Consider the following 129,213-nt stretch of genomic DNA (forward strand, 5'->3'; position numbering starts at 1 on the left):
ATACAGAATAGTGGTTTAAGGGGTCAAGTTCACTGCAGCATATGAAACATCGCTGCAATCTAAACTACCGGGGGAAAGAAAGAGAAAGAACAATGTACATGACATAATGAATGAATGACAGGAAGCAAACATGATATCATCCAAGACAGTAAGCGTGCTATTGTCGCTAACGTTCTTCAAAGAGCAAAACATCATTAGACGGTGACATACTGCAGCACAAGTCCTATTGTACTGGAGCGACTCCAGAGGACACAGAACACGTCCGATAGGGTTACAGCCTCATTATAGCACTGACGAAGGGGACAAGATGTGAGGGCGATGTTGACAGAACACAGAGGCAAAAAGTGCAGCCTTACAGGACCAGAAAACACATATTAATCCAGGGATATCCTACTACTGCAACAGAGAGAGCTTGGGGTTTCAAGTTAGTAGGACATGTCACTCACAAATTCTGCTTCAATAAACTTACACTGTGTTAACAAAAATAGACCTATCTGAGAACTAAACACTGTCCAATATCACAAATGTCACACATAAACACTCTTTTAGGTAGATATACAATACAAACTATACTATGTTTTACAGGTTTTGGATGTTATTGAATGTTCCTGTCCCGTACCAAATGCGATGGCACTATTGGAAGAGCATGTGATCTCAGTCCCTGCACAAACTGGTTCACCAAAGGAACAACCTATACATTAGTGCACCTGCCACATAAAAGACCAGTAGCTGTAGATGTAGCTATCAACAGTGCCAGAGTTGAAGTGCTGGCCTATGATCAGTTTGAGGACTTTCTGGTCTTAACATGCAGAGATTTTCTAAAGGGCCAAGAGGGCGATCTCTAACTCTGCTTAAGTGTTTATGTTTCCTCCTTTCAACCGCCTCTCTCATGGGAAACACCACCTCCAATGCCTTATATATTTATCAAAGTAAAACAACTCTGCTCGCATATACAATTAAGCTGTGATAGCAATCGACAGATGGCATTTTAATGGAGAGCAATCATTCGCTACAAGCCTGAGAAATGGGCTGCAGTTCTGCCTGCGTACTGAAAATCCAGTCTGAATGTAAGGTGCTCTGGAGTGTGTGTGAGTGAAGGAGATAAGTCCTACTGCTTCTCAAAGAACCTAACCACCTTTACCATTTTGAGTCATTTTAACAGTAAACTCTCTATTAATACCAGGCACATGAATACAAATCCCTGTGTGCTAATAGCACCTGTTTTACCCAGCAAGAGTTATAAGTGGGATTTGTCACATAGATCAATACAGTGAGAGCCAGAAACTTTTTTTTTTAAATCAAAGGAAAGTATTGCAGACTTAATTAAGCACATTTTTCTGGTAGTAATACCTTGCTATGCCCCTGGCGGACCACCTGCTGCAGAAAATAGTAACTATTCTGGCCAAAAAGCCTTGAGTGATGTGTTACGCCGGTGATACAGAGAAGACGTCTGCATATTTTGGCCCCAGTTATATTCCAGATATGTCCACGTGTTTTCACTTTCCTTTAACAGAGCTTATTTCAGTGGCCACAAAGAACAGGAGCCGGGCAAAGCGTTGCTATAGCACAGATGCAACAAACTGTCACCGAAACAATTTCCCACAGGGCTTCTTCCTCTGTGGTTAGACATGTTTGTTGTACAGATACTTTATGTTGTAGGATTTAAGAACTAATGAGGACATGAACTATCTCATATCTCATGTTGTCTGTCTCCACCTGTCTCCCACACACACACATTTGCACACACACTTGTAAGCGCAGTCCCCAACCCCAAGGAGTTTAGTTTCATTATAATAATCAATAATTAAAAGCCACCTTCTTTTCATCAGCGCCAGCATCACAGATGTGACCCGAGTCTATTGGCTGTCCGCACCCCCATCCTCTCCCTCACACACACACTCCACCCCCCTTCCCTACCACAGTCAATTTCAGTAGAGGCATTCATTTTTAAAGCGCCCCTGTCACTGGGATTATAAAACGCCAGATCTCAATGCTGGTGGTAACGCCACTGCTGCAGGGGGGTAACAATAAGAGAGACACACACAGAAAGAGATCTGCAGCAGCCCAACAAGCACCACTTTGTGTGAGAAGAGGGTTGCTTTCTCAACTTAATGTGTTTCAAAACCCCATCAGAGATAAACTCAACCTTTCCACTGCCTTGCAGAGCAGCAGCTTTGATATTTACAGGACAAACAGCAAACACAAGGCGAAACATGAGGACATGTGGGGAAAATTCCCTGAAGCTGGCGAGCAGAAGGGGGGGGCTTCATAAAATTGCTTCCTTTGGTGTCTCAAAAGCACACAAGTGATTACAAGGGAGCAAGGGCATGCCGTGTACCCCTACCCAGTGCAATACAGATAGAGGCCAACAATGTGGCAGAGCTGGAAACCCTGCTTTGTTTATCCAAAATATCAACAATGAAACAATCCAGATTATGAAACTGGCAGACTGGGCTGGCTGTCTGCCCAAAGATCAACTTCCAGACACACTCTGTGCCCACTGTTTGAAGTCTTTCCATCCAAAGACAAAAACACTAACATTCCTTTAATATTCTCAGAGGAGCAAGGGGAATGTTTAATCAGCTCATCCTGTGACTGTAATTGATTTGTTTATTTTTGTCTTATGCTACTTTAAACTTCACTTTGATATGTGTATGCATCCTTCTGATGAATATTAACATAACATAGGCTGCACAGTGCTTCTCCCCATTTCCCCCTTTACCTTTATATCTCTCCAGCACATCCTCGTACGCCTGAGCGAATTCCTTCTCCTGCGAATGGTTTGTCGGCAGCAGACCCGGAATGAACCCGGCCATGGTGGCTCTGCAAGCCGGCTTGCGAGTAGAGAGGGGTCGGCCTGCAGACTACTGCAGTGACCCGGTCCGCTGCTGCGCTTCCAGACCCCAGCTGTGGCTCCTTCCTCTCCTCAGCGTCCAATTCAACAGCACCTTGTATGAAACAAGTGAATCTGATGCACTGACGCACTCTAAAAGCCCAGTAGCTCACTTCCAAGCAGGGTTAGATAATCCTTAGGGATACTTAAAGGAATAAAAAAAGGACAACAAAAGCCTGAAGTGAGCGCGTTGTGATGAAAATGTAGGACATTAAAGACGCGAGTATCTACTTGTATGAAGGTTACATAAACGCTATCTATCCATTACCGCCGTGTGAGTGTGTGTGTGTGCGGGAACACACAGTCGCATCGCTCGGTGTGTCTCCGACCAGTCCCTCCTTGAATATCGGCTTCCACCCGGCGACTGCTGCTTTTTGTGCCTGCTGTGTGTGTAAGTGAGGGAGGGAGTGTATCCTACACACCCCAGATGAGTGTCCGAAGAGGCGGGCAGTGTGTCCGTTTCCGTCCCCAAATCGGCGGAGCTCCAGGCGAAACCGTATCCGGACTCCTCGGGCTTCCTATCCCAGGCTGTGTCGGCGTCCTGTGGATCCGAGGCGAGCCGCCCGAGCTCCCAGCATGCTTCCCAGCCGTAATGGCCGCTTCTGTCCGAGGCTTTGCGGTCTCTGCCTCCGTGTGAATGTGTATGTATACGTTTCTCTCTCTCTCTCTCCCTCTCCCTCCTCTGCTCAGGTTTCTCGGCTTTTCCTGCAGTGGCTGTCTTCCATCCCTCTCTACCGGCCACGCCAGGAACCTCCGCCACAGGAATTTCAAGAGCCGGTGGGGAAGAGGAGCTAGCTAGCTTACATGGCTGCCGGTGGAAAATGGAGCTGGAGCGCCACCAGCTGGACGAAATTGCTCGGTGACAGGTAACCACCAAACCCCAAAACCCCTGGGCAGGCCATGGCATACAGTTCTACTGTAACAAATATTAAACTAAACTAGTTTGTATTATATATGTATAATAATTAATTACATTATCACTGACGAGATATTTCCGTTAGCTTACCATTTCTACGCCTAAATTGACGGTTGGAATCAGCTCTAACCGCCATAAGTGGAAATGTATCACTCCTCTGGTCAACTGCTGAGGGAAAAAGCCTGCTTTAGATTTATTTTGCTTTTTAAATTATTCTACGAGGACAAATTTAAATGAAGGCATGAGCTGTTTGTCAAAGAAGCTCGCGCAGAGAACCTTGATAATGATGGGCAATACAATATGGCGGATCTCAGGGCTACGTTTGGATTTTTTTTTAAAGGTAGAGACATGGGCGGATTGCAAGACAGAGGGTCCCAGGGCAGAGATGTGAAAAAGGCCCCCCACCTCTCCAAAATAGGAGCAAGACTCCAAGAGAAAAGGTCTGTGTCCACAGAACATTTTTCTTTAGCAGGAAAGTGCTGGCAGTGCTTTTTTTCCACGACAACAATACTGTAACACTTACATTAGCCAGGTAGCTAGCATAACTCTACATTAAGAGAGGGTTGACTACACATTACACAGTCATCTTCAAGCTGACAAAGCAAACAGTGATAAAAGCTCAACATACACCAGCAACATCCTGTTCCTGCCAGCAGATCTGCTCCAAAAAAACTGATTTATTCTGTTGTAATTGTGACAGTAGAGAGTAGCCTAGCTGAAGAAGCGGCAGTGATGTCACAGGTGCCTTTCTTTGTGGTAATTTTGGGTCTTTTGTTGTTGTTTTTTTGTGTCTCTTTTACACCTTTTACACCAAAATTTGTGCTTGTACGTGGGTTTAATTAAACACTGGAAATCCCACTAAAATTAGGCTGTAGACGTCTTTCCTACTGCCAGTAGACCAGAGCTGTGCTGCAGCTGAGCATGCCTTTTCATGACTGGAAAGCAGGTTAGTAAACAGCAGCAAGCAGCATAGAGGCCAGTGAAAATGTTATGTTGGTTACTTCTTTTTATAAATCGCTTAATTGCTTAAGTAATCACTTACTTGGTAAATGTTTAAGGGCTGCTTGAGCGGAGACGGACTGTATTTTGTGATGGCGCATCATTGCATCTAGCCAGTAAAGGAGCTAAAATTAGTGCATTGACCCGAATGTTGTGTTTCCATCAATGTCTTTTTTTAGTAATTTTGTGTGTCTTTGTGGATGTTTGAACCTTCTTTGTAGTTATTTTGTGTCTCTTCGCAGTTCCTTTGCATGTCTTTGGAGTCTTTTTGTGTCTCCTTGTAGTTATTTTTAATCTCTTCCTGGTCAGTACATGTTCATTTGAATGACATTTGCAGGTGAAGGTCAGGGGGCCCTGACGCTTTGGGCCCATGGGCCTGTGCCCAATAGGCCAATTCGGTAATCTATCTATGGGTAGGGGTTATTGCAAAGATTTAAATTGGTGACTGTGACAATATCACGGAAGTAATAGTTCATTACATTACTACATACAGGCAATAAATTAGTAGAAAGCCTGAATAAAGTAGGAGAGAATCACAGCCAATGCACAGTGCTTCCATAAAAGTGGGTGGCATTTACTTGGCATGGCTTAGATCCACTGGGGTCCTTGAGGGAGTCCCAGGGGATCCCTTTAATAAAGAAGTGAGCCCAACGTGAGCAAGAGTCATAGGAGTGACTATTCTGAGCACAAGTTTCACTTCCTTCACTATCTACTTAACTGTAGCTGACAACTATACAATTCTGGTCATAATCATATCTAACAACCAATATCTTTTCAGATATTTTTGAGAACCACTCTTTTTGCCTATAATAGAAATACTGAAATGTATTTGTTGATTTATTTTGTATCAATAACCTAGATCTGCAAAGTGACTAATAGCCAAAGCTGTGAAATAAATGTAGTGGAGTAAAAAGTACCATATTTGCCTCCAAAATGTAGCAGAGTAAACGTATAAAGTTGCACAAAATGGAAATACTCAAGTAAGTACCTTACATTTTACAGCTACCCTAACTAAAGTTGCAAAAGGCCTGAACACTGTCTGTACGTAAGGAAGTTCTGATTGTGGATGAGCTGAATTAATGGAGCACACTGCCATCTAAAGGCTAACTGAGGCCATATTACAGAGAGGTGTGCAATATAATTGAAATCAAAGTGAAAGCATTGTTTACAGGTCAATAAATCCACAGACCTTTCAAACAGATTTCACATTCTTGCATCCAATTTGAGAGCAACCAGAAAAAATGCAATCACAGACCCATTTTTGGCCAAAACCATATCAGGGGAACATAAAAGGATAAACTTCCTGCATCATGTGTTTTTGACTCCAGTGATGCTGTGTGATGTCAGGTGAATCTGCCTACAAGCGTGTCCTGTCCTGAGATCATCCTGAGGTCAAAGCCCACGAAGCAGCCTCATTGAAATGGTCTAGAGATGATGTAAATTAATCCCATATAGACACAAAGATGACCTCAGCCCATGCAGCTTGTAACAGAAATATACAAGGATATCATTCTCACTGCATGAAAAATAAAGACTGTACAGCAGGAGAGGCACAAAACAAGAATTGAAGCAGATGTGGCTTGCTCTCAGGTTCAAGTCAACATGGATCTAAATATGAATAAAAGATGCATGAATGGCTCCACAGCTCTCAAACCACTGCACTGACTTTGGGATCCTGCTCTGTGTGGACTCGCTCCCTGGTCTGTTTTTCCACAAAGTACACTAAAAATTTGTTAACTTAGTCAAAGATGTCTAAAGCCAGTGGCCACTTTATTAAGTACATCTGTTCAATCTAATGCAATCCAATACAATTATTCTGCCATAAAAGGTAATTGTATGATGGCTGTGTATTCATTAATAATTATATGTTTGAACATAGATGTCATAGTAAGTGGTGTTTTACTGTACTACATTATATTTAGGGGTGTTTTTAATATTCTGCCCTCCTCGTGTACATTAATAGGGAGGAACAAAGACACCTCTCAATATCTAATCGTCTATTACTACACCACTTTTAATATAATAAACAGTTGAATTTCCACATTTTCTGGTATTGTCAACAAAAACAAGGGATGGAAAGAGGTGGAGAGAAGTGGCTCCAGTTGAGAACATGTTACCAACTGCATTGCAGCCGAATGCCTCTGAGCTTATCATTTCCTTTTATCAGTGCTGGCATGTTTTTCGGACTGTTGCACACTGCAAAACAGTGATGGCAAGCTTTTATGTCTATGCTGCTGGGAACTTGCAACAAGAAGTTCCAAAGCATGGCTTTATTTCACGAAGAAAGATGACAACAGTACTGTTTGTAATATCTGTAAAATGATCATTTCAAGGGTGGAAACACCGGCAATGTGCTGAGACGTCTTTCTATGCAATATGAGCTTAAATTCCGGGAATGTGAATAAAGAGTTGGACCAGTAATCAGAGTCAATAATGGCACCGGTGTCAATAAAAAATTCCCATCCTTAACAAAAACATAACATTGTAAGCCTTGTGAAGGTAGAATTTATGGCAGAACTGCTGTATTGAATTACAACATATTGTGCAATTTACCCAATAAAGCATCCACTGTGTGTATATGAAAAAATAATCAAGGATTTAAAGGGGAAAAACTAGTGGCATCAACTGTGGGATTATTCAGCATGGTTCCCATTAGTTGCCATTAAGATTCTGGCTTTAAGGAAACCTAACATTTCCCACTGTATGTACAAATAATGTTGCTTCACCTATAAACATTTATTGTTCTAAACCTGATGGAGAAAATCAGGTGTACATCGCCACAGTATCCTAAAGAAGTAAGGAGATCATGACAGTGGAGGTATTTCTAAGAGCAGAAAGACCAGAGGCAGCAGTATAAAACATAATTCTATGTTCTATAGCTTCACTCTCTTTTTTCTTCTGCCTTTAACCCTCTTATTATTGTGTCTAATTGAGCATGTCAACACAGCCTAATTCTGTGAATTCATGTGTGCTCATGTGTGTATATAATACTAATGGTCTTCCAAGTGTGTGGGTCATTACTGCTGCTGTAACAGATCTGGCATTAGGTGTATCATGTATCATTATTTCCAGCACCCATGCACGCACGATAAGATTAAATAGAAGAGGATGTCCAGAAAGATGAGAGAAAGTGTCGGTGATTAAACCAGTGCAGATGGAACATTACTGTAGTTAGCATGTCAGGGGTGTAGCAGCCTCTAATATCTTCTACACTGCAGAAAGCTGTGACAACACTTTCCAGCACATAACAGAACATTTCTCAAGGTAACAGATGGAGGAACAAGCTACAAATTGGAGGGAAATGAGAAATAAGAGATAACCTTTAACTAGAGAATCAGAGCTTGTTTGCTACTGCAGGAAACAATGAGATTATTAAAGATATGTCTGTGTATGCATGTTTCCAGTCATTCGGTGCACGGTCTCATCATGTGTTTACAGTAATTATTACCAGTATAAATGATTAGGAAAAACTCTGTGCAGATATTCATTTCCTCTCCCTCCCTATCTCTTCATGTATCTTTCATTATTTTTAATGTCCTCTTTGTGTCTCCTCACCCTGACTCACTCCTCATTACAGGACTCACACATCAAATTAGCCACACTTCAGTGGAAATACAAACAGACACCTCAGGCAATCCAAACCCAACACACACACACACATTCATCACACTCATGTAGTTGTGCACAGCTTCCAATCACAATACAAGTGGGGGGTCCAAAATATCCGTCTGCAATCTCCTGACACACACACTCACACGTAATACAAACAAGAGGCAGATTGTCGTGACCCTGGTCTTAAGGTCCCGCAGTAACATTTTACTCCCACTGTGCTGTAGAACATCAAACAGTTGGAGAAAAACATCTTTTACTCCAGATAAACATGCATCATGATATTACAGTCAAAGCAGTTTTTAAAACATCTTTTATCAGTTAATTTGTATAATGAAAAACCAAGCAGATGACAGAGCATGAGAGTCCCTCTAGATCACAGGTTTCCAGCCTGGGGGTCTTGACTATGGGTCGCCAAAGCTTGGCGGGAGTTGCAAGGCCTTCTTGATTTTAAGGGGTTTAAGAAAGCTTTTTTGAAACTATACAGTAGGCTTATATCTCAGCATGTCATTCATTTCTGTAAGTAAAACATCACTCTCTGCTAACTAGCCTCATCCTGCATTAGAAAAGTAATCTATTAAAACAACCAAAGAGCTAGGAGAACAATTGCCAAGTGTCAGAAAGAAGAAAAGACTCGAATTGGTCAAAGAAGAAGCCTATTACACACATATGACTGTTACCAATAAAAAACAAATTCATACAAATCACTGATTTCACACAAACTTGCAGTTATTACCTTCATTATTGGGGTAAAGTGTACAGTTTATCAGTTGTTCTGTACTCTTATTGTTATGCATTGAATATAATATGAAATATCCATACAATATGTCACTTTGTCAGAGGTTGTCATTTTACTCAATGATAGACAAAGGGGTCCCACAGTGGAAAATGACAAGGTAGGACACACCTGTTAATGTGTGAAACCTTTATGTCCCCACCTAGTGGTGGACAATGGGAATAACAGTAAACTCTGACTGTAAAAACTTTCTATTCTTTAAGTTTTTCCATTTGTATGTTGTCTTTTCATTCTTATCATCTAATGATGTGTATTAATAGTAATTTTAACAACAATAAAAGTAGTAAAATGTGTGTGTATGTGTATTAAAGTGTGTCTGTTAAAAAAGAAAGAATGCTGACTGACAGAATACTGAGTCATCTCTGTCTCTGTCTGTCACTCACACGGTTTTCTTTCTGCAGTGTGTGTCCTCCTCTTTGTGTATACACATGCATGTAGAGATGTGTGTGTGTGTGTGTGTGTGTGTGTGTGTGTGTGTGTGTGTGTGTGTGTGTGTGCGCGCGCTGCTGTCATGCAGAGTCCAGCTGCACAATGAATGTGCTCTCTGAGCCAAAAGGACACACAGTTCTCAACACATCAGCATGATGACCAACGCCTCAGCAGCAGAACCCCACACTACGCCTTCTGACCTCAGCTTTAGAATAAGAAACTCCCCAAACATCAAGCACTAATGCTTTACATCCCATCTCTGACGCTCAATCTCTCCATCCTCCACGTTACTGAGAGCACAGCTAATCTGCAAAACAGCCGCAACATCAGACAATGTGATCTGATTATCAACGGCTGCATTTTTGTTTCATAAAGCAGCTCAGTGCCCTGAATAAGCAGGAATGAACAGGGGATTGAGTGACATTACTGTAAAATGTGTGTGACTTGGATTAGTGTGTTATGTGGCGGCACAAATTTTAAATAAGATTCTTAGTGAAACCTGACCTTTGGCCTACAACTGCAAACTCAATTACAGTTTAAGATGAGGATGTAAACATTAAAAAGCGTCTCAGAATAATTTGTGTGTGGAATACATGGTTGATCCAGGAATGTGGATTATTAGTGTGACTTCTGCAAATCCAATAAACTCATGTAAACAAAGTCACTGGTGTTTGCAACGGGCTCATTAAAGCTGAAAGGAATACAGTATGTTCAGTCTGTGAACTATATCATGACTGTACATATACAACCCGAGGCACGAGTGTCTCATTTAGATAAACAGGATTTCATCCATTGACTTTAACTGTTTTGGTTCATCGTTTCATTCATAATAACTAAATGTAATTTAGATTATATACCTATGATCAGGTTAGATTTAATTTAGTTTATATACCTATCTCTTACAAAAAAAAGTTGGAAGGATTTGTTTCTTTGCTCCAAATGACCTCAGTCTTGTAAGAAAGTAAAAGCGTCGCTGTATGTTACTGTGAACATAATCTGTATGTGCACTTCAGGATAAAACAGCATCCACACAGATACCCAAATATTTATATGAGGAAACTTGTTCAATCTGTGTGTTATGGGCAGTAACTGGTGGACAATATGAGTTCACTAAGAGACCAAAAATTATTTAGTGGTTCTTCTTCAGATTAATAATAAGTGAATTGCTCTCACATCATTCCACCAGGTTGTCCGTACAATACTAATGAATACTGGGATCATCTTCAGTGCCTAATAAAGACAACTAGGCTGTTGGGTTTGTAGAGATGTAGGCAGGGAAGGTCTAATGCATTATGGGAGGTGTAGGATCCAGTGTGTTTGGGACTTGATCCATACTAGGGACCAAACATCAGGGTATGTCGGCCTTTGCTGCATCCATTTTGACTGTTCTATTTTGAACATGACTCACAAGTTCCCAAACTTTATAGAAGTGCAATAATAAAACAGCAGGTGCCACAAAAAGTTCAGATGTAGGTTTTCACACGCCACTGCTTTGTACATCCACAACTTTTAAATTTCTTGGCTGTTCCAATAAATTCTTACATAAAATTGACTTAAAGGTCCAGTGTGTAGGATTTAGGGGAATACTGGCAGCAATGGAATATAATATAATAACTATGTTTCCTCTAGTTAATAAAAAATAAATAAATAATGAAAATTAGAATCATTGTGTTTTTGTTACCTAAGAATGAGTTGTTTGCTTCTACATAGAAAGCGGGTCCTTGTCTACAAAGATCGCCACATTGCACCACCATGTTTCTACAGTAGCCCAGAACAGACAAATTGAACACTGGCTCTAGATGGGGCCATTCATGTTTTTGTGTCAGCCACGATAGTTAGCAGCCACTTCGTGACAAGAGTGTCAGATAAACAGATTTTTTTAAAAGAGGAAACAGCTTTCTTAAAGGGATAGTGCACCCAAAAATGAAAAGTCAGCCATTATCTACTCACCCATATGCCGAGGGAGGCTCAGGTCAAGTTTTAGAGTCCTCACAACACTTGCGGAGATCCCAGGGGAGAGGGGGTAGCAACACAACTCCACCTAATGCAGGCTGACGGGGCCCCAGATTCAAACGTCCAAAAACACATAATTGAAACCACAAAATATCTCCATATTGCTCATCTGTAGTGATCCAAGTGTCCTGAAGCCCTGACATAAAAAGTTGTTTGGAAAAACGTCTTTTGAACTCCCTGAGCCTCCCTCGACATATGGGTGAGTAGATAATGGCTGAATTTTCATTTTTGGGTGCACTATCCCTTTAAGTGTTTTTACCAGTTTAAATCACCTGGTCCTATTTGATTGGGAGAGGAAGAGAATTTGGGGGTAATTCCATTCCTGCTAAAAAACTCCTGAACATTGGGATCAGAAAGAAGGTGAGCTCACATTTGCAGTGCTGGGCATGCGAATAGTCTCCAGCCAGTCAAACAGCATTGAAGAAACACTGATTTGTAATGTCAAACTGTTTTGTTCACTGTTTCAATCGCCTGGTCCATTTGTTTTGGAGAGAAGGGGACCTCTGCCGATAATTAGCTTCCTGTAAAACCCCCTGAACAACACTGAATGAATTCTAACAGGGAGAAGTTTCAGCTGGTTGCAATCTGCAATCCTCACCGTTAGATGCCACTAAATCCCCCTCAATCTTACACACTGAACCTTTAAAACTGAAGGTTTGGAGCTTAAATAACACACCTCTCTTTGTCCCAGTTTAACTTCTTCTCGCTCTTTTTTCAAACTTTCCCTCAAGGTCTCTTTCTCTGTGTCTCTCCCTCAGTTTGTCTCTTTCATGGTCTCTCATTCTGTCTCTTCCTCTTTTTGCCTTTCAGTATAAATTCGTCACTCTTTCTGCACGTCAAATGCCTTTCCTAAAGGGGAACTATGCCCATTTTTGAAATTCATGTTTGTTTTTCCTAGGGTCTAAGACAGTCCAGAAGTATTAGTGAACATCAACAACTCTCTCCCAGTTCCAACAACTAGAGTGCCTAATAGCTCCAGACTTTATTCTTGATGACATCACAAGCTTGAGTCGCACTTCTTTGGTTTCTGGCTTTGACAGAGATAGCTCATGTTCACAAATACTGTTTGAACTTTCCTAGGCCGTAGAAATAACCTACTAGAGCTCTTAATTAAGGTGACGTTGGCCTTAAATCTGTCTTTTCACCTCATCTCATCTTCTTCCTTTTTACCTCCCTTTTTCTCTGTGTCTGTTTTGATCTCTTTCAGCCTTAGCTGCAGGTTCCCTCCATTGGCAGTCAACAGATTTCTCTTTTTAGTCTTTAAATCCTTTCAGTTTTCAGTGATTCTTTGGTTCAATCTTCATCCCTCTTTCTCTTTCTGTTTTATGACCTCACTCACCCCTCGTCCTCAGTTTAAAGTCATCATTTCTTTCCTCCTCCTCTTTGAACCTTGCCCTCTCTCTCCTCCACTCCCTCCATCTCCCCATTACCTCCTCCCCCTCTCTTTCTCCAACTCCATTTTTTTCCTCCTCTCTTCATTACCTTTTACTCGATCATTCACTCTTCTTTCTCTTTTCTCTCACAAACCTCTTTTCTCTCCTTCCAAATTAAAATTCTGACACTCTCTCTCTCTCTTTCACTATTTGTTTTGCCCTCCTTTTATATTCAGTGTCAGTCTCTCTCACCCCCGCCGCCATTGCTTCTCCTTGCCTTTTATAACCATGGAAACAGAGGAGACCACATTGCCATGGCAACAGGGGAAACAGCCTAAGCTTTGGGAGCCGAGGCTTCCTTTCAGCTGCCTGTAGAGAAAGAAATGTGGAAGCAGGAGCAGCAGGCGGGACAGCGGACGCCTAAGTTACATGCAGGCACAGACGTCGGGGTCCTGATGTTCATGTGCATGAATTATCACTGCTGCATGACACACACACATGCATGCACACAGACAGAGACAGATATGGTGCCTAACACACACCTTCTTTTGTGTCATCTTGAGTTTTCTTCTTGTTTTGCTGTGAAAATCATCATTAAAATATATTTGCGGCCTTTTAAAATAATATAATATCCCAATTTTCAGCCTAAATCTTTCAGTTTTACCACTCCCTTTGTGCTAAAACTAAACCAGACAAAATATATACACACAGAGATATCCAGTCTAGAGTCTAAAACACTCGACAGATGTGTTCCATGCAACATTTTTACCTACAGACCTTTACAGAGATAAATATGTCTCAATACTGGTGACAAATGTGCGTTTCATGATCCACAAATTAAAACAAGGTTTACAAATGCCTATGACAATTTGTGAATACTAACCACAAACATTTTTACACATAAATACATTCTACATATGTTAACAACTTCAGGTTTTTTACACTAATAAACAAAGCAATCAATTTAGGTCAAAGATAGTGTACTTAGCTGATGTTATGAAACATCAAAATATAAAGTTTAACGTATCTGCAACATAATAATGTACAAATGAAACGTATCTGTGGTTTGCAATTGTGGCTACATTTACAACCAACATTTTTTCTGGCTATTGTGTTGCAGCGCACTGAAAAGCCAGACAACCAAACTGTCCGACTAACTCTTAAACGCAGCATGCATTTGTGGAGCAGAGGCTGAGAAGTGGAGTCTCAGAACTCCACAAGCATGTTATCCAATATGTTACACACATTCAACAATAAATCAATGCGAACAAACTCACATATGTTTGACATTTATATGCACATGAAGCTTCAAAAGCAAATGTTATTAGATTACTGAAGTTGAAGTTGGAAATGCACATTGATATTTAAACAAGCTTGGTTGAGTGTGTTTGTCAACTTGTTACATTTTGTCACACATATTAATAAATCATGTTTTTATTTGTCATGAAACACAAATTTGTCACTAGTATTGACACCAATTTCCCCCCATACATCTCACTCTCACTTTAATTTGTATTTCAAGTTATTACATCCCCCAAACTGTCATTCATACAAACAGAAAAACCAGCAGCTGTTTCATTGACATTCATGCTCGGCAGGCAGGCAGAGCCCGTCCAGAGAGGCTGAATAACAGAGTCCAGTCAGGACAGCAGCGTCTCTCTTTATGCTCTCCAGTGTGAATTCAAAACTCATCTGCTCACAAAGCTCCTCATGTTTGCACTCTCTCCCTCCATTACTTCTGCCTCGACCTTATTCTGTCTTGTAGGAAAACAACTTTTCCCTCTTCTCACGTTAATTTCTCTAATAAAATCAATGTTCCAGGCAGAAGAGAAATACCTTTAACACATATTTTCTGTGTTCTCTGTCTCTATGATGCCCTGTAATCTAATCAATAAAAAATCTTTGGCTACTTTAACACTCTGGACTTTAAGCCATGCAGCTCACTGGTACAAGCAGCCTAATGAATTCATATTTCCACATTCCAGCCTTTCCCTGAATGGAAATTGAGGTCAATGTAAACACATACTCCATATTATGTAAAATGTAATATCATCACAATAGCCTTCATGCCTGAGTGAGCACTGGTCACGCCTGGGAAACACTGGATGTTACCAGTCGAATCACTCTGCGAGCTTACAGAGCAAATTTGGAAGCATCAGTGTTACAGAGAGAGATGCCTGCTTTATTTTGCTGGTTTAATGTTAATATACTCTTGCAACCTCATGTTTCACTTACAGTAAATCCATTTCTTCGCATTTATGAAGAGACTAACCTCTAAATAACAGATGATCTCAAACATATCACTCGTTTAAAAGAATAGGTCCACATTTGGGAAATATGCTTATATTTATCAAGAGTCCACTAAATATGAAGCTGGTGCCATCAGCTGGTTAGTTTATCTTAGCATTAAGACCGGAAGCAGGAGGGAAACAGCTAGCCATGCCAACTCGCTGTTCTGTGCCAAGAAATATTCTGGCAGAAAACCCCTCATAAAAACCACAACTGTCACTTTTACTCTTGGGTTTTCGAACGGATTAAACAAAGAAGATGAAACATGTCCCATCTTTAAGGGCCTTTGCATGTCTGCACAGGCCTCACGTTCATTCTATGTATGATTTGCAGTGACACAGGCGTAGATTTTGGGAGTGACACAGGCACATGTCTCCCTCAGTATTTAGAACAAGTGCATTTGTCCTCCCAACAAAAACATGTAAGTAGCGGAGGACTTTTATTTGGACCAACTGCTAGAATGCAACTCATAAAGGCAGCAATGCCTCCAGTAAAAGTAGGTGATGACAGTATGCAACCTCAAAAGCAATGGTTGCAATCTGCCAAAACATGGAAAAAGGAGAAACAACTATGTACAGCAGGAAGTATGACATTTCCACCACAACTGATGCAGAAAAGACGCAAACTGGGACATTAAAAATGCACCAAAATGCAGAAAATTAAGAATCTGATGCTCAAAATCTCATGGGGGAGGACCCCAAGTCCAGCCCCTTTCACACATGCACTACAAACATGAAATTGCCTCGACATTACCAGAAGGAGCTGTATGTGAAAACAAAAATGTCCGAATCAGTTGGATCGGACATTAAACAGACTTTATCCTGCCAACTCCTCTGTGAAAAGTCTGTCTAATGTCTGAGTGAGCCCATGTGTGAATAGAGCAGGTAACTGGCCATAGCATTTACAATGAATGTGAAGCCATGTTGAGGGCTTGGACAAAACCAGAAGAAACCAAACACCCAAGGGTAAAGAAGAACTTCTATCGGTAAGTGACAAAGCTGAACTCATCAAACAACTTAAAGGAACGGCAAGAGACTCAGTTGTTTATGACCAAATGACAAACCGGCTACAGAACCACAGTGTGACCCGTGTCAGGTCCTGCCTCCTGCACGCTGTACCCAGGTGCCACCCCTTGCCTAAACCAAACTGAGTATTTCCATTAGGTGAGAATCTCCTGTTGTGTGTTTGAAAGAGAAACTCCAGATGATGTCCAGACTTGATTCTTCAAACATTCTTCAACAATTTTAAATGGGTTAAACTGGCCGTGGAAAAAAGTGGCTTCAGATCCAGTTCCTCCTTTAACCTTATTTGGTTTATAAACACTTCAGAGTAAGACACTCTGGGTGCAATTTGTTGAATATTAAGTTAAGAATAGATTTGTACAAGGAGGCACCACTTGTTACATTTCCCATTTCTAATTTTGGGAGGACATGATTCATAATGAGACAGACTCATTAGTATTGGCTCTACAAATCAGCAGCTTTCAGAAAGCAGATTTCACACTGCAGAATATTGGCAGTGTCAGCAAGGTGCCGTCTGTGTTTAAACCCCTGGGTAGTTTGTGACGGCGCCAACATCAGCGCGGCCGCTACCTGCTGCCGCCACAACCGAATGATCTCCACACAAACAAGTCTGAATCGCTGACTCAGCACAAAGGTGCTGCCAGGAAAACTCCCTGTGTAATAGTCTGTTTTAATACTGTAATTGTACATAATAATTCTTAAATGATTTTTTTCTCTTCACTCTTTCAGAGTTGTCCTTTATTACTGTATGTGGTCAGCTCTCACACACACTCTCACTCACAAACTCTTGGCCCAAACTCCTACACAGCTGTGAATTTCCACTACATGTGGCATGCTCATCTAACAGACATTAAAAAAAGAGGAGCGGAAAAGTTAAGCTTTGCCTCACAGAGTGTTCATTAAAAACATGTCATGTGAGATTGTTTACCTTCTCACATCTGCCAGCAGCCACGACAGAAAACTACACATAAATTCTCATCCTTCACTGGCTGTAAATAAAAAACAAACTGTAAATTTTCTTTTAGGAATTATAGTTTAAAAAGATGTTTCTTTTTCATCTTGTCTGCTAAGACAAACCAACGCAATGAAAAAAAGATGACCACAGGACATTAAAGTGACGCCAATCGTCTTTATCCAGTGTGATAACTGATTCCACATCCCTGCTCAGATCTGGTTGCAATTAGTCGCTCTCATGTAAACAGCAGAGAGCCGTCACATGTTGGTGTCAGAGAAAAAGAGTTAATGCCTAGTACGTTAGTTTGCAGATATTTTCAGCATTTGTTGAAGTGATTTGTTAACAAGCAAAAGGTTCATTTCAGCTGCCGTAGCTGAGGAAAGTCAATTTACAACATGTTTACAGGTTTTGTTGGATGTTTTAAAGGAACAGTTTGTAAGATTTAGGCGGATTTAGTGACATCTAGTGGTGAGAAGTGCAGATTGCAACCAGCTGAAACATCTCCTGGTTAGAATTCCATCAGTGTTCATTGTTCAGGAGGTTTTTACTGGGAGCCAAATTATCTGCAGAGGTCTCTTACTCTACAAAACAAATTGACCAGGTGATTTAAACCAGCAAAAACACTGAATAAAGCAGTTTCACATTACGAATCATTGTTTCTCCTACGCTGTTTGGCACGTCATAGACGGGCCGCTAGCCAAGCATCTGCTAATGTGTGTTCACCTTTTTTCTGATCCAGACGTTCTGGAGGTGGAAATGCAAATCGCCCCACCTAAAGCAGGTGTTCGGCTTGTCCATTCTGGCTTACTGTCAAAACACGGTGGTGCGACATGGCAATCTCGGTAGACGAGGACCTGCTCCCTATGTAGATATTAACAGCTCATTCTAAGTTAACGAAAACACAGTGATTCTTACTTCCAGGTGGTTATACACTAAAGAAAACAAACTTATTATATTCCAGTTCTGCCAATAGATCCCAATAAATCCTACACACTGTACCTTTGAATCTTGCCTCAGTAGGTCAAGCTGTTATCAAAAAATAATATGAGAAGTTGTAGCAGTGAGTGACATTACGGGTATTACATTTTATTTTTGGTGTTAGCTTTTTCAAACTTTGATTATTTTAAGTTAGATTTTTTCTGTATGTGATCAGCTTAGTTTTCACAATACAATATGCAGAACTTTCACTGTATTTTTAAACCACAAGCTGCTTTTATCTCTTTCTTTGATCTATTATTATCCAACTTTCAAACTCGGTACATGTATAACTATGTGTGTGCATGTGACAAACACTCCCAGTCCCAGAAATACACAAACATTATTTTATATGCACTCTCCTTCACAAACTCTCCTCACTTGCTCTTGTCTTCTCTTGAACACACATTTTCTCAGTTCAGACAAACACTGTCATTTTTTCTTGTGTCAACATGTAACATCTAGTTTTGATAATTAGGAGTTCAAGCCCGAAGGGCCGAAACTCTTTTGTTTTTGTGCTCATTTATTATTTTTCCTCAGAAATGTTTTTGCAAATTCCCATGAGATGGTACATTGCAGAGACATGACATTTTCACCAGTGTTTGGAAGTTGTGTGCTAATGCTGCTCAGAAAAGAAGCCCAAACAGCCAAATGGAGACGCTAGCATTAAAGGTCAACTTTGAACAATAGTATCTCCGACACTGTGAGTCGGACTGACTCAAAATTTTGTACACAAATCCAATTCGGTGTGCCCTACAAAAAACAACTACAACAACAACAAAAATCTACAAGATCCTGACAAGATTTTCCACCACTTTGAATTGTTTCTGAAAAACACATTTTCAACATTTTCCTCCTAAACTGAAGGTCCGATTTTCCCAAAAGTGGATCTGGACCTGCGTTTTGAAAAGTTTGACCAGTTAACTTCAAAAAGGGTGTGGCTCAGCACATAAATAGATCTAACTCCATAACCATGAGGCCAATCAACATGAAACTTACAGGATATGTTCTCATAACTACCTGTAACATACCCAAGTCTCATTGAAATTGACCTCTAGGGAATACTACAAATGCAAAAAAATGGGCGTGGCATAACACAAATCAGACAACAAGTAAGAAACTGATTGTCCGATCATTACAAAACTCACAGGATATGTTTCATAACAATGTGGAACCATGTATGTAAAATTATTTTGAAATTGCACCACAGGGGGTGCCACCAGCTCCAAACAAGAGCATTGGCCTTGCGCAAAATTTGACCATAAATCACTGACAGTTTGTCCAAATGAAGTTATTGAAGCATGTCCCTAAAATGTTTCTGCAATTGACAGTGGGCGACAGTGTTGTGAAGAAGAGCGTGGCCCTCTAGAGATTTGGTCACACATGAATAAGCGTCTGTTCAATCATCATAAAACCTGTTACTTATCTTTAATGTAGGTGTTAACTGTGTGTAACTGTCAAAGGTCTTTATGATTCACAGCTTTCAACTTCTAACAGTCCATGTTGGCTTGAACCCTGTAAATGCCATTTGCAGCTACATTTTCACTTTCACTCTGCATGAACACCTTGCTTGCATGGAGAAATAACGTCATTGCATCCTCACAGCAACATTTTTTCTCCATACAACCTGACACACAGTCAAACCAGTTCTTCGCACTAAAATTCTGCTGTGAAAATTGCATATGTTAAATTAAAAAATGAAGTCCAGTAGCTGCAGCTCTGTTGCAGCACCTGACATCATGCCTCCAAATCTGATGATGAGACTCGACTGACAGTCGTCTTAAATCAAGTAGCTGATTGTAAATCCAGAAAAACCTCACACAGGTTTCTCTTGTAACGGATACAAAAGCTTAGAAAAAAAATCAGTGCTGTAGGTCTGGAAGCATCTTCCAACTGGGATCGTTTCCAATGCAGGAAATACATCTTTCTTCACATACGTACACTATGACGGCAGTAACATGCACACACAAACCCCCTGCACCCTGTCCTGACCTACATGCTGTTTCCACATCTATAAAGTAGGCTTTTACTGTCTCGCCTTCGCATCCCTACTCCAACACCCCAACCCCCATCACCTCCCAAGCAACTGGCATTTATAATGTCAGTGCTGCCAGTTTGTAAGAGTTTATTTCTCACATAAAAAAGGCTAAAAAAGATGTCAGCACAATGAAAAAAAAAATTCTTACAACACATACAGCGATACATGATATTGAATTCTTTGTCAACAAGCGATTATTTCCATGTATGCTTCAGCTGATACAGATCATCAAATACATGTAGTGAAGTAAAAGAGTACAATATTTGTCTCTGAAATCTAGTTCAGTATAAAGTTGCATAAAATAGAAGTACTCAAGTGCAAGTACCTCAAAATTACACTTAAGTACAGTACTTATGTAAATGTACTTAGTTACTTTCTGCCACTGGTAAAAGGCATAGCTATATGCTGATGGGGGCTGCAGACATCCGTCCACTAACCTACATTTATGTGATAAAAGCCTCCAACAGTAAATAATCAGCAGATGATGTGAGTGGAGAAAAATGCCATAGATGATAAGAGGTGCAGCACTTTTACATCAAGCTGGAAGTCTTCCCTCCCCTAAAAGAAGGAAAGCTGTTAGACAGCTCCCAGTGTCTCATTACGCAAGCAGGGGAACCCTGGCTCCTCCAGAGAACTCAGTAACCTACATTTCTCCTCCATCTTCTGTTACAGCGAGTAAGAGAGGAGAGCCAAGTCTGAGAGGGAGGGAGGACAGTCGTCCATGTGGCAGCACAGAGGAGTCAGGGACGTGGTAGCTGATAAAACATGTCTGACCTTCAGCTTTGACGTCTGAGTGGAAGGATACAGATAATAAACCCAACTCAGGGTTAAACTCTCTTCTCTCTTTACATGACAGCCATAAACCAACAACCAACATGTACATAACACAGAACTCATGTTTCAGTGATCAGGATGTGAGCCCTGAAGGTGCTGAGAAGAAGCACTTGAAAAATCTTAATGTCAGTGATGATCAGATTTAAAGGAACCGTTCGCCCCAAAATTAGAAATACATACGTTTCCTCTTACCTGTAGTGCTATTTATCAGTCTAGATAGTTTTGGTGTGAGTTGCTGAGTATTAGAGATATCACCTTGAGAGATGTCTGCCTTCTCTTCAATTTAATGGAACTAGATGGCACTCAGCTTGTGGTGCGATTTTGGGGGTGAACTGTCCCTAACACTTTGAGAAGCATACTGTAGATATTTTCATCTAAAGTATAAATGTGAGATATCACAACCAGATTTTCCTAATGTCTGTGTGACATTCACTGACCGTGTATTTTTCAGGAGACAGGGCTTTTTCCAAGTAGGTGGACCTTTAATCAAAGCCAGAAGGAAGCCCCACAGTTATGTACAAGAAGCCAAGAAAATGTCAACATGCAAATGAGAATGAACCTATGCTGTAGCTATGGCTCAATACGAGATGAACTGTTTTCACCAAGACGTTTAATGATAAAAAAGACAAATCAGTCAGTTTTTGTACATCTGGGCAACTGTAATTCTTTAAGTTAGCTCACCACAAGCACAGGTACCATCTCTATTTTCCTCTTCGGTAAGTCTCACATGACCCATTTGCAGTAAGCAGCAAGTCATCTATAAATGCCAGGCAGTCGAGATGCAACATCTCTGCAGCCTGAACTTTAATGTTTTGTACTGTATGTGTGCTACTGGACAAAAAGTGGTGCAGTGGATTAAAATTCTGTCTTTGATGATTCTTCTCTGATTTCACAGATCAGTGAAGCCCCATTAACACTTTTACTGTGAGTTCAGAGTCAGTGAACACGAAACTTTCTTTCCTCTTTATGAGAGAAGTTGAACAGACGGTACTTTTCTAGGCTCCTGTCAGTTTTCATCTCCCATCAGACTTGGTTTTAGTTTAAATTCGCTGATGCATTGCATAGTCACTATTTTCCACTGCTCACTCTTACAGCAACATCCTGCTGCACATTCAAACTCTTACACACAGTCTCCACCAGAAGCTTTCCACAACAGCTGCAGTCTTCCATCTCTTTCCACTGCGCTACTCCGTTCAACAGATGCAGGTTCAGTGTCTTTGCGCAAAAGCACACCAACAGCATCTTTAAGACAGTGAGTGTGAGATTGTTTCCCTTACCTGCAACACGAACCACTGCCCTCTCTGCCGGGTCCAGCACTGAGTCCTGGCTCTTCCTCTTCCTCCTCTCATGTTTGGACAGGTTCCAAGGCAACGTGTCTCCGGGCGGCCCCACAGGTCCTGATGGGCACGGGGACAACGACCCCCCTGAACGCTCGCTACGGAATGATGGCTCGCTGACACAGGAGCGCTCACTTAGAGTATCATCGTCTGACGACTCCATCTCACTTTAGGGCTGCAGAGAGGAGAGGGCAAGGAAGAGGAAGAGAAGGAGAGGAAGTAAGGAGGGATAGAGGGAGGAGAGAGGGATGTATAGCAGTGGGGGGAGGGGAATGAAAGAAGGTCAGAAGAATGGAGGAGGAGAGAAGAATTGTGGGGAAAGAGAGGAGAAGGAGCTTTAGTCAAAGTGGAGACACTGTATAATTTATTGCTGGCGTACAGAGTGATCACGCAGGGGGCATGAATGATGCAAAGTTCCAACATCACAGCACAACAGAAATAATGCAGTGATCAGGAGGGGAGAAACAACTGGGTTAAGTTAGTCATCATGTCTAGACGCCTGTTAAAGAGTTTAGGAGGCTGCAGACCTACAGTGACCAACAGCTGCAGAGCTCCGAGGAAGACATGAGAGAGGAAGAGAGCACATGACAGCAGAGATGGTGATACTGATTACTGAGGAGTGCTCAGAGGGCCAGAGGTGGGTGGAGGAACTTCAGTTTAACAAAAAGAAACCTTGCCTGAGCCTGAGCATACTTTTATATTATTGATACTCCTGATGTCCAAGGTCAATTTAAATTTCAATTTAATTGAAATTTTATTTATAGAGCCCAATATCACAAATCACAGTTTGGCTCAGAGGGCTTTACAGCATCAACACTCCACTGTCCTTGGAGCCTCACTGGTAATAAGGACCCCAAAAACCTTTAACAGGAAAAAACTCTTCTCAAACCTAACTCTAAAAACTGTTTTGATGACTCCTAACGACTCTGCTATCCCTTGACTTTTCCTCATCATAATATCGTCATTTTTCAATTAGCAAAAGTCATGCTAACATGCTAAACTAAACTACACCTGCCTAACATCAGCATGTTAGCACTTAGCTGAGAGCACTGCTATGCCTCTCACAAGATTGTAAACACATTTTATCAAAGGGGAACTACGCCTATTTTCAAATTTCAGACATGTATTTCCCATAGAGACAGAGCGCAATGCATCCCACTCTGAAAACCACGCTCATCGTATGGGAAAACTATCAGCATCCCAATATGCAGCCAATAGCTGAAATAATAACAAAATGCTTGTAGATTGCTAAAAACTTTACATATTAGTGTGTCAAAGGATAATTTGAGCACCTTATTTCAACCAGAGAGGAAAGATACATTCAGTACGTTTACATGCAGCTGGAGAAAATCAAATTATTGGCTTAGTCCGACTGAAACCGGACTTTTGAATGTATGTAAGCAGCTTAAGCCTAGTTCACATTACACAATTTTCACCATGATTTTGACGGCGCAGAGGATCTTGAAAGCCACATTGGGTCAGAGGTGAGTCGGCAGATAGTCTGCCACGACAAGTCCTCATGTGTGAGCAAGCCTACGAGCAAGTCGCCCCCTCGTCTGTGACTGGATATCTGGCATGCTAGAAAACTGGAGAAGTGTGACACGACTGACAAAGAGCATCAGCCAATGAGAGGCGGGATACGTCCCACGTCAGCACGCAGGAGGATGCAAGAAATGTGAGGAGGACAAGCAAGCCGGCAAGCAGCAACAACAATGGCGGCATCCACAGGATCACGGGGAGTGAGTTGTGTTTGGACCCAGGCCCTGGAGGCAGATCTGATTCAACACTGGGAAGAATATCCATGCCTTTACGATGTGTCGTCTCCAAGTTTGGTGACAAACACACGTCGCCAGGTATGAACACTCAAAAGATTACGATAGTCTCGGCGACGCAAAATCAGGGTGAAAATCGTGTAATGTGAACTAGGCTTTAGTCCGACTGAAATTGCACTGTCCATAGCTCAACTAACACACCTAGATAATGCAATTGAAAATCAAACTATTGCTACATGTATCCACTTAGTCCGTCTGGACTACATATTGTTGGTCTATCTCGGTGTCTCATCTCCTTATCTTGGTTTACTTGGAGAAATAATCCCACTGAGTGCCCAGTAGTGACATACTTTAATATTTACTATATTTAATATAACAGTTTGATCAAATCACCAGGTAGGACCATCATTTAAGATAACAGAGATCAAAACCAGGCATTACATAGCTCAGTTAGCTTCAACCTGTCTGGCCAAGCAAAATGCTCGCTGCACATGTAAAGTTAGACTACTGAGTGTCAGGATCCCACAGTTCCCCATATTTTCCTGATGATGCCTCACATCTTATTGCTGAAAAGCTCCATTATTTTGGTTTGGCAGCTTGTAACAATATAGTTATGGGTTATTTACCATGTTTGTAGTGTACCCCACCACAACCACAGCTTTTAGGCATATTTGTGTTGTTTTCTAGTAGACGTAAATGACAAGGAGACACATTCACACAATACAAAGTCAGTGGAGGGCGATGAATTGTTTTTCACTCCGAGGGGGGGCGAGACTTACATGTGTTCTGTCTCTATGGTCAAAGACAGTCCATAAATATCAATCAATATGAACAACTCTCCCAAATGAAAACAAACAAACAAACAAAAGCACCCAGGGGAACGTTCTGATTATATGGGTACATTTTCTGTTTCTTGACTGAGAACACTACAGCAGAATAAAGCTCATTTGGAAACAATCTTAGTCCACAAAATCAGGCTCCCATTCATTGTCAGTGGAGCAGCTCTAGACTTTATGCTTGATGACATCACAGGTTTGATACTTACTGCTCTAATTTCTGGCTTTGAGAGAGAGGAGCTCATGTGCAAAATGCTGTTATAGTTGTATTATGTTATCTTGTCTTCAACAAGACAAGAAATGAGTAAGTTAGCTCAGCTGCACAGAAATCACTGAGGTCTGGACATATTATGTTCGTCTTGGAGCTGATTTATTGATGATATGGATGATACCAGCTGCGATGAAGGAAACGCAGCTCTATGCTTGGGTGGAGGAATGAAAAAGGGAGTGCATTTCTTTACTGTCACTATTCAACAGACTTGGCTGAGACAAGGAGCGAAGAGAGAGGGAGAGAGAGATGAGATTTCAAAGCTCATCTAGTGTTTCTATTTTTAAAGAAAAGTCAATAAGCTGGGAAGACAGGAGAGTTTTTTCTCTTTCAGTCTTTGCCCTTTCCTTCTCTTCTCCTTCTTTCTCTCCCTTTGCTTCTCTGTTGAATTCAACACCTATTTATTTTAATGAACACAAATGAGTGATACGCTGTAAGCATACACACTAGACAGAAGCGTGTGTGTGTGTGTGTGTGTGTGTGTGTGTGTGTTTGTACTCTGGGGACCTGACGCTCTGATCTGTCTGTCACAGCCTCAAAAAATCAATATCTGTCCTGAGAGAATGAATTGGCCGTTACTGGCTCTCAGATTTCAGCTCCACAGGGAGTCGCAGGTTAGTGAGTGTCTGCGTGTGCTGCTGCTGTCATGAGTTTGAATCCTGCTAACAGACTTTTTTTTGCAAATCCTACAATTTATTTTAATCTCCGCTGTGTATTAAGCTATATGCTAATTTTGCGAAGTAGATTGTTCTAGGACTCACACTGTAAAATCATCTACCTTTTTATCAGATATTTAGCTGTGATTTAACAGAGATTCTCAATGTTTTTTGTTTGACACAACTTCAGTGGTGGAAGAAGTAGTCACGCCTTGTACTAAAGTAAATGTATCAGTACAGCTCTGTAAAAATACTGTTACAAGTACTTCTTACATTCAAGATTTTACTTAAAGGAGCTCTATATGACATTCAGAGTGTATCTATGATTCAGAGGTCGTCCACACATGGCTCTCAACATGGGTGTGGCTGAGCCGGTGGCTAGCAGCTAAGGGGCCATACACATGCCACTTTTTTGTGCCCTCAAATTCATTATTTTTTATGTAGACGCACAGCAGGCACACTCAAACGCAATAACGACGCCAGAGCGGTGCACACGCATTCCCAAGCGCCTATTTTTCAGGTGCAACGACAGCACCCTGAGATAAACAGTGTTCAACTTTTGGAACACAGCAGTTTGCAGTTTGACAAGGAACAACCAATCACAGCCAAAAGATATCTTGCCCTCTCCCGTAAATATCAGTCTGTGAAAAATGTGGAGGAGAAGTTGATCGTTTTAGCACAGGGCTGCCAGAGCTTTACAACTGTCCCATGGATGATATGCCCACAGCGCCAGGAAGATCAGCTCTGCTCTCAGGATTTCAGGTTAACAGGTTATGGTACCATGCTTGTTGATTCTCTGCTCAGAACGCCATTACTGGGGCGTCGGTAGCGTAGTGGATAGTGCCAGCACCCCATGTATAGAGGTGATGCCTCGCTGCAGCGGCTGCGAGTTCTCTCTCTCTCTCCCATTTCACACACTATCCTGTCCATTAAAGGCAAAACGCCCCCCAAAAAATCTTAAAAAAAAAAAAAGAACGCCATTACTCCACTATATCTCTACACAGCAAATGGCAGTTTGCTGCTATATTAATGATCTGACTGTCATACACAGAACCTAGTATTAACAGAAAAAAGCACTTATATATTTAAAGTAAAAGTACTTGTTGGGCACAATGGTCCCTTATAGAAAGTTATATATCATATCATTGGAGTATTATCATTGATACTTTAACATACTTTAACAACATTTTAATGGTACAGCTGGTGGAGGTGGAGCACATTTAGCAACTTCATAAACTGTTGGAGAATTTAATCTACAGCACAATATTGTATTTTATAAATTTATCATTCTAAATTGAAATTAAATTTAGTAGAGCTGATATATGAAGTGGCATGAAACTGAAATACTCAAGTAAAGTAAAAGTACATCAAAAATGTGCTTACATGCAGTACTTGTGTAATGAACTTAGCTGCTTTCCACCACTGTTTTAACTTTCTATAAACTGTGCCTGAAACTGTGTAAACTAATATCAAGTCTGCTTTCATTTTATTTCAAAGTTACATTGTCGTTCTAAGATTAGGCAATGCAGACTTTTCCAGTCAATCTGTAATTATGACTGCAACAATAACATAATTTCAATTTTTTTTAATGGAAAGTATAAGACATACAATGTGTTGCATTACACAAGTCAGTATGTTTAAAGAATTTGTTTTTAAATCACAGGAAAGTTTTGACCCAATACTATTAGCTTCTAGATAAAAAAGTATACAGTCAAGTATATATGCAAAAGTATATAATCAAAAATCTGAAACTCTACAGCATAATTTTAAAAAAATGGTCAGCAGTAATGTGTATATAATTTGTAATTAAGGAGCAAAAGCTTTAAAAACAACATCAAAAATCCAACATTCAAATCACTGAGATTTCAACTGCACCTTATTGAATCTCTTTTTTTACAGCAACATTTTGTCTTGTCACTCTCAGTAAACCAAGCACGCACAAGACCAGGCCCCTGAAACTGAAGCAACTAATTCAGGATTACAGCAGGATAAAAGTTAGAAGTTTGAATCCAAATTATACAAAACCATGTGCCATGAGAATACAAGAGTATACAGTGTTATCTAGCAAGAAATCCTGGATAATTTATTATTTTTATACATTAACTGATACATTTTCAGGTGTTTCCTCAAACTAGATCCAAGGTCTTTCAAAATAAAAGTCCACAAAGTCACCAGTGATCTGGTTCACTTCACAATTCATTCACTAACAGTTAATTAACGGTCACTCTGGCTCCTGAGAAACTCAACAAACAACCATCTTAACCCCTAAAACTGTGAGCACTTTACAGACTGACTGACTCCTGCTGGCTGCCAAAGAGCAGATCTGTCTCTATTCACTGCGAGGCTGCAGCAGACTCAACTGTGGAGCAACCTGAGTGCTGGTCACAGGGTGGGAATGTTTCTATGTACGATGTGTGAGTCCTACACAACGGCAGGGATTTCCATCTGGACTAGTCCTGCCAAAAATCCTCCTCCTCCTCCTCCTCCTCCTCCTCCCGCTGCTGGCCCCTGGCTAGACTGCTGGCAAAGCCCCACTTCCTGAATCCCCGTCTCCACAGCAACGCTGCTAGGAAGAGGTTAAAGCCTTCCCAAAATTCTCTGCGGTTCGCTGGTGTACAAGTCTGTGTGTCTCTGTGCTGGTGTTGGTTTGTGTGTCTGTGTGTGTAAAGTCAGTTTCCCTGCTGCTTGCTGACAGTGAGTCAGTGCCACTGCAACTAGAGGTTTTATAAATAGAGCCAGAATGGAGGCTTCAAAAGCCACACCATGTCATTACAGCTCTGTGAGGAGAAAAGGAGATCTTTGAGGGAGAAGAAGAAACTACCAGCAGAAACACTGCAGGAGCAGAGTGAGACAGAGTGAGATCACTTCCTGCCTGATGAGACCCTCACTAAGGCATTTTAACTCACAGTGACAAACATGCACTCAGATGTACAGTGACTTTACTCACAGCTTCTTATTAGGACTACAAGTACTGAGTATTTTCATTAATGATTATTTTCTAGTCTTTTTCACTGATTTCTAGTCAATAAAATCATATAATAAACCGTCACCAGGCTCAAGGACGACTTTTCATCTTCCCTGACTTTGACTTTGTACCATTTTATGTCTTTGATTCTCATTGTCTTTTACTTGCATGATTTTTTTTTTCATTTTCATGGTTATGAATATGACAATAAATAACTTGAAACTTGAAAAATGCTATTCACAAGTTTCCTGGTCCCCTAGTTTTAGTCATTTTTTTATTGAAAGTGACTCATGGGAGATTATGTGTATCTGTTAAATAATTGTTATATAATAGCCTAATGATAATTGTTTAAGCTTTTTAAAAAATCCATTGAAGAAAATGTCGATTGAAGGGGACCTACTCAAATTGCAGGCTTTGTCTGATAAGACGTTTAAAACCCAAAGATATCCAGTTTATTATCCTTGCAAAAAATACATAACTAAATACATGAATAAAACACAAATAAGATCAGTAAATTATTGTATATACTAAGCTGAAACAGTTGAATTCAATTGATTTTACTTGAGAAAGTGCAGGCAAAACTGTGCTTCTGTTGATTGACTAATTGATAAATGGACAATTTTTTGGTAGATTGATCGTTTCCTTTTTACTCTTTCACCTAGACATATAACAGACAGATCTGTAGTTTATAAACTGACAAAGAAAAAGTTCTCAAATCACCTGGAGTCAGCCTTTTTTATTATACTGGCCGAGCAGCTATTTTCATTTTCAGTCAGTCTATCAATTGTGTATTCGGCTAATTGTTTAATCTTCAAAATTCCATTAAAGCTCCCAGAGCCCAAAGTGACATCTCTATATTGCTTATTTTGTTTGGCACAAAGTCCAAAATAAGAAAATATTCCATTTACAAGAAAACAGATAGAAAATGCAGAAAAGCAGCAAATCCTTGACATTACAGGAGGCAGACCCAGTGAGTATTTGACATTTTTGCTCAATGTATTATTTGAATGTAAATCAGTTATTTCAACTGATTAACCAGCTAATATATTCTCACTAATAGTGACTAACATACTAAATAACTGTCTTATATTCAGTACACAAAAATACATGTATGCAAGCAAGCTTGAACCAAAGTATTACATACACATACATTTGCACACACACTCCTCCTTTTTCTGTGACATCATGCAGTGCAGAGACGCTGGATGCTTGACTGGCCTGATTTATAACACACAACCAGGATTTACATGCACATGGTTTGTTCCCACAGCTTAGTCTGAGCCGTGTCTGTGTGTTTGTATATGTATGTGTGAAAGACGAAAGTGAGCAGGAGTGACATGAAACAGAGAGGGGGAGACTCTGACAGAGATGTAAAGCTAGCAACAGATTAAGAAGGAGAGAAAAGGGAAGAGGAGAAAAGAAAAATAAGGTCAGAGAGAGAAAACCAGACGTTTGCAGAGTAACGGTCGTAACTGCCGGTGCACGTCTTTGTGTCATTCCAGAGCTGTAAGAGCTGCTAATGGGAGTTTAACCGACATTCATGCTCAACAGACAGACAATAATTCTGCCTAACAAATAACATAGACCTGCCTGTGCAGAAAAAATTTGATCTACACATGTGATTTATAGTTTGCATCCAGAGCTGCACAGCCAGTGTTATGTTGACTTTAGCCAGCTGTTTGGCTGTAGTTAGGCCACTGACCTCCTGGCTCTAGCTCCATATTTATCGCACAGATGTGTGAGCTGATATCGATCTTCTCATCAAACTCTCGGCAAGAAATGAGTGTCTTTTGGGCCGTCGGTGGCTTAGCGGTAGAGCAGGCGCCCCATGTACAAGGCTGTTGCCGCAGCGGCCCGGGTTCGACTCCAGCCTGTGGCCCTTTGCTGCATGTCACTCCCTCTCTCTCTCTCCCCCTTTCACACTTGTCTGTCCTATCAAATAAAGGCTAAAAAATGCCCCAAAAATATCTAAAAAAAAAAAAAAGAAATGAGTGTCTTTCCTGAAATCATAAACTTTTCCTTTAAGGATCAAAGATGAGGGCTGGCAGGTGCTGCTGGTCCTATCTCCCAACTTTAAACTAATAGTCTGGTTAATTATTTAACTGTTAGTTGAATCATTTAAAACATGCTTCGTCACTTTCTTACAAAGGGTTCAATAAAAAGGTCAGGATCACTCTGATGCCTGTGGGCCAAGTACAGCACCAGAGTCATTAGCCAAGCCTATCACTGGAAACGGGGAGACAGCTAGCTAATGTAACTCCTTGTAAAACCATTTCTCATTTTTATTTGTGTAGGCCACAGATTAAACACACAAGATACAATGTAGTAAGCTTTAGAGGTGTCTTCAAGTCTTAATGCTAAGCTAAGCTAAGCTAAGCTAAGCGTATCACCTCCATACTTATGCTGCCTTCACATCATATTGTTTAAACTGTAATCGCAAGCAGCCGAGAGCATTGATGACAGTGACAATAAATCCCACTGAGTGCAAAGAACTACAGGAAGTGTCAAGAAACCACAAAGCCCCCTTCACTGTTACACCTTAATAAAATCAAATTCTAACACGTTTAAAATCCATTTAGCTCTTGAAAAAGGACCTAAATGTGTATTACATGTGTTTAATATTGTTATTAGCACAGACTAGCAAGAATAAATGTTGGCATTGTAGAATTCTGCAAAACACAGATAAGTTAACATTTGCAGGCTATTGTACACGTGAATAACATGATCAATGTTATTCACTTCACCTGCCAGTGGTTTTAATGTTTTGGCTGATCCGTGTATAGTGTATGTTAAAACTTGGTTAATGTGTGGTTAGGTTTAGGCACAAAAAAACACTTGGTTATGGTTAGAAAAAGATAATGTTTTAGCTTTGAAATGCCCACTTCTGGTGGTATAATTCCAGCAAGAAACATTGCGATGTCTCAGTAAAAAGCAATCACTTTTAGTGGCACTATCCTGGCAGGAAATGCAGCATTGTCTTGCAAAAAACAACCCTTTTTGGTGGCACTATCCCGGCAAGGCACACAATAATGTCTCTGCAAAAAAACAACCACTTTTCCAGGAACTATCATGACAAGAAACGAACCAATGACTCAGTAAAAAACAACTGCTTTTCCTGGTACTATACCTGGTGGACAGCTGTTGGACACTAAAAAACACCCATGTTTGGTACCTAAAAAGATGTTGGAAGTCACAGCAATGACTCAATAAAAGAGGCCAGCATTCTCTTCTGTCGATTTGGCAATGGTGAGAGTGGTCGAACTCCTGCCAAGAAAGCAAATATTTCCCAAAATACCAAACTAGTCCTTTAAATACATATACAACATATGTCTTTGGCTTTGACACCTGATCTTCCTCTGAACCTTGTAACATTTTCCTGAGTCAAATGTATTGATCTTGCACTTATAAATGAAATACTTAAAGCACACGTGTTGCATCGGTTATTAAAAGTGCAGATAGTAAGTAAGTAGAGTTATGAGGATGAATGACGCAGCCCACAGTCATGATGAGTAACACACTGACTGACTGGGTAAATGAATGGCTAGACTCTGCTCCCCCACGCACACACACACACACACACACACACACACACACATACATTTATACACACACAGCATATATAAACACATAAACATACGCACAGACTGGACTGGCTTGCCAACAATACTGTAGCTTACTACTCAGCAAGACTGGACAGAGAGAGAGTAATTAAAGTGAGAGTGAAGCAGAGGAACTGAAACAGAAAGAAGAGTGTGCACATACAGCAGGATAACAAGAGAGAGACATAAAAAGAGAAAAGTGCACAATGGGGTCACTGGTTCTGCCGTCTTACACACACTGATCAATATTTACAGCTCCAGGACGTCACTGATAGCATCATAGAAACCTAAGGACATCATAAACACTGTGGAGGCAAGAAATCTCTCCCTCTTCTTCTCTCTGTCTCTATTTTTTCTTCTTTCGCTCATGTTAAGATGCAGCGTGCATACCAAAAAGCTGCTGGGAGAGCAAACCAACAGAGACTGCCGGCTAGACAGACAGACAGGGGAGGATGGAGCTGCCAGTCAAGCATTTCACAAAGAGAAGACGGACGATTTCAGTGTGATAGAAATGGTGCTGAAATGTATAATGAATTAGTCCAGTTATTCAAGACAGATATGATGGATGACAAGATAATTAAAGGGAAAAGAAAGACAAATATATATTTCTGGGTTTTTTTTGGCAGAATCTAGATATAACATCTAATAAGAAAAAAATGACTCTCGTGACTGGTCACGATTTACATCCACACTGAAGACATAACAAGTAAACATTGCCTCATTCAAAGGGACACGAGCCTAAAAGGTTGGGAACCACTTGATTCGTTTCTAGAGAGATATTAACTGATGACAATTTTGTTGATCAATTTAAGTCAAAAATTGCCAAACATTTGCTGGCCTCAGTGTTTCAGATATGAGGACTTCCTGCATATCTCTGTTTAGGATCACTGTACACTGTGTATATTTGGATTTTGGGCTGTTTGACACCCAAACAAGGAATTTAGAAATGTCACTTTGGGCTGTAGGACCTTTATTGTCCATATAACCCAGTGTTGTAACACTCAAGATTGGTCTTGGTCTCCAGATCCATTTTAAAAGGTCTTGGTTTTGTCTCAGAATCGACCACATTTTTACTCGGCTTTGCCTTGCTCTCAGACAAAGAGGACTCTGGATTTTATCTCAATACCCGTCAAGACCAATACTACACTAAAGTAACTACACTAAACTAAACTACCTGTGCGAAAAGTGTTGAATAAAGATGGTTTAATTGATTTCAGCTCCTTAGTGTATGTATTTGTCTGTTCATAGAAAACAAAGGACAATTCCCACATGAAAGGCAATGCCTTTTGATTGTTCTATCAAGACATTTTTATGGTACACTCAGACATACACACATACATACAGTATGCATGCAAAGAGGTAAATAAAGAGGAATGCTAGTTTTAAGGAGTGCCTATGGTTTACACATTCCACATTTTATTTTAAGTGTGTCATGCAGTATGGGACTCGAACTGGTCTGGTCTTGGTCTTGACTTGGTCTCAACCAGTCAAGTCTCGGTCTTGTCTCGATATCGACACACTCTGATCTTGGTCATGACTTGGTCTCAACCAGTCAAGTCTCGGTCTTGTCTCGATATCGATACACTCTGGTCTTGGTCATGACTTGGTCTCAACCAGTCAAGTCTCGGTCTTGTCTTTCTCGATATCGATACACTCTGGCCTTGGTCATGACTTGGTCTCAACTAGTCAAGTCTTGGTCTTGTCTCGATATCGATACACTCTGGTCTTGGTCATGACTTGGTCTCAACCAGTCAAGTCTCGGTCTTGTCTTTCTCGATATCGATACACTCTGGCCTTGGTCATGACTTGGTCTCAACCAGTCAAGTCTTGGTCTTGTCTCGATATCGACACACTCTGATCTTGGTCATGACTTGGTCTCAACCAGTCAAGTCTTGGTCTTGTCTCGATATCGATACACTCTGGCCTTGGTCATGACTTGGTCTCAACCAGTCAAGTCTCGGTCTTGTCTTTCTCGATATCGATACACTCTGGCCTTGGTCATGACTTGGTCTCAACCAGTCAAGTCTCGGCCTTGTCTTTCTTGATATCGATACACTCTGGTCTTGGCCATGACTTGGTCTCAGTTTAGGTGGTCTTGACTACAACACTGGTATAGCCCAAGAGTCACTTTCTAAAGTCGCATCTTTCTCATTTTTTGGCACAGTGCCTTGCTTAAACATTTTTTTAAAAAGTGGTTAATTTCATTATAAATGTAGTATACTTTGATTTTAGACTTTAAGGCTGACTTTAGACTTTAATAGGTGAATCAGAGATAATCAGTAATGAAGACAATCATTAGTTAAATAAAGAAAAAAGAGATATCCATTGCAGTTATGTGTCTCTAGTGATGAATGTCAGTCGTGTGAAAAAATAGATTTGATTATTAAACCAAAATCCTCTAATTCAAAGCCCTCAGATAAAATCAAATTACAACCATGTCACATACTAACACTGCACTCCTTTATCCCCTGCATCAGAGACATACTGGTGCTTTCCAACACTATAACATGCAGTAGTAAGGGGGTGTGTCTACGGCCGGTGCAGAGGAAGAAATGGGTGGAAGAAACCAACTGAATTATATAATTTCGCCTGAATACAATGGATTGAATTATAAATAGGTGGCTTTGTGTCTTACAGATCTGACCGAGAAGACGAGTAGCCTGTATGTTGAAGGTACAACATAAGGCTGGAGGGAGATGCACGTTTGACCATCTGGTACAAAGCGGCAGGAGGGGAGCCTGAATCTTGATTCCCCCCTCCCCTCAGACTGCACCTTGCATAATATTGCTGAGCTTTTCCAGACAGACAGACAGCCTGCAGTGGTGAGGTCCACTGGGATTCACACAGCAGGTGGAGGTGGAGGTGTGATGATGAAGGGGCTGGCTGTAGGGCTTGCACTGATCAATAAAGGCACCCCCTCATAAATGTGTGTGTGCACATAAAATAGCTGCAGCTGGTGTTTCATGTCATCATTTTGCATGCATGCCTCTCTGTGTCTGTCTCTCCCTTTGAACGTGAAGAGGGAATGTGTTTGCATGAATGGACATCAGACATGGAGACCAAACGCGCTGTGCACGCAGGGCTGCATGCAGGAGGAGCAAACTGGCAGCACGGGGCTCTTTGTCCAACACACACCCGCCCTTGCTTGCATTGGATGGATCACACCAGCTAATTACATTTATCCATTTGCGGCTGGCTCTGCTGCCCAAATGCTGTCTCCATACTGCTGCTGCTCAGCGTCTCTCATTAGTGGTGGGAACAACCTCGGCAGCCTTCTCACGACCCAGAAACCCTCTCTGAGTGACTGTCCGCTGGTTATTTCCAGCCCAGCCCTCCGGCGCACAAATCACGAGCAGTGTGCTCCGAAATTTCAACAACTGACTGTGTGAGGTTATTATTATTATTATTATTATTATTATTATTATTATTATTATTATTATTATTGCTATTATTATAATGAAACCACATTCATCTCGTGCAATGATGCCAATCAACGTGGAGCATGTGATCAACACGTTATTGATCATGGTCTCTGCCAGGAGCACCAAGACAACACCGTTACACGCCAAATTCATCATTATATTAATTTTAATAGGCACGGTTTAGGATTTGGTGATCGGATATGTCCCTAAATAGTGTGTCTTGCGAGTTCAGAGGCTCGTGCGCATCATATTCCGTCTTGAGTCTGGTAGTTTTGATTTCTAAGAATTAATTTACGTATTAATTCACATTTTATATCCCCATGCGACTCGGCAGCTCTTGATAATACATGATGATTGTATCACGCACGGGTGGGTGCCGAGTTGGAAACACCAGCCGGAGCTCTGGAGCCGCCGCTTACCTTCGCCGGGCAGCAGCGGTCCTGGAATCCGAGCACAGAGCGAGGGAGGCCGGGGATGCTGCCACCACTGCTCCCTCTCCTCCGGAGGGGTGGATGGATGGATGAAAGGCTGGTTTTTCCGCTCCACCGATCGGGTTTGTGTTACCACGCTTCCTCCAAAACCGAACCGACACACAGCCGGGGGGGTGAGGCTGGAGGAAAAAAAGCAAGGCAACGTAATCCTGAATGGTAATGGCTGTCCTATTCCTCCTCCTTTCCCCCTCTGTGGTTCTCCCTTCTCCTCTCAGCAACCCCCCACCAGCCCTCCTCTCCTGGTCCGCTTTCAAACACACACACACACACACACACACACACACACACACACACACACACACACACACACACACTCACTCTCTCTCTCTCTCTCTCTCTCTCTCTCTCTCTCTCTCTCTCTCTCTTTCTCTTCAATAGGCTATTTTCACGGCTCCGACACTTAACCCATGTCTATTGAGTGTGTTAAGTGTCGCGGAAATTGAAATTTCGGTTGTACTCCTGCGTCATCCAGTGGCTCAGCAGCACCGCCAAACCCAAACCGACACACTCACAGTCACACACACTTTCACTCGTTTGGGGAATAAAGAGGGGGAAAGGGCGTTCACGGTATTTGCAGCGGCTACTCATTCACATATATTTCAGGATTACGCAGAAGAAGCATTGCTGGATCTGTTCTGCGCTTTTGCATCACGAGATAGCATTAATCTGGGTTTTTATAATCCCTCCACATACACACACATACACACACACACACACACACACACACACACACACACACACACCACCAACTCCTCCTCTCTCTCTCTCTCCGAACAGCTGGAGGAAGAGAGGGAGTAGCTCAAAAAGCAAATTGATTACAGCTGGAGAGATGGAGAGGAGTGGACAGTTTTATTTGGGCTGCCGCTCCCAATCAAGTCTTCACAGTTTGGGCTGACCTTTGGGCTGTCATAGGAGTCCCACACCTCACACTTTACATGTTTGTAATTTTTTATGCAAACTTTTCCATCAAAACATTGTTTATAGGCTGCAACTTTGAACTGGATTTTAGGGCCCAATGTAAAGGCAAGTCTGGCAAACTCTGCACCTCAGCATCTGCATCTCATTTAATGATTCAGTGTGTAGGATGTAGGGAGATATATTGGCAGAAATGGAATATGATACAATAAGTAAGTTTCTTTAGTTTATAATCACCTAATAATAAGAATAGTAGTGTTTTTGTTACCTCACAATGAGCCATTTATATCTACATAGGGAGCAGGTCCTCCTCCACAGAGTCTGCCATGTTGCACCGCCATGTTTTTACAGTAGCCCACAATGGACAAGCCAAACAGATAGGGCCTTTCACGTTTGTATGTTTTAACATTTCAGCACCAGCAGCCATGGTTAAAAGGAGAGCACGTATTAGCAGGTGCTAGGCTAGCGGCCTATCTTCAACATGCCAAACAGCGTGTAGGAGAAACACTGATTCGTAACGTGAAACTGCTTTATTCAGTGTTTTTACTGTTTCAAATCACCAGGTCTGTTTGTTTTGGAAAAGAAGAGACCTCTGCAGATAATTTTGCCCCTGGTAAAAACCTACTGAATGTTTAAATTAGAAATACGGTGAGCACACGTAAGTTATAAGAGAAAATAGTTGAGCACACATAAGCAGGTCCTGGGCTAGTGAGTCGTCTGCAATGTGCCAAACAGCATAGGAAATGCAGGGGACGTGCCCCCTTCATATACGAACATGTACATTTGCTCCCCCTGATAAAAACACTAAAGTAGCATATGATTTTGCTTTTGATAAAACTTACACCATATGTTGATGCAAGGAAGAAAATCACAAATTGGTGGATAACTCAATTCATCAGAATGCAGGAAATGAATTGTTTGATGGCCAAAATTCTCTGGCAGGAGACCCCCAAACCCCCCATTTCATGTAACCCACAGTGTTGAAACGAAACAATGACTGTGTGCAATATGAAAGAGGTCCCTCAGATCTCAACACGACATTTAAAGTGTCTGTCAATTCACTGTTTGGGTTTTTAATAGACCAAAACAAAGAACTGCTATTGCTCTTCCAGTCATTATTCTTAATTGTTGTTTTTTGTCATTCTTTTCTCGATTACTGTTTGTAGTGTTTTTTCTGTTTGCTTTATTGTAAGTCTCTATGCCTGTAAGAGTGTTGTAAGGATGTGTTTTATTCCTCAAAAGCTAAACCAGGGACAAGATCTGCAAATTAGCCACAGCTGTAAGTCCTACATATATTACATTGGTTGCATTTTTTTATTTTATTTTTTTGGCATTTTAGCCTTTGATTGACAGGACAGACAAGCGTGAAAGGGGGAGAGAGAGAGAGAGAGAGCGACATGCAGCAAGGGCCACTGGCCAGAGTCGAACCCGGGCCGCTGCGGCAACAGCCTTGTACACGAGGCGCGTGCTCTAACCACTAAGCCACTGACGCCCCGCATTGGTTGCATTTTACTTAAATGTAACAATGCCTACACGTAAAATAAATTAATAAATAAACAAATAAAAATAAACTTTACTATTTTGGTTTAGTCTTACCGCTCTCATAGCATCCAAAAACCTACAACTGCCCAGCACCAAGCAGCATACTGTGGAAGCAGGTTGGAGCACAATTTCACTTATTTCCAAGGTGCATGGAGAAGAGGAAGACATCTGAAGAGGTCAAAACTCCAGCTACACTTGTACACAGAATGATTTTATTATAAGACCAATGTGTTCCAGCAGACACAGCAACCAGGTGGTAAACCCAATCACCAGACGATATGCTGGCTTTTCATGTTTTTGCAAACCACAGATGGTTACATTTGAACATTATTAGTTAGTGGATACGTTGAAACTTTGGTTTCGACAATGCTGTGGCTAACATGTAGTTACCTTTTGACACAAAAAAAACCTTGGTTGTGGTTTGGAAAAGAGCATGTTTTGGTTTAAAATACCAGTTTTGGTGGCACTATCCGGGCAGGAAACAGCACATTTCGAGGTACTATCCTGACAGGAAAAGCAGGGAGGTCTTGGTAAAAAAAAAAAACAAAGAAACAAACAAAACAAAAAAAAAAAAACAGTTTTTATGATACTATACATGGTGGACACACAGCAACTGGTTGATACAAAACAACCAGTTTTGTTGCTTGTTGGTCTAGAATAGTGGTCTGCCTCTTGGCAGCTGTCTCATCTAGGTAACCCACCATCCAACATTCCCTCCACCTCCCGATGAAAAGCCAGCTCATACACTACATTACTTTGGGAATGTATGTATTAATCGTACAAATGTAACTTATCTGTGGTATGCAGAAACGTACAATGTCAGCTTTTATTCCAACAACTGAGCTGTGTGAACACAGGGGAGAATTTAGCAGCTAAAGACCCCAGTATTCCTATCAGGAGGTGGTGCAGACCAAAACTGGAGCTAAAAGGGAGTGAATCCTGGACTTACATTCTTCAGGTGTCCAGAGACATGACTCCAAAAAACGCTGCTCTGTTTTAGTCAACAAGTAGTTAATGAAAAATGGTCTTGTATTGAGTTGAGGTGTCCTTGTTTTGCCCGACTGTGATGCGCTCAGATTGATAAAGCACTGGGTCAACAGGGTATCACTGGGATTGCTGTGTTGGTAGAGCAGGATAATCCAGACGCAGCTGATCAGAGAGGGTGAAACACTGCTGGATTATCTGCTGCAGCTTTAATCAAACAGTAGCTAATGTACTGACCGGCCACATGTACTGTGACAATAAACATGGAGTAAAGTTCACCACTGTAACTGCTTGTTTTTTCATTACCAGTTAATTATTGATGATCCTTCAGTATAAAGCGGGGCTGTATAGAACTGGAGCTCCTGTCATGAATCTAATGGTCAGTGATGGCTTTGGCTGTGAACTCAAACCAAACTGAAACTTGTGATAATGTGAGTCATGGATCTGTCAACGCCGCCATGGCTATCTGTAATTTTCAGTTTAGTAAAACCAATTTGGATCAGGAGGACAATGAGACCAATTGCCTTCAGACTAAGCTTAACTGTGTGAGTCATTCATGGAAAAACTTATTCATTCACACACGGGCATAAAGTTAAAACCTCAGTGAAGTTTAATCAGATTTGAGGATGTGACATTAAACTGAGTATACAGTTTAGATTGTGAGGAGACCTCCAAACTGCCCACGGCTACTTCAGCACCAGTTTCCTGACACTCTAACACTTTCAGTTTGGCCTGATGTCAACAGTCTGGGCACTTAGCTAATGTTTCCACCTGTGTGATCTGGAATGAAAATACAGGTTTAGTACTTGCTCTTTAACTTGTACCCGACAAAGTAGGAAATTTTAATTTTCTCTTACTGCACTTACACCAACATGCCAAATCAAATTCCAAACACTTCCTTCTATTGTACAAATGCTCAGTGCTCAACCAATGTTTATTTTCCTCTTTGGTAACACTGAATAGTTCTCAGCCTCTAAGACCTTTAAAAGAACCCTATAATAATCTTTTAGGATTTAGGATTTTAGAAATGGAGATTTACAGCTCATTTCTCCCGGTGGATCTCACCAAACCAAGACAGTTTAGAACCAGTCACCAACGAAACAATTTTCTAGGTATTTAAAAAAACATCACACATTTCACATTTAATGTATTTTACGGTTCAGTTAGTATTAACTTTAAATGGGCTATATGCAAAATTCTGAACTTATGAGTTGTCTGTACATGGTTCTTGACATGGAGGTGCCTCAACAAGCAGCTAGTAGCTAACTGTGCTAACTTCATAAACAGCGCTAAACAACAGCAACAGTGCTGACAGAGCTGATGGTGTTAACTGGGGGGGAACCACAGGGTAGGCGCTACATTTCCCATGCAGGCACAGCCAGAGAGGCAACAAACCACAGAGAAGCTCAGATTACAACATATGTAGAAGGAGCATGACTTAATTCTCTGCTGAGGATACCATTACTCCACCATATCTTTACACAGGAGCTCTGATTCTCTGCCCAAGCCCAATTGTTCCCAACCTGACCCACCGGGTTGAAGCTGGGCTTAATGTCTCATCATTACCCCAGGCTTGAATCATGGTGGGTTTTCACTACTTTACAGGTGTAATTTTATTTATTTGTTGAAAAAAGAGCCATTAAACCACAACACAGCCATAAAACTGCTTACTGCTTCTGGCTTAAATGTCCACCCCAAGAAAAGAGCTGAAGTGTTTGTTCGTAATGTCACAGAATGACGAAACCTTTTTCAGTTCTTCAGGGAGACTTGATGAGTTTTCCCTCCAGCGTTATCTGTGCTCTTGGCTCCATCTTGTGGCGCTTCACAGAGCCTCCTAATCCCATCAGTCACAATAATTGAATCAAGGATGTCAACCTGCATGCATTCATATCAGTTATCATCGGAGCGGTCCAGTCATCCCTCTAGAGCGTTTACTCTCTAAATCCATTTAAGGATTTACTAAAATTAGGTCAATGGGTTAAAGAAATGGACTGTAATTAAACTTCCTTTCACAGCAGAGGCACAGCTGAACACATTACATGTTTACCACAGCTGAAGGAATAACTGCAAGTCATTTAACCAGCTGTGGTTTGGCTGTTTAGTACAAACTGTCTGCTGCTTGTCAACATCACAGGATGACCTGTTTTTATTATTTGCAGCCTTTTAAAAAAATTTTTTTTTATAATGTTATCATAGAGCATTAGAGGTGTTTTTAATCTGTTGTTTGACTAATTAGGCCAATAATTAACAGCCTGCAGTCCATAATTGGCAATGAAACTACACACATAGAGGACTTTGGATAAAACCAATATTAAAATAACTGTGTATTAGGATTCAGCATTTTTTTAATGTTAAAGTTATTAAAATGATAATAAAACACAGTTTTATGGCTACATTTTCACACCATCATGTCCCATTTGCTAATGTTTATTCACAGTGTGTTTTTATATTAATTCTATATCTTTTGTAGCGATGGACAAAGAATTCAGATTACGTTAAGTGTGTGACCCATATAGGCTGCGTCCTTTAAGTGGCCTGGTTTTGATTACAACCCGTGGCTTTTCGCTGCATGTCATCCCCCTCCTCCCTCCCACCTTTCCTGTGTATCTATGCCAAAAAAATAATCTTTAAGAGGAAAAAAAGTAGCAATACTGCACTGTAAAAATACTCCATTACAAGTAAAAACATTACATTGAAAATGTTTCATACCAGCAAGTAAAAAAATGTTGGTATTAACAAAATTTACTCAAAAACTCTCAGGGTCTCAAAAGTATAAGTACTTGGTGCATTAATATGTAAGCAGCACAGGTGGGACCAAGTCATTGTTTTGCAAGTTACCAATAAGTTCCAAGTGTTTGCACTCAAGTGCAAAGTCAAGATTGACAAGTTCCAATCCATCCATTTTAACAGCAGAGAAATAATATACTAAATATACAAAAATCATGAATACTTTTTACATTTTTTCTTATTTGTTAAAACAAGTTTGTTGGAATTTGTTGTGTTTGTCTGTAATTTTCAACCCACACATTTTGCGTACTGCAATTAGTTTTTGAGGACTACTATTCAGTTTTTTGTTATGTAATTTTTTTCTTTTTTTACACAAACAAAATCATCTTTGGGATAATTCTTTTTCAATCTGGCACTCAATAGTGACATTCGTTCTTCATGTTTCCCTCCTGGAACTTGACTGGATGCTGTCAGAATGGTTCAAATAAAGTGGATCTGGGGAAATCAAGCATCGACTTGCTGGGAATGAATAACTGATTAAGGAAATGGAAGAAAATTACATACCTTTAAACGTTTGTGCTTGGGAGAAGGTTTCAAGTATTTTCAAGGTAAAAGGCTCAAGTACAAGTAAAGTCACGAGTCATTGGTGTTACAGTCCAAGTTGCAAGCCCTTTTTTATTTTGTCGGGTCTAAAGTCAACTAAATTTGTGACTCAAGTCTGAGACGAGTTCACACCTCTAGGAAGTAGCATTTTACTCTTGTAGCTAATGGAGATTAGGCTAAACTAGGCACTACAACTATCAACTGTTGGTAGATTAATCTACAGTGACAGGGTCACAGGTTGCAGCATTATTGTTTTTGCTTTTCCACATATTTCTAAAAAGAGAGAAAAAATGAATGGGAAGAACAAAACAAGGAGATGTGCAATAATAACATTTATTTGCAAACTTGTACAAGCGAACAGGAAATAGCGATATCTGATTTACAGAACAGAACTGCGGACAGTTCCATGTTCCCTCATGGTGACTGGTCGGTTTTGCCTGAGTGGCAGGGTGGTGGTGTGTAAGTTCCCTCCTTCACCATCTTGTCACGCTGCTGACGGATCGCATGCAGCCTCTGGCGCTGCGGGGAGTAAGAGAGGAAAAGTTTAGTTGTTGAGGCAGAATAACAGATGAAGAGAGAGGAGAGAAAAGGAAAATAAAGTAATTAACGCTAATGTCCTGCATCCCTCCACTCTTTTCTTATCCATGGTCTTTTACTCCATTCACCACGTGTTCTTGTGGGAGACAGAAGAACTAGAAGAACAGCTCCCTACCTCTGCTCTGACCTGGAGACATGCAGACTTCCATCCAAATAATTGGTTGCTCACAATGAAAATCCAGTCTTGTCTTTAATAACTAACATTTTAAGCTTAATACATCTTAGACTGATGTGAGATTCATGTCAGTCGTTCATCTTAAATCAGCAGTTTATCTCCATCACGTCCTGAAAGAATGAGATGTAGCTTACGGGCAAATCAAGGCGTCTGGATCGAGGCAAGGAAATTCCTGCCACTGCAGCACATTCACAGTGAGCAGACTGTACATCTGTCTCTCCTCTGCTGACACACACGCAACCATCAAAACTGACCTCAGTTTAACTCTGACAATATTTAAAAGGACTGGACGTGGGTGCTGTATTTCTCTCTGAACACACTTTTGTCATGAATTCCTAGTCATTTTTACTTCTGTAAAGTGTTTTTCTATTGATGCTTAAAACATGCTCCCTTCTCCTCCACCCTACGATCCATCACACCAAACTCTATACCAGAATGTTATAAATATAAAGATATTAATATCAATATCAATATTAATATTAATATTAATATTAGATATAAATATGAAGGTCAAACAAGGGCTAAAGACCATTTGGAGGAAATTACATCTAATACTTTCTTAGTGAGTTTATGAGAAACTTTGAAGCAATTTAATTTAAAGGGAAATTTCGGTTTATTTCAACATGTCTCCTATCGTCCTAAATTTGTTTCAGGTGACTAGTGACATAAAAATAATAGTTAGCTTAGCATGTTAGCCGTTTAGCTCATGTTTACCATTTAGCTCTGCTTTCCAAAGCGCGCCCGAAATATCGCGAGAACAAGCAGCGATCTCATAGCGTGCCTGAACAAGCAGCAAAAGCTGGAAGGCTGAACCGGACAGTGGCCTGAAAAGTTCATTCATTTATTTTATGAAAGATTTATAGAATAATGGCTGACTTTTTGCCAGACTTCGACTTTGTGGAGGAGGAATTTGATTTTGCAGAGTTTGATGGCCGCCCTTATTTATTTGAGCCAGAATACACTGACAAAGAGCTTCATGAAATTGAAGAACAGAGGAGGAGAAAGAGAGAGAGGCGCAACAGGTAGAGGACGAGAGAGGAGGAATGGCTGCCACAAGGCTGCGTAGCTCTGGAGATTGGTGGTGTACCTGTGAATGCTGTGCCCCAGTGCTCACAGAAGAGGAATGCCTCTGTTGCAAGGAATGGGACCGGTTGCAGCCTTATTTTCAAGGTCTGGATGTGTCCAAGGACGAGACACCTCCACCTGGAGTAGTGTCCAGCTGGGCTTTATCTAGAGCTGGCGAGATATATTTTGGCTGCGCTTTGGAAAGCAGAGCTAGATGTAAACAAACATGGCACCACACCAGTAAGGTAAGGCAACACGTTTACATGTTGTTTCTATATGTTCTCTGACATTTATCCTAACGATATGAGGCGGTCTTTGTGGAAAAAAGGCTTGTTTAGTGGACTAACTTTGCACTTGAAAGGATGCCTGTTCACTTAAGTTTTAACAGGTCTGACGCTACGGCTGTATCTAGGCTAACGGCTAACATGCTAAATATTATTTTTATGTCACTAGTCACTTGAAACAAATTTAGAACGATAGGAGACAGGTTGAAATAGACCGAAATTTCCCTTTAATGTGCTGGAAAATTTGTTTGTTTGTTTTTAAAGCTGAAGGAATAACATTTAGCAAACAGGTTTGGGTGGTGTAAGCAACATGATTATCTGCAGACCCATATTGTTTTTTCCACACTCATGTGCTGGCTTGGTTTGACTTGGTTTGACTTGGTTTGACTCAGCATGTCAGCCCAACGCAGCAGGGATTTGCATCTCAGTTACAACAGAGCTTCCTGCTTGAAGGTGTGTTAGGCACTTGTCTTGAGTAACAGAGACAGGGACGCAGGAGAAAAACTAAACTACTTACTGCAGAGACTCAGTTAGAAGCTACAAAAGTACTGAGAGCTGACCACACAGAGACTTAAAAAAAAAACAAAAACAAAAAAAAAACGCCTGCTCTTCTGCACAGGTAGACGTGAGTTGAGTCTTGCAACACACACTTGTCTCAGGGGGAGAAGGGGGTTGTCAGGGGTTGGCTGCGGTAGGCAAGACATTACTGCAACCCGTCTGGAGTTGGTAAAGCTCGCTTTTAGCCCATCTTCGGAAATGGTCCATGTTGAGCGCGGCTCTGCATGTTACAATTAACAATGGAAACACAAATTGGCACAAGCAAGGGTGCCAATGGAAAAGCCTTACTACCAATGAAGACAAACTCTTGACTGATGTCCCACAAGTTATTAAAGAGAACCCATAAAGTCGATTCAAGGCCTTAAACTTTCATGTTTTATAACCTTAAGCAGAGTGGATGAAAAAGATTTTTTGACAATGATTAATAGAAAGAGTCACATAGTTTTTTACTTTGACAAAAAAAGCACCTACTGTGATCATCAGCACTTTTTTAACCGCTTCGATCACACACACACACACACACACACACACACACACACACACACAGTAAATGTAATTTAGCTCAACGAAACAATAATATTGTGGAAAAAATAGAATATCAATAGCTTTTTTTCGTTTTTATTCTGATATTATGTTAATATCTTCATAGAGCAATAAGTGATTGACAGATCCATTAAACATGAAGTCACATTATCAAAAAGACAGCGCTGCTAAGAACAGTTGTCCCAGTTGTGCTCACAGCACGAACTTTTATTGCCTGCTGGCATACTGATTCTTGTTTGCACTCTGGTGGCAAATAATGGTGAGTGAGCTCAGTTCCCTCATGCAAAAAGTACACAACATCTAACATAACAAAAGTGAGCACGGCTTCTGCAGTTTCTTGAGCTATCACCTGGCAGTATTCCAAAATAAGCCTTTTTTTTCAAAAGCCGCTGACTACACACAGAAGTCATTATGCAGACACTTACCGTCTTCTCCCTGTGCATGCACTCATAGAAGTCCTCAAACTCCAGCTGGCACTCTTTCTTGGCACGGGTCTGCCCGATGCCATGGGCGCACTCAATCCACTCCTTCTCAAAGGCATGGCAGCGGGCCGCTCTCTTGTTGGGCTGATTTCCACTCTGCAGCAGCATCCAGCCATCCAGGTTGACGCCAAGCCGTGACTGAAGGTCCACAAATGGCATGATTGCTAATGAAGGAGGAAATGGAGAGGAAAGAAAGATGAACAGGGGTTACTCATATAGATTGTACAAAACCATATTATTTAGACCTCAGAGTAAATGACCAGTCTCTTATGAAAAGGACAGAATTTGCTGCAGTTTGAAGAGGTTTCAAAGGAAATTCGGCATCAACGCTTGTTTTGTTTCACTATCCTCAAAGTGCATTGTCTGATTTTTTTTTGTTGGTCCGACTAAATCCTTGTTGGTTTCAAATAAACCATGTTATGAGTTACTACCAAAGGCTGTAGTCACTCTAAGACACATGCTTTAAAACTGCTATTTAATTGTAAGAGAGACAGAATGGGTGATCAGACTGATGAAGGTCTGACAGCAGCAGCCTTTCTAACTGGTTATGAGCTTTGGCAACATACATATGTGCAGTACATCGACATACTTCAGCAACTGTCAATGTTTCTCTATAACTGTCCCTTACATATAAATGTACCATAGTAACAGTTAAGGCTTTTAGCCAAAAAACACTGTTGCAGCATTGTTCAGCACACAGTACACTCAATAATGTTTTGTGAATCAGAAGTATACACACAAACAATAAGTTATGCAGCATCACACAAGACAAAAAGACTAAAAACACTACTTGTTTTCATAATTGTAATGGCATGCCAAATACCATAACAAAGAGTGCTGTCTTACTGCCTCAGTATGGCATTACAGACTTAAATGGAAGTGACACAGAAATTAAAATACTATTGGAATTATACAAAGAGTACATATACGAAATTATGACATAGATATGGTAAACCTTCATCAAAATTTGGTTGTTGCAGAAGCACAAGAACAAAAGTAGTAGAGATAGAGAAAAAACAACAGAGAAATAATTTGAGAGGTATATACAAAAACTAAAATACGAGTAGAAAAACTATTCATGGATGTATGGGGACAAAAAAATCACAAAGTGAAAGTAGTGATTAATAGCAGCAGAGTCAGCAGGTCCTTGTTAACAGCGCACATCACACTGATGATGATAAACTAATGACACTTGGTGTTTATCTGCATTTATATAGAGATGTCACATAAATATAATATAAATAAGACGCAAGAATCTGTAACATGCTAACAGTATAATATGGTAAATTATGATAAAGTATAGAATATGAGTGTAAGGTTAAAAGTAATAATATCATAACAGTATAGTGACGTTACAGCAATATAACATGAGAACATCAAACATGAAAACAGATTAGTTTAGAAAATAGTTTTTTACTTCTCCAAATAGTAAAAAAAAATAGACCAAAAGAACGGAATGCATTATTTAATCACACTGCTTTAATAAAACCCAACAATAAACTGTTTTAACTTATCCATGATTAGTGATGCTGGCTAGGAAGCTGGCTAACCGAAGCTAGCTGGTTAGCACTTAGCCAACAACAAAAGCTAGCTGGCCAACCTTCTCTGTAAACATACTGTAATGTGAAAGCTTTATATCTCTCTTATCTAAGTCAATATATGTAGACATTAACTAAAACCCTTCTATGAATACGTCCCCAAGTCAGAGCTTTGTTAGCATGAATGCTAACGTTTCCAAGTCTCCTTCAATGACAGCTTGTTCATGCTAACGACGGGCCGCTCGACTTATACACTTTTTACAAACTGGGGCTTTTTTAAAACAACATATCAACTCTACACTGTGTTCAATAAAGCAAAGCGCTGTTGAAATACTGACAAAGAGCAAAAATATTCATATTTACCGTGTGTTGTAGGATTCACTTTAACCTTCCTCCGTCTCCCCACGTTTCGCTTTACGGCTAACCAAAACACTGCCGTAAAATGATCAACTGTGTCGTGAAGAGACGCGACCGTGCTGAAGACTGGACTGCGAGGAGATATACAAGGCTCCTGTATATATGTCTGTGTATATATGTCTATGCCTGCAACTGAGCAAAGGTGGAGGAAGTACTCGGATCTTTTACTTCAGTTCTAAGTGGTAGTACCACAGTGTAGAAGTACTCTGTTACAATTAACAATACTGCATCAACATCACAGCAAAATATGCCACCAAATACACAGCCAAAAGTTAATTTACTCAGTCATTATACAGAGTGACCCATTTCAGATTAATGTATATTATTGCATTGTAATTATTGATAGATTAATGAATCTATACTTCTAATGCGGCTTGTAAAGGGAAGACTAATTGTAAGTAGGCTACTTTATATACTGCTGTAGAGTTTAATCTATAGTATATATCTGATTTTAATAGTTAATACTATTTTGAATTAATAATCTGAAATAGTAGAGTAACCAGTAACTAAAGCTGTCAAAAATGAAGTGGAATAAAAAGTAGAATATGTTTTTAGCTGAATATCTATTTCTATTTTTCCTTAAAACCAGGGTCAAATTTCTTGTTTATGTAATTGGCCCATATAGATGATTCTGATTGTAATATGTTTTCCATTATGCCATCCTAGGGCAGTTTTATAAAGCAACACTGTCGTAATTGCTTTATTCAGTAATATTATTATTGTTTTTTCCCCTCATTATGTACATTTCATTCTAAAAGCACACACTGAGTTGATCCTAGATGACTACATACTCCCTTTGGGTGTTCATGCATGTTATAACTATAACTATAAATAATATGTGTAACCTGTACATCTAAAACAGATGATTATGTTCTGTCACTGAGTCTATGCCCCTTATTCCTCCTATGAACATGCATTTTTATTTTGCATAAACAGTTCACTGTCAGAGGCGGCACGGTGGTGTGGTGGTTAGCCCTCTCGCCTCACAGCAAGAGGGTTGCCGGTTCGATCCCGGGCGTGGGAGCCCTTCTGTGCGGAGTTTGCATGTTCTCCCCATGTCAGCGTGGGTTCTCTCCGGGCACTCCGGCTTCTTCCCACAGTCCAAAGACATGCAGATTGGGGACTAGGTTAATTGGTAACTCTAAATTGTCCATAGGTGTGAATGTGAGCGTGAATGGTTGTCTGTCTCTATGTGTCAGCCCTGCAATAGTCTGGTGACCTGTCCAGGGTGTACCATGCCTCTCGCCCGATGTCAGCTGGGATAGGCTCCAGCCCCCCCCACGACCCTCAAGAGGATGAAGCAGTTAGAAGATGAATGAATGAATTTAACTGTCATCCTACTGTCCTATCCTACCACACACTTTGCATATTAACTTGAATGAGAATCTTAACCTCAACATAGGGTTTGCATGTCGATTACGTGCAATTTTGATGACTATTTGGCTCCTAAATTTGCCTCTTAATTGCCTTTCATACCTAAGGCAAACATTCAAACCCTTCTAAAGTATAACATGAAATATTTCAAATAAAATATGTTCTGTATGTAATGATTTCCCATACAAATCTGTACCATAAGTAGTTTTAGAGGAATTTCTGTTTTAGTTATTCTCAAATATTTCTATTTTTTCTTTACAACCTCTTTAAGAGTTCATTTTAAACTTTTATGTGAATTTGTCAACATTTACACATTTTGATCTTTTAGAATTTTGTACATTTGATCAGAAATTTAGCATGGATCTTATTTTAACATACGTGAGTAATTTGTGGACAAATGTGGACACTTTTTCGTTTAATTTCAGCACAAGACAAATGGGTGATAATATTTTTTCCTTGACATACTGCATATTTGAATTTAAAATTTAGTTCAATTTGAAACTCAATGTAAAAAAAAATACTTTGAAATATACAAAAAGAGAAAAAAAAATAATTTAACTAATGTAATTATTCAAAATAAATTGTTAAAATATAAATATATATAAATAATTAAACTTATTAACTTGGAATTAGAAATAATAAAAAAATAATGAATTTAAAACAAATAATTTACCATTACCATTTTTTTAATTAAATCACTGGAATTTAGATTTTTTTTTTCCATCAATACTTTGCACATTCTCAGATTCTCATGACTTCTCTGGTTGTTTTAAGACTGCAATATTTCATAAATGATTTCTGTTACAATGCAGTTATATAAATCATGTCTGTCAGAGAATTTAAAAGCTTTCCTGTTTTACTCCTACACAGCACAACTGACAACAACTCAATGCTTTGGTGCAACATCAGATTGTGTTTATTTATTTTTCCCCAAAGGTCCACAAGTTGTCTTTCACAGTCCTGCATGTACAACCCCACACATGGCAGGGCTTCAACAGTGACAGGAAATACACAAACAATATAATAACACTTAAATATTGCTATCTATATACTCTAAAACCTTTTCAAATAAGGACCACCTGTGTTCTTAATGGGACGTTTCTCCATTAACACTCACTCAGACTCTTTCAGGAAGTTCAGGTTTCCGTCTCGTGGTACATTCGTGTGTTTTCTCACAGGCAGGCAGGCAGAAACAAGTGGTAAGTGCAGACCAAACAAAGCACTGCCAAGTTATATAAGCAGCTAAATCCATAAAGCTACTCTGAGATGAAAAAGGTTCCCACATGGATTCCTTGCAGATTTAAAGGAAAACCTGGTAGAAAAACCTTTTTGAAACTGAAGCACAGAGGTGATACAAAGCTAAGAAAGGACTCAGGCTAGTGAGTATGATTTAGAAAAGCTTATCGGCATCAGTGTTTGAAGTGTTTGGCTCCAAAAGTGAAACTGGTAATGATGATAAACTAACAGAGTAAAATATATTCAAAAAATAACATTACAGTGCTTGGATCACTGATAAAAACACCTTGGATTCCCTTTACATGTAAAAACACTGAATAACAAACTTAAAAAGCATTAAATTAGTGGTTATGTGAAGCTTTGGAGCCAAACTCTTCTTTAGTTACATCCAACATAAAAGGCCTTCTGGTAGGTGATTTATTTTGGTTGTACCACAGACTGTTGAATTGAAGTCACTCATAGTCAAAGATGATAGCAAAATAAAAGATAAATAAGATAAATTCAGATAAAGTGCACAAGTGCTCATTCAAAAACAAAGTGGGACAAATACATTCATCAGGAGTCCATTCTGAGAGACACACACACACACACACACACACACACACACACACACACACACACAGAGCGTTCAAGTGTTTCAGACAGCCAGTTAACACTAAACCAAAACCAGGCCTGTCAGTGTGTGTGTTGTGTTGGTCAGTGTGTCTATAAGGCAGCCAATTGTCAAACACTGATCACACACACACACACACACACACACACACACACACCAGAACCAGACAGTGAGAGAGTTCTGACAGCGAGCGGCCGAGATGTGAGCAGCCATTCTGAGGGTGAAAGTACAAATATTTATTCAGAACTTCTGTGACCAGTTTTTAAAAATCACAGCTTAAATAATTATTCGTTTTATAATTAAGTTGATTAATAAAATAGTTATCAGCATTTTATTTTGTTTCGAACTAAAAGATGCACAATAATCTCTGCTTCCAGCTTCTCTAAGTGAGAACTGGAACAGACTTAAAGTTATTTTAATAATTAAAATAGAAAGCAACAAATCTTCACATTTTTGATGATGGAACCATCCTTTTGTCATCTTTGCATAAAAAACTACTTAAATAGTTGCCAATTACTTTTTTTTTTTTTAAATCAATTTACAAGTTAATTAATTGACTAATGGGTTCAGCTGTACTTGTATAAACTGCTATTTTAGAGGCATGATACATGATATTTTAGAGGCTCTTTGTTTTGTGTGCAAAATTCTTAATTTGTGAAGTAACTAAAGCTGTCAAATAAATGTAGTGGAGTGGAAACTACAGTATATCCTTCAGCGATGTAGTGGAGTAGAAGTAGAAAGTGGACAAGAAAATACAAGTAGCTCAGATTTGTACTTGAGCACAGCACGTGAGTAAATGTATATCCCACCACTGCTGTGAACAACTCACAGGCATCTGATAACTGAGTTGCTGTTTTAAAGGTCCAGTGTGTAGGATTTAGTGACATCTAGTGGAGAGGTTGCAGAACTGAAACTTCTCCTGTTTCAATAGTTGACGATAAAATTTGTTTGAGCATCACAACCTCTGCGAAATGACTTATTTCACTACCTAAATTCCTTGAGATCGGAGAAAACAAGCAGGACCTTTGCATTTTTGACATTAACATTATATAAGTTTCTCAGTGGGTGATTTATGAAATGGTAAATGTCTGTTTGATGTATGTCTCAGTGCAAAACACAATGACAATGTTTAATATGCTGGGCTGTCTTACACTGTCATAGACTTTAACAGAATAGATAAAATGGCTTTTCTCAGTGCATTTCACCGCAGTGTCTCCTGGCGTCACCGCGTCATTGTCAGAACTCAATCATTTATTCCTGTAATCCAAAACTCTTTTTTTTTTGTCCACATGTCCTCCTCCTCTTCTTCCTCCTCTGTGCAGGGAAATTAAGATTCAAGTGCAGCTTCATCCTCTAACGTAAACTTTCACTTACACCAGTGTAACAGAAACTCCCCGCCCTTTTAAATCGTTCACACAAGGCATGGCTCATGCAGACTCATGCGTGCGGCACATAACACAATTTCAAGGTTGTCTGAATATAAATAGAGAAAAAGAAGAAAATAAAGCCACAACAGGTGAAGTCCACATTCATTCACACAGTTAGAAACACCCCTCTGTCCTCGGCAAACATCTGTTTTCCAAACGATCTGTCTCCCTCTGCTGTGCTCGGTGGCATTTCACCTTATAATTCATAAATTCATAATTTCATAATTGCAATATTTCTTGTGGAAAATGTGTACCTTTTTTTTTCTTTTTTTCTTTTTTTTGCTTAAGTAGCCAAGGCATTTGCACCAAGGAGTAAACATAAATCATCATCTTATAAATCTCAGAGGTAGAACCCTGACAATTTACTCAGTGAGGAGATTGACAGGTAGATAGATCAGACAGACAGAAGTAAACAAACGCTGTCTGTGTTTAAGACGGTGTCTGTGAGTCGCAAAAGCAGCAAACGAGAAATGACCAAAAAAAGCTATGAAGTAAAGGAGAGCTCAGGTGTAACTGTTGGCGGGATTGGGTAGTTTTTTTTGTGCAATCCTGGCAGCCGCTCTTCCCTCAAACGTAGAGGATGACATTGCTGTCAGCGGGACAGTGAAGGCCTTCAGAGGGGTTCAGGGCGCGGCAGGAGGGGGGCTGCTGGCCGGCCGCCAGGTGACAGCTTTTTGGGTGAGGGGAGTCACAGTCATCTGACGTCAGCTCTGCGATGTCGTCTGACTGAGTGTCCGACATCTCCAGGTCACTGCGGATGCTCTCCGGTTGAGCTAGGGTGACGTCTCGGAGCCCCTCCCTGATTGACACGCCCGGTGACAGTCCCAACACTGATCCAGACAGAGCCCCGCCCCTCCTGGAGCTGCAGTCCTGAGGCTCCTCCACACCTGAGACAGTCGCCATGGCAGCGGAGCCCGGGGGTGGGGTTAGGTCCTCTTCACTGGTCAGGCAGAGATGGCTGGGTTTGGTCTCAATGTCCACCTGGATCTCCAGGTTGGTGCACTCCCTGCAGAGACACAACAAGTCAGTGTCAGTGTGACGCTTCTGATGTTCAAACATCTGACAACTGACTAATGGGAACAACAATTTCTGACATTGGTCCAGTATTGAGTGAGTGGCCAAACAGTCTGCTGTTGATCCCTACAGAGATAGATCTCTTTGTTTAAGTTTAGGATTGTTTTTGATTAACCACAAACAGCCATGAAATAGTCATCTCCACAGCCACCAGACTCTATTTAAATAAACAATCATTTTAGTCTGTATAGATTGAGCATATTTTCACATCTAAGTGGGTGAATTAAGGGTTTATATCAACCAAACCAGAGTTGGTGATTGTTGGAACAGTGGAAAGAAGAACCAAGATGGCTTTCTGAGTTGTATTTTGTTTCTGTTGACTTTGAATGAAGTGTTTTTTTACAATGATAAAATTACTGTTTATTTAAATGGAGTCTGGTTGGTTTGCTTATAGTGATTATAGAGCCAAGATGTGTTAAGATGAAATACTATATTTGTGAAAGAATATTCTAAAAGGTTGGTTGCAATATAAGGAACCCCAATACAATCGCAGACCCCACTGTGATGAAGGAAACATAGCCGAAAACACTTCATAAAGTTTGCTGTTCTAGGGAGGAGACGTGTGTTTTTCATTTTGATGGCCGACATCAAATTGTTAAGTCAAAAAAAACAGCCTCATCTATGGCATGACAACCATATGCTATCATTACAAATGACCCAACTGCTCTTGTAATAGAAAAACACAGGAATATTGTCAAGAGGAGCAGCAAATATTACGGCAGCCACTTCCACACATGTAGCTCTTTTTTCCTGTTAAGTATCTGCTAAGTAAAGCTTACACTAATGTACATTGGGATTTATACAGCTTAAGGTGTCGCAAGAAATGAGACAACAACATGAGATCATGGCATCAACCTGTCAAATCATCAGATTAGTTTTACCTATCTCAACCTCATCACATCCAAATCTAATCTGACAGAATGACAGAGACCAGCCTGACAACTAACAAAACTCTCTTGTAGTGTGTGTGAAGAAAAAAGAATAGGGAGTAGAAAGAGATCAAAGACACCACAGACAAAGACAGAAGTGGCACCTGTCAGGTAGTGTGTAGGACGAGATGATGGACCCGGCCATTCCTCGAGTGCTGGCACAGTCACTCCCTGCGCCCAGGCTGCCTGTTTCCCTCTGGGCGGATTCTTTAGCCAGCTCCCCTGCCTGCACCTCCAGCCTGCAGGACAACAAACATTCAAATTAATCAATAACACTGTTCTATTAATAATTGATAAAATAAACCATTAACTAACATTTACACTGCACAAAGACCATGACATGTTCATTATTGGCACTGATCAAATTATTTCTGTTTTAACCCTGTGAATTAATTTGTTTTCATGTCCTTCATACTTTATTATTATTTTAACAGCAAATCCCCAATAAAAATTCTGCACCCTCAGACTGGAATATATTGCAGTGTTTGAAAACTCTATAATTAAGATTTTTTTTAAAATCACACACTGGATGACTGAAGAGTGCCTTTAGGTTAACATAAAAATGACAATTTGTATAGATGAATATGTTACGTTGATAGTTAGGCCATCCATATTACCCATTTCTGAAAATAATCAATTTCAAAAATCAATTTTCTAATGAATAACATTCTCTTGAGCTTAAACTTGGCTCGGCTGAATTCTTCTCTTTTCCTCACCTGCTGTATTTGCCGTTGCGTGTTCCCAGAGCTCCACCTGCCAGGGTGTTAAAGTGGGGTGTGTCACCTAGAGTCCCAGGGGCCACGGAGAGCCCCTCACTGGGGGAGGTGGTGCTCAGACCGCTGACTGCCCCGTCCAGACTGCTCTCGCCGAGGCTTGGGGACTTGAGGGCTCGCCATGCATCGGCCACTGCAGGATCACATAGACAATATTCTTTTTAGTACAAGATCTGTTAAATAGCATCCTGCTTGTCCTGAGGGGAATCAGTTTGGTGTCCTCACCTGTGATTGGACCATCGTCCTCATCAAAGTCAATGCGTACACCTCGTCCCTTCCCTCTGCTGACACCGCAGCCTCCTCCACGACACAGAGAAATGGGCACCACACCATACACGTAGGCCAACATGATGGGCACACCGATACCTGAGAACAGACAGAAACAGAATTACTCATAAGTTTCACAAAGCTTTGGCCAGTTTGTATGTAAACTCTTAACTGTAATTGATTGCTTTTTAGCTTCAGTTAACTTCTGTATTTCTGCTCTGGCTAGGCATGGCCTTGGTCATGATGATTATTCTGTATGATCCCAATGAGCTCAAGAAATTAAGTAACAAATCAAGCAAGAAGGAGAAGGGGGAAAGATGAAAAGCAACACATGCAAAACAGCTGCCATAGAGTTAAACAATAATTCTCATTTCCATATTCTTTGCACATATCCCTTTGATAGAGAAACAATATTCAAGTCAAAAACATGGTGTATTTACATTCACAGTGCATAAAAGACAACTTGTTGAGTTTCTTACCGACGCTGACAGCTGCAATGACAGGGGCGGTGATGATTGACAGGGCCACGCCTCCTGTGATGGCCAGGTTCCTCCTGTGACGAGACGTCTTCTTCAGCTCGTAGTGGGCATGGATCTGCAGCATGAGGGGAGGGACAGAGACTGAGGTCAACACGCTGGTCAGACACTTCACAGCAGGTCAGAAATAAGGCTGAACACAGGCAGGGGACGAACAAGACACAGGGACTTGGCTTCGGTCTTGAGGATTTGTAGTATTTATTCACTGACAAACAGCCTAAGCTGTTCACACAGTGCTACATTTAGCTTCATAGTCTTGGCTCCAGTCGCTGTAGCCTCACTGCTGTCACACATATGCACTCTCTCTCTTTCTGTCTGTCTCTCTACACACACTATCTAGCACCAAAATGAGGCACCAAAATCCGCGCTGTGATTCGGTCCGGTAGGTAGTGGTCATACAGGGTTTCCGTACCCAACTCTACCTCAGACTCTATGGAAAAATTGGTCAGCGGTGACGGTTTCTCACCTGTACAATCTACAACAGTTGAGCCTAATACTCGGATGAAACCAGCATCCATCACGGATTGTGTACTTTTAATGAAGATGAGTATCATCCAAGTAAAATGTGTCAATATCTGTACTGATGATGACGAAAAATCTTCATTTGGGCGATTAATTAGTTGGTTGAACAGATACAGATAAAAAATAATGGTGTATTTTTTCTTCCATACAATCTACAAATACTCACTAAAACAAACAGAAACCACAAGCTTTCTCGCACAGGCAAATAAAAGTAATAGTGATACTACAGAAAGCTTTCCTGCAGGGATTCATTATGAATCATTTACACACAGACCTACTTCTTTTAAACAGCCTTCAAAGCTTTTTCTTCAGAAACAAAATCTGGGTCATAACTTGCCATAGAGAAACAAGTCTGCTTTACTCCTCTCACTGAAACACTTCCTGAAAAGATTCAGTCACTAATTCCCTGATTAAGATGACCAAAGCTCCTTGGGCAGGTTTGAACAGACACAGGGTGTGGGTGAGCTCATGTGTCTGAGGCTGCAGTTAATCAAACTAGTTAACCACTTCCAACTGTTCACACTGTGCCAGATCTTCTGAAGGCTTAAATAGAAATGAGCAGTTCCACTTTTGTCCACAGGAGAGCACTGCAGTATTGTCATGTGCAGCCAAATGCCCATTGTCAGTCAGTTACCTTCCTCTTGTTATTTGAAAGAACATTCACCTTTGTGTATCTAATAATGCAACAGTATAACCAACTGCAAAACATGACAAAGCAGGATCAGGATATCACATCTATGGAGACAAAAGAGGAATTTTGGCACATCTGCATGTTTTATAAAGCCAGGTGATGACTTATGAAGACCCTTTAGGATTGACACATTGATATATTCAATAGATTTTACATCAATATAACTGCCAGGATAATGAAACAAAGACAGTGCACAGAAAGCCAAGAGATTTCCATTGATAAGACAGAGGAAAACAAGAAATTCACTGTTAATGGCACCATTCATTTCTTGTGGATCAGTTCCTGCCGTTCACTTTATTTCAGTTGCTTTAAATTCCAGCTTCGCAGAAAATATATCTAAAAGATGCGGAGGTGGAGGAAGTATTCAGATACTTATACTTAAGTTAAAGTAGCAGTACTATGTCGTAGAAACACCCTGTTACAAGTTAAAGTTGTACATTTAAAATTTTACTTAAGTAAAGGTATTAAAGTATAAAGTAAAAGCCCACTTGTTATGCAGGACAGCCCATTTCAGAATGATGTATATTATATTATCAAATCATAATTATTGACAGATTAATGTGCGCATCACTTAAATGCAACCTGTCAAACAGGGGTCAGCTGTAATTACTTTATATGCTGCTTTGTAACCTTTAATAACACATCATACTTAATTTGTTGATAATATTTTGTATGGATAATCTAAATCAGTAAAGTAGTAGTAACTACATTTACAATAACAATATCATATAACAATAATAATAATAATAATAATAATAATGCCTATGAAATGTAGAGGAAGTATAATATAGCATAAATCAAAAATACTGAGGTAAATTACAGGTACCTCAAAAAGGTTTTAAATACAATACTTCTTCTTCTAAGTCTCCTAGGAGAGGAACTTCAATATACAACTTAAAATAAAGTTAAGGTAACTTAAGGCAATCTCTAAAACACTTTCTTAAGTTTAAGGACTTAAATATAGATAATTTCAGATATTTTAAGAATCCCAACTTTATCAAAAATCTGTTCTATAAGCCATCAGTCAGCTGTGAGTTCTATTTTTGAAGTCTGTCTTTCGGTCAGTGTGATTGTTGATGCGAATGGAAACCTTTTTGTGGTACTCAAGGGAACTGAAAGTTGTTACTGTTATTTCTGGAAAACGTTTAACATTGTCCCAAAAACGAGGCAGCATACTGAAACTCAAACAGAAAAAGGTTTTTGTTCTGCAACGTTGTAAATTCCAGGTAATTACCAGAGGGGGATTGTGAAAGAGTGACTGTAGCAGAGCTGTAAACTATTTGTGTGTGTTGCTACAACTTGGAGGTTTTTTTTTTCCACTTCTGGTTTCTGTAGCTGAAGATCAACGTCAAGTGAACTGACCATAGTGATTAAAACAGTGTTGCTCAGTGTGAAGGGCAGCTTAGTTAGCTACACACAGTGATGATTCATAATCATCTTGAAAAGTCCCTTCCATGTCTCTAATTTCTATTTTTCCCCACATCGTTTTCAAGTTATATTCAGGAGGTTAGATTGTAATTCGTCTTTTGTGGTCAAAACAATACTTTTGTCATCATTAACAAAAATAAGACAATATGAAAAATCCACAAATGTAAAGTCATCAAAACTAAATTAAGTGAGATACAAATGGAGTAGCATGTGTGCTATATATTAAGCTTAAAATCTGTGTTTTGGGCTGTTTTGCTTTGATTCATGTATGTGAAACAGGTAAACATGCATTTTTTAAATTAATTTGAATCAAACACTCAATAAAAAACTTGCTTTATAGCTGAGTAAAAGAGAAAATACACCAAAGCAGAATAAAAAGGTGAGGGAAATCATGATGAAAAACTAACTTAACTAACTAACTTAATTAATTAATCATATAAACAACAAATCAGCAGTAGGCCTTCAACTTGGTGAAAATGTGCAGCCAATTTTCTCTTCTGGGAAATGATGAAATCTTGACACGATCATGTACACGTCAAAGCACTCTTTACTTAAAATGTATTATACTGTTCCAGTAACTGAAGCTTCTTCCTCTTTGTAGGGCTGCAACTAACAGTTATCACTGTCAGTCAATCTGTTGATTATTTTCTTTATTAACTGAATAGTTGTTTTATATTTCTGATTGATATTTTACCAGGACTACTTAGTTTTACAGTTTGATGAGAGTTTAGTCTGAGCCTGACAGAGAAGGAGAGGAGTGACTCTCTCTTGATCCGCTTCTATACTCTTTGTGTTTGTAGTGACAGGCATACGAAAATGCAGCCAGCGAAAGTTGTGTCATCCAACAGATTTGAGCTGAGAGATGAGCAGGGAGATCTGGATGCTGGTAAGATAAAGGGAATTGTACCACAGTTCATTCACACATACTACACACATTGTTATGACACAAGGCCGGTTGAAAATCGGCAAAGTATCCCTTTAATCCAATATCAAATTAGTTGGCGATAAATTTAACGCATTGAATAATCACTAGTAGCTCTACCTCTCTGAAGGTCTCTCACCTTGCGACCAACGTAAACAGGGATGCCAATGACCATGGCGGGAACAGCGATGCCTGCGATAAGGGTGATGCCGACTGGAGCTCCGATCAGGGTGCCCAGCTGCCACAAAATCTTCTTCTTCCTGCTCCAAGGCTTTTTTCCCCAGAATGTACAGCCAGATGGACTGATGGAGGGAAACACAGAGGAAGGGAAGAAGAGAGGAACGGGGGAGAAAAGGGAAAACAGTTTACATTTCCACATCTGTGAAATATAAAAAGGTCGAACATGGAGCCGATGTAAGATATTAAGGAATAGATCTCAGTACCTGAGGTAGTGCAGGTCGGAGATCTCCTTCATGCAGAGCCAGCAGAACTCACAGCCGCAGACGGCGCAGGTCATGTGATTGCAGCTTCCATCGTTCATCTTGATGATGTAGGCACCACAGCGAGGGCAGGGCTTGATGTCATCAGCTGGGGACAGAGGGAAGTTTAGCTCCTTGTGACATCGCTAACATCAGGACATTTCTTTCCTTTAATTTCCTTTGTTGCATGTGGTTATTTGCTTTCTTGCTGAGAGTCACATGAGATCAATACCACTCTTGTGTTTGTGTGGAAAATATGAAGCTGAGCAACCGGATTTTGGCATTTTTACACAGAGAGATTTAAGATTTATCAAGAAAGATTTATCAAGAACTAACGTGTTAGTTAGTGAGCTTTGAAGCTGTTGGCAAGTGGATTTTGTTTCCATTAGACAGAGCAATGCAAGTTTTTCCCCTGTTAACAGTTTTTATGCTAAGCTAAGCTAACCAGCTGCTGGCTGTCGCTACATATTTATCTGAGAGATATGAGAGTGGTATCAGTCTTCTCATCAGACTCTCAGTAATAACTTGAATAAGTGTATTTCCCAAAATGTCGACAGCCCTTGACTTCACTAAAGCACCCAACAACCCCCACATGTGTCCTCCCAACTCACCGTTGTTTTGAAACTCAGCTGTTAACTATAAAAGGACAAAACATAAGCAATGAGCCAGAATGAGTCAGGTAATAGAGTCCCAAAACCCAGAGATGAGTTAGCATTTTAGCGCTCAGGGACTATTGAAGTTAATGGGTTTTTTGAGTGGGTTTTTAGTTGGAAGCATGAAATAAGGTCTGTGGTTAACACAAGCTTAAGAGATTTCCATGGTTTGTTCTATGAGATAAAATACCTCAGTAAAAAAAAAAAAAACACTCATGAATCTTAAAGCTTCAACATGTCTTAAAAAAGGCAGTTGCTAACAAGTGGCTAAAAAAGACTACAGAGGTTGTCAGGGAGTTAAACATCATCACCCTGAACATGCAGACTCATCTACTCACTGGTCCGCCTCTACAGCTTCATTGTGGTGGCAATGTTTAAGTCATGCAATTATAGCGTAGTTTGTTTAAAGCCTAACATCAGCTTTTGACTTCTGGCGACTGCATTTACGCTTCAGAAATCATAAAAGTGGAGTTTATTTGTGAAGATTATCTTGCTGAACAAAGCGTGTGAGCATCATAAACTTCTGTTTCCCACAGAGATCATTTTCTATAATAATCCAAAATCCAACAGAAAAAATCCCATCGGCTTATTGTCAAGGCATCCAAGATGCAAATATAGCGAGGTGAAACGCCAGACGAGTGAATCTGGAGTTGGCTTTCTCATTCACTTTCTCTGGCGAGTGTGACCAGCAATCCTGCATGGTATACCTTTAAAAGTAAGAAAAGCAAAAACTCTACAATGGTCCCATCTAGATAGTGTTTTCCAGCTTCTGTTGGCAACAAAATCAAACCTCATTAGAGTAATGGATCGGACAATTGCAGCAGTTTGTCTTCTAATGCATTTCAAAGGAAAGAAAGCCAGGAAGCCAAAAAAAAAAGTCCATTTGCTGTGTGTTTGATGCTGGGAACGCTCTCTGCTCTTTAAAGGGCATTTTGGCATTTTAACTTAGAGAGACTCTGGCAGATCCAGATCAAATGGGCCAAATGTGTGTGTGTGTCTGTGTGAGAGAGAGTGGTTGTTATTGTTTTTTACTCTGTAGTCTACTGAGAAACTCTCTTATCTCTCTCTTCCCCCCATTTTACTTCTCCCTCTCTCTTTTTGTCTATATCCCGTTGACTAATCAGCAGGTATGACCAGACAGACAGACGGGCACGGAGGGAGCGGCTTGGATTTTTTTATGAGTCAGTTTTGATCCTCTGGATTGTCATCAGGTCTTCTGAATACTTGGCAGAGAGACGCAGACTGAAAGTGGTGTGTTAAGTAAAGACAGAGATACATAGATCGACTGAGGACAGATGGACGGATTTAGTTAATAGATTTTTCATCAAAATGGGATTAAAGACACACACAAACATGTAAGGATGTTTGCACGCACAAGCATGAATGTTTGTATCTATCATCACCACCACACCAAGTGAAGGACTACCTCAGCATTTTAGGAAATATGCTGTTCTGCTTGTGCTGAGAGTTAGATAGGAAGACTGACACCACTATTATATCTGTGCTTTAAGTGTAATGAAGCCACAGCGAGAAGACAGTTAACTTGTCTTAGCATAAAGAGTAGAAACACAGGGAAACAGCTAGCCAGGCTCTATCTAAAGGTAACAAAAACCAGCACCTCGAGAGCAACAGTATCTGGCATCTGTTTCTTACTTATTCACTTTCTCTTTCAAACTTGGTGCTAAAAAATTTGGAAAGATGTTCTAGCACTGCTTAGACAGAGACGGACTGACTTTGTGGCAGCATGTTATGGCACTGCACTGGAGAAGGGTCAAAAATTTGCACGGCAACCTGGGTATCATATTTTTATAACCCCCGATCGGAGCTGTTTAGAGCTTACAGAGACAGACCTTTAAAAGAGCAAAAACCTTCTTGTTTAACCAGAAACAGCACAGAACTCTCAATCGCTAGACCCACCAGACCCTATTTAAATAAACCGTAATTTTAACATGGTAAAGCAAACTTCATTCAAAGTTGTCAGAAACAAAATAAAACCCACAAGAAACATTTTGGTTCATCTATCCACTGTTCATCTATCCAGCTCTGGTTTGGTTAAAATAAACCTTCAATTCACCCAGTTAGATGTAAACATATGCTGAATCTGTCCATGCTATAATTACTGCTTATTTAAATGAGGTCTGGTGGGTTTGGCAATGGCGGTTTTAGGGCCTAAAAAGGCCTATCTCTGTAGGGATCTTTTTTTTAACGTGGTCAGACACTTACAATAATTATTTCCATTCGTCACTTAAATGCAAAATCATATTAAAATAAGGTCCAGTTTCACTGAGTTTACTGAGTTCAGAAACATAAATGTTAAGGTGACACTTTAAATGCTGTATGACAGGAAGCAGGGCGCTGCAGTCAGGAAACAATCAAGAGGAGACACTGTGATATAAATAGTGTCTCATGCTCGATTGAACGCTGCTTGCGGTGGGAAGCGGCGAGGAGTCGGTAGAACAGACGTGAGACGAGTTTGACTCACAGTCTGACAGACTGACATGTGATAAAGACTGACAGAGACAGAGAGGCAGAGAGTTCTCAGAGGTGTGAAGAATATTTTCAGGTCGGAAATGCTGGAGGAGAAGATTTTATCTGCCTGTTCATGTCAGACAGAAGCACATACACACACATCTGCACAGTATGTGAGTGTGTGTCTGACTGCGGTTTCTTTTCAGTCACTCTCCAGGGAGGATGAGAAGTGTGTGTGCTTTTCCAAGTACTTACTGGGTCCCTGCTCCTGTGTGTAGCTGGGTGAGTGGTTGCTGTGGGTGTGCAGGGATTGTGCCCTCTGTTGGCGGGCAGAGTCGCAGGTCTGGTTGGGGTGCCAGGCCTGTTTGCAGTGGTAACAGAACTCGGCGCCGCATCCCTCTCTGCGACACACCAACCTGGGACAGCTGGCACAGCCCGAGGCAATGACGGCAAACCTGAGAGGAAGAGACAGACAAAGAGAGGAGTGTTCATAAATGAGGAAACTGAAGAGGTCAAGCTATGCAAAAAGACTTTTTGATTGTGATGAGGCAATAACTGACAACTCTACGGTATATTAAAGCTTCATTAAGGAGAATATCTTTTATTGACACTAAATGAAAAGACTGTGAAGTATATTAAAAGTTGTTAGTACAGCTGATCCCACTGAGAATCATCATCCAGACATCTGAAATTAAGGTCAGCCCCTCACAGTTTGTGGGAAAAGAGCCAAAGCAATCAACTGATTGATGAACAAAGTCTGGCAAGTCAAAGATATTCCAGTCAGATGTTCTTTTCACTCAAACAAAATCCAAACGGGTCGTGAATTGTTGGCTGACACCTGACAGGTGCAAAGAGGATCTCTGCATTTACAACAGCAACATTTCAGACCAAATTAAAATCATTTGAATGTCAAGTAGACTCCCAATTTAGCTGGTCAACCTTGACATGCAAATTTGCACCACTGACTAATTGCAAACTGGCCTGAAAATGCTAACATCTGAGGGAACAGAGACCTTGAGACTACAAAATGGATAAAGCTAATCCAAATTCATATGACCTTGCTCTGCCTGAGTAGGAACTTCTCCCTAAATGTAATACAGCGTGCTTTGCAGTCAGTCATGAGACAGCAGTCACATTTTGAGGGAATGAAAATCAGCCTCTGCCTCTTCCTTTCAGAACAGACAGCTAACATGGTTTCAGTCATACAGATGGAAAGCCCAGGTCCTTGAGAATCGACTCATTTAAAAAGCGTTCTAGGACCCATTTCTTGCTTGTCATTTCTCATGGACCTTGCTTTTAGATTTAATGCATAGCGCCCTTAAGAAGCACTCTGTGCAACCATTAACCTTATTATTTCATTTTAACTTACTTTTTCTACTTATTTTTGTTTCTTCTGCACATCTCTGAGTTTGGGTACAAAAAATTTGGCCATCAATATGTCTCAACCAAATTTCATGGTAATCCATCCACACCTGTACTTTTCCTTCTATAACAGGGGAAAATGTCTGGTGTGAGAAAGGCCTATTGTCAGAGCAGTTTACTTTCAAAACACAAATGTCAACCTTGTGGTTGCACTATGGAGGAAAAGTCAGGGGATCACCAAAGTCAGTATGAATCATTGCCTAGGCAGCATGAATATATGTACAAAATTTCCTAGCAATCCACTGTATAGTTTTTGAGATATTTCCATTTCCATGACCATGTAAGTCTCAAGAACATCATAAGATTATATCATATAATATGGGTTGTTCTGTCTCTTGGTAACATCTTAACTTAACTCAGTAACTTTTACCCTTTATCCACACCATATAACAGTGTAATAATCATAGCTAATCTCTACAGTCTGTGACACTGACTGAACTCAGGCCACTAACTTGGATATTACATTAATGAGATGTAACTTTAAGAAATGCAAGAAAACTGTTAACTCAACCGAAGTTCTAAGAGATGAAGATTTTCAATATGGCCACTAATGGGCACATTACAGAGCCTGGAAGCTCGCCGCAGGCTGAGAGGAGTGAAAGGAGATTTGATCAATAGAGTAATCACTTAGTAACAACATTGAGAGAGGAGGGAGAATGAGACGGGATGAGGTCAATCAATATGGATTTCACAAGGTTCAATACTAAGAAAGGAGACAGAGGAGTGTAAATACAGCAGTGATGGAGTTATTGTTAAGGCTGTATTCAGAGACGAGACATTAAAAGGGTCAAACCAGCAGTAATTTGTGCTCAATTTAAACTTGTATTGAAGGACCATGTGTTGCAGGGGAGAACAAAACATGACAATCCAGATTACTTTGTGATGGATTCTTTCTTATTCAAGAAAGTGCTATGAATCATTAGAAAATATTCATAAATCTTGCACCACCAAGAAATTCCCTAAAAAAACACATGTTCCTCAACTGTGGTTTGACTTTCCACTAAACTTCATTGACTTCACTTCTTATGCTTTTGAAATATCCTGCCAACAATCAAATAGACAAGCCAAAACCAAATCTAGCTTTCATTGAGGAGGTACTTCATAAAGAAAACATATTCCCAATACAACTTCACCTGACCAGCTATTGTTGTGTGCTGAAGTTAGGCCAGCACTTCTAAGCAAATAATTGGTAAATATAGAAAAGGGGAGGCATTTTATAACAGCTGGGACAAAAAAGGCAATTACAGAGAGGGCGCGAGACTGAGATATAGGCTATCAATCACTGAGGAAATCACAAAGGAGGCCAGTCATCAAATATTGTCACCAAGCTAAGTGGGAGAAAACATGTTGGAGGAGTGATAACAAAAGCAGAGCGGGATTTTAACATTTTTTGCCTTTTTTCTACTCAGACAAACAAAGACGATGCCAGTTTTCTGCATGTTAGTCGGGTGTTGAAGTTATACTATAAAAAAAGAAGGAAGCGCCAAGTGTGGAAGAAGTGATAACATGACAAACTTATAATTATTTTGGCACGCCTCCAACACGCCGGCCCCAACACGTCGCTCATTACCAGCTCTTCAAACACTGTGACAGGCCTGTTCTCTCAGGACGGAATAAATTAATGGACATCAGAGGAGACAAGAGTTTTCTTTTTCGGGACAAGATGAGACAAGAACTGGCATTCCTGCGGAGACACTTCACCTCGCATCTGTGAGGATCTAGACATCAATTCTGTCTCAAAACATCGGCACAAAAGTAGCTTCTGTAGTGATGAAACAACCTGTCAGACGTGTTTTCAACAAGCCTTTGAGAGGTCAAATGGTCACTTAACTGACTCAATGCTTAAATAACGGTATAAACTTTCAATTCAATGAAGAGAAACAAAAACACAAAGATGCAAGTTTTGCATTTTTTCCTGCAACATCAGCACTCTGGTTCAAACTCGCCTAAACAAAAACAGAACAGCAGAGTGTCAAACGAGAACTGAACAAGGGCTTCACAAGATAGCCAATTTCTCAACCTTTTCCCTTTTTAAAAAAAAAATCTCCCCACCATGTGAAAATCCCATTTTTGTCAGCGAGGTCTAACTTCTCAACGTTTATACTGTAGCTGTCGTCTGTATTTACACAGTAAGGTCACACAGGATTTATATGTCTGTGTTTGAGTCCTTAAAAATCTACACAGCAATAAATGAAGAGAGAAAAGCTGTCTCAACACAAAACTGGGTTGCACCAATAAGGATTAATTTAAGGCAGATGCTATGCTATTAAATGTGGGCTGCCCTATATTTCTCAACAAAACGTTACACAAGTCAGTTAGTTAGCCCAGTGTCACTTGTGATGGCTCAGCAGAGAAGCTCTAGTCTCCTGCTTGAAAAAAAAAAACCCTGCTAACCGATATAAGCGAGCTAATTGGCCAAATAATAAATGCTCGGTGTGAGTGTGTCTCTTCACTTTCTTTGAGGAATTTGATTATTTTGCTAAAGTCATTTAAAAAAGGCTGCCATTTTAAAAGTTAAACCTCCTCAAGTGTAAGTTTAAAGCTAATATTGGATCACATTTTAAACTGGAGTTCAAATTTTGGATGGGTCAAACAAACTCCGGACTTTCAGCCGGGAGACTGCTGTTCATGTTCTGTGTGAAACCAAAAGTCTAACGAGTTGTTCAACAGTGTGCTAGTATGTGTAGCATACTATGCTTGTGCCTAAGGTCATGTGAGATAGCCCATTTGATATAAGTCACATGACGTTACATTATGCTTGTAACAACTGCGCTTATTTTTAGACGAAACATTATGTTTTTTTCTACACCTAACCATGTACATTTGTTGCCTAGGAATTAAACTTAGGAATGACGTTTTAAACTAAGTTTATTTTGAAATGACAGTGTATAAATTTAACAAACTGAAATTGAATATTTCCTGTGAAAATGGAAGTTTATTTTGAAAAGTCACAATACATGTAACAAGTGTAAATTGTGGGAGGGGTATCTAAAGCATTGCAGTTTAACATGTCCATCCATCCATCTTCTAACCGCTTCATCCTCTTGAGGGTCGCGGGGGGGCTGGAGCCTATCCCAGCTGACATTGGGCGAGAGGCAGGGTACACCCTGGACAGGTCGCCAGACTATCGCAGGGCTGACAGAGACAGACAACCACAACCACTCACGCTCACATTCACACCTACGGGCAATTTAGAGTTATCAATTAACCTAATCCCAAATCTGCATGTCTTTGGACTGTGGGAGGAAGCCGGAGTGCCCGGAGAGAACCCACGCTGACATGGGGGAAACAAGCACTCCTCACAGAAGGACTCCCACACCCGGAATCAAACCGGGAACCCTCTTGCTGTGAGGCGACAGTGCTAACCACCACACCACCGTGCCGCCCAGTTTAACATGTCATGTTTGGCAAATGAGAATGTGTTGGTAAAAACTAAAGTGATGTTTAAAGAGAGGTTAAAATATCATGTTTCCTCATTTTAAGCTAATTTTAAACATGATTTCAGATTAAAATCAGATTTAATTATGTTTAAAAATGAATCCCAGTTTGTGTAACCCAGCTTTGGGGCCTTACATTTTTGTGGTGGCATGACGACCAAAGCAGAGGCAATATCTGGACCAAATTTCGCGGCAATCCATCAAAAAGATGTTGAGATATTTCAGTCTGGACCAAGTCAGTGAACAGACCAACATATCTACAGCAGTGGCTAAAGAACATGTAGAGAACAACAAGAGAAACGACAACGATGGAGCATATGTGTGTTTTTTTTGCTCTGCATGTGGCTAACTCAGGAATTGTTGCGGTACAAAACACAGGTTGCCACGACAGCTTTTTCCTGGGAGAGCATCCCACGTCACAGCTGCCTCACAATTGGTGGATTCTGATGCGGGGCTGAGAGCAATTCAGGCTGACATTTCCAGGATGGGAGAGGAAAGAAAAGAGACAAACAGAAAGGATAGAGATAGATAAAACAAAAGGAGGGTAAGAGGGGCATGTGAGATCATGAGCTGAGATGTAAATGTGGGATACAACAAGACAGATTCAGGGGGAGAGAGACGGAGGAGACGGAGGAGAGGCAGAGGAGTTTTATGAGTGCTGACATGCTGTGTGCTGAGAGGAAACGTGCACAGACAGTCCTGTCAGTGTTCAGCTCCACCAAAAGCCACCTGGGAATCCTGCTGAGCTTGTAAATGTAATGTTACAACACACACAGAGATGCACTCTAATAGCCAGCTGTATTTAACACCAGGATGAACTGAACATGATTCAGTCTGACTCACACAGAAACATGAAAAACACATTAAGTGTCCGTCAGCAACAAAGGCCAAAAACCCAGAACAATGACACAAACACCGAATCCAGCGTGAACACGTATTGATCTGTTTAATTAAGTCCCAACTCCTGTTACCCCTGGCAACGCTCCTTCTATCCTGCATCGATAGTTGCCATAGCAACTGACAGCCAGAGGAGATGGGACTCTTTGTTCTCACTGGATACTCGAGTCTGACAATCACACACAGGCCGAGACCTTATTGGCTGGATGAGATGAGCAGGTTGGAGGTGAGTAACTGAGTTATGGTAGTTAAAGGGACAGTTCACCCCAAAATCAAAACTACACGTTTTTCCTCTTACCTGTAGTGTTATTTATCAAGCTAGATTGTTTTGGTGTGAGTTGTTGGAGATATCAGCTGTAGAGATGTCTGCTTTTTCTCTAATATAATGGAACTAGATGGCATCTGAAAAACTCAACAGCAATGTCCCTTTCTAGAAACCATGACCTGCTTACTCAAGATAATCCACAGATCTTGGTGTGAGCAGTTTTATGTAGGAACTATTTAGTCCTAGTCTTTCTTCAGATCTACACCTTCAAACTATATCACTGTGCAGAAAGCAGCGTGCATCTACTCATGGACAACAGGTCTGTGCTTGTAAACATTAATGGCATCCTCTTTGGCTAACTGTAACATTACATAGCTCAGGGGTGCTAGGTGAGCTAGTAGTAGATGCACACTTCCCTAAATTCCTCAGGTTTCGAAATGTTTGAAATTGTTGCATCTCAGTCTGCAATTTTCAACCTGCACATTTGCATACTGCAGTTTGTTTTTTATTTACCACCACATACTTTTTGTATGCCAACAAATTTATCTTTGGTATCAAATTGAAATTTAATTAATTTGTGGCACACTCTTTAATAACACACTTTTTGAGGGACTTGAGGGAAGATATCATGTATTTTCATGTCAAAAGGCTCAAGCCCAAGTCAAGTCAAGGGTCATTAATGTTAAAGCACAAATCGAGTTGGGAGTAATTTTTTGATTTTGTCAAGTTGAGCCTAAAGTCCACATCTCTGGTTAATATTGAAAATATTACGCAGCTTTAAAACCACTTTAAAACTATAGTTGTAAACTTGTATGTGTGTAATAACTTTTGTCATATTTGCTAAAACTGTCACATGAGACAGATAGCCTGTGAAAAAAAATTATGTTCCTTCCCCTCATTCTACTGCTTGCAGTAATCAATCGTAGCGCAGCTGCAACAACCAATCAGAGCCAAGGAGTCTCTAACGCAGCTGTCAATCATGTCAATTGTTTCGTGACCTGTAGTCATACTGTTGAACTAGGCAGCGCTGATCAAATATGAATCAAGATTCTGTTAATGTAATGCCTATTTCTTGCTGTAACATGAGAAAGTTTGTGACCTGGCCACCATGTTAGAGATAGCTGACTGATATACCAAGCACTGCCCACCACCCGGACCAACTTTCTCATTTTACAGGTAAACAGTACACTAAAATATATATCTGCAAAAATTTGAGGGGAGAAATAGGCAGTAAGTGTTTTGTTTGACAGCTTGACAGCGTTTCATGAGCATTGACATGATTGACATGACTGAAAGCTGCATTAGAGACTCCTCAGCTCTGACTGGTTGTTTTTGTGCATATGCAGTAAGGTCATTTCAAATGCTACAAGGTAACAGAGTAGAAAGAGGAGTATGATTTTTTTATTTATTTTACAGATTATCTGTCTCATTTAGTGCTGTATCAATACAGTGACAGTTTCAGAAAAAAAAGCTGTTTTTTATAGAAGTTACAAATTATGGCTTTAAAGGACTGATGGGTAAAAAAAGTGTACTGTGCATATAAATAAAGAAAATAAAATAAGACTGAAACATGAAGTAACAATCCTCTCTAAAACTGCTGGAGACTGTCTGTCTGTCTTTGTTTTTACATTTAATGTTCCAGTAACCAAACTGGTGACATAAACTGTAATTTTGTTCCCTGAATATCATTTAGGATTTCATCATCTGCAGGACAGCTGCTGCGTGAAGTGGAGCTTGTACATGAACTTTTACTGTAAAAGGCACATAACTTACTGTAAACTGCAAACAATCATTTATTTTTAGCTACTGTTCTGTAAGGTGTCTAACAGAATTATATTTTTAATTGGACTAAAAATGAATTGATGTTATCTGTCACTTGTCAGTTACTGTCATATAATGTCTACTGGATATCTTTCAAAAGAGGTAAGATACAAAAACCAGGTCACATTTACATAACTTTTGGGCCAATATACAACACACACACACACACACACACACATGCACACACACACACACACACACACACACACACACACACACACACACACACGATAGGCCGCCCATTCCCATCTATAAACACACATTCACAGTTACATCAAGATATTCACACTTGTTTCTGTGAAAGCCATGTCTCCAGTGACCAACAGTCTAAAGCTAAAGCTGGCAGGTGTGTGTGTGTGTGTGTGTGTGTGTGTGTGTGTGTGTGTGTGTGTCTGTGTTTTCCTGTCTCCGGCCGGGGCTGTTTGTGGTGAATAATAATTTGGACTTAGTCAACTAGTCAGATTTAAAGAGATGGTGAGTCACTGTTGGCGTCAGACAGAGGATTGTCCTGGTAAATATGTAGGTCAGCAGTCAACCTCTCCTCTAATGATACTGCTGACGTAAAAACACACAGTCTATTTAATTTACTTTTGTTTTCACAGGAAATTGTATTGACCTACTTCTATCAACCTGTCTGTCTCTCTTTACCAACATGTCCATAAACTTTACCCTAAAACTTTGCCTTTTTTCTATGAGGTACGGCCAAAATGTCTCCTTCCAATCCTGTCTCACAGACAGGCTCAAAGTTTATTTTCCACGAGTCATAGGTCATAAAATCCTACAACAAACTATGTGAGAAACAGACAGTATCCTGGGCAAGGAACGGAGCCAAGAGACTTATTAATGAGCTCTACCTAAGACAATATTTACAATATCGATCAAAGAAATGCCTCTAGTGGTTCATTTTCGCTCCCGCTGAGAGTAAAAAGTCTCCCACTCATGGATTTACGTTCTATCTTCAGCTGAGCACACAGTAGCTCCTATAAAAACAGTGTAAAAACAGAAATGGATGTTCACATGGTTCTGACAGTGACAGCAGAGGTCTGACACAATACTGACAGCAAAAACACAATTAAATGGAAAAGGGCAGACTAAACATTTTAATATTCCTAAGAAAAACACAGACGTCAAAGCAGTTTATTCTGCAGACTGTCACAAAATGACATAACAAAATGTTATGAAATCTGAGTTTTTTATTTGTGGTCCTGAGAGGTTGAACCTTAAAGTTTTAATAAAACTCTGGCTCTTCCTGTCAGGTAATTGTGAGGCCAAAATGTTGACGTCTACTAAGGAAAGATTTAAATCAAATGAGCAGATAGCCAAGATACTACAAAAACAAATTAAAGTGAGACTATGTAATGTGTGCTGTTGCAGATGAGCTATGATATTTACTTCCTGTTTAACCTTTGATAAAAACCATTTAAAAGTTTATCTGTCATATGTGTCACAGCAGCACAGAAGAGAGGAGTTACACATTTAGCAAATCAACTCACCAATGTCAGTTAGTAGGCTAAAGTTTGCTAACGTTAGCCATGATATGCTAGTGGTCATACCAGCCCAAGACCAAGTACGGCTATAGCAGCAAACTGCTGAGTGTGTTGAACTAAACAAGGGACATTTTATTACTTACACATTTCTGAGGTTTTATTTGTATGAGAAAAACATTTGTTATATCTTCCTTGAAAACTTTCATAGTTGTGCATTAATGCTCCCCAGAGGATGATCCCCTACCATTTTAAACATACCTTAAATAAGATATCTCATCATATAAAAGTTAGGTTGTCGAGACATTTGCTGAGTAGGATTGTTTATTGTCAAGACACTGGCAATACGATATGTATCGCGATACAAGGATTATGATTAGGAATGTCAGTTTTGATTCATCTTGTGTTTTATAGCCCTACATCCATTAACCGAGGGTTTGCAGTTCAAAATTGAGCCACTTATTCAACAGGGTGACCTGGGGGGGAGACTGGAGGATGGGTATAAAGTTGCTGCACTAATGCTTTTGGGTCGGGACGGCATTATGACTGATAAATCGCCAAATGAGCAGTGCCACTAGCTGGCTCCCATCAGACCTTGGTGAAACACAACGTAGTAAACTGAAGAGTAGCAAAATTAACCTGTAGACCGACACATCCGACATAACCGATGAAAAATATTTAAAATCCGTAATCATGATTAAATACATTGCGATATATTGCAATACTGTAAGCGAGGCAATATATTGTATTCTCTTTATAAATCTAATTTTAAGAAAACTGTCATACTATAAGAAGAAACCACCATTTGCATAAAAAGAGTTAAAAAAAAAAAGTTCATGCAATTAGAACAGTGGGATTTGTATTTATTACAGTCCCTCTAACACACTAACAGTGTTGTTAACTTGAGGTGGAAGAGTCAAATGGCTAACGACAGATAACAACACTGCTATGAAGCAGTCAGGGGTTTAAACACAACACAAAATTAAGAGCTGCCACACATTTTGTATGTGAACTATCAATTAAGTCTATTGATATTTTCTTACACCCCTACTGCTGAGCACATTTGAAATCCAAAGGAAACTCTTCTTCTAAAACTCTTTCTGAAACTCTTTCTTCTAGTAGCCCTCCTTAGGACAAAATAATCCACAGCCTACAAACATGCTTAATGTTCCTGAATGTATGCAAATATCTAAAAAAAATATTACACATAAAAGAAAAACCGTCACCCTTCATGTAGGGGTATGACACACAGATTAGGAGACAGAGAAACAAACAGAAATGTACAGACACATATAGACAGATTTATGCAAAGATACCACACACACGTGTTGGCCTTTCCCTGCAACACCAGTATTACTGTACAAAACCACAGCAGAAAAACACCGCTGAATATCTGTGTTCCTCCTTCCTACACTCACACACACACACACACACACACACACACACACACACACAGAAACACAAACACAATGAATCACTCCTGCTTTCTATGATGAAACAAACGCCTCCAATTTGTTCCAGAAACCTAACAAGAGCTGCTCAACCTGCTCAAACCAAACTAAGTCTCCCCTCCTCCGACCACAAGACCTGAGCTTAACAACCCTCTAACCCAGTTACGGTTTCAAATTCAACTTCCTCAGCCCATCCTTCTTTCTCTCTAACAGAGCTGGTTCCTGTTGTCTTTAACCCAGACAGAGAACTACAGTCATTTATCTGGATTCTGAAGCAATACTGTTCATGTGAAATCCAGGCAATTACTGGAGAAAGGATGAGGAAATAACAGCAACCTAGCGAGTGACTTGATGCATCAGAGGGCGAAAATGCGGGAGGAAGAGAAAGTGAGAGAAAGGTTTAGCAGACAAGTAGAGACGATGATATCACAGCTACTGGCCTGATAATGATGATACACAACAGCCATCCTCTCATTAGCAATGCTGCGTAATGTGACCTAATAGCTATACGACTTGTCCTTCAGTCATACACTAACTTTGATTATATATCCAGACTTTGAGAAACTAAATGACAATAAGTTCTTTCTCAGATATGATACTGCTTCCTGCATTCAGTCAAACATATAATGTCACAGACAATCAAATGCTTCCTGCTTTGCTACATTTTCACTTTTGTCTCACTCATACCAGTTCAGTTTCTGTTTCTGACTGTTACATATTTGTTTTTATTATTTTATTAATTAACAAAAGGTAATTTCCCGTTAAGGGCACTACAGTTAATTTCAGGAACAAATCTTTGAGAACATGGCAGATATAAGTGCTCTAAAGCTGTTCTGTATTTGTGAGCTTAATTGCTGATCAGATGATTTGATGATATCACAGAAACAGGAAGATGGAAACAAACAAAGCTGAAATTGGCGAAGATGGGCCCAGACTGCTGGCACCTTGAATGCTCCACTTTCTATAATCTTCATCATCTACATGAGAGGTCATCTGTTAGCTCTGACACTTAAATTGTCCTGTTTACTTTGAGGACTGGCCAGATTGTTCTCAGCATACTCACAGTTTCCAGTAAACTGAAACAATAAGTTGATTAATCTATTTGTCGACAGAAAAGAAGATGAATTATCAAAATAAATAAATACACTTGATATTATCATAGAAACGGAGAGACGGACACAAAAAGTAGTTTCAAATGAGCACATATGAGCCTGTAGGCTGTGGATCACATCCCAGATCACCACTTAAATAAAGAGGACAGCAGTGAGGACATTATGGACAGTTTCTTACCCGCAGTCAGGCGCCGGGCACCATCGGCAGTCTGGATCGGAGGCGAGGCACCGCCGCAGCAGGAACTCCTCATACTTCTCCAGCAGAGCCGCGTCATCCAAGATGTCCGCCACCTGTCGCGGGGCCAGTCTCTCTGCACACTCGGGGCAGCTGAGCTGGACTCGGCTCTCTGTGATCTCAATACGGAGGTACTGTCGCAGGCAGCAGAGGCAGGAGCGGTGGCTGCACCCCAGCAGCTCGGGGAGCTGGTCAGCGGGCTGGCGCACCAGGCACAGGGGGCACTCCAGGAGGTTGGCCTCGCCGGAGGAAGGGGCTCCACCCAGGGAAGGCTGGCTGGAGGAGAGTGGCTTTGAGGGTGTGTTCGAGGCAGCGTCCTGGGGGGTCGTGGTGGCTGTGGTGGTCGTCGTTGTGGGTGTAGCAGAGGCTGCGGCGGGCACTGAGCTCAAGGCAGTAGGGAGAAGCTGTTGTTGTGTGTGGAGATGTTGGTGATGATGGGATAAAGGGGTGGCAGCTCCTCCTTTGTGGCCCCTGGCGCCCCGAGAGCCCCGTTTGCTGTGAAATAGGCTATGAAAGGAGATGCGGCCCTGGCGTTTGCCCGCCGCACGGCACTTAGGGTTCGGGACGCCGCTCACCGAAGAATGAGGCGACTCTGAGTCCTTTTCTGATCCCATTTTTCCAGAGGAGACACACAGGACCGGTTATTGTCCCCTGAGAAACGTCAATGTATCACAGAGGGACACTCACAGCGACACAAAAAACACACTCAGTCTCACACACAAGGGAGGATTTGTCTCCTTGTGAAAGCCAAACAGGAATGCAAATGCTGTTTGAGCTCCTGTAGAGAAACTTAAGTCACTCAGCTCCTTCCTTTCCTTTTATGAGAAACAGTACGTCATCAGGAAAAGAAAAGAGTGAGATAACAGCAACGTAACAACAGAAAATGAAAGAGATTGCGCAAGTTAAAAAAATCCCCTTCAGCTTTCAGAGTTTCTTTCAAACTCGGCAGTCAAAAGGTTCACAAAGAAGAGAAGGAAGCAAGTCTTTCATCTCTCAGGCAGACGTCGAGGTGAAGTAATACTGTGATTCACAAAAAGATAAATGTCTGTTCCAATCAATGACTCTACTTAAAAATAGAGAGATTAAAAAAACAGAAACATCCGCTGGGCAGAGTTCAGTCTGAACGTTGTGGTAATTCCTCAGTTTGGATTTAATTCTCCTCAGCTGTGTTCAGAGCCTGTCTCCTCTGCTCGTCCTCCTCTCGTTCTTGTTGCCGGTCTCTCTGAACGATCTTTTCTGTCAGGAAGAAGAGAGCAGGAAGTTAACACAAAGAGCATGCTCAGTATGACACACACCTCTCTTCCTCTGTCTGCTCTCTCTGTCTCTCTGCTTTGCTCTTCCTGCTTTAAATTTGATCATTAACCCTTGTGACCCTGAACTGACGATTTATGTGTGCTAATTACATTTAAATACACAGGCAGACTCATACATGCAAGATAATGCTGCTCTTTATGGTAATTTACTATGATTAAAAGGTTACATTTAAATGAGGAGACGCATAAAAACACAGACTAAAACACATGACATCATCAGCCCGTCTAACCAATCATGTATTCATGTGAAGCCAGTCTCTCTCTCTCCATCACGCTGAGCACCGCAAGCTCTTCCTCTACTTCACACTGCGCTGCTAGTGCCGTTGCCATGGCGACGCTCACTATGAGCAAGGCAAACAGCGACCCACTCTGTGACTCTGGCACTTATGTATACGCAAAGACACACAAACACAGACATACATATATGAGCAGGAGCACAATCAAGCATACCCTGGTAAACAAATATACAATGTCACACATGTAATCATACACTCTCATCATGCACAAACATGCACACACAAGTACACACTCACACACAAATGCTTAGTGTATTCTTTATGAACAAAAACACATACATACACACTTAAAAAAAAGACATGTTCAAACCTGTAAATAAACACACACTCTGAAAATCATCATACACATTCTATTTACCAGTATGTACACACACACCCCTATGAATGCACGTAAAAAGGGGAAGGTGATAATTATGTACGCACACTTACACACACACACACACACACACACACACACACACACACACACACACACATATAATTATATGCCATGTCCTCACTACAATCACAGGCTGTGGGAGCTTGGGAGCTCATGTTAAGCAGTGTGTAATGGCTCTTATGTGTTATTATGCTGCATGTTTTGATCACACATGTCTTTTTGTGTGAGAATCTCATGACTTCTGTGTTTTAAACTCAGCTGAAGGATTAAACGCTTCTTAATGTGATAAAAAACCTCATGAGAAAACGTGAAAATGCATCACTGAGCTGAAACTAGACATTTCTGAGAAGGTTTGCAGCAGCATAATCAGAGAATCAAAATATATCAATATGAATCTGAGTTATAGAGACTCAGGAAGCTCAAACAGGCTGCAACAAGAGCGCAGATGTTTTCTGGTTTGCTCTGTTATCATTGACAGGACATGAAAAAAGCAAAACTGATTACTGTCCTTTACTTCATTTTTATATTTCTTCTAAAAGCTTTTTAAGAAGAATATGGAGAACTGGACATACTGATTTATGCGTGATGATACTGCACTTTTCCGTTGTATTACCTACACATGCTGTTTACGATAATACAAAGACAGAATGCAGTAACTACAATATCACTGCATTTTTAGGATTATCATTAATTCATTGACCATAGTTTAAGAGTAAAAAATACTTTATGAATGCCCTTTTAATAAGTGCATTACCGCTTTTCTACCCATAACATATTTGGCTGGACAGTCAAAACATTTTGAAGCTATTCTTCTCGGTTCACTGTTACCATAGTTACTGTGGTTAGCCTTTGCAGGGCAGTATTATATCTGATGTTTCTGAACTGATATTACTGCTGCATTAATGTGTTTGTGTGTGTGTGTGTGTGTGTGTGTGTGTGTGTGTGTGTGTGTGTGTGTGTTATATCATTCTGCTGTAGATGTTTGAGGTTGTGTTCATTTGAACTCTTCCAAATACTGCTGGGTAGTTTAATCTAAGGCAATGCATCATTTTCTACAAGCCTGTCATGTGTTTGTAGCGTGGCTGTCCTGTGAGAACCACGTATCTGTATAAAGTCATCATGTCATGGTGTCAGAAAAACAGCCATGTTTTCAGCTTTGTGACGATGCATTTTCCAGCTGATCCAAGAGGGTTTTTAAAGAGTTTATTTAGCTTTGGGGGTATGAGAATTTTAATCAACACGTGAAGGAGCACTTCATCCTCCAGTTTATAACAAACATTCAACCACAACACATCTGGAGATATGTAGTGTCCACTGGAAAGGTATAAATAATTGTATTTTTTTAAGTAACTAAAGCTGTCAGACAAATGTAAAGCATGAAAAAGCACAATATTTGCCTCTGAGATGTAGTGGAGCTTAAAGTTGCATAAAATGAATGTGCCTCTAATTTGTTCTTGAGTGACAGTGAGCTTCACAAACACTTCAACCTCTCTGAACAAACTGATGTCACCCTGATTCCTCGTTGAGATAGCAGAGACACTTCCGACAGTTCACCACAAAGTAAAAACTATTTCATGTTTGACATCTGCAGCGTTCAAACTGATGTGAGATACTGATAACCTCCATCACAGCAGCAACATGCTGCAGGAAAAGGAAGGACAAACACTTCTGAGCTAAAGTCAGAAATCAATAAACGAGGAGGATTTCCACTGTTCCACAGAGTAAATGATAAAACCTTTATGTGCATTTTTACACACACAGCTACACACTATACAAACACGTCCATTTAACGGTTGCCATGGCAGCCATCACTCTCCATCCTCTCAGGGGTCAAACCAGGTCTTTGCTGAAATGTGTGTAAGTGTATAAAAAGCCTGCAGTTCCTAAATATACCTTCCGACAGGCTGAGATTGTAATAGCCCTCTGCTCTGCTTTACCCGAAGCATCTCACACACACACACACACACACACACACACACACACACACACACAATTACATGGTGTCACAGATGGCAGCCTTTGTGTGTGTGTGTGTGTGTGTGTGTGTGTGTGTGTGAGCGCTCTAAGCTTTTTGAGATGAGACTTTTGATTTCAACACCATTTTACAAACTTGAACAGTAGATCTGCATTTGTACAAGTGTGTGCGTGTGTGTGTGTGTGTGTGTGTGTGTGTGCGTGTGTGGGCATGCAGCTTTCATCCTCCTCCAACAAAGGACTCCCATTTGGCCCAGTGCTCCTAATACTGGAATCAAACTGGTGCAACTTTAATCATGTTTCTATTCTGTGATGTTTTGTGATAACAAAACGAACTAGAAACACTTATTTCTCTCTAACAGATGTCTCCAAGGACAACACACACACACACACACACACACACACACACGTACACACGTGCACACACACACACACACACACACACACACACACACGTGTACACACACACATCTCCACCACTTGCTTTTGTTTTGTGTAGGCAAGATTCTCGAATGCTGATTTTTTTGAAGATTTCCCGCTACAAAAAGGAGGCGACATCAAACGACAAAGATGAGAAAGACATTTTTCTTCTTCATCTAGTGTCAAATCTCTATCTGTTCACTTGTTTCTCACATCTCTATGACCCTGTTAACACCTGGTATTTACATGTGTCATGGGTGACCTAATCATAAGTGTAAACAACAACCAGGATGCATTGTGATCAGATCACTCATATTACTTGCTGAGGTGGTCAGAAACACATTTGACTACTTTGCTTTTGTCGTGTATACACTAATGCATCCTGATGCATCCTAAACAAGGACAACATCATAAATGCAGGACGTGGTGGTTTTTTTGGTAACAGCACGCTAAGGCTGTGATCACACAGAGCAGCCTGGAGTAGCTTTTTGTGATGGTTTTTTTAAAGAGTGAGGTGCTTTGCTTGCTGCTTGCCCGACATCGGCAAAACAAGTGGTAGCGTAGTGTTAATCTAATAGTAGCTCACTTTCATCATCGCCCTAGAGACTAGCTGCAAGACATATCTGACCATATTATCACCTCATATTATCACCTCAAATACTTTTTTGTGATTAGGCTCAATGATTGACAGATGAGGGTGAAGCTCCTGGACCAGCTGGTGGTGCTCCTGTGATTTCTCCTCTTCCTGAGGATCTCATGTCACTACAGGGATCACGCCCCTGTGCCCAATCCCAAAGTGCTCTCCGCCTGTCCATTTTCTATGGAGATGTTCAGGTACAGAGCTGTGAGTTTACTTCACAGCAAAATAGTGCTTAAGCTAATGACAGGTGATTTGGTGGTTGCCTAGCAACAACTATAAAAACACGCAGCCTACAAAATGTACTCTGTCTCTATAACTTGCCTATTTTAAGACAAGTTGGATTAAGGATTGTGTGACTGTCCATCGTTTTGCCCTTTAGAAGGAGATGTGTTGGATTCTGCTGACAGTGGTATCGTCAGCTGTACCGACACAACAACTAACATGACTGGCGAGCAGCTAGTAAGCATGTGGATGTAATAACAGTGTGTGGGGCTCTTTGACCTTCTTGCGTAAGTGACGTAGGCAGTGACGAAATTTTGAATACAAGTCCTCAGCTGGAGACACAACAGACACATGAATGAAAATGTGTCTTGGCTGTCCACGTGTGCTCAGATCACCATGAACATGCATGTTACTACTAGGTATAAATGGATTCTAAGTATGGGCGGGTTTTGAGACAATGGGCCCCTGGGCACAGACATACAGAAGGCCTCACCACCTCAGACTTCCTAGCTGTATAGCCTCTTTTTGTTGTTGTTTTAGGGCTCTCTGTGGTTTCATGTCTCCATGTGGTTGTTTAGCCCCTTTCTGTAGTTATCTCTCTGTGTGTCTTAGCAGCAACATCTCTTTATGGTCATTTAGTGTCTCCTTGGAGTCGCATTTTATTTATTTTTTTTGTGGTAGTATTGAGTCTCTTGTGGGTTGGTACATGTCTCTCTTTGAGTGACATTTTGTAGGTGAAGGCCAGGGGGGCCCTGACACACCTGTAGGCCCATTTAGTAATCCATCAATGGCTCTAAGTGAAGACTCAAAACACCAAAGATTAGTTTCACCAATTCAGTATCTGACCCAATGCCTCCCCTTCTGTCCCTGAGTTATGACACTGAATAGTGGCCAGAAAAGTGTTTTTTTACAGAACATTATGATGTCACAGTGAAGCTGACCTTTGACCTTTTGGATAAACAATGTCATCAATTCATCATTTTTTTTCAATTAGACATTTTTGTGAAATTTTGTCATAAGAAGCGGATTAATTCTTGAGTTATGACCCAAAATGTGTTTTGTGAGGTCACAGTGGCCTTTGACCTTTGACCACCTAAATCTGATCAGTTGATCACTGAACAGTGCTTCCGGCCAAGGCCGTAGTCAGTGTAGAGGCACAAAAACCATTTCTTTAAGTGTAAGGGGTATGACAATATTTTTCACTGTGCACTTCATTATTCTTATCAGTATTCACTGTTTTGTGATGGTGATTTTGCTTTTATTTGAGTGCTATCATTAAGCCTTTTTCTTACATTCATATTTCTCAAAGAGATGTGTCAAGTATCATATCACCACCTGTATCTAAAGATCATTTGACTGCTATTCTTTCTGTTTTGCTATTTTTCTGTTCAATTATATATATTTCTTTACATCACAGTGCCAACATGCATATGATAAATATACAAATCTACATACGAAGTAAACAACATATATAATTTGTAATGTAATATAATTTGTAATTGGAATCATATCAGTGTAGCAGACGTTAAAGGGATAGTGCACCCAAAAATGAAAATTCAGCCATTATCTACTCACCCTCATGCTGAGGGAGGCTCTGGTGAAGTTTTAGAGTCCTCACAACATTTGCGGAGATCCGAGGGGGGAGTGGGTAGCAGCACAACTGCACACCTAATGGCTGACGGCGCCCCAGATTCAAACGTCCAAGAACACATAATTGAAACCACAAAATATCTCCATACTGCTCGTCTGATCCAAGTGTCCTGAAGCCCCAACATAAAAAGTTGTTTGGAAAAACGTCATTTGAACTCTGTTTTTAGTCTCACTGTAGCCTGCAGCTCTAACTGTCTGGAGATATTTTGTGGTTTCAATTATGTGTTCTTGGACGTTAGAATCTGGAGCACCGTCAGATGTGCAGTTGTGCTGCCCCGGATCTCCGCAAGTGTTGTGAGGACTCTAAAACTTCACCAGAGCCTCCCTCGTCATGAGGGTGAGTAGATAATGGCTGAATTTTCATTTTTGGGTGCACTATCCCTTTAAATAATGAGAATCTAGAGATTTGATTGGTTCTTAAAAGACATTCACACAGTACAAAATATTTACTGATGATTGAGTAATGATGCTTACATTCTATGTGATAGGACAGATAAATAGATCTAATGAGAACAGGGAAAACTGATAGAGAGAGAGAGTGAGCGTGTGTGTGTTTGTGTGTGTGTGTGCTGTGATCATCATGTCGTCGTTTGGCAGATCTGGTCCGAACAGCCTGAGAGCTTCACAATCTGGACTTGATTTGTTATCAACATGTTCACATACACACTCCGTTCCACACTTGTCCTCCTACTCCACTGCTGCTCAATTCAGCATTCAAGCGCACACACACACATGCACACACCAGCTAACCCTCCTCTTTTCACACTCTCACTGCACTAGCAAACCATTTCGCTTTTATTCTATTGTTTAACTTGTTTCAGTAGCTCTCTCACTCTTGTTTTTACTCTCCCTTTCTTGCACATACACACACACACACACACACACACACACACACACACACTGCAAGCTGCTCTCGTGCACCGCCCTTCACACTCTCAGCCTTAATGCCTGTTTTAAACTTTTTCACCAGCAAAGCTTCAGAATCACACAGTCTGAACAAAAACAAAAAGTTCAGTAAAAATAAACTGACATTCATGAACGTGCCCCTAACTCTGTGTGTGTGTGCATGTGTGTGTTTTGGTTTGTAGATAAACATTGTGCAACATGAAAGCTAACACAGATAAGATTTAACTGGTGACTGAATTCCTCACAGCAGCGCCACTCAGCCCACTGACGTCTGTGACATTCATTCCCATCATGTACAGATAATCTTGTATTGGAGCACAAGCTCTAAAAACTGGTTCTCAGGACAAAGAGGGCTGCTGGGTTTGACTCTTACCAGATGTGGCAGGACAGCAATTAACTTAAATTAAGGTTGGGAGAAAAAAAAAAAAACAGCAGCACTCCGCGTCCTTGGGACAGAACACTCTATTTCAGGGTGGGATATTTCTGGTGGTGAAGTGTTTACTGAAGTATTATACTTAAATACAAATCTGAGGCCACGTTATGCTCTACTCAGTGGTGTGATGGTAGTTGATGAGGTGGGTGTACTACTAGGTAGATGGGTAGGTGAACGAGGAGGAAGTGGGTACACTCTTCTGTATATTTCAACGGCTTTTTGGCTGATAGGTGGATGTACTGTAATCAGCCAAAAAAAAGAGGTAGGTATTTCCAGTATACCTGCATATACCCTAAACTACACCACTGGCTTTACTCCACAACATTTCAGAGGCAAATACTGCACTTTTTATTCCACTACATTTATTTGACAGCTTCAGTCACTTAACAAATTAAGATTTTACATCAAAAACATGCGATGATTAGATAAAGTGTGATGTTGTTACAGATTAAACTGCTCAACTGTAAATAAAATAGATTTAATTTGCACATTAAGTTGATTAATAACTTTAGGTCAGTTAGTTTAATTTATAAATTTGCATCTATATGTTTAGACAATTTAAAACTGTGAACATTGTGCAGGAGAGGTCAGAAGCCTAAAAAGGCTTATGAAAATACTGCACCAATTAAATAGCAATAACCACACATAAAAAAAGAAAAACACAATAAAAAATAATAATAAAAATAAGAATTTGCTGCTTTTCTTCGTTTCATATTATTGTAAACTGAATTTCTTTAAATTTTAGAGTGCTGGTCCAACAAAACAAGATTTTGCTTGAACTCTGAAAAACTGTAATGGACATTTTTTTTTTAAATTATTTCTTAGGTTTTATAGTAAAACATATGTATAGGCTATAATTACTGAAACCTACCAGAGTGGGCTACTCCTCATGGTTCTTTCCCGATGACAGTTGGTGAGAGTCTGCCTGCACACAAACACACAGTAACAAGGCTAACTGTTAGCCTCACACAGCGAATATTACCTAACAGTTGTCAACATTTTTAACAACACAATCGAGGTCTTTCGGTGTTGGCGAGAGTTTGTTGGGACGGTTAAACAGCTTGGTGTTGGATGTTAGCCACTGTGTTAGCTCGAGCTAAAACCAGACATGACTGTTCGCTGGAAGCAGAGCAGCTCCGGAGATTGTCCTTCAGCACTGCGTCTAAACCGTGTAACAAAAACAGTGAATCTTAGAAATATAAATCTTTAATTTGTTGAAGCTAGTATGCTATTTCTTTTCTGCTTTGTCAGGTGTTGTCTCGGATTCGAATCTTATTATTTTGACTATTTATGATAAGCAACCCGCCTTCTGGCTGAAGCTTTTTTTTTTTTTTTTTTTTTTTTAAAGATATGTTTTTGGGCATTTTGCCTTTTACTGGATAGAACAGCCAAGTGTGAAGGGGGGAGAGAAAGAGAGGGGATGACATGCAGCAAAGGGCCACAGGCTGGACTCAAACCCAGGCCGCTGCAGCAACAGCCTTGTATATGGGGCGCCTGCTCTACCACTAAGCCACCGACGCCCCTTCTGGCTGAAGCTCTGAATATTATATTACTATTATTATAATTACTAACAAAGTTCTGGAGCCCAAATGTGGTATTTTGGATGGCTTTATAAATAGACGTGTTTTTTCTTTGGTTAATCCTGTTGAAAAACATAACAAAGCTATATGTTCTCTGTTTCAGAGTGAGGGTGACACAAACCCTGGATACCACACATACCAAGACACCACATACTGGAGTCTGGTCAGTGGCTCATAAACCCTTTTGATTGTAACAACTAAATCATCTTTCCTCAAGCTTTAAAGACCTCGGGACAATCTGTAGATTTCTGTCTCACTTCTGGTAAGGATCTGAGATGAGTAAAATCATTAAGTTGTTTGTTCAATCCAACACTGTGTAATCAACACTGTAGCCTCTAGAGGCCACAAGAGGGGCTTTTAATCTCGTGTCTTTATGGGACACTAAAACGATAATGCTCACTGTTCCAAAACTGCCATAATGAAACCTTACAGCTCAATTCAAGGTCCATAATGGGTTTTCTTGAATCAGACAAAGAAAGAGAGAGAGAGGCCTGTATGTTCTGCAGGTAATCTGTCCTCAGCAGTTCTCAGACAGACTGTTCTGTTTTAGACCGTGAATCTACGCCTCAGCACTTTGGGATCTTTGAGACTCAATGCTGCAGGGCATGGCCAACCTACATGCTGCAACTGGCAGCACACACACATGCAGTGTGAGCACGCAGTTACCAGTTTATAAGGTACCTAGCTAAAGCTAATGCAGTCATACACAACAGTCTCACATTAAATCTTCCCTTCATGAAGGTTACAATGTTTGTATCCATTTGCGGAAACATTGGCAAATCGATTAATCTTTTAAAGGTCTGTGTGTAAGATTTGGGGGGATTTAGTGGCATCCAGTGTTGAGGATTGCAGACTGCAACCAACTGAAACTTCTCCTGGTTCGAATTAGTGTTTTAGCTGAAATATCTGCAGAGGTCTGTTCTTCTCCAAAACAAACGGAGAAGGTGATTTAAACTGGTAAAAACACTGAATAAAGCAGTTTCATGTTAAAAAAACAACATTTTTTTTCCAGCACTGCTCTGAGAGGCTGCTAACTACTGTGGCCAATGCAAAAACACAAAAATGCAAAAATGAAAATGGCCCCACTCTGAGCCAGTGTTTGGTTGGTCTGTTTTGGGCTACAGCAGAAACATGCCTGTAGATCAAGGTGATCTCCACGGACAAGGACCAGCTCACTACAAAAACACAACAATTTTGAAACATATATTAATCACAATCAATTAATCACAAAAAATTGAACAAAACTTTAAATTATTTTTAGATGCATCCCTTGCATGGATAACAAGGCATCAGCAATATAAAAAATCAGTAAAGGAAAAACTGTGTGACTGCATTTTTGGGACAGCTTTTCACCAGTTTACACATCACTTAACGTAGAGGACGTATAAAACAATACATTATTGAAAAATAAATAAAATGTCTACTACAAGAAATCAACAATGCAACATAGAATCAACGAAGCCATTTAGTTAGTTGCTCAATAACATAAGATAAATAAATATCTAATGAGAATTTTAAGACTGAAGTGATACAGCATGCGTGGGTTTCTCTGGCAGGTTATTTCACATTAGAGGCCATAATGAAGAATGACTGGCCACACACACACACACACACACACACACACACACAAACACAGTGTGCTTCAGCGTAATAAGCCCTGTGCTACAGGTGTGCTGCTGAGAGCTGATTGCTGTTATGCAACAAGATGATTCACTGCCAGCCTCGACACGTCTGTATTCACACACACACACACAAACTCACAGACAGCTACCTGAACACTTCAGTTTCACACGTATTAAATGAAGTCATCGTGGAAAAACTGTTTCACACAAAAACGCAGACACATTTATGGTGCAGATTTGTTTGATGAAACATACAACATCAGACACCATTTTCACCAGTTTTTCTTCTGGCTGTACTGGGTTGAGGCAAATAGTTGGGTTAGGGTTAAGCAGCGGTTTTACATTCAGTGAAAGAAAAACAAAAACTCAGTTATCTTCTGTGTTCTTATTATTCTTTGCACTACTTCAATAACCAGTGGTGAAAGTTACAAGTCATTTACACTTATTTAGTAGCTACTGTGACGTCACTAGTCACTATGACGTCACTCGGTGGTGTGTGAACTCCCATTTTGAAGCCTCAAGTTCGACATTTCAGCTGTTGCCATCTTGATTTTTTGGAGCCAGGATCGACCATATTTGGGCAAGAGGCTGGTGCTGTGAGTTGATGATGGATCTGACTGAGAAGTCAAGGACACTATCTATCACTCAAAGCAGCCCCATTCTTAATTATACATAACTTAAATAAAATGGGTAAGTTATATAGAAATCCGCCCCCATGGAGTCGTCATTCATTCATTCATTCATTCATCTTCTAACCGCTTCATCCTCTTGAGGGTCGCGGGGGGGCTGGAGCCTATCCCAGCTACATCGGGCGAGAGGCAGGGTACACCCTGGACAGGTCGCCAGACTATCGCAGGGCTGACACATAGAGACAAACAACCATTCACACTCACATTCACACCTATGGACAATTTAGAGTTATCAATTAACCTAGTCCCCAATCTGCATGTCTTTGGACTGTGGGAGGAAGCCGGAGTGCCCGGAGAGAACCCACGCTGACACGGGGAGAACATGCAAACTCCGCACAGAAGGGCTCCCACGCCCGGGATTGAACCGGCAACCCTCTTGCTGTGAGGCGAGAGTGCTAACCACCACACCACCATGCCGCCTGGAGTCGTCATAAATAGAGAAATATGCTGTAAAGATCAAAACTGTTTTGAAGCAGGCTGTAGACATGTTTATTTCTGCTGCGAAGTTGGGCATTTTAACATGGGGGTCTATGGAGACTGACTGGCTTCCAGAGCCAGCCTTAAGTGGCCATTAGAGGAATTGGAGTTTTGGCACTTCCATGTTGACTTCATCTTTCAGCACCAGAGGTTGCCGCTTCTTTGGAAACTGTCTTTTTTTTTTTCTTCACAAAAACAGTTCACAGACATGTGTTTCTGAAAACATTTAAGACAAAAAATAAGCCATGCTGTTTCTGTGTCTGACTTTATATTAGATCAACAACGGTTAGTTTAAAAGTTTTTTGGGAGTTTCCAGAGGCGGTGAGTCATACTGGACACCCTTGACTTGCATGAAGTAGCCTAGATTCAACTTCATGCAAATGAAAAGTGGACATCCCATCTCTTGAAACACAGTGCCGGAATGCACTGCACAGCTGCTTACGTAGACACTGAATAGGAAGCATGGAATTGACGGATCCTGCGGACAAGGAAACATGGAACTATGAAAATACAAACTTTGCATATTTTGGATGGATCCATGGCACATTGCACAGAGCCAATTGATTTTGATATTGAACACGGAATTAATCTGTGGAAGCTCTGGTGCAAAATCAGACCAAACTTTTCTACAGATGTAAGTTTATGAGCCATGACGAAGGCCAAAATGTGGCCTTCAACAGGCAGTAAGGCTTGTTCTTTTTATCTGAGCAGATTTGCCCCTACTGGCCGGTTGAGAGGAGTGAGGTGTTGGCAGTCTGTGATCGTATCAAACAGTAAATAAAACTGCTTTTTCAACAATTATGAATCACTGCAACCATGAGAGGTTCTTGAGCATACAGTCATAAATGTGCACACAGAATATTAGGCTGAGTGGTCCAGTAGTTTGTGAGATTTGCTGCAGGCAGATACACACACTGACACACACACAACCAATCACATGATCCTCTACAGGCCTATGTCTGACAGAGATAATAATCTTCAAGTACCTCGATGTTAAGCATAACTGCAGTAGGTAAAATGTACTTCCACAGCTGTCAGTGACACACGACAGCCTTTTCCGGTCACATAATCGTATCATGGAGAGAGAGAAATGTGTTTTTCCTCATTCTGCCAAACACATTTTTTTATTGTCCCAAGGCCTGTCTTTCCTAACATCACTGCTGTTTATTGTCTTTGCTGATTCCTGTGAAGTTGAAGACTGTTCTTGCTTGGAACTTGCTGCAGTTTCTTGTGACATACAAACACACCTTTATAAACCAGTTCACCTGCTTGTATTGGTTGCAAAATATTATATTCATTCATTCATCTTCTAACCGCTTCATCCTCTTGGGGGTCGCGGGGGGGCTGGAGCCTATCCCAGCTGACATCGGGCGAGAGGCAGGGTACACCCTGGACAGGTCGCCAGACTATCGCAAGGCTGACACATAGAGACAAACAACCATTCACGCTCACATTCACACCTACGGACAATTTAGAGTTATCAATTAACCTAGTCCCCAATCTGCATGTCTTTGGACTGTGGGAGGAAGCCAGAGTGCCCGGAGAGAACCCATGCTGACACGGGGAGAACATGCAAACTCCACACAGAAGGGCTCCCACACCCGGGATCGAACCGGGAACCCTCTTGCTGTGAGGCGACAATGCTAACCACCACACCACCGTGCCGCCCCCAAAATATTATATATCAACCAAAAACAAATAGAGAACAAATCAATGTAGATTTAAACTGCAAAAAGGCCCCTCACTGTAGTCACACAGAACAAAAAAGAGTAATTTAGGAACATTTCTCTTTCTAATGTTTCACTAATCAGACTAAAACGAGGATCCTGTTGTTGTACTCACTGTTCAAGAGCATTTTATCATTTTAGGTAAGAGCATCAGCTAAAAGCCAGTGGACTTAAGTGACTGAGGACTTTGTTTTAACATGAACAGAGAGATCCACAGAGAGCTGGGCTCCAACAGACAGCTCGGCTCAGCCTGTTTGTAGTCATACTGACTAAAACCCTGCTAATCTGAGAGCAGCGGGCCGACAGTCTCTGGACAGAACAGGTGGTTCCCTACTCAACACAAGAACTAATAATGTATTAGGTGTATGCGTGCGTGTTTGTGTGCATGTGTGTTTGGGGGGCTGAGCTAATTAGAGACAATCAGCTAATAGGCACTGGGGTAACAAAGTAAACCCTGACTCTGCAATAACAATAAACACATAAAAAACATTCTATCACAAGCCCTGCATTTAAATTTTACTTAAAAGGTAAGAGAAGTGTTTTTACTTCTGCGTCTTCAGATCGAAAATATGTTGCCAAATGGATTAATGCTCTGCTTATGCACTCCTCTTTCAATTTTGCACACATTTGGTCCTCTTTTGTCAGTTTACCCCATCTACTTTTCAGTGTTCTTATTTTTTAACTCAAATACTTGGTATTCGACGCTCAGATGTAATCCTGTTTGATCATAACGTTCTTTCTGCCTTCTATTATGTATGAATCCACATTGGGTGGTAAATGTTTAAATGTGTAAATGTACCGTACATCCTGCTGCTGGACACTGTGCAAAAAATGGAAAGCAGCAGTGTGCAGCACACTCCTGAATTCTAACTACTGTTAGGTAACCATCCACTTATTTTACAGCACTGCATGAATCTAAGCACCAAGAGCAGGTAAAGGTACCATTAGATGAATACCTGCTAATGGACTCTCTTATGTGTATTGACTGCAAGTGCCACTGTTAACACCCTTAAATCTGTGATATAAATATAAAACACTCAGGGCCCTATCTTACACCCATACAGCGCAGTGCAACTGTCACTGTTTCACACCAACGCAGTTGTCATTTTCATGGCCAGTGACCTTGAGTAAGTCACAAATGTACATGCGCTCATCTGTGTGCTCATTGGCATGTAGGTCTTAAAATGAGGTGTGGTCAGTTGCATTGTTGGTGCATTCCTATTTTGAGGCAGCAAAAATGACTGTGCCATTGACCAACAAAAACCTGGTCAGAATGGTGCAGTATTTTACTGCTGTTGAAAGGGCACATTATTTGCACTGGGAAGTCAGATTTTCCAAGCTCCCAGTTGGAAATTTCAACTAGAACACACACCGAAGTTGGATTTTCGACTTGAAAAGTCGGAGGAACTTCACCAACCACAACCTCAAAATCTAAGATGGCTGCTCCACACATCAACTGTGGTGAAATTGTGGTAATATTCTGTGTATTAGCACAAAATACAGCGCTATGCATTGTTATGAAGTGATATTGCTAACAATGGCTAACCTGGCTAGAACTGGTATTGCTAAAAGCATCTTGGTATTCTCACTTCTATTACAATACCAACAACTTGGCTGTGATGTCATTCCCAGCTCCAACCTCCCAAGGTAAATAGAACACAGCATAAATACACTTACATAGGCGGGTTCACAACATGCATACATTCTGCTTGTTATACACACAGCGCTGCGTGGTGTGTGGAAAATATCAATTACATTCTCTAAAATCTGAACATAGCAGAGATCACAGCTGAGCTGCAGAGCTGCTGTCTATCTCCTCTTTAAGAGAGACACTGGGTGCATTTACATACAAGGAGCAGCATTATTGTAGAAGCTAAAAGTTAAGGGCTGTTTTCCCAGTCAAGTTTATAGTATTAAGTTTTGCCTCTTTAATGTCCCACAATATTTCCTGCTATGGTATTATTGCTCTTGCTGCATTACTCTCAGCAGAAAACTGCTGAGCAGAAATCCAGTAAATAGCAGTGCGCTACAAAGGGAATTGGAAATGACACTTACACTGGTTGTATTCATGTTAGGCCCAAAACACATCTATTGTTTAATTAAGAAACTAAATACAAACCCTTTGCGCCTTGTGCCTTCCTTTGTTCCAGGATTATGTGTTGTTTAATTAGCAAAGTGGAGGCAGACATGCCCTAAATGCACTCGCACTATGCACTTTAGACCATGTGTTAAAGAATGTTGAGTTAGGGCCCTGAAGGTTTGAAAGGTGACTAAAAGGTTAACAGTGGGTTTTTAAAGTACTGCAGCTGTAGTCAGTTTGAATTCAATCCATTTATAGACAGCAGTTTTCAGGGTGGAGAAAAAGCATCACGCTGACTGAAATGACTCCTGCAGAATATTCCAATTCTCTGCTGTCAAACTATAGGCTCTATACAAACTCACAGTTTTACAAAATGTGTCTGAAAAAGCTACCTCAAAGCTCAAAAGACGACACAGAAACAGTGCATTTGCTCATATTGTGGAAATTATATTTATATGTCAGTATAAAGTTGAAAACTAGGTTAGTGCAGCTCATGAAGGCCAGTGAGCAGAATTATTATGGGGTTTTGTTGTTTCAGCTGCACTTACCCAACAACAGTTAAGTAGCCATTGTTCTGTTGTCAGGCATCGCCCAGCCCAGAGGTGGTTACAGTTTTACTAGACCACATGGATCACCAACTTAGACTGCACATCCTCATTATTAGTGGCTAAATGTTCCTCCTTTTTAAGACCAGAGGTCAAGCAAAACATCGCCCCTTTAGAGGATCTCTGTGAGAACATTTGGTCCTTGTAGAAAAAACACAGACACAAACACACAAGTCCATGGCAGGCTACTTCCAGCGAGCGTAAGGACCAGCTGAGTCATGCAAATTAGATATCCAGACTGATTAACTGGGTTATTATGACACATTAGATCAGAAGTGCTGACTTCAGTGTGGATTTGAGATGTTCTGAGTGCCCTCGCTGCAGCCTCCTCCCACACAAATTAGGAATGAACTATCTTTTTTTAAATGAATTATTCAGGGATGCCACGACCTCTTTTCAACATCTCAGTTATACACACAAACATTTACAGTGACACTTGTGGCCTGCTGGGTCCAACTGTGTTGGCGGGAGGTTGGTGGAATAAAGGGAAGTGTTTGAGGTAAAAACTGAAACATTCCTGACTCATGTGCATCAAGGAAACTATTTTAACATGTTGATCCCTTCTGTTAGATTCTTTTTTTTAAAATGCCAAAAAAGATTCGCATTAAAATAAACATTGTTGCAAGATTATCTTAAATTCAACTGCATCTCAAAGTCTTCATCAGCAAACTGAAGTGTGCTTGCTCCCTAAGGGCCCTGACACACCTAGCCGATGGTGGGCCGTTTGTCAATGTTGGGCCATTGGTGAGAGTGTGTTGTCCTGTCGGTTGGGTGTGTCTAGGCTTTAAGATCATTAGACGACCAAGCCAACTTCAATGAAGATGGATGAAATGACAGCTATCAAAGAGTGATGTTAGCAAATGGGACATGGCATAACTCAAAGTAAAATTATTTGGATAACAAATAAAAATTTTGCTCAGGTTCAGCCCACTTGACATGCTGCTGTGTTGTGCTATGACCTATTTAAGTGCTGGAATTTGTTATTTACGCGACAACGCCTGAATGCAACACAGGCTCCGCTCCATTAGTGCTGTGCTGCGGGTTTGGGCCGGGCTCGGTTAGAATTGTCTAGTTCTCAGGTCGGGTTCAGTCAGGAAAATGCGGCCCGAGCTGCGCTCTAGTGTGCTCACCTGTGTGTGTGTGTGTGTGTGTGTGTGTGTGTGCGCACGTGTCTGTGTTTGTTTGTTTGTGTGTGCGCGTGCTTATCGGGGCCGAACTCCGTCTTGAGCAATACAGAGAGCAGAGGAGAATTAAAAAAATAAACGCGTGACCATGTAGAGACAGAAATGACATAAGATTAATAACATAAGGCTATTTAGTTTGTTTAATAAAAGGACAAGGTATAGACCTGTTCTATCGGAAAGGTAACCTTAAATGACTTCTGTTGTGATCTGGCACTATATAGAAAATAAAATTAACTTGACCTTCAAGGGGGGGCGAGGGGTGCCGTTAGGAGGACGGGGTGCCCCCCTTATATAATGGTAAGGAAAACACTGGAGCATGACATGTTAGATCATTGACCTTAGCCTGGATTAATAGAAGGGTATTATATGAATACAGTGGTGTCATATTGAGTCAGCCTAATTCTTTCCAAATAGATCTATTCAAGTCATCTGGTGAAAATTCTTGTATTCTTTAATATCGCAATATATATTGCAAAAAACAGAACAAAACGCAATGTCAGTTTTTTCCAATATCATGCAGCCCTGGTTGTTATCATGCTGATGTATGTTCAAGTGTTTATTCCTCTGATAAGTTTGGTTTTAACTAGTTATTTGATGCTATAAAAAGGAGGTATGACGTCATGATTGACAGCTGTTTGTGCCAATCGGTGTGCTCAACATCGATGGTGCTGTTTGTGTTTTATCTTGCAGTCGAAAAGCAAATAAAGCACATCTATTGGAACATATAAATCTGTAATCGGAAAAGATTGAATGATGATGAGATTTTCACACACGACTGGTTTCTAATAATATGAAAGTCAGTGTGGCTCGTCATAAAAACACCAAGTTGAAAAAAAAAAAAAAATCTTTCAGTTTCATCAGGCTTACATTTTTGTTCATGAGAAAACCAACACTTCCAGTAAGCTAGTTGGACGAAACTGAACAATTTTTTTTTCTGTCACACAGAACATGAAGTACTTATTATTTACTGTCAATATTTCACACATCTACAAGAAACACTTTCAGGACAGCAGGGCCACCCACATTAAATCGCTGTGGATGCAGTGTTATTTTGTAAGCAAAGTGGTTAGGCTTTGGCATGTGCATGTGGGGGCGAGCTGATGGTGAGAGTGATATTACCGATAATGGAAGCAGTCCTTCCTTCTGTGGAAAAACTACCCTGACAAGCAAACATCATGGCCTACCCTTCCAAGGAATCCAGCTCAACACACACTCTTGATCTGCACACTGTCTGCTAATGTGTGAGTGTGTGTGCGTGAGTGTGAGTGTGAGTGTGTGTGCGTGAGTGTGAGTGTGTGTGTGTGTGTGTGTGTGCGCGCGTGCGTGCATAATCCTCTCTCCTAGAAAACCATCCAAACATCTGGCAAAAAGCAGCTCACCCTAAACAAGAATTTTGCTCCATTTTACGCCGTCAAAGTTAATGCCAAATAAATTTGAACAGGGTGAAATGTGCATGTGGAGAAGACACACCATCTACTGTTAATGTTTGCACACCCTTTTTCAATGGAAATGGGCGACACAGTTGGACAATTTCCATATCACCACTTTAATGACGCTGCATTCACTGTTACAGGAACTGGTGTGTTTCTGTTTTCTCTTTCTATCTCTCTGTTGGACGAATTGATTAGCTGATTTCCAGAAAGAAAATCAGCCACTTTGTAAAAGACCAGAGCGTATTTTGTGAATATTACTGTGATAAAGACAGGTGATAAGAGGGTTGGATAAAAAAAAAAAAAAAACAAGACACAAGTTTTGGTACAGATATGATCTGATAATCAGACTGTTTGGCTCCAACCACTGTTAGTAGTTACTGCCGTGTTAACCTCAACCCCACAGAAGCTGTGTCATTGGTATGCAGATTTTAATCAATCAGTGGATCAAATGATGGTAATGATGGTGTTGTTTATAGTCAGCCATGCCATGCAAGAACTTTATATAGTTATTACTTAAATCAGGAAATTGGTGATCAAAGAAGACATGTAAACAAAGCCCCCACGAAGAGCGTTGGGTTTTGAAGCCAATTTTACAAAGTGGCCAAAAGTTCTATACACTTACAATGGAATAGAGATATCTGTAAATCGTTTTTTTGAGCAATTAACAATTACTTTTAACTTCACCAAGTTTATGTCTTCAAATTGTCTTATTTGTACAAAAACTCAAATATATTTAATTTACTATCATAGAGGACAAAAAAATAGTAAATATTACAGATTTGAAATGTTGAAACAAGTTAATTTTTTCTAACAGGAACAAAACTTTATAAAACATGATCATTTTTAGGAATAAATGCAGTAGGACGCAGATGGGAACACAAATGGAGACTTTGCTGCATTGTTTCTCGCCATCTCTCTTTCCCACTGACTCTCATTAACACATCTGTCTCTCTCCTACACACACAGACACACACTCACACACACTTGAACATATAAACATATAAGTACAGTCTGGAGTGATGCGCTGGAATGTGGAGGTAGAGGGAATCAGGCTGGAAGCTTCTATAATTAGAGGTGCATTCAGGAGCCATACTGCTGAGTTGTTGAATGTTTAATGTCGGGACTGCAGGCGTTACAGTTGCAAAGAGCAAAACCTCTGAGCCCCTCCTCACACACACACATTCCCATAACACCCCCTCACTCACACACACCCACAAAGGCCTGCACAGAGATGGAGGTGAGCAGCAGTAACAGTAGTAAACTGGATGAGTGGATTCAGGTTTCAGAAAGGAAACAGCAGCACAATACACGGACACACACACACACAGTACCGCTGACAACTGAGCGTGTAATTCCCAGCTATTGTCTGTAACTTGAAGCACACACTGACACGGGAACTTAAACCTCCTTTGGATGAGGTAATGGTCAAACACATCTGACGAGAGAGAGAGGAACTGCTCCCGATATGGACTGAGAGTGTTCAACCTCGCATCAACTGCAAAATATGCTGGTTTGTTTCACTGGAATTTGGTTGAGATCACTGCCTTTGTTTGGCTATAATCACCTCCAAAACACCACATACAACATATATCTTTCAGAAGATTCAATTTATCAATCAATAGTAACAAGCCTTTGAAAATATGGTTCGATAAATGCTAGTATTTTGTGCTATAACTGACAGATTTTAAAGGTTATGCAAGGATAGGCCCCTCCATTTTAGCTACCCTCTCCAGCACAGCTATACCGGTCTTATTATTTTTATTATTATTATTTATGAGGTTTCCTCCTGTCAGCTGTATGTGCAGTTTCTGGCAGAATGTTGCCAATACAAAAGGAAAATAAACAATACCCAGGGTTCAAGGTTAGTTCAGTGTGCCACTCTTAAAGGGTAACTTCTGTATTTTTCAACCTCCATCATTTTTGCATGTTTTTGTGTCTAAGTAAGTAATGGAGACAACAATTTTTTAAATATTGATCCAATATTGAAAGAGGGCGCTGCAGCGAAACAGGCTGCAATGTAATCCCTATGGGCAATTGTGCGTGGTCGATTTCTGTCCACTAAAACTATGTGTTTTAGGCACTGACAGGCTCAGATTGTTATTATAGCTGTCTGAGAGCATTATGAAAAGGATCCCTATGGATCAAAACCATGGAAAAATAGGGTCCGCGTTCATAAATACCGACGTTTCCCTTTGAACCAGACCAGCTCACAGTAGCATTCACAAACAAACCTTTGTTTATATTTTTAAAAGGAATATGGTTCAGCTACTTGGCTAATTCTCAAGTTTAGGTTATAGTGCAGCCAATTCTGTATTTCTGAGACGGATGCCAACATGTTAGGGATAGCTGAACAATGCACAAGCTGATATTCATAAACGCATAACATAAGCAAAAAAATTTTTAATAAAACAACAGTATTGAATTTGGTTTTAAATGAAGAGTGACTCCTTACGTCTGAAATATAATTTGTAGGCCGGGGCATCTCTGTAGCACCACAGTGTTTCATTTATAACAGTATGACATATTTTACCTTTGTAGCTCCTGCAGTTTGGACATTACACTTGGCCATATTGCAATTTCAAGGATATTTCGATTCATTGTGCAGCCCTGCTTCAGATTGTATCAGCTAACATGGTCGGTCATAAAAGAGCATTTACAACTTCTCTTCAAATGGTCAAAACTTTCTGCCTCGCTTGTGCAGCTCACTTACATCCAAAACAAATAACAATTATTTGCTGTTTCCCTCAGTTCTGCTTTAGATTCACACACTTGTCATATGTTAAATCTGAACAAATCCAACACTTCAGATCTGCGTCTAGAAAAAATATTAAAGTGGATACCAGAGCACAAAGAATGGCTCATTATCACCTATCATAGTTGAGCAGATTCCTACACATTAATGGGTATATAATTAAAGTCTGAAATATTTAATACAACCTCTGTTTTTATAGACTAATGCTGGCTGTTGTTCACATGGAGTATTAGTGCTTTTACAGCCCCAATATTCAGACAAAACCCTAATTTTGCAAGCTGTCTCTTCACCAAAGCTACCAAAACATTACAATGCTGGAAAATTTTACACCTTCTCCACCTCGGTCACAAAATCTATCCTAAAACACAGATACATGACCAAAATATACGCTACAAACAGAATTCCAGTGAGGAGTGTTAATGTACCTTTATAACACCCTCTCTAACAGTATCATGACATCTCCTCTGTTCTGAGCTCTACTGCTTTGTTTGCCTAGCTCTCTTTCTTAAATTCAAATTTCTTATAATTTTTTTTTCTTTCTCCAAAGGAAAATACAGCATGTCCTCAGCCCATAGACTGACCAGGGAGTGGCAGAGCAACCGTTTTAAAAAAATAAAGGGGAAAGGATTTTAACTCTGAGACATTCTGGATGACTTGGACAATGGAGCTGAAGACATTTTGGGGGTTTTTTTTTTATAGTTTATGATTATTTCCAGACATGCAGCAGCACTGAGACTGGATTACATGTAACATGAGATTGTGCCTCCCTGTCATGATAATTTGGGTGGTTCTGGTCTGAGTTGACCCTTCTGACTGGCAGATACAGACAATCTGTCATGCCTGCAAATAATCATACATATAACAACAGTAATTAAAGGGTTCGTGGTGGCACACTCCCTTTGAGGTCGCCGTTTTTCTTTGTATCTGTAGAAGCAGTAGAGCTCAGTGAATCCATGAAACACAGCTCATACAGCGGAGGTGGGTTCACTGCCGGGCACTTACCCTGCTCAGCACCGGATCTCTTCGACAGGAGAGGCTGGGGAGCGATGCGACGGCGACTCCGGCTCCTATCTTGGCTCCCTCCTTGCGTTGCTGTATAGACAGTCCTCCGTTACCGTGTCCACCTCTCCTCCTCTCGTGCTCGGGGGCTCCTGGCAGGTGACGGCGGCCTCTAGTCTTCCTGCGCCCCGGGAACGCAGCGCAGAAACTCTGTGTAATCTCCGCAGCTCGCTCCGCTCTGCTTCTCTCTCTCTCTCTCTCTCTCTCCCTCTCGCTGCTCCGCCGCCTTCGCCGTTGCCCTCTGACGTCATGAAGGAAAGCCCCGGTCGGTGACGTCACGCCGCTGAAAACACGGAAACCCCACCCCGTGTCGTTCCCGCCCCTCGGAGCTTCATTACTGTAAATCCAAAACGTGTTTTCGTGGAACACTTGTGTTTTTATCACTGCACTTATCAACAATATGACTCTGCTTTGTTTTCTTAGACAGACAATAGTGGGTTATCTGTAACCTCATCATCAGCCTCATCATCCTGTTTGTCTGCAAGGCTCCAAGTTCAGATGTGCCTACATCAGTAAACCTCCAGTGGTAGAAGTAGGTTAGCCTACTCAAGCATGACGTTAAAGGTCCTCTTTGTAGGATTTAGGGGAACATAATGGCAGAAATGGTATATAATATTCATAACTATGTTTTCCTTAGAGTATAATCACTTGACAATAAAAATAGTGCTTTTGTTATCTTAGAATTTGCTGTTTATACCTACAGAGTCCGACATTGTTCTACAGTAGCCCAGAACAGTCAAACCAACACAAGCTCTACATAGAGTCGTTCATATTTTTGCCAAGTAGTAACCTCCAGGACTAAAAAATGAAGCTGACGTGGAGGTGCCATAAACTGCAGTTCCTCTAATGGCCACTTGAGGCTGGCTCTAACAGTGAGTAAATCCTCATAGACTATAAAAAATAATAGACATAGCTAAAGTGATGTCACCCATTGGTCTTTGGACTCCCGTTTTTAAGTCTTGAGTCTGGCATTACGTCTGTCGCCATCTTGGATTTCTGGAGCCAGAAGTGACCATATTTGGATGAGAGGGTGGAGCTGTGGAGGAGCAAAGGGTGGATCTTACTGAGAAGCAGAGGACACTATCAGCAGACAGTCTGTCATTTAAAGCAGCCCGCCCTTAAATATGCGTTACTTCAAGCCTTAATAAAATGTAAACAATTCAGTCTTATAAAAATTCACCCACCATACAATTGTCATTAACAGTGAAATTATCCATGGAGACTAAAACAGTTTTTTGTACCAGGTTGTAAACATGTTTATTTCTGCTGTAAAGGTGGACCTATGGAGACTCACTCTTGGTGCCAGGCTCAGGTGGCCATGAGAGAAGCTGCAGTTTTTGGCACTTTTGTATTGGCTTTATTTTTCAGCCCCGGAGGTTGCTGCTTGGTCATTCCGTATGGACCTAATGTTAAAATGCCCAACTTTACAGCAGAAATAAACATGTCTACAGCCTGGTATGCTTTCACTGACAGGCAGTTTGCTTATAGTGTCCTTGACTCCACCCCTCACTCCTCCACAGTGCCAGTCTCTGCCCAAATATGGTCACTCCTGGCTCCAAAAAAAACAAGATGGCAACAGCTGTAATGCCGAACTCGAGACTTCAGAACCGGAGTTCACAAACCATTGGATGATGTCACTGTGGCTAGGTCCTTCTTTTGATACAGTCAAAGGTTTTTCTCTGTTTGACACACTGGAGACGTTTCAGTTGGTTGTAATCAATCTGCTAGATACCACTAAATCCTACAAACTAGCCCTTTCATGTATAGTGGTCACTACAGTGGACAGATATTTAAAAGCCATTTAATTGTATATGCATGGGTTTTGATGCTATAATTGCATTTAAGGCACTAGAGTGGACCCTTGTGCGTCATGCTATACACTGCCACCCATTGGGCAGGTGCTGTCAGTGCAACCCAAATCTCTCAAAACCAAGATGGCCGACAGAATGCAAGAAATGTTGTGCAGCTCAAGAATATCTTGCCAATCCTTCAATAATAGGAGACCCTGGTAAATATATATATATATATATATATATATATATATATATATATATATATATATATATATATATTTTTTTTTTTATTTTTTTTTTTTTTTTAATATCAAGTAATATTTAAGGAGTAATACTGTCGCTAAATCTTCCAGGTATTCATTTTATTTACAGTTTTTGTAACAGAAACAATATTTTGACGATATTTTTGCAGAAAATGTTCATCGAAAAAAATGATATCGTTCACTAAGAGGAGGTGGGGGGGGGGGGGGTGAAGAGGACAGGACGGAGGAGTAGAAAGAGAGAGAGGAGATGCTGAGGAGTCAGGAGCAGAGTTCAATGCTTTTGCATGGCATTGAACAGTATATGAACGTATATGTGACCTCACTACTTTAACAGCATTAAAATATATTTTTTATAGTTCCACATGAGATATAGCATTTTTAAAACTGGCTTGTATTTCTTCAGTTGAAAACTTAAACGCATGCTGTCTAACTGAGTGGACATGTAGAACTGTTAAAAAATGAACTTCATAATTTACTTTTTCATGCCCGAAGAGGAATAAAACACTCAAGAAAAAAATCATGCATAAAAGGGCTAGATCCATATTCACAAAGCTTCTTAGTACAAAGAGTTGCCCCTAGTGATGAAATTCTTGGAATTATTTTCTATGAATTTCCTCTTAAAGTTAAGACTAGGTCCTGGTAAAAATAAGCTATTTACAAAGCATCTTAGCTCTTTAAAGAGCTCCTAAGGTGAAAAGCATCAAGAGTAGAGAGGAGGAGTTTTAAGATGCTTAAGAGTTTTTTAAGAAGAGATGAAAGAAAGACAGAGAGGTAGGACAGATATTCTCCACATGCTGAATGAGGGTGAAATAATGAAATGCTAGAGATAAGACCTTGCAGGGGAAATGTTTGTGGCCTATCTAATTAGAGATGCATGCTCATATCCAAGCCAACATAATGACACAATAACGCCAGAAATAAAGTGATCACAACACTAAGATATTTGGCAAGTGGAAAAATGCAACAGTGAAACAGTGTTGACTTGGCTTTGTCTCAACTTTTGATCAGCAGTGATCAAACTAATAATTTCAGTTTCATATTGTGATGGAGTCTGTTTCATTTCCACTGGGCGTCCACACCTCGCAGGCTCACAAAAGGACAACCAATCATACCTTTTAAAAGAACGCATTGTACCTTGCAACAGAGTCAACCACACCTCAGAACTGTTTAATAACATTCCAAAACCTCTCCTGGCTCCCTGACTCCTGGATAGAAATTTTAAGGCTAAATTAGGAACTTAACTGTCCTCAGAATGTTTGGGAATACAGTCCTAATCCTTTCAGGTAGGTCTGCTTCTACTTTGAGTATTCCTATATTTGGCTGCTTGATATCTCACAATGTTTTAGAAGCATATAATTTAGCCAACTTATTTAACAGCTTTAGTTACTTTTCAGATTTTATGTGAACTAGATTACCACCTCGCGGTTGCATGATTCCACCAACCAGTGGAGTTACAGTTCACATCCGTGTCTCTCCAGACTCATATGTAGCGTGACAGCTTCAAATATGGATATTACTGTAAAGAAGCTACAAATACTGTGACATGGCAGCACAGAAGATCCTAACGATCAGAACAGTTTCAAGATTGGAGTCACCAATTCAGTATCTGACCAAATGTCTCCCCCACTTCTTTAGTAATAGCCAGGAAAAAGTATTTGCAGAACATTGTGATGTCAGAGTGTAGCTGACCTTTGAACCTTTGAATATAAAATGTCATGTCATCATTTTATCCTATTAGACATGTGTGAAATTTTGTCAAAATAAGTGTATAGGTCACAGTGACCTTTGACCACCAAAATCTAAGCACTTCGTTGAGTCCAAGTGGTGGTTTCTGCCAAATTTGAAGCAATCACCTCAGGGTGTTCTTGAGATATCACATTCACAAGAATAAGATGAAGGGACACACAATCCAACATATTGCTTCCAGCCATAGCTGTTGCCGTACATCACATAGCCTTCACATACATCACTACAGGTCACCTGCCTTAAAAGGCATCAGGCATTACGATGGGCGTGATATCCCATAGTATATGTGTTGTAGTGAGTGAATCGACTGAAAGGGAACAATGAACTATGTGCAGGCCTACAATTAAAGATTTTTTTCTAATTTCTAAATAGTTAAGGCTGTCCCACCAGTTAAAAATAACAATAGCCCACAATTAACTTGAGAAATGATTCACAAGTTAATTAACACAAAGTGAGATCCAGTCAGAAGTGGTGCCTTGAGACACGTGGAGACGCCTTTTATTGTCACTTGTAAACAAACAGAGAGAGCTGTCCACTTTCAGACAAATGTTGATTACAAGTGTAAACAGGCTCTAACATTTATCTACAGCTGCTTTTCTGAAACATGTAGTTTGCGCAGTGGGAGAGTACAGCGAAAAAATGGAACACAATGTGCACAAAATGTGCAGATTGTAGGAAAGCATATTTATTAGAAGGATAAACATGAGGAATATGACAACTACGAGCCCCACTGCACCGCAACATTAGCGTTAACTTATAAAAAGTCTAAGCATTCCCTCTATTTTCTGATCCCCCCTCCCTCGCCTGTCCACCCACCCGAGATCTTTTGCCAAATCCAATCCGTCGCCTCGTTGGGAATGTAGCAGCTCAGCATTCAACCAGCTGGAAGAGAGAGGAGAGAGATGGGAAGAAAGTTTTTGGTGAATTACAGAGAAAACGAAAGAAGCCATGACTAATAACACTTTTTTGGTCATTTAAATGCTGAACCTGTCAAAACCAATGGACGAAAAAATTAGCCCTGTCCATCTCTGAGAGTAATTAGGGCACCAGCATTCACTTTAAAGTACACATTTAAAAGTCACATTCATTTAGGGCTGAACAAAACAAACAGCTGTCAGGCTTCAATTTTAAATCTATACATTCACAGCTTTCAAAAAAGTGACAAATAAAAAGGAAGTAAGGCATCACTGAGCACAAGATAGAATATTCAGGGAAATTTAGCATGAAATTGTCTCAAGCTGAATAAGAGACAGAAGTCTGCCTGCTAGGGCCTGCTGAACATCTGCTATTGTTTTTCATCACAGCAACCCCTGAGAGAATACACACATCAGTATTCAAGGGAAAGTGCAGGTGACACAGTCTGCATGCAAGATGTTTCCACTGAACACAAACACCAAGTCTGCAGAGCTGAGGAGGAAACTAATAGGTCAAGGAGGAAGTGAGGATTCAAGGGCGAAGCCAGATGTCACAGGAGTGCTCAGAAGCCGATATACAGGATTTGGGGGGGGCGCAAAAAAACACATTACTCCTGTTCAAAATTCAGGATTTTTTTTTAACACAACTCCCATGATGCAAGTATCAAGAATATCTGGAACTAAACATAGTAAGGAAGTACTCTGAGTACACACCTACTGAACAAAAAAGAGGGTAAAAAGAGACCTCTGGGAGCAGCACAAACAAAAGCCCAAATTCAAAACATTTCCGAGAAGGACTTCATCCTGAAGGTTTGAGAGACCAACGTCCTTCAGCTCTTCTCTTTGATGCAGTTCACTTCACAAAAACTGTGACGTCAGCACACAAAACTTCCATTTTTAACTTTCAATGTCCCCGATGGAAAAAATAAAAGTATGTTTATCCAACTGGTCTCTGAACTGATGTAAAAAAAAAAAACAAAACCACAATTAAAAAAACAAACCACATTTCTCAATGTTAGAACGCACACTTCACATTAGGTACAGGGAACTTAAAGGGGACCTATTATGCTTTTCCGTATTCTGTGTCTCATACATGATGTTACAATGAAGAATGTTCATATTAAACATGGCCAAAGTCCTAAATAATGAGGTAAATGTATGTAAAACTTAAACCTGTGAAACCTCAGGCTTTAGACCATTCTGAATACCCTGTTTCCAACCTTTTTTTCTACTGTGGTTACAGTATGACATTGATGTGTGATGGATTTCTTTATGAGGTCATCTGCTCCAGACATGCTACTGCGAGCCTATACTACATGTAGTCACATGTAACGTCAAGGAAACATGTAAACTCTGTAGCTAATCTCTTCCCAATTTCGGATCATATTCCTGCTGAAACATGTCCCGATGTGAGAAGAGGCTTTTATTGGTGATTTTTCACGAGAGAAAGTGTGGCTATACTTCTACACAGTCATTCTCCAGCTGCAATGACTGTGCAAAGACACCGAGATACACAAGTCCCAGAAACGCTGACCAATTAGAGCAGACTTAGCTTTTTGGGATGGGGGCTTAAAGAGACAGGCACAGCAACGGAGCATCTCAGACAGAGGGTGAACACAGGTGTTCCAGCACAGACAGTCTGAGGAAAATTAAATGTTTTTTGGCCATTAAAGCACATAAACATGTTCAAGTAGAAACCTTAAATACAAGTATGAAGTAAAAATTTGCATAACAGGTCCTCGTTAATCTAAAAAAAAAGTGCTTGTACTTCAATAAGTGTTCCATATTTCAAAACAACCGAGAAATTTAGCTTCTCAGAAATAGTTTGCTCATTATAAATTCCAAAGAAGACAGACTGAAAGTTGCACACATCACTAAGAGGAAAATGACAGCAGCGTGTTACAACCAAAACTTGTGATGCTGCTGAGCAAACGTCACACACCATTTAGGTCAACAGGAAGGATGCAGCTACCGGGGACGGGGTGTCAGCCACAATCTGACACTACCTCCTGCTCCCTGGGGTCTTTATCAGCAGGTCTACTAGCAGTTTACTATCAACCTCAGCATATTGGGTGCCAGGGCTTTCTGTTCTGCTATGCTTGTCCCTCCCATCTGTAGACTGGACTCAATTACAGAATTCAATACTGCTCTCAAAACCCATATTCTACAAGAATGCATCACCCCCAAAATGAGCATTTGTGTATCAGTTACCGACTGTGTTACGTTGAATGCGAATTGTGCGAACGAAGAATCCAAAAATAAGAGGCAAACATTCTTCATGAACTGAAGTAAAGCAGGTCCACATTTAACGACAGCAAAACTATATTAAAACACCCATTTCCAAACTCTCACACAACTTGTGAAGCATAATCCAAGCCTCATTTATGCAGTCATGTGCTTGGTGCTTCCCAAACATGCATTTTTCCCAAAAGATTAGAATAAAAAACACTTCTGCCGACAAGTAACGTATGAGCTTTCCTTAAGCAGTGTTCAAACGTACAGGCGGCCAACACATGCTGCTCAGCAATTCACGAGACTGTTTGTACTGAGACGTTTTAAATAACAATGTATTAGTGAAAATATGTGTGTTTGGGAAGTACTGAGCATACAACCAGATAAATGAGACTTGGATTATACTGCATGAATTGTGTGAGACTTTGTTAACAGATGTTAATTCTGAACCCTTTTAATTCAATTCATTAAGAATTTTCTCAGTTTTGGATTCTTCGTTCACCATGGAGGCATGACAGAAAAATGTGTTTTTCACCAATTCAAGGCCTGAGTAACTGTTACACAATAATATATTATTAATACAGGGCAGCACGGTGGTACAGTGGTTAGCACTGTTGCCTTACAGCAAGAGGATCCAGGTTAGAACACACCAGCCAGTGCGGGCCCCTATGTGTGGACTTGTGTTCTCCCCGTGTCAGAATGGGTTTTCTCCGAGTACTCCGGCTTCTTCCCACAGTCCAAAGACATGCAGGTTAATTGGTGACTCTAAATTGTCCGTAGGTGTGAATGTGAGCATGAATGGTTGTCATTCTCTATGTGTCAGCTCTGTGATAGTCTGGTGACAATGTCAGCTGGGACAGGCTCTAGCCCCCTGCAACAAAATTAAAGTCTATTTTATAGTGACGTGCATACTGATTAAATTAATCAAATGCTGAGTTAATTGTCAACCAGTCAAATTCCAAATGTCCAAAAGAGGGAGAGCAGTACAAGTAAGAAAATGGTAAACAGTAAATGGACTGCACTTGTATAGCACGGTAACATGAATTCAAGGTCAAATGACATGACTGACTGATTTACAAATGGTCATTTTGTGGGTGAAGTATTACTTAAAAGTGATACCGATACCAACAGAGTATTTCATTTTATACCCATAATATGACTGGACTGGTGTGTAGTATAGCCATACTCTCTGATGTTTTAGTAGCAAATGGGCATGCTTTGCAGACTCCATCAAATACACTGCATTACACTTCACCACACTACAAACTGTATGGATTGTAGCTGCTGCTGCTGAGCGTAAGCTCTGAGCAACGGACAGTTGTAAGAGTCCGCCTGGCTGCACGCACAGTGACGTGCCTAGTTAACTGTTAGCATCACAAGGCTAACGTTACCTAACTGTTATTCATGAAGTACAAGCCAGAATCGTGCCGTTTTGGTGCTGCTGTTGTGCAAGCTTGTGCTAACTGGGCAGACATTGAACTGACTGTTCGCAGAGGAGAGCAGCTCTGGAGATGGCAGCAATAAAAGCGATACCCTGCCTTTGTCACGCCTTTTAATCTTGGTCCTAAAAACTGTTCTTTCAGTTTAACGACACCTAATAAAAACCAATAGCTCTGGTTGTCTCTCAGTGAAAAAAATTAAAACCAGGTAAGGAATGTTACAGGCCACTGAAAATGACTAGCAGGTTGGACCATGTGTGTCTGATGCCTGTGATGTGTTTTCACCTTTAAGCGATTGAAAGAGAAGGCAATGCAGCTGATAGGAAAAAAACAGGAGATCTACAGTACGTGCAAGAGAATCAGAGACTAAGGAAGAGAAAAGGGCAAAGTCATCGATTAAACAAGAGCGAACTTGTCCAGCGAAGGCAAACAATATGCAACAAACGTCAATATTTCCAAACAGCTTCTGGTGAAAAGCATCTCTAGAAACGTGCGTGGCATTCTGCTCTACTAAATGTCAAAACATTAACTCTTATTTCTACACTGCATGAAAGGCAGAAGCAGTAGCGTAGTGATAAGCGGCAGTTTGTTTTGTGGGTATTGATCAGGTGTTCTCTTTCAGGCTTTGTGATGAAGAGTAGCAAAAATACATCTTTAAATCCTTTCTGTTTCTACAACAGGGATCACACTGGTGAAACACTCTGATTTTCTTCAAGTGACGATATATCGAGTCTCCATCTTCCACGGTTACATGTTGCGAAGTTACATTTTGTTGCCGCTGTGACATTTGATCAACTCTTGTATAATCACCACCACTGAAGGGGAAAGCATTGGAGAGGATACGGGAAGGATGGAAAGGGGTTTTTAAATGAAGAACACTTGGTCTTTACAGGCGACAGCACGGGCGGGGATTTCCGTGGCAGCGGAGAAGGCAGCTACGATGGAGGCAAAGACGACGCTTGGGCTCAGGGCAGCGTTGACAGCTGTGTGCAGGCCCTTGGCTTTGTAGTAGTTCACCAGAGGGACAGTCTGCCGATGGTAAGCTTCCAGACGGGACTTCAACGTCTTCTCATTGTCGTCGCTGCGGCGGATGAGTGGCTCGCCTGTCAGCTGTGTGCAGACAAGAGAGAAAACAGATGAAAGGGACAAAAAAGAAAACAGACAAAGCGTTGTTGTACAGGTTTTACCATCTCAGTCTTAACTCATGTCTACAATCAGGTCAGTGCTCTTCTGGTTTCATGCAGCAACCTAATAAGTGTCATTGAATCCCTCTCACTTTGCCTTGCTCACTTTGTGCTCAACTGAAAGTCGTCTTTGTGTTCGACAACAAAACAGGAGCTTTTGGAAATCACAGCCTTCTTCCTATGTCAGAGGGATTGTGTGTCGCTGCGTGGTGCTTTGTTTGAAAATGACCCACACATGTACACTAAGAGTGAAAGAGACACTAAGAGTGATCTGCACTTGGGTTGAGCCAAAGATTCAGATGAAACAAGTATTCCGTACAAATAATGTACTTTTTATGGTACGAGTATCATCTTAGTAAAATGAGTCCAGATCCATACTAGTGATGAAGGAAAATCCACAACTGGGTAGCAAAAATGATCTGAAGCTCGATCCTGAAATTGTTCTGTAAATACTTTTATAATTAATAATAAATATAGCAACTTCTTGCTCATAATAACTTCTAGTTAGGTTCCACCATTTCCACTTGCAACACTACCCATTCCAAATACAGATACATTTACAGTTTTAGGGAGGTAATTAAGTTCACTGAACAGGTGCAGATACAGGTAATGGTGTAATCAATCATCTCTAATTGGCACCAAACCTTGCCATGTATATCCCGCATATAAATCTGATCCGTATGGCCAAGATATCATGACCATGACCATCTATGACCATTACAATATTTGTTCACTTTAATATATGATTCATAGTAGTTGCACAGAGTTTTACTTTTGGGAAAAAGAGGGCACTGGTATCTGATCTGTGCTCCATCAGCAGATACTCTGAGTTTAAATATCTGAGTTGAAAAAATTTAGGTCAGTTCATCCTTTACATTAAGGGGCCATGTCCGCTTAAGAGTTTCCTGAGGCCAGTGTATTTCTTTAATTCTTTGCAATGGGGAGCCCTACATATTCACGATATGTAACAAAGGCCTGCAGCATGTCGAGGTGCTGAGCGCTGCACACTTGACATTTTTCTCAGCGCCAAGAACTGAAAGTAAAAAATGTTAAATTTTGAGTAAAACACTACACTTCTCACTATCACTTTTTACCCAGCAGATCAATTACAGTGGAAGGGCGGGACAAATAACAACTGTCACATCTTACATATACAAATGCTGAACAACAACAACAACGATGGAGGAGAAAGGTATTCATACACTGTATAAATATTAATATTATTCCTCTAATGAACTCACACAGAGCAGCGGGTCTGTCCTCTCTCCCTACATGCTTCAGCCTTCCCTTCATTCAGAGCTGCTACTCTACCTCGCGCCAACATTTTTACTTCCGTGGATATTCTGTCTCATAGCAACCAGACACAAGCAAAGCATCTCAGGTGGAAAAACGCTGCGCCTGCAAAGCACTCTAAAACCCTCTCAGCTGAGTGTTTCCTAAGGAACACCTGGGCCCGTATTCACAAAGATTCTCAGAGTCCTCTCAGAGAGCTCCTAACTTAACCTAAAAATTCCTAGCAAGGAATCTTAGCTTAAGAGTGATTCAGGAAGTTTCTGAGAGCACCTCTGAGCAAGGAGGGGACAGAAACGTTTATCTTAGTGAGGAGGTGTAGTTGACCCCATTGCTAGGTATGACGCAGTCTTCTAAAAGCTGTGATTGGTTGTTACAAAAAGGAAAAAAGAAAAAAACAAAACAAAAACAAATGCACTCCTAGTAATGAGTGGACATTGAAATCAACCAATCATAGAACTTAGACTGTATTAAGAAATGTGTAATCGTGAAAATAATTTTATGTCATGATGACGAAACTCAGCAAAATTAAATTAATTATTACACAGCTTCAAAATGTCTGAACGTACCTCATTCACATGCCGATTATTGATTTGCTTATTGTTATGTTTACTCGCCATGCTGGTAATTTTACTACTTAATCTATTTGATATTAATGGTGGAAGCAGACTCAGCTGTCAGCAATTACTGTGATTGCTGGCCTCCTTGTAAAAAGCGGTCTGATTTGGCAGAATGACCAAAACAACGAATGAAATGGGAAAAAAAAAGAACGAGAAAGCCGAACTGGACAGAAGAGCAGTGCCTGCTGTTGGCACAGCTCATGGAGGAGAACAAAGGATTTTTAAGAGGGAAATTCGGTCCCGGGATCACGGCACAAGGGAAGAGGCAGACTTGGGAGTGCATTGCCCGACAAATCAATGCGTCGTTCCCTCTCCTTTTACACACAAGCGATGAGTGTGAGAAGCACTGATACGTGCTGCAATCCAAAGCAGGCGTTGTTGCGTTACTACGCTGGGTGGGAAAAGTAAGCTTATCCCTGATGAGGTCAACCACAAACATTATCCCAGCACAATCACGTCTTATTAAATCACTGTCGTTCAATATACGGAGAATATCTCTCCTTCCTCTCTGTCTTTCCGCCATCTTCTCTGTTTAAGACACTCTTGGGCTTCTTAAAAGTCCTCCTCCCTCCTCTTAACAGTTTTTCACCTTAGGAGCTCTCTTAAGGCCTAAGATGCTTTGTGAATAACTTTTATCTTACCAAGGGAAAATTCTAATAAAAATCTTAGAATTCGAGGAATTCTTAGATTTTTCTTAGAATGACATCACTAAGAGCTACTTTTAGTCTTAGGATTCTTTGTGAATACAGGCCCTGGTGTTTTTGGTCGAGGGAAAAAAAAATGCTTAGATGGACACTAGATGGTCACGACCCCTAAGGGTCCCATTTTAATGGTGGTGCAATGACCAGCACAGAACTCTATCCTGAAACAGATCCAGCAACATTCCTATGTTAGCTACTGAGGTTGGGCAATATCTACCAAACTGGCACATGATAATGTCCACAGGGATATTATTGTCGGTAAATGGGGATGGTCACGATGACGGCGACAAACTCGGTCACTAAAAAGGTACTACTTCCCCTTTCTGGCAGGTCATCTGGTAAATAATTTAGAATTGTTACTTTTTAAGTACCCAATAAATGACATCAGTGCCATGGACACACCCAGTAATAAATTGAGTCTGTCGACAAACATCTAAACAACAACTTTAATATTTGACCTTCGCTGTGCTTAATTTGATAAAAGTGTAACATTTCTTCTGGCATTGGCATTTGAAAAACTGCTGGAAACCCTCATTCATTGTCACCTTGTAAAAACTTTTAGTCTCATCAATAAATCAATCAACCTCCCACTTCAAGGCCAAATTGTCTCTCTCCACGGAACGCCACCACCAAACAGAAATCTTCTCTCAAGGAGAGAACACAACAAAACATTAAAAAGACGCCTTCTCTAACTCTGAGTCTCTTCATGTACATCTGCTTCTTTGTGAGGTATCCAGATTTAATAAGATTTAATGATCATGGCTTTTGACCAGAAACATCTCCATGAATTTAATTAGCAACTACCGAACATTTTATACATTCAGTTTGCGTCAAAGCACTTCAGTCTGAAGCTGGCTGATTGTCACAGATTTCTAGCTTGGCATTGAGTTTAGGTAGGTGGCAGTTTAGCCAAAAGTGGTTTCTAAGTGGGTTGGTAGTGAAACTACTTACGTCATCCTTCATGGGCTCTTTGGGGGGGTTGAACTCCTCGTGGTAGGAGCGGCCACTTGGCTGATGAATTAGTCTGGGGAAATGGAGGGGAGACGGTGAGATGAGGAGGAGGAGGAAAGGACAAGGACGGAAAAGAAATCAGAGTGAGAGCAGAGGAAGACAGATGAGGGTTAGACAGCCACAGTGACTCACTAACTACTTAACTGTCCTTTTCACATCCCACATGCTGCCCTTGTCCTACTTGGACTTGAAAAGGCAGCAGCCGGCCTCCTCCTCCTCACAAAAGGACCCCCGTCGACAGAAAGATGGCTCTTTGCAAACTGTTTCTTTTATTCAATGTGGCGCATGTATAACATCGAGTGGTTATTGTGAGGAAAGGAGGACAAACTGTGTGCTGTAATAACAAACACTAACAAAAGATTTCAGAACACACAATTTCTGAAAGCGCCAACATGTGAAGGTCTCCGAGAGCACGTCTGTCTGTGCAATGTGTGGGTCAGCTTCAAATCAGAGCGCAGCGTGTTAAATTAAACTGTTTCAAAGCAGTTATGTAAATAACCATTTTTTGCACAGTGGAGGCAGAAGAGCTGGAAGCTCACCAGGAAACAACAAGACAGTTTAATTGAATCATAAAACTTTCTCTGCAGGCCTCAACCTGTAGAGCTTACGTAAATGAATCTGTGTCAGGTCAGAACAGGAACTGGCACAGTGGCATTTATCAGTAGTGCTGTAAGCTTACTGATGTAGGGACTACCTGCGGGCTGTGCAGTGGTTACTATTGGTTGTGGCTTTTTTTTTTCACTAGTGGCAGAACCGAGACAAAGAGGAAAGGCCAGCTGATGTTTCAGATTTTAATGAATTAATGTATTTAACCTAAACACAATGCTAGGACTCATAGATTATGAGTTTATTGCTTTATATTCCTAATGAATAAAATGAAAAAATGAATATGTCACTAATGAATTGCAGCTTCATTGGTGTCGCTTTGGAGACTCATAAAGAGCAGCATTTCTGAGCAGCTGTAACACTCAGTCCAAATCACCGGGGACAGACTTGTCCACTTTCAAGGATTCAACCAGCGACCTTCCAGCTGCAGGATGCTCTCAAACCCCCTAAGGCCACCTTCTTTGTTAATCGCATGCTTTCCCGCTCCACTTCTCTCCAGCATTATCTCACTTTCCCAGACTCTTCTGCTCACATGAATCAATCTACCTGCCCGGGTGGATTTAACATGCAGACAGAATGAGGAGCCTCGAAGCAAAAAGGAAAAAGCACCATCCTGAGAACTTAAAAACCTCTGTTGTGGCTGGGAAATAAAACAGATTGGATCCTTTTCTCTGGTCTTGAATAATTAATTCTCTCTCCTACCTGCCACAGATCCTGCGGACCAACAGAGAGTCATCAACAGCGAACTCGATCACAGAGTCCAGCTGCTCGTGTCTCTTGTCCAACAAGTTGTCCAGCTGCAAGAGACAAACACAGAGGGATCAAACAAAGACACGACTGATATCTAATGTTCAGTATAAAAACACTCATCCTTTCTTGTCCTCTAACTTTTTTCTGATATAATGACTCAGACTAAATAAAAACATAAGCTTTCATCAGCAACATCACACTTTCCTTCTTACTTAAAGGGAAAATGGAGCCTTAATTTGCAACATATTATAAGATCATACTTTAGCTGCACCACACCGGTAAGGTAAGACAACACGTTTACATGTCGTTTTCTATATGTTCTCTGACATTTATCCTAACGATATGAGGCGGTCTTTGTGAAAAAAAAAAAAGCTTGTTTAGTGGACTAACTTTGCACTTGAAAGGATGCCTGTTCAATTAAGTTTTAACAGGTCTGACGCTACGGCTGTATCTAGGCTAACATACTAACTATTATCTGTATGTCACTAGTCACTTGAACCAAATTTAGGACGATAGGAGATGGGTTGAAATAAACCAAAGTGTTAGAAGATGAATATACATTTCTTAAAAAAAAAAAAAAAAACATTAACAAATTTAATTTAATATTTTAATGTTTTTAATCCTCCGACTGTTGACTTTGTGTGTCAGCTCTGTCTTCTGCATTAGCTGGAATACGAGAGTCGTCTCAATCAGATGTGTTAATAACAGGCAAGTTAACTGTGGAGATGTGCTGCTCAATCCAAAGAGTAGTCAATTAAATTGTATTTCCTGAATTCATTTAGATTTAAAATACATTATCTTAGCTTCACGTGTATAAAATGTCCCAAAATGACCACTTTAAACACACTATTTGAGCAGCTCATAGTTATTACAGGATTTGTAGTTTTGTGTCAGGCCATGGGTCTTGTGTTGGCACGTTGGGTTGCAGAACTAACTTGTTATATGTGTGGTAGGTGGGGCATCTGCTGCATTGCATATCGCAGTTTCCAGTTTGGGAGGTGAACTTGAAAACAGACCCATGTAGGACTCTGATACAAACATGCACTAGCATGCATTCTCAGCCGTACCACCTTACCAGAGCAAACCACAGAGAAGCTCAGATAACAACACATATAGAGGGAGCGTGACTTTATTCTCTGCACAGGACGCCATTACTCCACTATAGCTTTACATAGCAAATAGTGGTTTGCTGCTATATAATGTTCTGAATGTCGCATACAGAACCTTGAAGTAAAAAATGCAGCTTTCTTGTTTGATGTAACAGGAAAAACATACAAAGTGATACATCCGAGTAGCTTCTCCCTAAGCTGTGCTGTTATTGTGAACAGTGACAGTAAAGTAATCACTGCACAGTCTTAAAGGATTAGCTTGACAGTTTAAGAAATGGAACTATTTACTTCCTTGTAGAGAGTAAGATGAGACGATCGATATCACTCTCATGTGGACTGAGTACCGAGCTAGAGCCAGGAATTAACTAAGCTTAGCACAAAGACTACAGACAGGATGGAATAGCTAGCCTGGCTCTGTCCGTAAGACACCTAACAGAATCTCTAAAACTCATGATGATAACATGTTGCATCTTGTTTGTTTAGTCTGTACACAAACCAAAAACAACAACTTGTGGTTTTACATGGAGTTATATACTGGATCTATTTCCCTCTGGACACAGTGATTTCCTGTTTGTTTGTCTGGGAAGAATTACCTATTTTCCAAAAGGCCAAACTCTCCTTGAACTCATTTAATAGTAGCAAAAAGTGACCGCGTCAAATTAAATCCTCACCATCTCAGCTTGTTTGACTGTGCGAGGGAATCCGTCCAACAGGAAGCCGTTCCTGCAGGCTGGTGTGTCCAAGTTCTTCTCGATGAGCTCCACAACCATCTCATCACTGACCTGTCAGTGAATAAAACGTAATCATTCCCTCATCCAGTTATTCACACTGTAATCTGCCGTATCCTGCACAGCAACAGCTCTGCACAAGAGCCAGAAAACAACATGCTGACAGTGTTCAACTGTTTCAGAGACATGTGATTTCTTCACAGTGATTAAATAGGAGACATTTTGTATAGAGAACAGAAAACAGATTCTTTCATGCAGCGGATGCTCAAAAACATCAGCAAACACAGCGACAAACAGCTGTGAGAAAATCAGTCTCATGCTGAGACACGGAGGAGGCAACAGAGAGTTATGCAACAGTTGCATAAAGACACACACACACACACACACATACACAGAGTTCTTGATGTACACACAAATACACAGCACCACACACAATGAGATTAGAAATGTTATGAAAGGTGCCAAAAGGCAACACGTAATTATTCTCATATCAGAAGAGATGTCAAAATTTCGTCAAAACATGAAGTAGGAATGAGAGTTCTTAAAATCAAATGCATGTATGCTCAGGCTACATCCACACTAACATGCTTTCATTTTAAAACACGTAACTATTGCTATGCTAACGCCTAGCATCCACACTTCTCTGCCATTTTGGAACCCCTAAAACGGTGTTCTTTGAAAATGGTGTCAACGTCAAGTCTGACCCTGTTTTAATTTGTTGTTTGAGGTTGTGTTTTAGTCTGGATGGGCAGAAACTTTTAGAGACGATGATGCAGTCTGACACGTTTGCTTCCTGACTGGGTTCGAGGGGGTTAAAAAGGGGGTAAGTCAATTACTTGTCACTGTTGAGAGTATTACTCCGTATATGGCTGAGCTCCAACTTAAAGGAATGGAAAATTCTTGGGAAAAACCTGGTATGCTGTCTGACACTTGTTGCACTGCATGGTTGTACTTAAGGCATTTTAGCTGTAAATGTCACTGAAGACAAATAAAACAGGAGACATGTAGTCATGTGGGACCGAACGTTAGGAGCTCTAACGTCAACATGGAACCTCAGAGAGTGCTGCAGGGGCAGAGACAGAAAAATACACACAGAGGTCATGAGAAGCAGATGAGCAGAAACGTTACCAGTTTGCCAGCATCCATGGTCTCCTTGAGCCTCTTGCCGAGCTCCGAGCCTGAAGCCACCATGGCCCTCAACATGTCTCCGGTGGCCAGGTGGCAAACACAGTACTGCTCTGCTAGCCGAGGGGCCTGCAGGGAGAAAAGAGACAGATTAATGAATTATTAAAGTTTTAAATGATCACCACTGACCAGACAGACGAAGAAAGAGTTTGGCTGTGGATCCTAACTTTGTTCTACCCACTGATCTGTCAGAGAGCCAACCACCTGCATTGTTGGCTGTTAGAAACATGGAAGCAGTTTGCAGTAAATCTGGCTATGAGACCAAAAAGTTTTCAGAAGCAGGGATTTATAACTAAGCCAAGCAACCTCTCCAGAAAATTCAAAGTTATCTTATATATTACTCAACTGATAAGTCAGTTAGATATGAGGAACATCTTCTCTCTACTAATTAGGTCAAAGCTTTGTTCCTTTGTTCACATTACATGACTGACTGTCCAGGGCTGGAAACTAACTTTATTGTCCACCTGCCACACTGGCTGCCACACTAGTTTCAGCTCTCAATACAAGAATCCACACATCAAATAAATCCTAAGAGCACTTCACTAAGAACAGATGACTCAAGCCAGATCACAACACAACATGTGTTAAAGAAACAGGAGTCTGAACACACAGAGGTAATGCCAGGACACGTGTGGATGTGCACTTCAACACACGTGTGACCACTCTGAGAGGATTTCACCATGTGGCGATGTCACACGACAGAACTCAAGGAGATCACTGTGACTTTTTTTTGTGGCAACACTTCAGGTTTCTGTCTCCTACAAAGTTACAAAACAAATCATCAACCTGAATTATGTAACCATGAAACTGTATTCTAACAGGCAAAAGACAACCATGTTTTAAAGAGGGACTTACTCTATAATTATCTCCACTGTGCTGCTTGTACTGTGACTGTCTTTAGTAGATATTTTGGTGATTTTTTTTGGATAGAACATTAGTCTAATAAAAATGCATGTTAACATTTGCCAATATGTTTGGAAAATTACACAACATACTGTATATACCAACATTAAACACATAATGGAACATTCCCATTTAGCCTTTAGTTAGAGAACCAGCTGATCTAGGTGTTCCTGAAGCACTGGTCTGACCAGAACAGATTCTGGTTAACTTTCACCCCACTTTCTTTTGTATTTATGTATTTTTACATTCATATTGCTGTGAAACTACACGCCAGTACAACTATACATCTAAATCATAGTCAGATTCTCCGCCTAGCTGACTGACAGCAGCAGAGGAAGAGTTTCTTACGATAAACAGGAATGCAATTAATGTTTACTTTCATTATCAATAATCTGTTCATTATTTTTGCTCAAAAATTTAGGTGATTAAATGTGGTAAATAGCGAAAATACCCATCAGAATTTTCCAGGGGCCAAAAATTGCGTTGTTAGGTCACGCCAACAGTCTACAACACAAGAGATATTCAATTTACAATGATGGAGAACTGGTGAAAAGAATTTTCACTTGATAACTGAGGTGAAGAATTGAACAAAGACTGTTAAAACTGTTGCCTACTTTGTGATGGTTGATTAAATTGACTGAATCGATAAAACACAGTTCAGTTCACAGTAACACCAATGCTTTTGTCTTCAGGTATTTAGATTACTGTAACTCATTATCTCAAGGTCTGACACAAAAATCAATCAACTGCCTCCGACTTGTCCAAAACACCACAGCTAGGGTTCTTACAAGAACTCAAATATTCCCTATTCTCACCTCATTGCACTGATTACTCATGGTGTCCAGAATTAATATTAAAATGTTCGCTTTTAAAACAAGCAACAATTCTTGCCCCTTCTTACATCATCAACCTTCTCACCCCTTACACCAGATCTTGGTCTCCAGTGCCAGGCTTGAGACAGAGGGTAGTAGGGCATTTGTCATAAGGGCTACACAATTGTGAAAAAAACTTCCATTGTGAAACAGACAAGCTACATCAGTGTCCTCTTTTAAAAACCAATTTCAATAAAATAGCTTTTAAGAGGGGTTTTTCTTTGTGTTATATGCTTTCATTCCTTTGTTTAATCCTTTCTATTCATTGTCTTTATCTTTGTCTCTATTTCTTGGCTGCATTGATTGATCATTTATTCCAATTTGTTATTGCACCATGTGTTTTCTATTTTTGTGTCTTTGAAGCACTTTGTAAATTTGTTTTTGAGAAGTGATATATAAATGAAGATAACTTTTGTTATAATTATTATTGCACTAGAGTCTATACTTATACCTGCAATTTTTATTTTGGTAACTTCTGCTCACGGTCATACTGGTAGATATTTTAGTATATTTATATCTACCGTTTCCTATATTTCTATGAAGTTTCTGTGTATTACTTTGCACTTTGCTGCTTTTTGAACATCTGTTCCTCTCTCTGTTCTACTCCTACACTGCATATCTTTGTCTTAGTGCTCCGTGCAATGACCATTAAGTTGAATCCAATCTTATAATAAAATAACCAGACATTTGCTCTTTGCAGCATTTGGACAGTGTGGATTTACACTCTTTTCTCTGTTTCATATCCCAATAAAGTGAACAACAGTGGGGTTTTTGCTCTTTCGCCAAACAGAAAATATCACGTTAGTTTTTTAACTGTGATGAGCATGGCAAACTTCTTATAAACTGACTAAATCAAGTTATTCATTGATAAGAAAGAATAATCTTCAGAAGGACCCCTGCAACGAACCCTTTGCTCTGTGTAAGAGGCATACTAACAAAACACAACAGGTGACAGATGCTAACTTCTGACACCAGGGTTTTAAAGTAGCTAATTTCATCATCAAACATAACAAAAACTGTGTGCTTACAGACATATTTCTAACTGTCCCGGACACTAATGAGGTTGTAATAGTAGTTAACTTCATTATGAAACTGACGAACGCTTTTAAGAATAATAAAAACCCCTCTTAACAGACTCTCCAGCTGTGTTTTCCTGAGTGTTGTAGTTACAGACGGAGCCAGGTAAAGCCAGGTAGGTTAGCATTAGCATTAGCTTGTACTAACTACAGCTGACCATGCGTTGAACGCTACCAAGCTAACGGCTAACTGCTAGCTCAGTTAGCTTCTCCTACCTGAGTCCCCTTCCCGGCTCCGGGTGGTCCGAGCAGGATGGCACGGATCCCCTCCTGCACATCGGCTATCGCCTCCTTCAGCTGCGTGCTAGGTGCCATGTCTGGACCAGGAGAGCACCAGGGCAGAAACTTTATTAAAGTCTGTCTGTCTGGTCCTGATGACACTTCAGCCAAGTTGAGGCAGGAAAGGAAAACCTTTCCGCCTCCTCTCTGCTTCAACAGCTAAACCCCGCCCCACTGGAAAATACAGCATTCTGATTGGTCGCTAGACTGTTCTGTCAGGGATCTGCGCTAATTGTGTTTGTTGATTGGTTGAAATTTGTGTGACGACTCATTGTGCAACATCCGAAAAAGCTTTCACTCCGTAATGTTGAATATGTGAAGAAATGTACACTATTTTTTAATCATAAATTCGTGATTTTATTGTTGATCATGGTGTTCTTGAATTTTTTCGGTGTTACTTTTTGGTTTTCCTGTCTATCCGAATTAATAATTAATTGTATTATTATTTATTGTTAGTTTTTTCTGTATATAAATATACTTTTGTACTTATGAATAACTTTGTTTTGTCTTTTTATTATCTATATAATATTCCAATTTTTTCTCAGTCACTTTGGCGCATTTCTCAGATCAAAACTACTTGTTTAAACGCCACTGACTAGATCACTTGTGCACATCATAAAAGCAGTTTCTCATTCTTTCACTGCATATTTTCAACACATTTCTATTGGATTTTTTTTAGATGCATTAGATAAACCAGTGTTCAACCTCTTTTGTAAAATAGCTCACATGTTTTTATTTTGTGTGTGTGTGTTATGCAGTGCTGGAAAAGAGTTCAGTCATTTTCTTGACTGTATCACAATGTCATGGTCTGTCATCAGACTGCAGTGCAAACAGTAAAGGTGTAAATGTGAATCATGTCCGATCTCTTGCAATCAATCTCCCACATACAGTAATGTGTGACTTTGTACCCTACTGTTGGAACAGATAAAGGCCATAAAGAAAAAGTCTGGCCTTGTGCATTGTTATCAAAACCTTAGCCATAGTTTACATCAGAAAATACTGACAGAGTGCACTATTACACTGAACACATAACCGGGTTTTGCAGGTTATTGTGTGGTGCTGTTTGTATAAATTGTTACAACAAGAAATGCATTTATTGTTGAGTAGATGTTGAGGATGAATCAAGACAAGTACCAAAGCGACAGAGAAAAACTGTATGTAGTTGGTGTATTATCCCTTGGCACCCTGGAGGGAACAATATAAAGAAATATAAAGAAATTGACCAAATTACAGAAGTTATCTTGACTTCAAAGTTTAAATGAAAGTAGTTACTCTTGATGATGGAAGTAAAAAAAAAAAAAAGGTCGAGTGTGTAGGATTTAAAGACATCTATTGGAAGAAATGGTTTAGCTGTGTTTTCTTTAGTGTATAATCACCTGAAAATAAGAATTGTTGTGTTTTCGTTACCGTAGAATGAGTTGTTTCTATCTACATACAGAACAGGTCCTCTTCTTACAGAGTCTGCCATGTTGTTTCAGTTTTGTTACAGTAGCGTAGAATGGACAACCCAAACACTATTTGGATTTCTGCCTCGGCCACCGCTTTGCACACAATAGGAGTTTCAGTTCTGCAACCTCACCTCTGCCACTACATCCAACACACTGGACTTTTCAGAAAAGACCTGATTAGTGAGCTAAGTCTGTCTACTAATATGAAATCATGAGATGCAGATAAAACCCCCCAAAATGTATTAAGGAAACATTATTTGTTTATTGGAGAAATTATTTGTTTTTGAGTAACAAAGCATTTCCATGTCAGTACAAGGCGATTTCTAACTGTTGCCAATGAAGACCAAAGATTAGCTCACAGTGAATGGTATCTTTAATTCACATTTTATATTATAAACACCTCCTCTGTGATACCCTCAAATTTAACTCAACCCTCAGCTACATATAAAGCAGACTAAAACCTCATCTATCTGTGTCCTTATTGTCACAGAACATAAAAAATGTGTTTCGTCTGGACAAAAGAGAAGTGAGACATTCACTCAGTGACCTGATGAATTAAATAAAGCATATGGGCAACACTTTATTAAGCCCTTCCCATTCTTGAGGCTGACAGGAAGGAGCTGTCTTTTAACAGTGTTTTGTGAGATGTTAAATTAGTTCCCCTTCAGAGCAAGTGAGGATCACAACGAGAAAATGCCTGAAGTTGATGTTCTGTACTCTGATGTCAAGTTCACAAGAGAGAGGAGAAACGCACACGGTCAGTCTTTAATGTGATACCCTATCTATCTGTCTGTCTGTCTGTCTATCTACATTCCTCTTACATTTCTAAGAAAGCTATTATTGTTTGTGTGACACAGGAATGTTTAATCGAACACTTTATCAGCATTAAGCACTTATTAACAGTTAATTCAACACCAGTTTTGTGATTTCTGTGGCAGAGACCAGTTCCTCACCAGCGGACACCACATACTCTGAGGTCAGGATTGTGCAGACTCAGCCACCCACAGAGCTTCCTGGTTAGTGACATAAAAAGTGATAAACAGGAAGGAAAACAGTAAGGTGGACTGTGACTTCCAGAAAATGGAGGTCCTAAAGAAAAAAAGCTACCAGTCTCTGATCTGCAGCGCTATTCATGAACCTTGATGGTTTTGATGTGAGATGTTGGGTGTTGGAGATATCAGCCATAGAGGTGTCTGCCTTCTCTCAAATATAATGGAACTAAATGGCACTCGGCTTGTGGTGCCAAATTCTTTTTTATTTTTTGGGGGGGCAGAAGGAAGTGTCTATCTACTGCTCACTCACCTCACGCCACTGAGCCAGCCAACACCACAGCTCAGCAGAGGAGGACACCATTAATGTTTTCACAATGTCACGCGTCTCTCGTTTATGTGTAGCTGCACGCTCCTTTCTGCATGGTGATACGATTGGCGGGTGTAGTTCGGTAGGAAGAAAATAGTTTCTACATGAAACTGCTCACAACAAGGTCTGTGGATTATCTTGAGTAACCGCGTCATGATTTCTGGAAAGAGACATTTCTGTTGAGTTTTTTAAATATGTTTTTTTTTTTGGCACTTTCAGCACCACAAACCAAGTGCCATCTAGTTCCATTATATTGGAGAAGGGACTGACCATGAAGAAGAACCACATACATTCAACATTAAGTCATCCTTTAAAGAGTATTCATGTTTCCTGTTAGTCTCTTTCTACGTGCTGTGGTCCCTCGAAGCTTCACTGTCTGAGTAAACATTCAAATATTTGTAGACTCATATTTGTATGTCTGTGCAGAGACTCCCTGGGTGATAAATAATGCACTATAGATAAGCTGAAGTTGAAGTTACAGCAATCAGACATGAAGCAGCATCATAACAAACAGCTCAAAGAGGCAACTGAAAAATGTCACAGATGGTTGCTGTAAAAGTGTCTCCAAAAGACAGCATCAGCCAACCACTGATATGTTACATTTGCACACTTTAAATGTATCATATCAACATTTCTGATGTGACAGTCGATGGCAGATGGTGGATGGTGTGACACTTAGCAACCACTGTTTGAGACAACAAACAACAAGTTAGAGTTAGCAAGTTGAGTCCTGTGTTTTTTTAGGCAGGAAATCATAAAGTTTCAACATATCTGTTAACGCTGCAGAGGGTCTCCAGTTGAACTTTTTCTATTAAAACCTTCTCTCAGCTTTTGGAGAAAAAAAACACATAGTGAAACTTAAATCTTAGAATTACATTTTTGAAAGTTTAGTTTGAAAAAAATAACCCAAATGTTCACTTGAGTGGGGTGGACATAATAATACGAACATCTGGGTGATCTGGGTGCTCCTTTTATAACACATTTTGTTTCCATACAGCTGTTGGTTCAACTTCTTTTGCTTTCACATTGATGGCGACATGTCCTCTGTCTTTGTCCTGCACATGCATGCTTGTAAAAAGCCAAATAGAAACCTGGTTGTGTGAACATACATGGCTGAGCCAAGAAATCATACCCACGTTTTTCTCCAGGAAAAATCTGAGTAACCTGCACCAGTTACAGGAACTTGGTTTCTCCTCAGCACTGTGACTAGGAAATCAGTCAAATGGGAAAAAGTGCACTGAAAGTCATGTGTCTGTCTCTTCTGCTATTCAACAGGTTCCCAACAGCTGGAGTCCAATGGACGATCAAAGGTCACATCAGAGAGAGTGGCCTTGGTAATTCTCAGTGCTCTCCTGATGGCTGCTGCCATCGCCCTTGGCCTGACCTGTACGTTTGCTCACTTCAAAGTAAATTAAGTTTAGAGCAAAATATAAAATCTGATGGTGGTTTTGAAGAACAGAGCTGGGAGCTTTCTGGTGACCTCAGCTCAGAACTTTAAGATTCAAGTTCAGTTTGATTGATGATTGATGTTTTCCTTTTTCGGAACAGTTGATGTTAAATCAGCAACAAATGTCACTTTTTTGGAAACCAGTTTTTATGTAGAGCTCTCCATTTATAATATCACTCAACTAATCTTGAAATGATTATGATAAATGAGCTCTATAAACCACATGTGTATTCATTTTTCAATCAGCTTACAAAAACATTGAAACCATGGAACGTCTCCAGAGGCTGACGCATGAGCATGACACCGTGAAAAAAAATCTGACAGGTAAACTTTTTCAGCTGCAAGGTCACTTTCAAACATGTCACATTTTGGATTTAACACATTTTAATTCTGACTACTTTTGATGGATGACTGATGAAAGTGAAATGTTTTTATCCTCTTTCATAACAGAGAAATGCTGTGGAGTCAAGTCATGCAACAAGGTGCAGCATATGAGCCCACAACCTCCTGGGGAAAAAAATAGTAAGTGAAGGATTGTTGCCTCTGTCTGATTCAAACTCCTGAACTTCAGAGTCCCTGCTGCTCCAAGATTGCATGTAAACAGTTATTTGTTGCACCTGATTGAAGTCTTTGCTGTGATCTCGTCAAAGCCTCCAACAAAGATGACTCATGTCCAAAATGTGAAGAAGGCTGGGAGCAACATGGAGGACAGTGCTATTATTTCTCCACCGATAAATCAACCTGGGAAGAAAGCAAAATAAAATGTCGACAACATCCAGGGGGAGACCTGGTTAAGATAGACAGTAGACCTGAACAGGTATAACACACTGCTGCAGGCTCTTGTTTGATCAAATCCTTGTTTCTGTGTTAGTTGTTGTCACAAATAAGTCATGTAATGTTACTTATTTGTATTTTTTGTCAATTTTTCCTGTCCAGGCCTTCCTGGAGGTGAAACTCAGAAAAAAAATGAACGTTCCTGAGGACAAGTTCTGGATTGGACTGACAGATTCAAAGTTAGAGGGCACATGGATGTGGGCAGATAGCTCACCGCTGAACACAAGGTTTGACACACTTCTTGTCAATTTCCATTACTAGAGTTACCAGTTTTATTAAAGTAATTCTCTCTGTTTCAAATAACTCAGTTTGACATTTTGGAGCGGCAAGGAGCCAGACAACTGGACAGAGGAAGATCCTGCTGGAGAGGACTGTGTGAGGATGGGGGAGAAAGCAGGAGCTGAAGACCTGCGCATTTGGTTTGATAAAGCCTGTAAAAAGCCTCAGAAAAGGATCTGTGAGAAACCAGCAGATTCTGGACATTTAAAATGTGTCTGAAATGTAAGTTCAGTGTTAAAGAAGCTCAGTGCAGGATGCAGAATGTTGAGCAATGCTGGTTTTGTACGGGTAATAATGAACAGGATGTAGGATATGCACCTCTAAAACACTTGGTGCTGTACTACCTGTTCGTGTTCAGGCAAGGGTATTTAGACAAGCTAATCGCAGATCCACATAACCTAACAGCCCAGAGATGGATTACAGACTCAAATGCACCACCTCCACTTACAAACCTGGACATTGTAAACTATCTTGTGTTTGGACAGAGTGCAAACAATTGGTAACAAAGGTAACAGAACTCTTACCTCACAAGATGACAACCATGTCACTGTGATGTACCTTCACATTCTCTTTTGCGCAACATTTCAAAGACTTTCATGGTTGGTTCTACTTTAGAGTAAGACTGACTCTCAGTCATGCAGATTACAACCACCTGAGTGACGCATGTGTTTGTGTCTATGTATATTGCTTGTCCTGCTTTGTGATGGTGATTTGACAGTGTATGACGAAGTGCAGCATTAACCAGCTTTTCACTGAGCTTCTTCCGTTTGTGCTCCAACAGCTCTGGTCATCTGTAAAAATGCATTAAAACTATTTTCATCTATAAACTGTCGCATTTTTTGAGTTCTCTGTAACTTCAAAGTTTGGTTTGGTGATATGCACAGTAATAAGGTAAAACAAATGGATGACTTTTCAACTGTTATTTATTAACAATGAAAATAACTAAAAATCAAGTCAGAGCTGAAAGCATCAATATTCAGCCAGCTCAAAAAGGCAAACAGACTGGACAAACAGTATATATCATCAGGTTATAGCAGTAAACTATTTCTTTCTTTACCTTTGACAGTTGAAAGACATCAGAGGCTGGTTTCACAGAAATATTTTAACATGGCTCAGAACTCAGACTGAGACTATTCACTAAGCTTACAGAAAGCTGCTGGAGTGAAGGGAGCAGAGCTGTTTGATGCAGGCGCTTGGTCAGTCCTGTTTTTCAGCTTCAAATTAAACACTAATTACGCATATTAGCCCTAATGAAGAACTACAGAGCCTTTGTGCTACAGATGAATTTCAAGATCTATCATAAGACTTTTAGTTTGATCTAAGCCATAGTCAAAGTCTATCTCTGTGAAACCAAACTCCTGAAACAGCAGCTAAACTGTGCAACAGTAACAGTTCATGTCCAAACATTTGAAATGGTTTGAAATAAAGGCTGGTGGTAGAGTTTTTCAGGCTGCAGAGAAATAAAAGCAATCACAAAACATGGATGTGATCTTTCAGTATTAACTAATCTTAATCTAACCTGCAGGTGATCCCATCAAGAAAAGTCATGTTTGTAGTTTATATTTCTGTTTGATGGAATGTGTTTCTCTTAAGTTTTCAAAATTTAAACAGAGTTCTTCAAAAACAACAAAATAATGACGATAGCTGTTCATCCTTCTGAATCCTCCTCGCCCGGTATAAACGGTGTGTCACTTGGCGTCTGCTGAACTGCAGCCCCTCCATCTCCTCCCCGTAGCTTTCGGACAGCAAGGATTCGTACAAGCATGGCCTCCATGGTGCTGTCGTCCAGAGGGGTGGAGGAGAACCACAGAGAGCTGCTGGGAACACAAGAGCGATCTGGGCAGAGGTAGAACAAGTCGGTTCGCTGCCTCACCGACTCCGAGCTGGATGGAAGGAGAGTGAACAGAAAGAAGAGTTGGTCGATGAGATGAGACTGACAGGTGGTAAAAATCTGACAAGGACACATCTGTGTGTAGAAACAGGAGAGACGTCACAATCTGACAGCTTACATAATATACAACAAGTTCATGAGTAATTTACAGACTCTTGGATGTACTCTGCGTGGTAAGGTACAAACTTTGAGAATGATTAAACCTACGTGAAGCTGCTGAAGATACTGGAGTTTATTTGGATAGGGTGTAAAATCAAAACTAAGACTGGACTGTTTTCCAACAAATATCTGGGTGCGCTTATTTTTTTTTCTTTCTAAGTGAAAAATTACAGCATTTCAAAATCACAATAAAATGTTATCGGGCTTCAAAATCCCACACTGATCATTAAATCCTATCATCACATCAGCAGTTAAAGGGCCAGTGTGTAAAATGGGTTGAAAACAGTGACATCAGTGGCCAAATTCTAGATTGCAGGGCTCACTCGCTCACCCCTCCTGTCGGGTAAATGACGGTGGCCTCGTAGGGACAAAAAAGCCTTGCGCACGAGTTTTTGCAGGAGTAGGTCTATCTTGCAACGAGGTGTATGTTTATTTAGAAATCTAAGCCATGTTACGATACTGTAATGAATCCCTCATGAGCAGGAGACCAGAGTAGCATTCGGGAAAAAGGTCAGTTTATTTGAGCACTCCAGAAACTCCGGTAACACTCCACTCCGTCCCAAACTCTTCTGGCGTAACACACACACTTCATAAATTTACACACATACTCGTTTACCATACCTAGCGGGGACCCCCTCCCCTCTCTGCTTCGCCAATCTGCAGCCCGCACACTGACTGACAGCGTAGCCGGTAAACAGAGCTCAGCTGTTTATTTAGCCTAGCAATATCTCCGGACTATAGTAGCTGCAATGGACGACTTTGAACGCGATTTTGAAGAGTTTCTTGTAGCGGACACAGACCCAGAGCCATACCTGTTTGAGCCGGAGCATACAGATGAGGAACTCCATGTGTTTGATGCTGAGCGGGTGAGAAGAGAGGCTGAATGAACAGAATGGGATTCGGTGCTACCATCGTTGGGGAGATAAATCATCAGGAGGAAAAGCACCACAGATGCACAGTGCATCACAAGGAGTGAAGTTGCGTCTTCTTTTCCTCGCAGATGACGGTTCGGGTTCATTCTCTCCTGTTGCGTGGTAAGTGTGGTCCATTTGCAAACTTTATAACTAAAAAAACTTTTCACTACTCTCTACTGACGAACTACTAACACTCTCTGCTGTTGCCTCCTCCTTCTTCCTTCCTTCCGCTGTCTTCGTTGGTTCATTTATACACGCGAAACGCTTCTCTGGTTGGCTGGATTGTCCGCTCGGTCTGCCGTACAT

General features: G+C 40.5%; 6 protein-coding genes across 15 annotated transcripts in view; 1 reads left to right on the plus strand and 5 right to left on the minus strand.

Moving 5' to 3' along the window:
• Positions 1–36,709, minus strand: part of macf1a (microtubule actin crosslinking factor 1a) — a 269,747-nt gene extending 233,038 nt beyond the window's left edge. For 4 of the 9 annotated variants that reach the window (XM_049602953.1, XM_049602956.1, XM_049602954.1 and 1 more), the window contains exons 1-2: positions 36,416–36,709; positions 22,419–22,653 (exon numbers count right to left, since the gene is read on the minus strand). In XM_049602953.1, coding sequence (XP_049458910.1) covers positions 22,419–22,641 — 223 coding nt within the window. In that variant the 5' untranslated portion in view covers positions 22,642–22,653; positions 36,416–36,709. Of the gene's footprint in view, positions 1–2,722; positions 3,540–22,418; positions 22,654–36,415 lie in introns of those variants that run through there. The other 5 variants (XM_049602957.1, XM_049602947.1, XM_049602955.1 and 2 more) reach the window with 3 other exon arrangements.
• A 6,866-nt stretch (positions 36,710–43,575) lies between these two features.
• ndufs5 (NADH:ubiquinone oxidoreductase subunit S5) lies at positions 43,576–49,023 on the minus strand. Its single transcript, XM_049602958.1, has 3 exons — positions 48,864–49,023; positions 46,906–47,126; positions 43,576–43,777 (listed from the first exon to the last, which is right to left on the minus strand). The coding sequence occupies exons 2-3, from the start codon at positions 47,119–47,121 to the stop codon at positions 43,673–43,675; spliced, it is 321 nt and encodes a 106-aa protein (XP_049458915.1). The 5' UTR covers positions 47,122–47,126; positions 48,864–49,023; the 3' UTR covers positions 43,576–43,672.
• Positions 49,024–51,181: 2,158 nt separating this feature from the next.
• Positions 51,182–100,074, minus strand: rnf19b (ring finger protein 19B). The gene is made up of 10 exons (XM_049602974.1): positions 99,819–100,074; positions 76,378–77,670; positions 64,566–64,765; positions 61,153–61,297; positions 60,849–61,011; positions 57,090–57,204; positions 56,569–56,709; positions 56,287–56,476; positions 55,675–55,809; positions 51,182–54,573 (listed from the first exon to the last, which is right to left on the minus strand). Exons 2-10 carry the CDS (start codon positions 77,046–77,048, stop codon positions 54,135–54,137), a joined length of 2,199 nt encoding a protein of 732 aa, XP_049458931.1. The 5' UTR covers positions 77,049–77,670; positions 99,819–100,074; the 3' UTR covers positions 51,182–54,134.
• A 4,075-nt stretch (positions 100,075–104,149) lies between these two features.
• On the minus strand, positions 104,150–120,710 carry ak2 (adenylate kinase 2). Its single transcript, XM_049603000.1, has 7 exons — positions 120,514–120,710; positions 117,390–117,515; positions 116,205–116,315; positions 114,377–114,471; positions 113,009–113,081; positions 109,153–109,372; positions 104,150–104,559 (listed from the first exon to the last, which is right to left on the minus strand). The coding sequence occupies exons 1-7, from the start codon at positions 120,610–120,612 to the stop codon at positions 104,552–104,554; spliced, it is 732 nt and encodes a 243-aa protein (XP_049458957.1). The 5' UTR covers positions 120,613–120,710; the 3' UTR covers positions 104,150–104,551.
• Positions 120,711–122,643: 1,933 nt separating this feature from the next.
• illr4 (immune-related, lectin-like receptor 4) lies at positions 122,644–126,859 on the plus strand. 2 transcript variants are annotated; one of them, XM_049602997.1, is made up of 8 exons: positions 122,644–122,781; positions 122,963–123,040; positions 124,659–124,769; positions 125,077–125,154; positions 125,281–125,352; positions 125,481–125,647; positions 125,767–125,891; positions 125,973–126,859. In XM_049602997.1, the coding sequence occupies exons 1-8, from the start codon at positions 122,718–122,720 to the stop codon at positions 126,160–126,162; spliced, it is 885 nt and encodes a 294-aa protein (XP_049458954.1). In that variant the 5' UTR covers positions 122,644–122,717; the 3' UTR covers positions 126,163–126,859. The 2 variants fall into 2 exon arrangements, with proteins under 2 accessions (XP_049458954.1, XP_049458955.1); XM_049602998.1 differs by lacking the exon at positions 122,963–123,040.
• Positions 126,860–126,880: 21 nt separating this feature from the next.
• LOC125905104 (zinc finger MYM-type protein 4-like) overlaps positions 126,881–129,213 on the minus strand; it is an 18,277-nt gene continuing 15,944 nt past the window's right edge. Inside the window, exon 24 of the mRNA XM_049602965.1 lies at positions 126,881–127,826. Coding sequence (XP_049458922.1) covers positions 127,592–127,826 — 235 coding nt within the window. The 3' untranslated portion in view covers positions 126,881–127,591. The remainder of the gene's footprint in view (positions 127,827–129,213) is intronic.

The sequence above is a fragment of the Epinephelus fuscoguttatus genome, linkage group LG17 (genome assembly GCF_011397635.1).
Source record: "Epinephelus fuscoguttatus linkage group LG17, E.fuscoguttatus.final_Chr_v1".
Taxonomy (NCBI): domain Eukaryota; kingdom Metazoa; phylum Chordata; class Actinopteri; order Perciformes; family Serranidae; genus Epinephelus; species Epinephelus fuscoguttatus.

Excerpts from the sequence above, each read along its gene's own strand:
- ndufs5 (XM_049602958.1), bottom strand. The coding sequence starts at position 47,121 with ATGCCATTTGTGGACCTTCAGTCACGGCTTGGCGTCAACCTGGATGGC. Across the intron at positions 43,778-46,905 it reads GCATGCACAGGGAGAAGACG|CGCCAGAGGCTGCATGCGAT; the intron begins GTAAGTGTCTGC and ends TACTCCCCGCAG.
- illr4 (XM_049602997.1), top strand. The coding sequence starts at position 122,718 with ATGCCTGAAGTTGATGTTCTGTACTCTGATGTCAAGTTCACAAGAGAG. Across the intron at positions 124,770-125,076 it reads CATCGCCCTTGGCCTGACCT|CTTACAAAAACATTGAAACC; the intron begins GTACGTTTGCTC and ends TTTTTCAATCAG. Across the intron at positions 125,892-125,972 it reads AGCTCACCGCTGAACACAAG|TTTGACATTTTGGAGCGGCA; the intron begins GTTTGACACACT and ends CAAATAACTCAG.
- ak2 (XM_049603000.1), bottom strand. The coding sequence starts at position 120,612 with ATGGCACCTAGCACGCAGCTGAAGGAGGCGATAGCCGATGTGCAGGAG. Across the intron at positions 116,316-117,389 it reads CCATGGATGCTGGCAAACTG|GTCAGTGATGAGATGGTTGT; the intron begins GTAACGTTTCTG and ends ATTCACTGACAG. Across the intron at positions 109,373-113,008 it reads AAGAGCCCATGAAGGATGAC|CTGACAGGCGAGCCACTCAT; the intron begins GTAAGTAGTTTC and ends GTCTGCACACAG.
- rnf19b (XM_049602974.1), bottom strand. The coding sequence starts at position 77,048 with ATGGGATCAGAAAAGGACTCAGAGTCGCCTCATTCTTCGGTGAGCGGC. Across the intron at positions 57,205-60,848 it reads CTGTTTACGTTGGTCGCAAG|ATCCATGCCCACTACGAGCT; the intron begins GTGAGAGACCTT and ends CTCATGCTGCAG. Across the intron at positions 54,574-55,674 it reads TCCTACACACTACCTGACAG|GGAGTGCACCAACCTGGAGA; the intron begins GTGCCACTTCTG and ends GTGTCTCTGCAG.